Source organism: Gorilla gorilla, chromosome 7 (assembly GCF_029281585.2).
Source record: "Gorilla gorilla gorilla isolate KB3781 chromosome 7, NHGRI_mGorGor1-v2.1_pri, whole genome shotgun sequence".
NCBI classification, from domain to species: Eukaryota; Metazoa; Chordata; class Mammalia; order Primates; family Hominidae; genus Gorilla; species Gorilla gorilla.
Genome location: NC_073231.2, coordinates 32,510,130 through 32,638,478, shown reverse-complemented (window position 1 = coordinate 32,638,478; position 128,349 = coordinate 32,510,130). Strand labels below are relative to the sequence as shown.

The window sequence follows — 128,349 nt, the reverse complement described above, 5'->3', positions numbered from 1 at the left end:
TGTCTCAAAAAAAAAAAAAAAAAAGTAACCAACCATGTCACCCATTAGGATGGCTGTTATCAACAACAAACAAAATAGAAAATAAGTTTACGAGGAGGTGGAAAAATTAGAATTTTTGTGCGTTGCTGATGGGAATGTAAAATTGTGCACCTGCAATTAAAAAAAAAAACAAACAGTACGGGCCGAGAGCGGTGGCTCATGCCTGTAATCCCAGCACTTTGGGAAGCCAAGGCAGGCAGATCATTTGAGGTCAGGAGTTCAAGACCAGCCTGGCCAACATAGTGAAACACTGTCTCTACTAAAAATACAGAAAATCAGCGGAGCGTGGTGGTGTGTGCCTATAATACCAGCTACTCAGGAGGCTGAGGCAGGAGAATTGCCTGAACCTGGGAGGCAGAGGTTGCAGTGAGCTGAGATCACGCCACTGTGCTCCAGCTTGGGTGACAGAGCGAGACTCTGTCTCAAAAAACAAACAAACAGCTCTCTCCCTCTCCCTCTCCCTCTCCCTCTCCCTCTCCCTCTCCCTCTCCCCTCTTTCCACGGTCTCCCTCTGATGCCGAGCCGAAGCTGGACGGTACTGCTGCCATCTCAGCTCACTGCAACCTCCCTGCCTGATTCTCCTGCCTCAGCCTGCCGAGTGCCTGCGATTGCAGGCGCGCGCCGCCCCGCCTGACTGGTTTTCGTATTTTTTTGGTGGAGACGGGGTTTCGCTGCGTTGGCCGGGCTGGTCTCCAGCTCCTAACCACGAGTGATCTGCCAGCCTCGGCCTCCCGAGGTGCCGGGATTGCAGACAGAGTCTGGTTAACTCAGTGCTCAATGGTGCCCAGGCTGGAGTGCAGTGGCGTGATCTCGGCCCGCTACAACCACCTCCCAGCCGCCTGCCTTGGCCTCCCAAAGTGCCGAGATTGCAGCCTCTGCCCGGCTGCCGCCCCGTCTGGGAAGTGAGGAGCGTCTCCGCCTGGCCGCCCATCGTCCGGGATGTGAGGAGCCCCTCTGCCTGGCTGCCGAGTCTGGAAAGTGAGGAGCCCCTCTGCCTGGCTGCCCAGTCTGGAAAGTGAGGAGCCTCTCTGCCCGGCCGCCATCCCATCTAGGAAACAAGGAGCGCCTCTTCCCGGCCGCCATCACATCTGGGAAGTGAGGAGCGGCTCTGCCCGGCCGCCCATCATCTGAGATGTGGGGAGCACCTCTGCCCTGCCGCCCCGTCCAGGATGTGAGGAGCGTCTCTGCCCGGCCGCCCCGTCTGAGAAGTGAGGAGACCCTCTGCCTGGCAACCGCCCTGTCTGAGAAGTGAGGAGCCCCTCCGCCCGGCAGCCGCCCCGCCCGAGAAGTGAGGAGCCCCTCCGCCCGGCAGCCACCCCGTCTGGGAAGTGAGGAGCATCTCCGCCCGGCAGCCACCTCGTCCAGGAGGGAGGTGGGGGGGTCAGCCCCCCGCCCGGCCAGCCGCCCCGTCCGGGAGGGAGGTGGGGGGGCCAGCCCGCCGCCCGGCCAGCCGCCCCGTCCGGGAGGGAGGTGGGGGGGCCAGCCCCCCGCCCAGCAAGCCGCCCCGTCCGGGAGGGAGGTGGGGGGGCCAGCCCGCCGCCCGGCCAGCCGCCCCGTCCGGGAGGGAGGTGGGGGGGTTAGCCCACCGCCCAGCCTGCCGCCCTGTCCAGGAGGGAGGTGGGGGTTCGGACCCCCGCCTGGCTGGCCACCCGGTCCGAGAGATGAGGGGCGCCTCTGCCCGGCCGCCCCTACTGGGAAGTGAGGAGCCCCTCTGATCGGCCAGCCGCTCCGTCCGGGAGGGAGGTGGGGGGGTCAGCCCCCCGCCCGGCCAGCCACCCCGTCCGGAAGGGAGGTGGGGGGGTCAACCCCCCACCCCGCCAGGCGCCCCGTCCGGGAGGGAGGTGGGGGGGTTAGCCCCCCACCTGGCCAGCCGCCCCGTCCGGGAGGTGAGGGGCACCTCTGCCCGGCCGCCCCTACTGGGAAGTGAGGAGCCCCCTCGCCCGGCCAGCCGCCCCGTCCGGGAGGGAGGTGGGGGGTTAGCCCCCCACCTGGCCAGCCGCCCCGTCCGGGAGGTGAGGGGCGCCTCTGCCCGGCAGCCCCTACTGGGAAGTGAGGAGCCCCTCTGCCCGGCCAGCCGCTCCGTCCGGGAGGGAGGTGGGGGGGTCAGCCCCCCGCCCGGCCAGCCGCCCCGTCCGGGAGGGAGGTGGGGGGGTCAGCCCCCCGCCCGGCCAGCCGCCCCGTCCGGCCAGCCGCCCCGTCCAGGAGGGAGGTGGGGGGGTTAGCCCACCGCCCAGCCTGCCGCCCTGTCCAGGAGGGAGGTGGGGGTTAGCCCCCCACCTGGCCAGCCGCCCCGTCCGGGAGGTGAGGGGCACCTCTGCCCGGCCGCCCCTACTGGGAAGTGAGGAGCCCCCCGCCCGGCCAGCCGCCCCGTCCGGGAGGGAGGTGGGGGGGTCAGCCCCCCGCCCGGCCAGCCGCCCCGTCCGGGAGGGAGGTGGGGGGTTAGCCCCCCGCCTGGCCAGCCGCCCCGTCCGGGAGGTGAGGGGCGCCTCTGCCCGGCCGCCCCTACTGGGAAGTGAGGAGCCCCTCTGCCCGGCCAGCCGCTCCGTCCGGGAGGGAGGTGGGGGGGTCAGCCCCCCGCCCGGCCAGCCGCCCCGTCCGGGAGGGAGGTGGGGGGGTCAGCCCCCCGCCCGGCCAGCCGCCCCGTCCGGGAGATGAGGGGCGCCTCTGCCCGGCCGCCCCTACTGGGAAGTGAGGAGCCCCTCAGCCCGGCCAGCCGCCCCGTCCGGGAGGGAGGTGGGGGGGTCAGCCCACCGCCCAGCTTGCCGCCCTGTCCGGGAGGGAGGTGGGGGGTCAGCCCCCCGCCTGGCCAGCCGCCCCGTCCGGGAGGGAGGTGGGGGGGTCAGCCCACTGCCCAGCCTGCCGCCCTGTCCGGGAGGGAGGTGGGGGTTCGGCCCCCCGCCTGGCCAGCCGCCCCATCCGGGAGGTGAGGGGCGCCTCTGCCCGGCCGCCCCTACTGGGAAGTGAGGAGCCCCTCTGCCCGGCCAGCCGCCCCGTCCAGGAGGGAGGTGGGGGTGGTCAGCCCCCTGCCCGGCCAGCCGCCCCGTCCGGGAGGTGAGGGGCACCTCTGCCCAGCCGCCCCTACTGGGAAGTGAGGAGCCCCTCTGCCCAGCCACCACCCCGTCTTGGAGGTGTACCCAACAGCTCATTGAGAACAGGTCATGATGACAATGGCGGTTTTGTGGAATGGAAGGGGGGGAAAGGTGGGGAAAAGATTGAGAAATTGGATGGTTGCCGTGTCTGTGTGGAGAGAGGTAGACAGGGGAGACTTTTCATTTTGTTCTGTACTAAGAAAAAATTCTTCTGCCTTGGGATCCTGTTGATCTGTGACCCTACCCCCAACCCTGTGCTCTCTGAAACATGTGCTGTATCCACTCAGGGTTGAATGGATTAAGGGCGGTGCAAGATGTGCTTTGTTAAACAGATGCTTGAAGGCAGCATGCTCGTTAAGAGCCATCACCACTCCCTAATCTCAAGTACCCAGGGACACAAACACTGCGGAAGGCCGCAGGGTCCTCTGCCTAGGAAAACCAGAGAACTTTGTTCACTTGCTTATCTGCCGACCTTCCCTCCACTATTGTCCTGTAACCCTGCCAAATCCCCCTCTGCGAGAAACACCCAAGAATGATCAATAAAAAAAAAAAAAAAAAAAAAACAAACAAAACACAATATGACGTTCTTCAAGAAACTAAACAGAATTTCCATGTGATCCAGTCATCACACATCTGGGGAAATACACAAAAGGACTGAAAACAGGGGCTCAAACAGATGTTTGTACACCCATGTTCACAGCAGCATTCTTCACAATAGCCCAGAGGTGGAAGCAGCCCAAGGGACCATTGAGAGATGAATGGAGAAGCAAAATGTGGTCCATTCATACCATGGAATATTATTCAGCCTTAAAAAGGAAGGAAATTCTGACCCATGCTACAACATGGATGAACCTTGAGGACATTACACTGAGTGAAATAAGCCAGATACAAAAAGGAAGCTGAATCTTTTTTTTTTTTTTTTTTTTTTGAGACAGAGTCTGTCTCTGTTGCCCAGGCTGGAGTGCAGTGGCACGATCTTGGCTCACTGCAACCTCTGCCTCCCAGGTTCAAGTGATTCTCCTGCCTCAGCCTCCTGAGTAGCTGAGACTATAGGCATGTGCCACCATGCCCGGCTAATTTTTGTATTTTTAGTAGAGATGGGGTTTCAACATGTTGACCAGGCTGGTCTTGAACTCCTGACCTCAAGTGATCCGCCTGCCTTGGCCTCCCAAAGCACTGGGATGACAGGCGTGAGCCACCGTACCCAGCTACAGGAAGGTGAGTCTTGACCTAGGCCTGGAAGCAAGAAGGGTGATGCTTGGATAGACACAGAGGAGGAGGTAACAGTAGTAGCAAGAGGACAAAGGGAGGAAAGAGTTTGCTGCCAGAGACTTTGTGGGTTCCTGCATACAGAAGTGATATGATAAAAGAAATATTTTTAGAAGATTCGTGGGACATAGGATAGATCTGAAGGAGAAAAACTGTAGGTAGATAAATGACTTTAGATGCTGCAGCAATAATTTGGGACTAGATTAAGGACAGTGGTATTGATGAAAATAAATGGATGGATTAGGCTGGGCAAGGTGGCTCATGCCTGTAATCCCAGCACTTTGGGAGGCCGAAGCAGGCGGATTGCTTGAGGTCAAGAGTTCGATACCCGTCTGGCCAACATGGCGAAACCCATCCCTACAAAAAATACAAAAAAAAAAAAAAAAAAAAATTAGCCGAGGATGGTGGCACACACCTATAATCCCAGCTACTCCGGAGGCTAAGGTATGAGAATTGCTTGAGCCTGGGAGGCGGAGGCTGCAGTTGGCCAAGATCATGACACTGCACTCCAGCCTGGGTGACAGAGTGAGACTCCATCTCAAAAAAGAAATGGATGGATTAAAATGATGGACCTTGAGAAAACAAAACAAAACAAAAAAAACAGGGTAGGGGTTCGAGGGTGAGTCAAGGAAGTAGAGTCCAAATTGATTACCAAGGGCCGATAAAGCCTCTAGCCCAGACTTCTGGAAGGTTGGTGCCAAAACTCTCCATACAGCATCTACATTCCAATTGCTGCACGTTGTTAAACAAAGTAAATATAATCCGACAAGTTTTTCCAAATATGCTATGAGTGACTTGCAGACTTTCATAAAATATTAAAGTTTTAGTCTTTGCTTGTTTTGTTTCTTTTCTAAGTCACTCCCTTCTTTAAAGAAGGATACATTTATCTCCGCTTTCCCTACAGCCTTGCTATGGGATGATTCTTCCGTGCCCATGAGAAAACCAAGCTGTTGTAAATATGATCTGCTGTGGCCAAATCTTTATGATTTATTTGCCGCTTGTTCATTCATTTTGTCATCTACAAGGCTAGTAGAGAAAATGCATTGGCATTAATGGGGCACATGTTAGAAATGCAGAAGCTTGGTCCCTACCCCAAGCCTAATGAATCAGAATCCCCATGATTTCTTTTCTTTTCTTTTTTTTTTTTTTGAGACAAGAGTCTCGCTCTGTTGCCCAGGCTGGAGTACAGTGGCGTGATCTCGGCTCACTGCAATGTCTGCCTCCCGGGTTCAAGCGATTCTCCTGCCTCAGCCTCCTGAGTAGCTGAGATTACAGATGCACACCATCACGCCCAGCTAATTTTTGTATTTTTAGTAGAGATGGCGTTTCACCATGTTGGTCAGGCTGGTCTCGAACTCCTGACCTCGTGATCTGCCCGTCTCGGCCTCCCAAAGTGCTGGGATTACAGGCATGAGCCACTGCACCCAGCTGATTTCTTTAAAGACATGGAATGCTTCATGTATTGGCGTGTCATCCTCCCACAGGGGCCACGCTAATCTCTGTATCATTTCAATTGTAGTATATACACTGCTGAGGCAAGCACAGAATCTGCATGTTTAATAAGCTCTCCCTCCATTCGTATGCCTATTAAAGCTTGTAAAGTAGGAAACCTTGTCCTACAAAACAAAATCTGAACTCCTAACAAAGTTCTCCAACAGCTTTTCAATCTTATTTTATCTTACTCCAACACTTGAACTCTCTGCTTCCAATGCAATTCAGAAAGGAAAGTATCCTTGCATTGACAAGTAGAAGAATTGAGTTTTTTATTTTATTTTATTTTTTTATTCTGAGTCAAAGTCTAGCTCTGTCGCCCAGGCTGGAGTGCAGTGGCATGATCTCGGCTCACTGCAACCTCTGCCCCTCGGGTTCAAGCAATTCCCCTGCCTCAGCCTCCAGAGTAGCTGGGATGACAGGCATGCACCACCAGCCCAGCTAATGTTTTGTGTTTTTAGTAGAGACGGGTTTCATCGTGTTGGTCAGGCTGGTCTGGAACTCCTGGCTTCAGGTGATCCACCCACCTTTGTCTCTGAAAGTGCTGGGATTACAGGTGTGAGCCACAGTGCCGGGGCAAGAAGAATGAGTTAACTACAGCTGAGCACACAAAAAAGTAAGAATCCACTAGGCAGTACTTGATTAAGTGCCAGATGACTAGCAGAGGCAAGACATGCTCTGAGTTAGAAGGAGTCATCATGATTTTTGAAGTTTTCACCAAGTAGAGAGTTAATTTGGTCTTTTAAAGTTGGGGAGGTTTCTGCAGACAGGAATAGGGGGAGAGTACCAGGGACATGGAGTGGTTTATGCAAAGCAAACAAATAAGAAAGCAAAAATGAACAAGAGATTAGACAACTTTGCTATCAAGGGGAGTAGCTGCGATCTGGCTGGAAAAACTGTGAATAAGAGGCCAAGTATTTGCTCGGGAGGGCGGTGTTTTCTCTAACTTATTCATGATAAAATTTTGATATATTGCATTCCATCACAAAACAAACAAACGCTTTTTAAGAAAGAAAATGGCTATATAATTAATTGACGTGCATGATAAAAATCACAACCACCTGTATGTGCCCATGAGAAAACCAATCTATCGAAGTAAATATGATCTGCTGTGGTCAAATCTTTACGATTTATTTGCTGCTTAATCATTCATTTTGTCATCTACAAGAGTAGCAGATGAAAGCTTGGATTTACTACTACAGAAAAACAAGTACATATAGGGAAAAAATATTTACAAACTGAGAAAGTTCTATCCACTAACTTCTTCTCTCTATGAATTGGAGAAAGGTCAGGGTTATCTGATACAAGGGCAGACCGTTTTGGTTCAGCTCATAGACCACAGTCTTCCCAGGGAACATGGATTAAGTCCTGCAGTGGACCGTGGGAAGCAAGGTCTTGAAAGGATAAAATGTGCTTTTAGGCAGATTACTCCGGTAACCCTATACAGGATGGGTTGGTAAAGGGAGCAAGGAGAGACAGGAAGACCCGTTAGGAGACTGCAGCAGTAAACAGCAGTAATCCAGGCTTGAGTTGGTGCAAGGTCTTGTGTTTATACAGTACTTTAGGTATACAAATTCTCTTCACAGACACTACTTAAAATGATTATGTGAGGTAGGTAGAGTCATTTTTTTTTAATTTGGAGATTTAATTAAAAAGGTAGCTATGTGAGAGGCATTTTAAAAAGAATTAGCAGGACTTAGGGTGGTGGGGAAGTGGGCAGGGGAGGGATGGGAGAGGAATCAAAGACGATACTAAAGTGTTTAAGCTTGGGTGACTCGGGGAATGTCGCTGCTATTGACCGAAGTCTAGAGGGAAAGCTGGTGTGGGGGGGGGGGTTGTGATGGTAAATTTTATTCTTTCTTTTTATTCTGAAATAATTTCAAATTGACAGGAAATTATCTGAAAGAATCGAACAAAATAACTCACCTATTCTCTGCCCAGAGACTCATCGCCTTTCATCTGTGGCCTCTATGACATTCTTTTTTTTTTTTTTTTCCTGAGATGGAGGCTCGCACTGTCACCCAGGCTGGAGTGCAGTGGTGCGATCTCAGCTCACTGCAATCTCCACCTCCCACATTCAAGTGATTGTCTTGCCTCAGCCTCCCAAGTAGCTGGGGCAACAGGCACCCACCACCACATCCAGCTAATTTTTGGATTTTTAGTAGAGATGGGGTTTCGCCATGTTGGCCAGACTGGTCTCGAACTCCTGACCTCAAGTGATCTGCCCGCCTCAGCCTCCCAAAGTACAGGGATTACAGACGTGAGCCACTGCACCCAGACTTCAATGACATTCTTTACAGCACAATAATCACACGCTGGACACAGTTGCTCTGCCGAATCTACTTCCACCTGGGGCGGCTCCTCAAGTTTCCTTGGCTCTCAAGGTCTTGACTTTTTTGAATATTACAGGCCATTTTGTAGGCTGTGCCTCAATTTGGGTTTGTCTAGCGTTTCATCATAAGACCTGGGTCCTGCATCTTTGACGGGAACGTGGCAGAAGTCACGCTGCGACTCCTCATTGGGTTTCACCAGGTGGCACGCAATGTCAACTTATCTCTTTATCTGTGGGTTCACGTTCATGATTTGATTAGGATGATGTGTGCCTGGTCTCACCATGGTAAAATTACTTCTAAGGGCTAATTACTGAAATATTTTGTGAGGAGATGCTTTGAAAGGCTGCTGGCAAGCCTGGCTTCGGGAGTGTTCCACCTGCATAGCTGCAAAGCATCCTGACTTAGAAGGGTACGAGGTTCGGTTTACTTTTTGCTCAGGAAGGAAGGGGGCGGGGAAGGGAGGAAAGAAAGAAGATTGATAAAAAGGGAAGAAGGGAGGGAGGGAAGGAAAGAAGAGAGGGAAGGAGAAAGGAGGGAAGGAAAGAAGAGAGGGAAGGAGTGAGAAAGGAAGAAAGGAAGGAAGAATGAAGGAAGGAAGGAAAGAAAGGAAGGAAGGAAGGAAAGGAAGGGAGGGATGGAGGGAGGGAAGAAGGGAGGGAAGGAAGGAAAAGTCAGGCACGGTAGCTCACGCTTGTCATCCAGCACTTTGGGAGGCCGAGGTGGATCACTTGAGTCCAGGAGTTCTAGACCAGCCTGGGCAACATAGGAAGGCCCAATTTCTACAAAAAAAAAAAAAAAAAAAATTAGCCAGGGGTGGTGGTGCACACCTGTCATCCCAGCTACTTGGGAGGCTGAGGTAGGAGAATCTCTTGAGCATGGGAAGTAGAGGCTGCAATGAGCCACAATCATGCTATCACACTCCAGCCTGGGCGACAGAGTGAGACCCTGTCTCTATTTGAGACAGCGTCTAGCTCTCTTACCCAGGCTGGAATGCAGTGGCTCCATCTCTGCTCAATTTCATTTTTCACTGGGCCCTGCAAATTACGCAGCAGCAGGCCCAGGGTAATAGAGCAAGAGTCAACTCTTCTTGCCTTTGGGAATATTTCGGGGTGACAGTGAGAGGGCAGGATCTTGTCCTACCGTCAAAGTGGAAGTAAACTTGGATTTCGCCTCGGGCATGTGTGTCTGCAGGGCAGAGTGCGGGGCCGGCAGGGATGGGTTTACAGATAGAGGTGAAAGATGGGCCCAAGGCCTTTGGTGGATCAGACTTAGACAAAGAAGCCGAGGTAGAAAAACAGTGGGGTTGGCCGGGCGCGGTGACTCATGCCTGTAATCCCAGCCCTTTAGGAGGCTGAGGCAGGAGGATCGCTTGAGCCCAGGAGTTCAAGACCAGCTTGGGCAAGCCCCATAGCAGGAACCTGTCTCTACAAAAAGTTTTTTTAAAAATTAGTTGGGTGTGGTGGCGCGCACGTGAGTCCCAGCTACTCAGGAGGCTGGGGCAGCTGGATCGCTTGAACCTGGGAGCTTAGGGCTGCAGTGAGCCGTAGTCACGCCACCGCCCCCCAGCCTGGGCCACACAGCACCCTGTCTCAAAAAAAAAAAAAAAAAAAAGAAAAGAAAAGAAAAAGAAAATGAAAGAAAGAAAAAGAAAAACAAAGCCAGGGCAAGGAGGGGGCCGCAGCAGGCCGAGGACGAGCCACGCGCCCAAAGAAAACCGGGTGCAGTGTTCAGTGCTCAGGCCTGCCGGGGATCGGGCCCCGGAGAGGCCGTGGGGACGCCGTGCCAGGGCGCGCGCCAAGGGATCAGACCGGGCAGCCTCCCCCGCTGTCCACACAGATGCCAGCGCGCGCGCTCGGTTTGGCTCCCCAGGATCCCCGGCGGAGCAGGACTACGGGACAAAGGGGCCGGTCCAGCAGCCGGCAGCGAGACCCGAGCGTTGGGGCCGCAGGCACGGCCTGCCAGGCTCCCGGATCACGGCCTGCCCCCTTGCCTGGTCCCCTGCGCACGGCCGGCGGCCTGCAGCGAGCCGCCTGGGAGGCGGGGGGCGCCCTGCCCCGTCTCCCCTGCAGGCGGCGCGCAGGGGTGGGGCGGAGGCCTTCGTGGGCCCGGGCACGTCCCAGCCGCGCCCTCCCGGCCCCTCGCCCAGGGGGTTGAGCCGGCAGGGAGGTGCCTCCCTCTCCCTCCCAGGCCCGGGCGCTTCCGCCGGCCGCAGCCGGGGTTGAGGACCGAGCAGGAGGGGGACGCCGGGCTGAAGCCGCGGGTTGTCCCCGCCTCGAGGGCAGGGCCGGGGAGCGCAAACGCAGTCTTTCCAGGAACTCGCCCCGCGCTGCAGAGGGGCTGCCGGGCCCCAGCGAGCCTGAGGACAGACGCGGCTCGGCATCCTTGTCCGCACTCGCAGTGGGGGGAGCAGCGCGGAAACCCGACGCCGCCGCTCCCTGGCCGATGGCCTCTCGAATCTTCCCGGCGGCGGCCGGCGCGGGGCTGCGTCACCTGCAGAACTTTCAGGAAGGGGCCTGGAGGAAATCAACCTGATGCAAAGGATTGGGAAGGAAACCGAGGAGATTGGAGATCGTTTTCAACCTCCTCCCGCCGCTTTATAATAAAAGTAATATGTGCTTAGTGTATACACTATGGCAAATACAGAAAAGTGTAAATAATTAGCCCCCCCCCCCAAAAAAACCCCCGCAGAAAAGCACCCATAATTCCACCACCCGAAGCAAACACTTTACGTAGTGGGATATTTCTTCACGTTTTGCTCTATTTCTCTTTACAGACTTGATCATTCTGTGCAAGTCATTAGTGTCTTGCTTTTTGTACTTAATATCTTAGAAACATTTCCCATTTCCTTAAACACATCATAAACATGTTTAATGGTTCGATGTTAACATTGTACAGCTGTACCAAAATGTAATCATTTTCATTTTTTTAAAGGATCAAATGATACAAATACTTTTAAAGTTCTTCTTTTTTTTTTTTAAGATAGGGTTTTCTATCCACTGTCTAGTTTTATATATATATATATATTTTGAGACGGAGTCTCACTCTGTCACCCAGGCTAGAGTGCAGTGGCCCAATCTCTGCCCCCTCCCTGGGGTTCAAGTGATTCTCCTGCCTCAGCCTCCCAAGTAGCTGGGACTACAGGCGTGTGCCACTATGCCTAGTAGAGAGGGGGTTTCACCATGTTGGCCAGGCTGATCCCGAACTCCTGACCTCAAGTGATCCGCCTGCCTCAGCCTGGGATTACAGGCCTGAGCCACTGCGCCTGGCCTGGTCATAATTTTATGGATGGTTTGCTCTGGTCACTCTGCTAGTTGTGTCCCCAAGGCTAGGACAGTGCTCTTTCTTGTAGAACAAGCAGCCTCTGGTCACTGGCTGTTTCTTCGGTTCTAGCTTCAGAGCCAGCTCCTGTCGCTTATGGGAGCAGATAACATATCATCGCCTGCAGGCCAAGCCCAGGCTTCTGACCCTTGGCTTCTCAGAATGGTTGCTCCTTTTTGTTTTGTTTTGAGACAGAGTCTTGCTCTGTCACTCAGGTTGGATTGCAATGGCGCAATCACAGCTCACTGCAGCCTTGACCTCCTGGGCTCAAGACATCCTTCAGCCTCAGTCTCCCAAGTAGCTGGGACCGCAGGCACCACCACACCGCACTAATTAAAAAAAAAAAAAATTGGTAGAGACGGGGTCTCACTATGTGGCCCAGGCTGGTCTCAAACTCCAGGACTCAAGCCATTCTCCCGCCTCAGCCTCCCAAAGTGTTGGGATTACAGGCATGAGCCACTGCACCCAGCCTGATAAATTGTCCTTCTTATGGATTTACATAGGCTGAACATCTGATCCTTTGTAGTGTGACAGCGACAGAGCAGTAAAAGGCTGCCTTCGAAGAAGCCAGACTCTACCATGCAGAGGACATGAGCCTTCCTTTGCTGGTGTGTGTCTCAAACCTTCCTTATTAAGCTGGCAAAAGCCTTATTTTATTATTATTTTTTTCTTTTTCTTTTTTTGTTTTTTGAGACAGGGTCTCATTCTGTTACCCAGGCTGAAGTGCAGTGGCACGAGCACGGCTCATTGCAGCCTTGACCTCGTGGGCTCAGGTGACCCTCCCACCTCACCCTCCCAAGTAGCTGGGACTACAGGCATGTGTCATCATGCTGGGCTAATTTTTTGTATTTTTTGTAGAGACAAGGTTTTGCCATGTTGCCCAGGCTGGTCTCAAGCTCCTGAGCTCAAACAATCCTCCTGCCTCGGCCTCCCAAAGTGCAGGAATTACAGATGTGGGCCACCATGCCTGGCCTATTGTGTTTTTCAATGACTTAAAATTTATTTTAAAAATTACCACAAGCGTATAGCATATTCACACCTTTACAAGTCATCATCAAGTTTTTAAAGAAAATAGTATTATTGTTTGTGTTGTATTTTCATGTAATTTCTATATTGTTTCAATTCTGCAATTTGCTTTCCTGCCCTTAAAAGAAATTAAAGTAGAATATACACAAATCACAATGTACAGTTTGATGAATTCTTTCAAACTGAAGACACCTAGTTATTTGCATTCAGATCAAGAAATATTTCCAGCGCCCCATACACAAGGGCACCTCGTAGAGAGCTTTATGTTCTTGCTCTTTCTTCTCTCTTTTCAGAAATTTACCTGATGTGAAAATTGATTTTTGTTTGATTTAAAGTCCCCAGCTTTCTAGCATGCAGAATGTGTAAAACGGAAGAAACATTTCCTTCTTTCCTTCCTGCTCTGATGAGGCTAAGTTAAAATTAAGTGCAAAATGTTGACCTCTTAGGAGAAAGCTTGAGGGAAGATGCATAGATTCATAGATATTTAAAGCTGGAAGAGACTCTAAAAAGAGGAGGTTATGACCAAGGTGTTGTACCTCCTGAGTGGCAGATCTGGGACTTGAGCCCAGGCCTTCTAACAGCCAACCATTATTCTCTCCTCTGCTAATGTTATGTAAATAGCCATAACCCAGGGTGGAAGGAGGTACTAGGAAGAGAGACTTCAGGAAGATTTCCTGCAGACCATGGAACAATGACAGGGTGGCCAACTGTGAACAAGGATACATACAGGTGGTTCCCTGCTTCTATTCTCCTGGAAAGAACCATACTGCTTTTTTGGGCGGGGTGGGGACAGAGTCTGTTGCCCAGGCTGGAGTGCAGTGGCGCAATCTCAGCTCACTGCAACCTCCACATCCCGGCTTCAAGCAATTCTGCCTCAGCCTCCCAAGTAGCTGGGATACAGGCGCATGCCGCCACGCCTGGCTAATTTTTTGTATTTTAGTATAGACAGGGTTTAACCGTGTTGCCCAGGCTGGTGGCAAACTCCTGAGCTCAGGCAATCCGCTGGCCTTGGCCTCCCAAAGTGCTGGGATTATAGGCGTGAGCCACCACGCCTGGCCCATGCTGCCTTTTGGTTGCTTCCTGATATAGCCTCTAACAGTTTCCTTAAGTCCATGTATCCCAAATTGTGTGTTGAGGTGCCCTAGGGTGCTGCCACAAATTCACAGGGGCACGTCAAGATATTTTATTTTTTTGAGACAGAGTCTCGCTCTGTCGCCCAGGCTGGCATTCAGTGGCATGATCTCGGCTCACTGCAACCTCCACCTCCTGGGTTGAAGTGATTCTCCTGCTTCAGCCTCCCCAAGTAGCTGGGACTACAGGAGTGTACCACCATGCCAGGCTAATGTTTGTATTTTTAGTAGAGATGGGGTTTCGCCATGTTGGCCAGGTTGGTCTTGAACTCCTGGCCTCAAGTGATCCGCCCACCTCAGCCTCCCAAAGTGCTGGGATTACAAGTGGGAGCCACTGCGCCCGGCCTCATCAAGATATTTTAAATGTTGCAGAGGGACACAGTGATACCTGCCATCTGTCACACACTGTATGAACTGTTAGTCAAAGGCAATGCACAGTTTCAACATTACATTGCATTACATTCCTTTCAGTGGCATCGTATCTTGACAGAATTGGGTTTTGCGGGTTACTGTGTTAAAAAGCAAGCACTGCATATGAAAATGGATGGGAAATAGGAAATCAGGACGATTGTGTGCATCTGATTCTAAGGTTTGGGAAATTGTGCAGTGCTCAACAGGTGCACTCATCCTGTTAGAAAGAAATTGCAGTCATTTAAGAATAAAATAGGCAGGGGGCGGTGGCTCATGCCTGTAATCCCAGCACTTTGGGAGGCCAAGGTGAGTGGATCACCTGAAGTCAGGCGTTCAAGACCAGCCTGGGCAACATGGTGAAACCCCGTCTCTACTAAAAATACAAAAATTAGCCGGGCGTGGTGGCACACACCTGTAATACCAGCTACTCGGGAGACTGAGGCAGGAGAATTGCTTGAACCCAGGAGGCAGAGGTTGCAGTGAGCCAAGATCGTGCCATTGCACTCCAGCCTGGAGGACGAGAGCAAAACTTCGTCTCAAAAAAAAAAAAATTAAAAAAAAAAAAAGAATAAAATAAAGGCCAGGCGCAGTGGCTCACACCTGTCATCCCAAGACTTTAGGAGGCCGAGGCGGGCGGATCACCTGAGGTCAGGAATTCAAGACTAGCCTGGCCAACATGGTGAAATCCCATCTCTACTAAATATACAAAATTAGCAGGGAGTGGAGGCGCATGCCTGTAATCCCAGCTACTCAGGAGACTGAGGCAGGAGAATCACTTGAACCTGGGAGGCGGAGGTTGCAGTGAGCCAAGATCTTGCCATTGCACTCCAGCCTGGGCAAAAAGAGCGACACTCCATCTCAAAAAAAAAAAAAAAAAAAAAAAAGAATAAAATAAAAACATCAATTTCCTTCAATTTCTATGTATTGTTTTTGCAAATAATTACTAAATTGTTAAGACGTGAATACCTATTAAGTTGTTTGGACCTACGTACTTAACAAACCGTTAGGTATTTCTTTTGACCTAGGGGCTCTGTGAACCTTTGCCTTTGGGATAAGGCTAGGTGAGATCAGGTTCAAGTTACTGCAGCATCTCTAGTATTATGTGTCAACTGGATGTTAAGCTGGTAGACCAGAGTCCAGGATGATTTTATCCAGATACAGAAACTAAGTCTCAGCAAGTAACCTGATAGAGGTCATCTACCTTCAGCAGATTCATGTTTCATGAGGCCTGAGGTTTACACAATCGTTGGAGCCCTCTTTCAGGACAATAATGCAAAATTAGGGATTTGAAAATTGGGCAGCAGGCTTGCAAGGGGCCTGTGTAAAGTGAGGGGGCCTGAAGCTTAAGGTCCATCAGAGTCATGAGCCTCTGCCACCAGCTAGTAAGTAGTGGAAATGGAAATTCAAACCCAGCTTTGTCTGACTTCAAGGAACCTGGCATTGAGACCCCAATTCCTGTATCTTCTCATGGGAAGGTTTCAAGAAGCGATTGGAGAGGGCTTTGGTGTCAAAGCTGAATTTGTTTGAATTCTGGCTCCACCACTTCCTAGCCCTGTGCGCTGGGAAAGTTATTGACCCTCTCTGGGGGTTACTGAGGCAATAACACCCATTCCCCACAAGATTGTCAGGATTAAATGAGATACTACTGCCGGTGAAATTGTCTGGTCTACAGCAGACACACCAACCATGTTAATCTCCCTCCTCTTCCTCTGCTCCCAACAAGTATCATGTGTATATGGAGGCAAAATAAATATAGACAAGCTAGCTGGTAGAGTTTCCTTTGTGTGGGGGTAAATTCAGTAAATGCATATATATGGCAAGCAACTGTCTGCAAAAGATGCAAATCAGATCACATTGGCAGACCTTTGCCTGGTGTCTTGTCTTGGTTCAGTGCCTAGCTGTGTCTATATACAGGGGTTCCTCATTGCCCATAGACTAAGGTAGAAACTCCTTATGCTGGCATTTGAAATTTCCCACAATCTGGCCTCAACCTAATCCTCCAACATTTTGTCTTACTATGGTCCGTGCAAACCCCTCTTGTTTTCCCATGGCCTCAGCAGAAAGCTACCTCCACTCCCAGGACTTCTGTTTCCTGAATCCCATATCCTACCCATCCTTCAGGGTAAGTTCAAACCCTCTTTTGCAGTGAGCATTTTCTGCCCAATCCCAGGCCTTGGGGAATCCAGTCTTCTCAACTTGAGCCACGCCTACCATATGTACCATGCATTTGAGTCTTAACCACATACTGCCTCATTTAATTCTGTAAGTTTTAGGGAGTTTGTTTTTCCTTCCAATTGCATTGTAAGTACAGAGCGGTGTGAAGGAAATAACATCAGGTTGAAAGCAGAGACTTGGCCTCTGTTTCCAACTTGTCATATAACCCCAGGCAAATATCTTTCCTTGATTCCTTTAACTCTGAAGTGAAAGAGTTGGATAAGGGAACTCTAAAATTCGTTAAAATTAGGAACCTCTCCACAGGGCTCAGTGTGGTGATACATACAAAAGCTCAGCCTGCGCAACACAGAGAGACCCTGTCTCTACAAAAAAAATTTAAAATTAGCCGGATGTAGTGGCTCATGCCTGTAGTCCTAGCTACTCGGGAGGCTGAGGTGGGAGGATCGCTTGAGCCCAGGAGGTTGAGGCTGCAGTGAGCTATAATTGCAACACTGCACTCCAGCCTGATTGGCAGAGCAAGACCCTGTCTCAAAAATCAATAAAATCAATAAAATAAAATCTCATTGAACAAATATTCAAACATTTGTTGATCACTTACACCCCAAGCACTGAGCTAGGTGCTAAAGGATGAATAACAGTAAACAAAACACGGTGTCTGCTCTCAGGAAACATACAGTGCAACGGAAAGCCAGACATACATACTCACTTGTGAATCAAGAGCTCAGAGACCAGGAGATGTCAGACTACCCGTCCACATTGTATCTGGGAGTTACTTTGTCTCCCCACTCCACTGCCTGGACCCATGACTTCCTTCTCTGAACCCCATATTTCCCCATTCCAGCACCGCATCATACACACCTGTGTCAATAGAGCTACCTTGCCCTCCAACCCTCCATTCACTCTGCTGGTAATCTTGAAGTCAGTCCTAAAGCTGAGGTGAGGGAGGGATCAGGAAGAGTGGTAGGGACACTAAGAACACAGCACAGAGTGACTGTTTTGATGGCTTTATTAGATGCCAAATGCTGCCTGCACACTTTACCTACATTCGCTCATTCAATCCCAACAATATCTCTAAGCCGTAGTTACTATCACCATCCCAGGTTTACAAATGAGGAACCGGAGGCAGAGATAAGTCAAATGACTTGTCCGAGAGAGCAAGTAGGCGGAGGAGCTGGTTTGGAATCCAGGTAGTCTGGCTCCATAGTTCATTCTCTCTCAACGCCTACCTGAAATGACTGCTTTTCTTTTTTTTTCTTCTTTTTTTTTTTTTTTTGAGACGGAGTCTGGCTCTGTTGCCCGGGCTGGAGTGCAGTGGCGCGATGTCGGCTCACTGCAAGCTCCGCCTCCCGGGTTCACGCCATTTTCCTGCCCCAGCCTTCCGAATAGCTGGGACTACAGGCGCCTGCCACCGCGCCCGGCTAATTTTTTTTGTATTTTTAGTAGAGACAGGGTTTCACTGTGTTAGCAGGATGGTCTCGATCTCCTGACCTCGTGATCCGCCCGCCTCGGCCTCCCAAAGTGCTGGGATTACAGGCGTGAGCCACCACGCCTGGCCATGACTGCTTATCTTGCAGTGAAGGTTTAGTGAAGGTTCTCCAGCTTCCTTTTCCGCCAGCTCTGATCTATTTCCTGGAGCTACCTTGAGACAGATAGAAGGTAAAGGGCATTTTCCCTAGGAGGGAAGATCTGGAGGGTGTTAACTGGATGACAATAGCTGGATACTGCCAGTTTCCGGGTAGTCATCTTGATGCAAGGCAGGTGAACCCCAAAGAGGGGTTTAGCCCGTGAGGGTTCTTGGCTTTGCTCAGGAAAGAATTCAAGGGTGAGCTAGTAGTAGGGTAGAAGATAACAGCTTTACTGAAGTGGCGATGTTACAACTCCAGCAGCGTTACAGCCCCTCAACTGCTCCTGCAGAGCAGGGCTACCCCATAAGGCAGTGTGGTGAGAGTAGCAGCTCAGGCTGCAGTCAGATTTACACCTACTTTCAATTACATGTAACAGATTAAGGGGTGGTTTATGCAGAAATGTCTAGGAGAAGGGTGGTAACTTTTGGGTCATTGAGTCATTGCCATGGAAAGGGGCAGTCATTCTGGGGTGTTGCCATGGCAATGATACACTGACATGGTGGGCGTCTTTCCCACCAGTGAAGTGTCTTTCCCACTTCACTGGTGGGAAAGCTGCTTCCTCTCTGTCCCTGTTTTAGTTAGTGCTCAGTGTGGTCCAGTGTCCAAGCCCCACCTCTGGAGTCGAGTCCTGCTTTCTACCTCCATTTGCCCCTGAATTACACAAAGAGATCAGGGTAGAAAGAAGCCCTTGGCAACAGGAGTTCTGAGTTCCAGTCTTGGTTCAGATCTAGGAAATTTTTCCACCTTTCCTTTCTTAAAATACCAGTTTTATTCAGGAATAATTTAGATAAAACACAATTTACCAACTTTAAGTGCACATTTCAATGAATGTTGACAATTGTATATAACCTTGTGACCACCACAACAATCAAAATATAAAACAGTTCCATCATCCCCCCAAATTTCCTCTTGCCCCTTTCTCGTCAATCCCCTCCTTCTGACCCTGTCCCCTGGTAACCTCTGATCTGCTCACTGCCGTTACAGTTTTGTCATTTCTGGAATTTCACAGAAATGGAATCATTACAGTATGTCTGGCTTTTTTCACATAGCTAATACTTTATGTATTTTTATTTTAAATTTATTTGAGAGACAGGGTCTCATTCTGTCGCCCAGGTTTAAGTGCAGTGGTGAGATCACAGCTCACTGCAGCTTTGAACTTCTGTGTTCAAGTGATCCACCCACCTAAGCCTCTCCAGCAGCTGGGACTACAGGACTGCACCACCATGCCTGGCTAATTTTTCTAATTTTTGAAGAGATGCGGGTTGTTGAGGGGGGTGTCTCACTATGTTGCCCAGGCTGGTCTCAAACTCCTGGCCTCAAGTGATCTCCTACCTTGGCCTCCCAAAGTGTTGGGATTACAATGGTGGGCCACTGTGCCGGGTCCACCAGAGCGAATACTTCTGAGGTTCCTCCCAGGTAGTGACTGCATCAGAAGTTTATTTCTTTTTATTGAGTAGCGTTCCATTGCATGGGTATATTGCAACTTGGTTATTCACTTTCCTGTTCACAGATATTGTGATTATTTTCTGGTTGGCTGTGATGCACGTAGAAGTCTTAGTGTGGGCATCTGTTTTAATTTCTCTTGGGTAATACCTAGGAGTGGGACTGTTGTGTGGTCGATGTATGGTGCACACTGAAATCCTTCCAGCTTTGTGAACCTCAAGTTTCCCCACCCTTAGAGAAGACAGCAGGACGAGCATAGGGTTAGGTGAGCTCCATTCCAGGAACGGAGAGGCGTGGGAGGCCCTACAATGTAGGCCTGTGTGTGCAGGAGGCAGGAGGGCGGGGTGTTTATGCAGCAGGAGCCTGTGCGTTCAGGGGGCTTGAGATGTCGAGTTCTGTGGACACAGGCAGGAAGCTTAAGAGGCTCTGCTGAGCAGGGACCTGGGGAAGAGGTCAGAGCCCTGCAGCCGGGCAGCGCTCCGAGGCTGCGCTGGCAGAAGCAGCAACCGCGGCAAAGTCGTCGGTGAACCCACTGCAGCCCTCGCCGGGCGGCGAGGCCATAGCCAGTTCCCAGCTGGACCCGTGGAGGGGCGGGGGCGGGGGCGGGAGAGCGGCGCCCCAGGCAGGATCCGCGAAGCTGGAGGAGACTAGGCCAGACCCTCGCCCCGCCCCTTCCCCTGCTTTCCCCTTCCCCCTCCCCTGCTTTCCCCTCCGTCCCTCCCCTCCTTCTCTCCCTCCTCCCCCCCACTCTCTTTCCCTCCTTCCCTGTCCTTCCTCCTCCCTCCCTCCTCCTTCCCATCTCCCCCTTCCCCTCCCTCCTCCCCACCTCCCCCCTCCCTCTTCCCCACCTCCTCCCTCCCTCCTCCTCCCCTCTTCTCTCCACCGACGCTGCGCAGGCCCCGCCTACAACACGAGTCACGTGCGCGGCACGCACCCTCCCTCGGCTGGGGCTCTGGCCGCAGAATCCCGGGGGAAGAGGGTCGGGGCTGGCTGGGCACTCGGCACGGGCCGGGACCCCGCCGCTAGTAGGCGGACGCCAGGAAGGGCCAGACCGATGACGCGGGGCGGGGCTTGTCGCGAAGGGCGGGGCCTGTTGCCAGGGCTGGCGCAGGAAACGGGCCGAGGGGCGGGGCTGCCGGCTGCCGACTGGGGTGCTGTTTGCTCCTGGCGGGGGAGCTTTAACCCGCGGGCGCGGGGCGGCCGGGAAAACGCGGCGCCGGAGCCGCGGCCCCGGAGCCGGAGGTGGGGCGGGAGGGAGGGAGGGAGGGGCTGGCTGAAGACGCCCTGGACGGCTGGGCTTTTATTTTTCTTATTTTATTTAAAAAATGTCTCGCCTGCTTTCCTTGCCGCCCCCCTCCCATGCCACACACACAGACACGCGTGCGCGCGCGCACTCACACACACGTACACCCCCGAGTGCGCACACACGCACATACACGCGCGCACACACGACACACATACATACACACATGCGTGCACACACGGGCGCGCTCACACATGCACAAATACACGCGCACACACACGGATACACACGCGCGCGTGCACACACAAGCACATAAACCCGAGTGCACTCACACGTGCGCATACACACGTACACACGCGTCACACACATACATTCGCGCACCCACACATATACATGCGTGTACACACACGTACACACACTCGCGCACACGCCTGCGTGCACCTACACATATACACACGTGCACACACACGTACACACATGCGCACACACGCGGTAAGTGGTTGCTGGAGGCTGCGTGCACGCAGCGCTCTGGGCCCCGAGCGGCGCGTCCGGGCAACGCTGCTTGGGAGGTGGAGATCTGACATGTGTGGTCCCTGAGGGCGTCTCTGCCACTTCTCCTAATCCAGGAAATGACTCGGTGGCAGCATCGCCCTATGGTTTGTGTGCCTGCATGAGACTCCAGTCACGCACTAAGCTGATCTGAGTCTGTACTCTAGGCAGTCTGGCCTCCTACGCTTCATTTTCTAATTTATGCAGTCGATGCAAGAGTTTTCCGTAAACCGTGGAGCGCTCCACGAGGGTATCTGCATGAACACTGAGGACAGCAGGCTCAGTTGCAGTGCCTTCCTCCACGAAGTCAGTTTTCCATTATCTGAGAAATCCAGAGTAGAGAGACGCTGTGACACGTAATTTGGTAATGTCCTAATAACCACCCAGGTAACCGTTTTGCACCTGAGGAACGGAGGCTGAGAAAGGCAAAGCCGTTTGTCAGAGGTCGCACAGCTAGTGAAAGTGCACGTGTCCTTTGACTCTCAAAGGTGTCCCTTCCCCCTCGTGTAATGGACATATGTGATTTTCTCTGTCCCGCATCCCTTCCTATGGGACCTCACTCCTCTATTCCCTGTGGTTTTATTTGGGCTGGCCACCATAGGATTCCATCTCTGGCAACAGCGGTCCAAAGGGTGAGCGTTTTCACTGAGCAGAATCAATTACAGTCTTTCCCTGGAACTAATATATGAATGTGCCAGAGAAAAATTTGTTTTCTGCTGGTGTTGCTAAATTAGGATGTCATAGCTGGGAGCTGCCAGCAGCCATGTTCCCAAGTGCACGAGGGAAGCTCATTTTTGAGGGCTGGGGGCTCTTTTGAAGTAGGAAAAAATGGGACTGATATGAAGGAGCAAACCAGAAATGAGAGATTTAGAGAACAGACCCTACCAACTTTGTTTAAACCCAGGGTCTTGCTGTGCCTGGGGCCAGTTATACTCCTGAGTTTCCCAGTTAAGGAAGCTAACAAGTTCATTTTTTTTGCTTAAGCTAGCATGAATTGAGTTCCTGTCACTTGTCTCCAAAAACAGGCCTGACTAATAAGTTTGGCACGGTGGTATTTATTTATCCCTCAAAGAATAATGGAAATTGGGTGCTGGCCACAGCTATCACTTCTTAAGTGTTCCACTTCCCAGAATGAGTCATAGCAAGTGTGAGTCCCGTGAAAATCTAATTCTTCCTCAATATTATTGCTTTTATACACAGAAAACAATTCAACAGGCCCAAGTTAGAGATTGGACAGATAACACTTGACCTTGGGATATGATGATGGTCTGGATCGTGCAGAGGGTAAGACTGAGATTGTCGAGGTGAGATTACTAGAAGGTTTCTAGCAACATGGGGAAAGACAAAGAAGGAGAGAAAGAAAAGAAAGGAATAAAGGGGGAAGGAAGGAAAGAAAGGAAAGGAAAGGAAGAAAGAAAGACTGATAGAATAATAACTATTCTCGCCAGGCATGGTGGCTCACACCTGTAATCCGGCACTTTGGGAGGCCGAGGTGGGCAGATCACTTGAGGTCAGGAGTTTGAGACCAGCCTGGCCAACATGGTGAAACCCCATCTGTACTAGAAATACAAAAATTAGCCACGCGTGGTGGTGGGTGCCTGTAGTCCCAGCTACTTGGGAGGCTGAGGCAGGAGAATCGCTTGGACCCGGAAGGCCAAGGGTGCAGTGAGCCGAGATCGTGCCACAGCACTCCAGCCTGGGCAATATAGGAAGACTCCCTCTCAAATAGTAATAATAATAATAATAATAATAATAATAACTTCTATCAGTTGGTTAAAGCTGAAGGATGGAAAAGGTGAGAGGGTCAGTTTTAAAGAAGCAATTAGAGGACAGAACATGAATTGCAAGGAGCAGGGGCATTTGGAATCACAGAATCTTAGAGACAGAGTCCCTGACAGATCATTCTCCTTTCTGCTGAACAATTCCAGTGATGGACAGCTGGGTAGGTCACCAGGCAAAAGGTGGTCAGTCGTCCATGGAGAGGAGGGAGGGATAGTCTTTTCATATCCTTTGCCAGTCATGGCCATTCGAGGGGTCTGGGGATAAAATTATAAAGGCCCTATACGTACTCCTTGGGAACACATCAGGTAAACTGAGACTAGTCTGATATTGTCACCATGAAAAGAAAAAAAAATTAGATATTTTCCCCTGACAGACAAAGGGGACAGGTTATTTGCTGGCTCTGTCAGCCGCTAGGCCTTTGACAAAGCTGAGAGTTGGGAAGTCAGGAGCAGGCTGTATTTCTCTACTTGAGAAAGAAAAGAAAGGAAAGGAGTAGTTAGGAAGTGAGGAGAACAAGGTCGAGGACAGTAGAAGAGAGAAGGAGGAAGAGAAAGAAACAGCAGCTATAGGCAGTAGGATTTTGGTGGGAGAAATTTGGAAAGAGGATTTTTGAAAGCTTCTTGTGTGTTGTGCAATGAAATTCCTCTTTGACTTCCTCCTATAAGAATGTCAACAAAGACATATTACTTTAAAGGCTTTTTTCAATTGGATTTGTTTTTTCTCCTGGCTGTGTCATCCAGACATCACAAGTCTGTCTTCAGTATTTCACAACCTTTCCAGCTAACCGAAGGTGCTGTAGCATCTTACCTCCTGTGCCTTTCCCCAATACATACAGGAGGTCAGAGTGACAATGAATACTTCCATTTATCAAAGGGTGGGTTAGCACATTCGGAATGGAGTGGGTGGATGCTAAAATACATTATAGGAATGATTTTCTGGTCATTTGACTGTTAGTATTCATTTGAAGGAGCCTGGCAACTCATTGGCTAGTGAACTGGCTCTTTGGGGTGATTAGCTTGGATCAAGAGATAAGCCACAAAGAAAGAAGGGAAATATCAGAGGAACAACAATCTAGAATGGTCTAGAAGTGGATTGAGATCTAGTTTCTATATAGGGCAGATCTTCACTCCTACCTTGGGTGCTGAATTACCAAACACCTAGATGCTAGTCATTTCTTGTGCCTTCAAGAATCACTGACAGTTTGTCAGGGGTGATTTGAGAAGCAATCAATTGCAGTATAAGAGGGAGAAGGCTGGGATTTGTAAATCAACAGCTTATAAGTGAGAAGATTGTGAGATGGGCCATCTCTAAGACAAGCATTGGAAAATCAGAGTTCTCCCAGGTGGATAATATAAAAGGGTAATTGAACAGGATTTTAATAATTCACAAGACTTCTGCTCCAATGTATTATAAGGATTACTAGGGCAACATGTGGCCTAACATCAGATGAATTGCAGGTTAGAAGAATAGTTAATATATATCTTATCAAGGTAAGACTCTGGGTTTTATGGGCAAATATTGTATTGATTCTCTCCAAAAAAAACTAAAGATAAGTCTCATTCTTGGCCGGGTGCACTGGCTTATGCCTGTAATCCCAGCACTTTGGGAGGCTGAGGCAGGTGGATCACTTGAGGTCAGGAGTTTGAGACCAGCCTGGCCAACATGGTGAAACCCTGTCTCTACTAAAAATACAAAAAAATTTAGCTGGGCAGGGAGGCATGTGCCTGTAATCCCAGCTACTCAGGAGGCTGAGACAGGAGAATCGCTTGAACCCGGGAGGCAGTGGCTGCAGTGAGGCGAGATTGTGCCATTGCACTCAGCCTGGGAGACAAAGAGAGATTTCATCTCAAAGAAAAAAAAAAAGTCTCATTCTTCCTCACCTAAATGAATTTAGGTAGGCTTATGAAACAAGGAGAAACTTTTTGCCAGTAAATGATTCAAACTTGGTGTCTTAGTCTGTTTTGTGTTGTTGTAAAGGAATACCACAGACTGGGTGATTTATAATGAACAGAAATTTATTTCCTCACAGTTCTGGAGGTTGGGAAGTCCAAAATCAAGGTGTGGGCATCTTGCAGGGACCTTCTTGCTATGTTACAACATGGTGGAAGGGCAAACAGAGGGCAAGAGAGAGAGTAAGAGAGGCCGAACTCATCTTTTTATAAGGAACCCACTGTCATAATAAGGGCATTAATCCATTCAGGAGGATGGTGCGCTATGACCCAAACATCTTCCATTAGCCCCCACCTCCCTACACTGCTGCACTGGTGATCAAGTGAACTTTGGGGCACACATTCAAAACATAGCACTTAGAAAAATTAAACTGGAAGGAGAATCTAGGTGTTAGACCTTGCTATCTATACTGAAACTCAAGAGGGAATTTCTTTTCTTTTCTTTTTTTTTTTTCTTTTTTTGAGATGGAGTCTTGCTGTGTTGCTCAGGTTGGAGTAGAGTGGCATGATCTCAGCTCACTGCAACCTCAACCTCCCAGGTTCAAGCGATTCTCCTGCCTCAGCCTCCCAAGTAGCTGGGGTTATAGGTCCCTGTCACCACACCTGGCTAATTTTTGTATTTTTTGATAGAGACAGGGTTTCATCATGTTGGCCAGGCTGGTCTCGAACGCCTGACCTCAAGTGATCTGCCCACCTTGGCCTCCCAAAGTGCTGGGATTATAGGCGTGAGCCACTGTGTCTGGCTCAAGAGGGAATTTCATGCTGTGTGTCAACCCACTTGTGCTCCCAGTGTCTTACAGACCAGTCTTGTGAAGTTGGGTATACCACTGGGGAGTGATGGAGGCCGATCTCTGATGGATGTAAGAAACTGTGCTGACTGTGAATACAATAAGATATCTGGTACAAACAGCATCCACTATTCAATTCTGAAGGGCCAGAAGTTGTCATAAAATGATTGGCACCATTTAAAATGCTTTTAGAAACAGCCTTTTATATTTGGGGTTTTATCTGATTGGCATATGGGGTTACGGACTTTTGTTTTTTAATCTTTTCATTTTGCTTGTCAAGAGGTTGTTCAGTTGACCAACCCCACATCCTGGGCAATGGTTCGTTAGCACATTGCTGTTGTGGCCCTGTGCAAATAATAATAATAATTATTATATATAATAATTATTATTAGTGTTTCCCAACGCTTCATGGCTTTGCCATTCCACAGTATGCAGGATCACCCTGTGTGCTTTGTCAAGATCTGTGATATTTCTGCGTGATGATTGTCTCAAGATCTGGGCCATTCTTGACCATCTGGGCAGGCTGGGTTGCAGAAGGCACATCTGCCTTGGGCGGCAGTTTGCTGCTATAGAAGGATAAGGAAGAAGGATGGAATGCTCATGTGGGGCTGGCAACCAGAATGGAATATATTTGAGAGGTGATGATGTTTAACAGCTGAACCAAAATGAAACTCTGGTAAGTTCACTAAAGAAAAGGCCACCAGCCCCCTTCTGTGGAGGGCTAGGGGTGATACTGCCAAGGGATGAAAGTGGTCCTTAAGAGCAAAGTTATGTGACAATAAACACACTGCAGAAAAATAACCTGTGTGTGTGTGTATGACAGGGTCTCACTCTGTCACCCAGGCTGGAGTGCAGTGGCATGATCATGGTTCACTGAAGCTTCGACCTCCTGGGCTCAAGTGATCCTCCCACCTCAGCTTCCCACCTCAGCCTGCCGAGTAGCTGGGACCACAGGCCTGTGCCACCACACCCAGCTAGGTTTTATTTTTTATTTTATAGAGACAGGGTCCCTTTATGTTACTCAGGCTGGTCCCAAACTCCTGGGCTCAAGTGATCCTCCCACCTTGGCCTCCCAAAGTACTAGGATTACAGACATGAGCCACTGCACCTGACCCAGTAAAATAACTATTACATGTTGATTTGGACCCAAGAAACTAAAAGAGGAGTGTCAGGGGTGAGTATTCCCAATGTGCACTTTCCTGCCAATTCTTCACTTCTTTTTTTTGTTTTTTGAGACACAGTCTCACTCTGTTGCCCAGGCTAGAGTGCAGTGGTGTAATCTTGGCTCACTGTAACCTCTGCCTCATGGGTTCAAGTGATTCTCCTGCCTCAGCCTCCCAAGTAGCTGGGATTACAGATGTGTGCCACCATGCTCAGATAATTTTTGCATTTTTAGTAGAGACAGGGTTTCACCATGTTGGCCAGGCTGGTCTCGAACTACTCATCTCAAGTGATCTGCCCACCTGCCTCCCAAAGTGCTGGGATTACAGGTGTGAGCCACCACACCCGGTCCAATTCTTAGCTTCTTATTGGCTATTTTACTTCTGCTGTATCTCTCCTCCTTCTCTTTTGGAAGCCCCCAATCAGTTTCTCTGGTACCATTGTTATCCAAGGGGTCAGATAACTTCAGGCTTCGCCTCGGGGTCATCTTGTAAGTCTAAGGTTCTCGGTGCTCTGCCATATAGTTTAATATTATTATTATTGTTGTTATTATTACTATTATTTTTTTTCGAGATGGAGTTTCACTCTTGTTGCCCAGGCTGGAGCGCAATGGTGCGATCTCAGCTCACTGCAACCTCCACCTTCCGGGTTCAAGTGATTCTCCTGCTTCAGCCTCCTTTGTAGCTGTGATTACAGGTGTGTGCCACCATGCCCAGCTAAGTTTTTGTATTTTTAGTAGAGATGGGGTTTCACCGTGTTGGCCAGGCAGGTCTCGAATTCCTGATCTCAGGTGATTCACCCACCTCAGTCTCCCAAAGTGCTGGGATACAGGTGTGAGCCACTGTGCCCGGTCATTTAATGTTATTTATTTCTTTCACAGCTCTGTTATCTCCCTTGTGAGTGGGAAAAACTGGCGACTGAATTTAGTTTCTGTTAAGAACCTTCTATGAGAAGAGTATTCCTGCAGAGGCTGTAGTGTGGTACACTAAGGGAGAGGGTCTCCCAGTGAGATTGGGGACTACTCAAATTCTGTCTGTTGAGTTGAGCTGAATTGGTGTTTTCACCACGTGGTATGTTCCTGGACCTGGTCTGCTTCAGAGGGAGAGCCAGGTTAGATTTTGTTTTTCTTTTTTCTTTTTTTTTTTTTTTTTTTTGAGATGGAATCTCACTCTATTGCCCAGGCTAGAGTGCAGTGTCACAATCTCAGCTTACTGCAGCCTCTGCCTCCTGGGTTCAAGCCATTCTCCTGCCTCAGCCTGCTGAGTAGATGGGACTACAGGCATGCACCATCATGTCTGGCTAATTTTTATATTTTTAGTAGAGACAGGGTTTTGCCAGGTTGGCCAGGATGGTCTCAAACTCCTGACCTCAAGTGATCTGCCCGCCTCAACCTCCCGAAGTGATGAGATTTCGGGCATGAGCCACCGTGGCTGGCCATGTCTAGATATTCTTTAACCTGTGCATAAATCTTTTCCTTGGCTTCCCACTCCTCCCATCTTAGTTACGAGCTCCTCCCTGGGGCCACAAGGTAGGATGAAGCCTCAGCTGATTCACCCCCAAAATGGTTCTGTTCTGGATTTTATCATCATGGCCTGAGCAGTGAGATAAACATAATTTTAATCCCCACTTTTAATGCACTCACTAGAAAGCAGACAGGCTTGTTCCAGAATGGATTTCCTGTGTCATAGAAACCACAGAAGCATAAAAGGGAAAAACCAGATGTGTACACTGAGCCTGCCCAGGCTTACACATTCCTTCATACCAAGAGTCATAGGGCCTTATGTTCCCTGTTCCCAAAGCCAGCTCATTTTCCCCCTTTTTTGAATATGGACATTTGCTCAAATTCACTGAGTTTCAGAGACAGGAGGAAGGAGACACAGATCTGGGTGTTTATGTGTTGGGGTGTACCCGTGGCCATCTTTACACATATGGGGGCTTGGTGTGAAAATGTCACTGTGCAGAGCAAAGCAAGAAACTTCAGGGATACCCTTAGCCTTTGAACACCTATTTGCAACCTATCCATCCTTTCTCTTCAATGGAATGCAAAGCCCACTTCGTCCAGAAAAGCCTTACAGATTGAATAGATTAGAGAGAAGATGCTATTGGCTCCAGGGCACACTTGCCCCACCACTTTCTCTTAAAATTCCTGACTCTTGTGCTTCTTAGAGTGAAAATACTTCCAGTGGGTGCTGGGCCTGTTTTTGTCCACTAAGATACATTGTAATTTCTTCAATCAAAAGAAAAGCACAAAGTATGCCACAGATGCAACATTAATGGTATTATTCTTTTCATTTGAAACTCACAGCATGGTTTGAGATTGTGGTATGAAAGCTTTGTTTAGAACTGTGGCTCACGAGCCAGATGTGGTGGCTCAGATGGTAATCTCAGCACTTTGTGGGGGCCGAGGCGGGTGGATCACTTGAGGCCAGGAGTTCGAGACCAGCCTGGCCAACATGGCGAAAACCTGTCTCTACTAAAAATATAAAAATTAGCCAGGCACGGCTAGGCGCAGTGGCTCACGCCTGTAATCCCAGCACTTTGGGAGGCCAAGGCGGGAGGATCATTAGGTCAGGAGATCGAGACCACGGTGAAACCCCGTCTCTACTAAAAAATACAAAAAAATTAGCCGGACGACGTAGCAGGTGCCTGTAGTCCCAGCTACTCGGGAGGCTGAGGCAGGAGAATGGCGTGAACCCGGGAGGCGGAGCTTGCAGTGAGCCGAGACTGCACCACTGCACTCCAGCCTGGGCGACAGAGCAAGACTCGGTCTCAAAAAAAAAAAAAAGAAAAAAGAAAATCAGCCAGGCACTTGGGTTGCATGCCTGTAATCCCAGCTACTTGGGAGGCTGAGGCAGGAGAATCACTTGAATTGGGGAGGTAGAGGCTGCAGTGAGCTAAGATCATGTCACTGCACTCCAGCCTGCAGTGAGACTCTGCAGTTTAGACAGAGCAAGACTGTCTCAGAAAAGAACTGTGGATCACAGAGGTAATGTGGTCCCTAGTCTAAGTGAATGAGAAGCATAGCGGCGAAGAATTTAGTATCTGGCATCCTGATGGGCAACTTTTTGGAAGTCTAACCAGACCCTTGATTCATGATTATTTATTGAGTGTCTGCTATATGCCAGACACTATTCTAGAAGCTGCGGATATAGCAGTAAGTAAAAGCAAAGTCTCTACTCTCATTGAATTTGTAGTTGAGTGGATGAGATGGACTATCAGGCAGTAATGAGTGCAAATAAGAGAAAAAAGGCCAGGCAAAGGGGCAGTTCAGTGGTGGTATTATAGTTATGTATCTTACAATGAGTGCATTGGAGCGGGACCTGAATCAAATGATGGAACAAGTTCCATGGGTATCTGGAAGAAGATCATTCCAGCTCAAGGAACAGCCTTGGAAAGGCTGAGTTAGGAGTGGGGTTGAGGAAGAGTAAGGGGGTCAGTGTGGCTGGAACTTCAGGAGCCAGGGAAGAGCGGTGGGGTGGTAGGACTGGAGAGCTGATTGGGACAAAGATCATGTAGGGTCTTGCAGTGAGTGACATGGGAAGCTGTTGGAGTTTTGAGCAGAAGAGTGATATGATCTGACTTAGGTTTTTGTTTTTGTTTTTGTTTTTTTTTTTTTGAGACAGAGTCTCACTCTGTCACCCAGGCTGGAGTGCAGTGCACGATCTTGGCTCACTGAAACTTCTGCCTCCCGGTTTCAAGCAATTCTCCTGCCTCAGCCTCCTGAGTAGCTGGGATTACAGGCGTGCACCACCATGCCCAGCTAATTTTTGTATTTTTAGTAGACATGGGGTTTCACCTTGTTGGCCAGGCTGGTCTTGAACTCCTGGCCTCAAGTGATTCGCCCGCCTCGGCCTCCCAAAATGTTGGGATTACAGGCGTGAGCCACTGCGCCCAGCCTGACTTATGTTTCAAAAGAATCTTTGTGGCTTCTGGGATGTTGAATAGACTTTTAGAAAGGCAATAGAGAAAGCACGGAGACCAGGGGGAGCCCATTGTGGAAGGCCAGGCTAGAGAGATGGTGGCTGGACCAGGGAAGTTGTGCTGGAAATGCTGGAACATTAATTAATTCTGGATGTATTTCACTAGAACCAATGGGATTTTCTGATGGATTAGATATGGAGTATGAGAAAATAAAAAAATAATAATAAAAAAGGAGTTAAGGATGATTCCAAGTTTTTGTTTGTTTGTTTCCTGAGCAACTAGAAGAAGGGAACTGCAATTTACTGAAATGGGAAGGAGCAGATTTTAAAGGGAAATCAGAAGTCTGGTTTTGGACACAGTACATTTGAGATCTGATTAGACATCCAAGTGGAGATGCTAAGTAGGTAACTGGTTTTAAGAGTCTGGAGCTCAGGAAACCAAATAAGGTATAAATCAAGCCTCTGGTGGAGCCTGAAGCCTCAGTTCATTCTGTTGGCCTCATCTGCTCTAAATATATGGGCAAGAGGTCTTCAGTATCCCAGGAATCTACTGAGCATCTGAGGCATGCTTTGAAGCAGGGATCACCTGCACCATGGAATAACTCTAATCTGTCCCCCATATGCAACCGGCTATTCATTTATTAACAAATGCTTATTAAGTACCTACTACAGGCCAGGTGTGGTGGCTCATGACTGTAATCCCAACACTTTGGGAGGCCAAGGTGGGAGGAACACTTGAGCCCAGGAGTTCAAGACCTGGGCAACATAGTGATACTGTCTCTACAAAAATTTTTGTAAAACATTAGCTGGGTGTGCTGGCATGTGCCTGTAGTCCCAGCTACCCAGAGGCTGAGGATTGGTTGAGCCCATAATTTGGAGGCTGCAGTGAGCTATGATGGTGACAGAGTGAAGCCCTGTTTCATACTCAAAGAAAAGTGCCTACTACATGCCAGCCACTGTACTAGGTATTGGATATACAATGGAAAACAGGACATACTCCCTGTACTCACAAAATATTTAGTCTTTTGAGGCATTGGGACAAGAAAATGGAGATTTCAGTGCAATGAGTCACAGTGCTTTGGACACATGGGAGGGGCACCTAGTTCCAGTCTTGGAGGCCCATGAAAGCATTTCAGAGAAAATGCTATCTAGGTTGACCCCTGAAGGATGAGCAGAGATAGCCAAGTAAAGAGGTCAGAGGGTAGGGTAGAGAGTGTTCTAGGCAGAGAAAACGGCATGTAACAAGCAGAGAAAGTCTGTTCAGGCAAAGAACAGAAGATCAGTTGGGCATCTGGAGTGCCATGTGAGGGGTAGAGGCAGAGGGGCAGGTAGAGGCTGAAGATGTCACTGGAAGGCACACCATGAAGGACCTTAATGTGCAATGTTGGGACTTTATTATCAAAGCCATTAAAAGCTTTTGAGGAGTTTTAAGCAGAGGCAAGAGGCTGAGGAAATAGAGTGGATTGTGGGGAGGCAAGCCTGGAAGCAGTTGCATCTGGGAGTTGGGAGGGTGGCAATCTCAGACTCTTACTGCTCTAAAATAGCACCTATAAATGAGTCCATAGCATATGAAGCAGGGAAGGGAGGTGGGACCTGGGTCTGCTGTGCTTAATCTCAGCTAGTGGGAGACACTCTCCGAAGAGCTAATTACTTAATGGAAATGAGGCAGAAGATAACTACATTTTTTTTTTTAAGGGACAGGGTCAGCTGGACGCAGTGGCTCATGCCTGTAATCCCAGCACTTTGGGAGGCTGAGGTGGGTGGATCACCTGAAGTCAGGAGTTCGAGACCAGCCTGGCCAACATGAAACCCTGTCTCTACTAAAAATACAAAAATAAACCAGGGATGGTGTCACCCAGGCTGGAGTGCAGTGGTTTCAGTCATAGCCCACTGCAGCCTCCAACTTCTGGGCTCAAGTGATCCTTCCACCTCAGCCTCCAGGTAGCTGGGACTAGAGGCATGTGCCACCATGCCTAGCTAATTTGTAAATTTTTTTTGTAAAAACAGGGTTTCCCTATGTTTCCCAGGCTGGTCTTGCAACTCCTGGCCTCAAGTGATCCTACTGCCTCAACCTCCCACAGTGCTGGGATTATGGGCATGAGCCAATATACCCAGCCTGCCTACATTTTAACAGGGTGTGGGAGAAAGCAGGGTGAAGGGCAGTTCTGAGATGGGACAGTCCCCCAGGAAGGGCAAGCCTTAGTCATTTATAGGGGAAGGGGGAAGAAGAGGGAATGAGACTGGAAACCAAAAAGTGATTGTCTTTGTAAGTACATCTTGCTTTGTGTAATGTGAGTGTTGTGCAGTGTGTATTCAGGTCAGGGCCCGGATTCTGTGTGAAGGTGCTGAGCGCTGTGTGTGTTGGGAATGGATGTCTGTATTGGGATGATTTCTCTGCATCTGTGTTAATGTGCAAAACTCTGGAATGCATACTGTGCAAGTACCTACCTGCAGTAAAGAGATATGCATCCAATTTATGCAGAGAGAGAGCATATGTCCTTTGAAGGCCTGTGTTTGCAAGACACAGTCTCAAACGTAACAAGTTCTCAAACAGAACAATTCTGTTGAAATGTAGAGACTATTTTGGCTCACTTTGCACGTAAGACGCACTCATGTATTTGTCAAATGAATGAGTGTTTTGGTTTTATTAAAGTGCAATCATTTAAAGAAATATATAGGTTTGGTTAAAAGCTTAAACTAGATGTTTTAGGAAGAATAAATTGGCTGGGCACAGTGGCTCAGGTCTATAATCCCAGCACTTTGGGAGGCTGAGGCCAGAGGATTGCTTGAACCTAGGAGTTAGAAACCAGCCTGGGCAACATAGTGAGACCCTGTCTCTCAAAAAATAAAAAAGTTAGCTGGGCATGGTGGTGCACGCTCATAGTCCCACTTACTTAGGAGGCTGAGGTGGGAGGATCGTTTAAGCCCAGTACATTAAGGCTGTAGTGACCTGTAATCCGCCACTGCACTCCAGCCTCAGTGACAGAGTGAGGCCCTGTCTCAAAAACAAACAAACAAAAACTAAAGAATAAATTCACAACCAGACACCAACATCCATTGATGAATCCTAGCACTTTAAATCCTGTTATGGAGTTTACATACTAGTCCTACCTCATGTAAGAAACATTCACTATTTCATTTCACTCAATAAACATTTCCTAAACACCTTAGTCTCAAAGGCAAGCCCTTGGCTGTTGCTGCCGGACTCATTTCCCTTTTCTCTGAACCACTTTACTCTGGGTGTTGCAATTAGGGCTTAATTATATGTTATCTTGTATTGTTCCCTAATTGTTGCATGTGCATTAATCCACTTCCTCAGAGGCTGTATAGTCCTTGGGGGCAGGGACTATATTACAAACCTCAGGATAGGTGAGGAATTTAGCAGAGAGGTAAATATATAGAAGTAAGTAAACACCCACTGTTTGAAGAAAAATGGAAACAAGAACATAAAACTAGTCATGAACTGTAGTAACATGTAACATACAAAAATACCTTAAACATAATACATTGTTAACTAACAAAACTATTCATTTTTTTTGGAGAGAAGAGGTCTTGCTGTTGCCCAGGCTGGTCTCGAACTCCTGGCCTCCAGTGAACCTCCCACATCGGCCTCCCAAAGTGATAGGATTACAGGCATGAGCCACCTTGCATGGCCTAAATATTCCTTGAATAATTAAATATAAAATTTCAGTCTGTATTTTCATATTAATGTAATTGAGGTGATCCCCACAACGTTTTGTTCCTCTTCTTAGTGCAAACCAGAAATGTTTCCTTAAGGGTGAGAGTTAAAGGGTAGAACCAGTCTTTGCTGAATTACTGGGTAGCAGGATTATTCTATAGCGGGACTTCTCAATGGCAATACCAGCATTTTTTTGGACTATACAATTCTTTGTTGTAGGGGGCTGTCCTGTGCACAGTAGGATGTTTAGCAGCCTCCTTGGCCTTTACCCATCAGATGCCAGTAGCACCCCTCTCCCGATTGTGACAGTCAAAAACGTCTCCAGACATTGCTGTCTCATCACCCCCAGCTGAGAACCAGTGTCCTATAGAAATTTTGGTTCTAGTTAGATAATGTTCTTATTTCACAAATGGTGGGAGATGGAGGAAGGGAAATAATACTTATTTGCTATGAGCTAGACACACTTATCTATGTTATTCCATCTTGCAGATAAAGAAGCTGGGGTACAGAGAGTGGAAGAACCTGCTGGAGATCATAAAGTGAATGTAGCTCAGTCAGGACTGCAAGCCGGTTTGTCTGACTACAAAGACTTTAGCCCTTTTCCCGGACACTCCCACTGACTCTTTGCCAGAAAAACAGCACACCTTAAACCCAAGGTGAACTGCAAATTCAAACATTATGTCCAACACAGATTTTAAAACGTTTTTTGGGGGAAAGGAATTACTACCTTTGGAGTCATTAAATTCGCTTGAATATAAATATTGATGCCCACACATATATAGACACGGGGCCCCCTCACTACCGTTGTGGCGCTGGTCTTATCTCTGAAAAACACAGAACAACACAATGGAACAACTTCAATTCTCCTTGTTACAAATTATCCAAAAGCCAGAGCCTAACGGTGCCAAAAGCAACCGGTCTTGTTTACGTAAGGCTTGAAGGCTAATAGTTAACTTTCTCCCATTTAATTCCAGCAACAGTAAATAACGCCTCACTTTACACCGACAGAGAAGTGAGATGTCATGAAATGGGGAAGAAAACATTGAGTCCAAAGGAAAATGGGAAGGCGCTTTCCAGCCTCCTCCCACTGGCGCGGGCATGGGCGCTTGGGGCGGCCGGGGCTGCGCCGCCTGGGTCCCCCAGGCCCCAGCCGAGCTCCCGTCTGCGGCGCCCCAGCTGTCTGGCTCCCTTCCCGTCCTGGGTCGAGCCCGGCCCCTCTCGGAGGAGCCTGTCCCAGAGGCAGGCCTGGAAAAACAACAGCGAGAGAAACTTTGGCTCGGTGCGAAAAGCCAAGCCTCAAGTTTGGCTCCGGGCTGCAGCTGCCGGTTCCGATCGAGGGGCGGGGCGGTGTGTGTGTGTGTGGGGGGGTCACCACTCGGTCAGGTTCAAGTGCGCATGTGCGCGAGGAGTCGCTCGGGCACTTATTGAGCGCCGACTGTCTACGGGCGGCCGGGGGTGTGTAGCCCAGGCGCGCTGGGGGCGTGCTGGGCGGGTGCGGGGGCGCGGAGGCGCGGGGGGCGGGCGGGGGTGTGTCCCGAGTGTCGCCGCTGGGCGCCGGCTGGCAGGGGCTGGCGTGCTGCTCCGCTCCCTTCCCGGGCGGGAATCCGGGCCGGGTTGTGGCCGCGGCCGCGTACGTGAGCGCAGTGTCCCGGGGAGGAGGGCAGGCCGGCCAGGTGGGCGCCAACCGAGCCTCGGCGGGCGGCCGGAGCGGAGCCGGGCCGCGGGCCGCGCCGGGAGGGCGGGCAGGGCCGCGGCCGCTGCAGCCCGGAGCTGAGCTAGCCGTCCGAGCCGAGCCGTCCGAGCCGGGGAAGCCGGGCGCGTGCTGCCGCTCGTGGCGGGCCGAGGTGAGCTGCGCGGGGACCTAGCGGCGCGGCAGCCGGGGACGGGGGCGGCCGCGAACTTCCCACGCCCCGCGCGCCCGCGGCTGTCGGGCCGGCGGCCTGGGGGGTCCGGGGGTCTGGGAGGCCGGGGCCGCGGCGGGCGGGGCGCGGGGCGCTGCGGCAGGGCCGGGGTGGCGGGCTGGGTGGCTGCCGCTCCCCCGCGTCGCCTTGTTTACCTCGCCCTCCGCCGGCGCCCCCCCCTCTCGGAGCCCCCTCCCGACTTCGGGCAGTCGGGACTCGCCCCTCGCAGGGACAGGGACCGGCCCGCCTGCCCCTCCCCGGCCCTTTCCGGCGGGGCCGCCCGCCCGGCCCTCCCGCGCCCGGCCCTCCCGCGCCCCGCGCGTTTCTGCCGGTTCCTGCCCACTCCGGCCGGCGCGCGAGGCCAGGCTGCGGGACGGGCGGGACAGAGGGACACACCCTCCGCCCGCGGGCGACCCGCGTCCCTCCCGCCCTGGCGGCCACCGCCCCCTCTGCCCGCACGCTCTCGCCCGGTCTCGCCTCCGCCCGTGCCCCTGGCCCTCCCCGGCGGTGGCACCGTGGGCTCACGCGGGTGCCGGGGGGGGGGGGGCGGGGGCGGGGCTGCACAGGGAGTTTGTCTTGTGCAAACAATTTCCAAGGCAGCGTTTTCTTCCCTGCCTGGGAGTGCAGGGCTCAGCGCCCTCACTTTGGAACTGACTCAGAGACCTAAAGAAGCCCACCTGGCCAGCGGGAAGGGGTGCAGCCGCCGCCTCCCGGTTTTGGGCAGCCCTGGCCAGTTCCCTGTGGCCTTGGAGGACTTCCACCGGGCAGGCATTCCCATGATGCCAGGCTACCAGGCGCGGGGGATTCCTGCAGGCCGGCGCTGCTTTCCTTAGAACCCCCTTTCTAGAAAGGTACACCTGGGGGTTTTGCTTCAAAGTGAGTGATCCACAGGTATCTAAGGTCTTCTTGACACCCTCCCTAGGCGTTGTGTAAACAGAAGCGCCTGGTCGCAAATACCTCGAAACACAGGGAAACACGGCCATTAAGTTCAACTCCACAGGTCCTTTCGGGGAGCTGCTGTGCTCTCAGCACGGTGCCAGGCCCTCTGGGAGGTGGGAGAGGCACCGAAGAGACCCCAGGCTTCAGGAAGCCTAGGACTAGGTGAAAGTGATTTAGGAGTTTACGTTCAAGTTAATGTGCAGTGGCTGCCTGAGTTAGTGGAGATGCTGGAGAGGGAGTATATCAGATAAAGGAAAGACGAGATGGGGGAAGGGACTTGGAGTACTAAGTTTTGAAGTAAATTATGCCTGTGGAGAGTAACTCACCCGTAGGGCCCAAAGACAAGAGGAGAAGAAAGTAACAGGTGGGATAATTTACAAAGTGGAGCAGAGGAGCAGAGGCTCGTACCTGTCTCGGGGAGAGAGGAGACAAAAGGTGTAAGAGATGATTCGCTCCCTCCAGGGCTTCTACCCTCATAGAGGGGACAGAAGGATGTCAGCATGTGAAATCAGACGCCAAGAGGGAATGGTAACTGTCAAAGTGCGAGGTGCAGAAATAGTTCTGTTGGAGTCAGAGAAGGGAGTTGTGGGCAGGGATCAGTCACCAGGACTGGAGGCTGACGCTCTTGAGATAGGCTGTGAGGTGGGAATGAACATGGCTTTCCAGAGAGACAAGGAGATGTCCTTAGCCAGACCAGGGAATGTATCCTGAACAGTAGGAGATAGAGGTGGAGAGGAACAATGGTTGAGATTGTGAAAGTCTTAGCCCTTTTGGTGATTGCATGCCACCCTGTATGTCCTAAGGAGACATTCAAGGTTTTCGAGTGAGGGAATGGTGTAATGAACAACTGTAATGGAAGGGTTTTGGAAAGTTGTGTTAGGGGGACACAGCAGTGAGCAGGCTGTTGCAGTTGCAGGGTGGCCAGAGTTTGCGCTGGGATCACTGGAAGTGAAAAAGGTGGGTTTGAGAAACATTACTGTTGAAATAATCTGTTTACAGGGCAGGGTGAAGGGATGAGATGAATGGAAATTAATTCTTGGTGGAAATTGATTCAACGCCAGGGCCTTGGAATTGCTGTAGTTGGTAACTTGAGAAATCGGAAATGTGTATTTTGGAGAGAAGGAATTGGCTACTCAGGCTATAGAGAAGTTTCTTGTGGCTGCTAAGATATCCAGATGTTAGTATCCTGCAAGCAGCTATGGCTCTGAGATGGGGGAGCCCAGGGGGGACAGTGTTGCAGAGGCTGCAGATGCCGGGAGAGGGAAGGGGCTCAGAGAAGTTGGGAGGCTGCTGGTAATAGGGGGGCAGCGGAGGATGCCTCTGAGTGGTACTCAAGGCCTGAACCTAGGGGCTTCTGTTTCCCTCTGCTGCACTGCCATTCACATGACATTGCTCGATTCTGAACCTGAAGTTGGAAAAGCAACTGTGGGCAATTGGGCCCTGAGGAGTATGGGCTGTTGATTCTTCTAATCTCGAGGGTGGATTGGAGGTTAGAACGGTGTAGAATGGGATTTGCTAAAGTCAGTAAATTGCTGGGCTTTGAAACATTTTGAACTTTTCTGGGGTGGAGGGTTGGGGGGTAGGAGTGAGAGAGTGAGGCAGGAGGACATTAGCCCTAGGGATATTGTGATTCCCAGGGCTGTTCCAACCAGAGCCTGGCACCCTGCAAGTAGAGGGGAGCTGGTGCTTTTTTTCTTGAGCTCTGTTCATGTTGCAAGGGTGACACAGGGTGGTTTGCTGAACAAATTCCCCAAGCCTCAACTTGCAACATCTGAATTTGAATGATGATTGCAAAAAGTTGTGGAATGAGCTGAGAAAGTAATTACTGTTACTTAGCCTCCTTGTTTCTCTGAAATGCAAGATCAGTGAACTAGTAGAAGAGGACTTGGGAATCAGATATTTTTCTTTATGGAGTGTGTCTGATTGTCCAAAGAATAATCGCATGAAGCAGTGGTCAAGCTAATTTACTCATTGTAAAGCAGTGTCTGTACTGTTTTGACTGTGACTTACATTAAGAAATGAAATTTACATCGTGACCTAGTACATACAATCATGTATATAAAAATCTAATCTAAGTTCATGAAGTACCTACCTCCCTTTGCTTGGTGTCATCTCTGACATTTCTATTTTCTAGTCTATTATTTTTCATTTAAAAACCTCTTGTCTCCCACTAAGTTGATCTAATCGTTCTCTAATGGATCATAACCCACAGTTTGAAAAACAGAGAGTTTTCGCATTCAGTGAGTATTAAGCTGTTTGAAGAGCTACTGTAGTACTGAAGGTGGAAGAAAGCATGAGGAAGGGTGGAAGATTTACAGTCTCTTTGGAAAGATGAGAGACACCTTGATTAAGGAGCAAGCCAAGATGATTAAATGCCAACATGAAGAATAACTACCTGTGGGGTTCAGAGGAGGGGGGCGTGTTCTGTGCTGGTGTGGCTTGGAAAAACGTTTAGGGACAGGGAAGGAAGTCTGGGATGAACTGTTTTTGGTGTCTCAGGGTGCTGCAGATGTGGGGAGGTATAGAGTGGGCAAAGCCTTGGAGTTAGGAAAGTGTAAAGTCTATGATTGTGTGAGAGAGAAGAACAGAGGGTTCTTGTGAAAGATTAGGGAGAAATCAAGTTGTTAAAGTGGGCTGGGGTCATATACAGGGCAAAGGTTGTAAACCGGTGGCCAGGGAGTGTTTTAAGCATGTGGATGTGTTCTAGTTTGGACTACATAAAGGTGTTTAAAAATTGGGGAAAAAAATCCAGAAAAATCTCTGGATTTGCAGCTCTTTTAAAGAGTCAGATCTGGTGTTCATCTCAAGCTGAGAAGGCTGTCCCCTATGGACAGGAGACAGGCTCGTGGTCCCCAGGCTTCCTTTTGCCTCAGTCCAGTCACTTTCCATTCTTCACTTAGTCCTGTAGGCGTTTTGCTTTGCGACCTCAGTTTTCAAGAGACTCGAATGCTGGGCCAGGAAATTCGGGATTGCTGTCATGGGCTCTGGGTGGCCACTGAGGATTCCAGGTAGGAGTGTGGCATTATGGAATCTGAGATATTTCTGTGCACCGGATTTGTTTTAGGCAAGTCAATAGCACTTTTTGAGGAGCTGCTGGCTGGGACTTTGAAATATTTTTATGATGATGGGAATGGAATTATAGAGGGCTTTGACCTGTGTTCTCCGTAGTAAGGCAAGTTTCAAGTGACCCCAAGATTTCTCCAGCCTTTCCATTTTCCGCTTCTGGCTGGCAGGGATCGCTGAGAGTGACGTCGAGGTCATACCTTGGTGAGGTGTGAGTCACAGCCATCAAGTGCCATATGACGTACAATTCTCAGGAGCTTGGTATTGATCCAAATGGCTCCCAGCAGACGAGGCTGATTTGGGGTCCAGCTGAAGTGACTAAGTTCAGGACTCTGTGACCTAGAATAGTCTGATTTACCACCCAAGACTAAGAGCTCGTCCCAGATGAGCCACTGGTGAGAGAGACTGACCAATAGTACCCTGATGTTTACAGGTGGGACTAAAATCAATTATTTAAAAATACTGATCCGGCTGTAGTGGCTCACACCTGTAATCCCAGCACTTTGGGAGCCTGAGGCAAGAGGATTGCTTGGGCCCTGGAGTTTGAGACCAGGCTGGGCAACGTGGTTGAGACCCTGTCTCTACAAAAGATAAAAAATCTAGCTGGGGCTGGGCGTGGTGGCTCACGCCTGTTATCCCAGCACTTTGGGAGGCCGAGGTGGGCAGATCACGAGGTCAGGAGATCGAGACCATCCTGGCTAACGCAGTGAAACCCCATCTCTACTAAAAATACAAAAACTTAGCCAGGCATGGTGGTGGGCGCCTGTAGTCCAAGCTGCTTGGGAGGCTGAGGCAGGAGAATGGCATGAACCCAGGAGGCAGAGCTTGCAGTGAGCTGAGATTGTGCCACTGCACTCTGGCCTGGGCGACAGAGCGAGACTCCATCGAAACACACACACACACACACCCACACACACACACACACTAGCAGGGTGTGGTGGTGCATGCCTGTACTCCCAGCTACTCAGGAGGCTGAGGCGGGAGGCTTGCTTGAGCCCTGCAGAAGGTGGAGGCTGCAGTGAGCTGAGATCATGTCATTGCACTCCAGCCTGGGTAACAGAGTGAGACCCTGTCTCAAAGAAAAAGTATACTGCTTTTGAAACATTAACAAAATGAAACTGAAGTGCATTTTAACAATTTGTGGCTATCGGATGCAAGGATAACCAGAAGCCAGCTGAATCGTATCAAATTAAATCTATTTCCTGTCTTATATGGTGGTTTGTTTACTAGGCCAGAGAATAGTGCAGCAACTATGGTACATTTTGGCTTCAGTAAAGTATTTAACAGTTTTTTGAGGTATGATGGTCCTTATTAAATCATAAGTGGTAAGACGTGGGCTGGATGGTGTTATTAATTTAACAATCCTATGTGAAACTGTTAATTATTGGCACTGAGGCAGCCTGGAAGGAGATCTGAAAATGAGTACAGTAGGGTTCTATTCTTGGCCTTGATCTGTTCAACGTTTTCCCAGTGTTGGCGGTGAAGACAGAGAAGGCGCGCTCATCAGATTTGTTAGTGGCGCAGAAGTGAGAGGAATTGCTGGTTTTGCAGACAAATCAAGGTTCAGTCGTCTAGAATTAGGAGTGCAAATTAAAAAGAAAACAGAAAATTCAGTAAGGGATGAATTTAAAGTCTGATTTAGGTTTAAGAATTTGAATTGTAGTGTTTTGAGATTTTCAGTATCCTGATAAGATAATACCACTTCTGGGGATGTAGCTGAGACCATATCCACAATGTAGATGATGATTTATGCACAGAGATTATTCAGAGATTTTTTTTTTTAAAGCTCTAGTAAAAACTTGGGAATAACCTAAATATCCAATGGTGTGGGCTAGAGGTAATAAATAAGTGAATTCTGATATCTTTAAAATAGAATGTTATGAAGTCATGAAAAATAATGTTTAGGAATAGCTTTAAAATAACAGGGAAAAATGTTTTTGCCAAAAGTTAAGGGACATCTACAGTGTGACTTCAAATGTTAAAAAAGCAATGTGTTTAGAAAATAATTGGAAGGAAATACACCAAAATAGTATATCAAAATACAAATACCAGTTGCTTCTGGTTGGGTTGAGGGATGCAGCTTTGTTTTTTTTTTTTTTAACGTTTGTATTATTTGTCTTTTCTAGTTGTGTATATATTCCACAGTGGGGACATCTGCAATTTTTAAAACTTTTTATGGTTCAAGGACAAGATAGGGTGAAGTAGATGATTCATTCAGTGATTAATCTTGAGTGCCTGCTCGCTGTGTCAAGCTCAAGGTCAGAAACTAGAGTCACAGTGGAAGACAGAGTCTTTGACCCCAGGTTGGCACAGGTCCACTGAGGAGGGGCAGGGCATGGAGAAAAAAAGCGCTGGGATTTTTCTGTTGTTCATCAGTTCAGTGTGAGCCTTCAGTGGATGAGGCTTTTATTTTTATTTGTTTCTATTTTTATTTTTTTCAGAGAGTCATGAGTCTTGCCATGTTGTCCTGGCTGGATTCGAACTCCTGGGCTGAAGCGATCCTTCTGCCTCAGCCTCCCAAGTGGCTGGGTCTACGCACATGGGCCACTGAGCTTAGCTCTAAGATATGGCTTTTAAAAAATTGAATGCAGTTTATAACAGGATCAGAAATTCAGTGATCTAATCATAAGATCTAGTCTTAATGACCTTGGCTGGTCAGGTGACATTTGGACCCTGGAGAGCCAAGAGTTAATAGGGACATGAGCAAGTAAGACTTGATCCTGGAAAGGAGAGTAGGATGCTGTAGGATAGGGAATAACTAAACTGTATTCATGCACTGGGTACGCAGTAGCACCTTCAAATATTTTCCTGGTTATCAGACATAGGAAGGAGGAGACGTTCATTTTTACTCCTGGTGTTCGAATACAACCAATAGATGAAACAGTGACTTTATTCTCTGTAGCTGCAGATTCCTAATTTATGGCATGATTACATGATTCCTTGTCTGTAGAATGATCAGCGATCATGCTGAAGTTGATAGACTTTGAGGTCCCCTTTGACCCGAAAGACTGGGACAGCAGATTTCAGTTCAATATGAAAAAGGATTTTCTAGCTGGCAGTCCAACAGAGGAAATGTCTGCCCAGGAAGTAGTGAGCTTACGGCTGTTGGCGGTATTCAAGTAGGGCTGAATGCTGTTGATTAGGGATGCGGTAGAAGAGAAGGACAGGAATTAGGCCGACCTCCAAAGTCTCTTCCAATTTCTAGGGTCAGTTATTTAATATGTGACTTGTCAAAGCCGCAAGACACATAGAATGGGGCTTTACCTTCAGTGGCAAGTATTTGAGTCAGTATCATCAAGTGTGTTCTTTAAAAATGTTTATAAATAGGTCCCAGCATTTTTGAGAGACCCTTCTGGGATCATTTTAGAAAGGATGAACAAAACAAAACAAAAAACAGGCGAGGTGCATTGACTCACGCCTGTAATCTCAGCACTTTGAGAGACTGAGGTGGGTGGATTGCTTGAGCCCAGGAATTCAAGACTGGCTTGGGCAACAGAGAGAGAACTTGTCTGTGCGAAAAATAGAAAAATTAACCAAGCATGATGGTACACCTGCCCATGGTCCCAGCTCTTAGGAGGCTGATGTTGGAGGCTCACTTGGGCCTAGAGTTTGAGGCTACAGTGAGCCAGGAGCAGTGAGCCGTGATTGTGGCACTACTGCACTCCAGCCCGGGTGACAGAGTGAGACCTCGACTCAAAAAAAGGAAACCAAGGATGAGAACTATTTTAAATTGGGTCAGAACTCAGTTTGTGACCCCAGGGCTGCTGAAAATTAAATTTGGTCCTTAGGAAAAGCAAGAAGGTTGGTGGTGGGGGGGGCCGGGAAATGGCCAGTAATAATGAACAACACAGATTGACATGTAGACAAGTAGTGGGATCATGCTGGGTGTAGTGTCACACACCTGTAATCCCAGCACTTTGGGAGGCCGAGGCGGGTGGATCGCTGGAGGTCAGGAGTTTGAGACCAGCCTGGCCAACATGGTGAAACCCCGTCTCTACTAAAAATACAAAAATTAGCTGGGCATAGTGTTGCTTGCCTGTAACACCAGCTACTCCGGAGGCTGAGGCAGGAGAATCACTTGAACCCAGGAGACAAAGATTGCAGTGAGCCGAGATCATGCTACTGCACTCCAGCCTGGGCGACAGAGTGGGACTCCATCTCTCAAAAAAAAAAAAAAAAAAAAAAAAAAAGGTGGGATCATCATGCCACTTCTATTCGGGATGATGACTAAATCAAGAGGGGGCTGTTAGTGGGTGCTGGGTCCTCTGCTTGGCCGTGGAGAATGTGGAGTGACCTTGAATGTCTCCTCCCACTTCCTGTCCCGCACTGTGGATTTATATCCCCAGGAGCACCTTGCTCAGCACCATCCTGACACCAGTGATGAGACGGAGCCATCTGATTGCTCTTCAGTTTAGCGATAAAGAGAATACAGGGCAGATCAATTTAAAGACATTTTAAAGTGGGATTTTCCAGGAAAACATATGTTTAGTTTATATCAGACAATAAATTTGTAATTTGAATTAAAAAAAAATTTTTTGAGACAGGATCTTACTCTGTTGCCAGGCTGGAATGCAGTGGCGCAATCATGGTTTACTGCAGCCTCGACCCACCGGGCTCAAGGGATCCTCCCATCTTAGCTTCCTAAAGTGCTGGGATTATAGGCATGAGCCACTGCTTCTGGCTTAAATTTTTTTTTAATTTTTGCATATGTATTACTTATAGCTTACATATGAAATTTTTTTTTTAGTTTAATTCTGCTTAACTTTCACTGAAATATATGCTTTATTTAGAATCCGCCCTGATCATTTAAAACTTTTAGATTCCTCTTCCTGATATTTTTGGATTACTTTTGTTGTTGTTTTTGTTGTTGTGCAGGTCACTGCTTGGACTAAATCACTTAGCAAAAGTTTCTTAGCTCTGCAAAGAGAATAGAGGTTTATCTCATCTTTGGAGAATATTGTAAGATGATTTTTGTCTCCACATGATTTATGCTTGCATTTTGGCATTTGAGAAATCAGTATTTGGCAAGAAAGTGCTCTTTTTATATGGGATGAAGCAATTTTGGGGTGCGCTGACTTAACAAATGGCAGTTTTAGATGTATGAGAAAAGCATAGGCAGGACCTAGTTATTTAGAACTAGAGTTGAAAATTTTTGTACATTTGATGACAGGCCTGAGTCTCCTTTGTCTCTGTATCATTTGTGCCTCACATGGTGTCTGTCACATCAACTGTGCTTGTTGAATTGCTGTGATTTGGTTCCCTGAGCTACATATAGTGGGTTTGGGGGAAAGTTAGGCTAACATGCCTTTTTTTTTTGTTTTGAGACAGAGTCTTGCTCTGTTGCCCAGGCTGGAGTGCAGTGGTGTGATCTCAGCTTACTGCAACCTCTGCCTCATGGGTTCAAGCATTTCTCCCTGCCTCAGCCTCCAGAGTAGCTGGGATTATAGGCTCCTGCCACCATGCCCAGCTAATTTTTGAATTTTTTTAGTAGAGATGGGGTTTCACCATGATGGCCAGGCTGGTCTTGAACTGACCTCAGGTGATCCTCCCACCTCAGCCTCCCAAAGTGCTGGGATTAACAGGCGTGAGCCCGGCCTTTTTTTAAAAAAAGCAAAATATGATAAGAAATAGTAGTTCCCAGCTGGGCATGGTGGCTCACGCCTGTAATCCAAGCACTTTGAGACTACCTGTGGTCCCAGCTGCTTTGAGAGGCTGAGGTGGGAGGATTGATTGAGCCCAGCAGTTCGAGACCAGCCCGGGCAACATGGTGAAACCCTATCTCTATAAAAAATACAAAAATGAGCTGGGCGTGGTGGTGTGCACCTGCAGTTGCAGCTACTTGGGAGGCTGAGGGAGGAGGATCACCTGAACCCGGGGAGGTTAAGGCTGCAGTGAGCTGTGCTGGTGCCACTTCACTCCAGCCTGGGCAACAAAAAGAAAAAGAAAAACAAAACACAAAAAACCAGTTGTCAGCCTTTTTGTCCTTTGAGTATCAGGAAGCCATATACAACTCTCTTAGTAAAAACAACCGCATTCAGTCAGTGGCTGCTTGTCAAAGTGCCGGAGGAATTGAAAACTCCCTCTCCTCTTTCTATTTTTCTTCTGCTGAAAATGAATTGCTCTTGGTGTGCTGTTCTTAAATTCATGTGTCCTGTGTCCATTTTAATCTTGTTATCTATTTTTATGGTGACTGTCGCCATGGTACTCATGCTCCTTGCATAGCACAACAGAGATTTCCGACGTCTGATAGGACAGCTCAGAGTTCTGCTGCAGCCGGGAGAGAAACTGTGTGTGAGGAGTTATTTTTTAAATTGAGGTGTAATTTACATACAGCACAGATCTTAAGTGTGCTGTTTAATCAGTTTCGACACATACGTATGGAGACAGAACATTTCCATCACCCCAGATGAGTTCCTCGTGACCACTTCCAGATAAGCCCCACCCCCAACCAGAAGTACCACAAATCTGATTTCTATTGCCATAAGTTAGTTTTGCTCAGTAGGTTCTAAATATTGTAATTTTGTCTCTCTCTCTTTTTTTTTTTTTTAGACAGTCTTGCTCTGTTTCCTAGGCTGGAGTGCAGTGGCACAATCACAGCTCACTGCAGCAGCCTTGACCTCCCCAGGCTCAAGCCATTCTCCTACCTCAGCCTCCCAAGCAGTTGGGACCACAGGTAGGTGCCATCACACCCGGCCAATTTTTAAATTTTTTTTAGAGACAGGGTCTCACTGTGTTGCTCAGTCTGATCTCGAACTCCTGGCCTTAAGTGATTCTCCCACCTTGGCCTCCCAAAGTGCTGGGATTACAGGCATGAGCTACCTGTGCACAGCCAATTTTGTATTTCTAAGGACTCTATAGGTAGTGCTTTGAGGAGGAGGTGGGGGGTGCGTGTCTGTTTAAAAAGCAGTATCCTATGTGGTTAGGAGTCCCCAGTGAGTGAATAATAATGTTTTAGAGTTTGTGCAATGGGATGTTCAGATTCTTTTTTCTCATTAGCTCAGGGGATTTGGATTTATATTAGGAATCCTGATTCCCAGCTGAAAGAGTCAAAACCACAGACAGCTAGGCCTGGTATGGAGGAAGTGTGATTGGGCAAGGGCTGGCTTATTAGGGAACGTGTGTGTTGTGTTGGAGTGCTGCAGTGCTGGGTTGGAAGAACTGGAATTACTCCTAGGACATCCCTTTGGATGACCAGAAGTCCCATTGACATACTTTCTCTTTTTTCCCTGCCTTTTCCTTGAACTAGCATATAAATTTAACAATCCACAGAGTTGCGGAGTTGGGCTTGTAATATTGAAACAAGATCTGTGCTGCAAAGCCCACTGCTGACTGGAAACGCAGATGTGCGCTGCTGAGCTCACAGCCGCTGGGAAGCGTGGCCCAGATTCAGGGTGAAATTGCCCCCAAACATATTATTGAAATGCATTGAACAGGGACTGTTTCTTTTCTTTTTTTTAAAAAAAATTAAATGAAATTTTCATTGTGCAAGTTAGTACACGAACACATTCTCTGGAGGGGAAAAATGCAAAACTTCTGCAGCAATCAGAAAGTTTTCCTTGATGACTGTTCCTAATCCCAGTCCCTTCCCCAGAGGTCCAGCACTTTCATGGACTTGCTGTTCTTCAGATGCCTCACATACTCACATCTATACCTATAGGACTTACAAAAAGTTAAGTGCATTGGCTGTGGATTACATAAGGTCTCTTTACTGAATTGCCTCTCCCTCCCTCAACAGGGTGCTTGGTGATAGTTCCCGGCTCCTATGCAAAGGTCTGCTTGATTTTGTTTAACCTCTGCCCCGTCTCCCTTTGAATTAGAAGGCTACACAATTACTTCACCTTTCCCTAATTCATGGGCACTTCAGTCATTTCCAGATCCTTTACTGTTAAAAACGCTGATACCAAGAAACATTGCTGCACAGACCTCTATAGCACCTGTGAGTTTTCTCTGGGGTAGGTACTGAGAAAGTGGAACTGCTGGGCCGTAGGGTTCTTGAGTTGTACATTGTAACAAAGATGCATTATGGGGTCAGTTCCTTGCTTAGAGTTACTGTGGGGTGGGGGGGGGGGGGGGGATGCCTGCCCTGTGCTCAGACATTAAGCAGTTATTTGAAGACAAGGGGGCAGGATTTAGAGTGTGCTAGGTGGGTGCTCACCGGCCTCACAGGTCGCACATACCATTGCTGGTTTGTGGGAAGGGTTGGTATTGGGAAGGGCTCTTCTGGGCCTCCTAGTTAATTCTGCCTGGTTCCCGCCCCCCAACCCCTGAGGACTTTGACCCGTATGTTGATAGTGGTTGTGTGGAAAAGAATCACAGGCCGAACGGGCAGCCCGTTGTGGACTCTGGATGGGAAATTCTAAACTCAGTTCACTTGGCCTGGAGACCGTCACCGCACCTGCGGTTCTTCTCCAGGCTGCCTTTGTAATCCAGTGTGGCTTAAACACTCAAGCAAAGCGTGAGGCGTTTGGAAGCATGATGTTCTTTAAAGGCATCTAGAATGCGGCCACGTGGCTGTTATTAGCAGTTTATGTTAATTACAGAAGAATGGCATGTGCCACTGTTTACGATTCTGGCCTTCATCTCTATCTCTCTATAGAACTTGTGGAAAACATGAGAATTAATCCTATCAGATCAAACCCATGCATTTAGGAGCCAGTGTGGCAAGGGAAGGAGTGGCTGTGCCCTTCCCGAAGACAGCTTTGCGGCCGGTTGTGGGCCGGTGTCCCTGGCCACCTGGGTGGGGAGAGGCAGAGGCCCCTTTGCAGCCTTCACGATTTTACGTGCATTCAACCTCAGATCTCCATGCAGTCTGTAATGAAGCAGTGCTAGTTGGACCCTAGGGCAACCCCACTCGTGCATTCATTCACTGTCCAAATGCAGTATGCACTTCATTTGCCTTCATTGGGGTATTCCAGCATCCCCTCTTTGGTCTCCAGCTGATGTTAGTGGGGCCTCCCTTTTCTGTCATTTCAATATTTGGTGACCAAGTTGGCATTCTACTCCTCTCTCCTACTTGGTGGATTCTCTTGGGGCCCTCCTGGCCTTGATCCTTTGTCCTGAAGAGCACTGCCTTCTTAGCTTGCCTTCCCTGTCACACAGCACATTTAGGTTAATGGTCCTCTGGCCTTATAAGTCATCTTTTTTTATCCCCCCCGGCCCTGAGACAGCGTCTCACTCTGTTGTCCAGGCTAGAATGCATGGGGCAAACACAACTCACTGCAGCCTCAACCTCCCAGGCTCAAGTGATCCTCCCACCTCAGCCTCCTGAGTAGCTGGGACTACAGGCACATGCTACCACGCCTGGCTAATGTTTGTATTTTTTGTAGAGATGGGGTCTGCCTGTGTTGCCAAAGCTGGTCTTGAACTCCTGAGCTCAAGCCATCCTCTGCCTTGGCCTCCCGAAGTGCTGGGATTACAGGTGTGAGCCTCCATACCTGGCCTCATCTTTCTTGACGGGAAATAACCAGTGTTCCCAGTGCGGTTGATTTTATAGGATGGGGGTGGGCAGTGTGTTTCTTTTTGTTTTAGTGCTTTTGCAGTGGCGCTGGACAAAATGTCTTTTTCCTTTTTGGCCTTCGTGGCCACAGTAGATGACAGTGCGTTCCACAGTGACATCAGGTCTCTTTACTGGGTGTGACTGTTTCCATAGAGCTCTTGCATGGTTTTCATTTTTTTCTTACCATCTCTTACACTGCCCTTGTTGATGTTAAAATTTACTGTATTTCCCCCGCATTTGCACAAACTATTTCTGATAATTTTCCCATAGGTTTGGCTCTTCACTGCCCGGGATTTGGTGTCTACTTTTTTTTCAGGTCAGCATTTATCGCGCACTTTTGCTAGGCACAGTGCTCGGTATCCAACATGCATTTTCTCACTGTTTCCTCTCTCAGACCTGGGGGATCAGAATCTCTAGGAAGGGGAGCTTGGCAACTTAAAAAAAATCAAGGCACTTCTGGAAAAAAAAATTCATTGCCTCATTAAAGCCCCAAATTATCCTCTGGGATAGGATCAATACTTTTTCTCATTTTGCACATGAGGAAACTGAGGCACAGAGAGGTGAGGTCATTTGGCCAAGGTCACAATGGGGAAGTTTGAGCTTTTTTTTAAAACTTTTTTTTTTTTTTGAGATAGGGTCTCACTCTGTCACCCAGGCTAGAGTGCAGTGGCATGATTTTGGCTCACTGCAACCTCCCAGGTACAAGCAATTCTCATACCTCAGCCTCCCCAGTAGCTGGGATTACAGGTACCCACCATCATGTCCAGGTAACTTTTGTATTTTTAGTAGAGATGAGGTTTTGCTATGTTGATCAGGCTGGTCTTGAACTCCTCACCTTAAGTGATCCACCTGCCTTGGCCTCCCAAAGTGCTGGGATTACAGGCATGAGTCACTGCGCCCAGCCGGAAGTCTGAGCTTAAGGCAGCCCTGACTGTTTGTACATTCTCTTTGGGATATTTGTAAAGGGTGAAATAAGAAGAATTGTCGCCCTGCTCCTGGGGGATCCCATGCTTGATTCTTTGCTGTCATAATGCACATTTCCCATTCCATGCCACAGCCACTAACACCACATTAGCCTCTTGGTGACTCAAGTTTTTAAAAACAAGGAAGCTTATGTGGTCATCTAGTTTGGTCTGTCACTTGATGCATACATTTCCTGGCTGTACAACATAGTAGAAAGAGCATAGCTTGTCTGGGTCTGGTGGCTCGCACCTGTAATCCTAGCAGTTTAGAAGGCTGAGGCAGGAGGATCGATTGAGCCCAGGAATTCGAGAAAAGCCTTGGCAACATGGTGAAATCCTGTCTCTACAAAAAATACAAAAATGAGTCAGATGTGGTGGCATGCACCTGTAGTCACAGCTATTTGGGAGGTTGAGGTGGCAGGATAGCTTGAACCTGGGAGGTCAAGGCCGCAGTGAGCTGTGATCATGCCACTGCACTCCAGCCTGGGTGGCAGAGGGAGACCCTGTCTCAAAACAAACAAACATAGCTTTTGAAATCAGACACATTTGGGCTCACATTCTGAGTTCTGTCATTTTCTAGCTTCGTGGCCTTGGGAAAATTACTCAACCTGAGATTCAGTTTGCTCATCTGTAAAATGGGAATGATGATGGTATTTATAATCTCATGGGTTATTTGTGGGGGATTAAATGAGACACAGTCTGCGAAATGCTCAGCAAGTTGACTGGCACTTAAGTCTTTGATAAGTGATAGCTGTTAGAACATTCCTGAATGCACATCAGTCTTTGAAAGGCCACGGATTACATATAAGGGTTCCTGTTATTGTCTTGTCACTTAGATGTGATTTTATTTCTTGGGAACATCCTACTTCCTTTTCTTCAAAAGATTCTCCTCTTCTGCTGGCCTTGAACTAAGTCCAGTCTACCTGCCGGCCTGAGGTGGCGGGGGCGTGTGTGTCAGCCCCCTCAGTTCTGTTCCTGGGGCAGGCAGAACTCACCAGCACCCTGTGCTGATTTTATCCCTTCCTTCTCTGAAAACTCGGAGAGTATGTGCCAGCTGCTGTCTGCGATTGATGCACATTTATTTTGTCACTTGGGCTCAGAACGTCCTCACCAGTGAGCAGCTTCTGATTAATGCCGCCACCCCATCCATTTCAAGAAAAGCTTCAGAGAGTGGCACCCCAACATCCTAAGCTGGGACTGGGGTGAACTCTCATTCAGCCTGTTTCTCCATCTCTCTTTCGGCTCGAAACTCATTCTCATGCCCACAGTTATTGGGGCATAAAGATTCCTTAAATGGCTTCCTCCAGAGAAAAATACGTTTAAGGCACTTCCTTAGTGGTTTGAGCCCTGGGCGAGCCCCTCCTCCACTCCGTTTATTTTCCACTATGTATTTAAATCTTCCCCGATGGTGCCTGTCTTCTCGTCACTAAGGCTGACTTTCTGTTTTTGGGGTGAAACCTGTGTCTCCTTCAACCTCCAGTCACTCAGCGGATTTTTTTTTTTTTTTTAGATTCGTAACATATTTTATTTTGACTTATCTAACTGATGTCAAAGATGGAAAATTTTCACATGGATATTCATCTAACTCATGGGCTCCATTCTAAAAACCCCCTTTTTAAAAATCAGGCTTCAGTGTCAGATTGCTGAATGTTTTTTTCATTTTCCTGAGAGATGCAAATGTTCATTCATTCATCTCATTATACAACACAGTACATAAATGTAGCTTTGGAGCATATTAAGTGCTTTTATACACAAGTGCTGGCTGTGTGGACCAGGTGGTAGCTCATTTAGGCCCCAAATTCATTAAGGGCAGGGTCTGACTCTTAGGCTTCTTAATATTTGGTTTGGTGCATGGTCAAGAGCTGGGCCCACATGTTGCATAGCAGCAGGGCTGATATGTTTAAAGACGCTGGGCTTTTTCTGCTCTGGGGCCCTTACCCGGGGGTTCTGGTGAGTACCTCCCCAGGTGGGTCTGCCCCCACCCGTGTGGGCGGGATTAGCTCCCAGAGGCTGGCCAGGCCCCACCTGGGGGAGGCTTGAGGGCAGGGCCCCAAAGGCTGAGATTCAGGCTTGGGGGAACAGAGCAGGAAAGAGACCCGGTACCGAAAGTGAGCGGGGCAGGCACCTGGTCACATGGATAATGGGCAGGGGTCGTCACTGGCTTTGGCTCCAGGGCCAGAGCCGTCTGACTTAGTGTTGAGCTCCAAGCATGGAACACTGGAGTTGGTTCATTTTGACCAGCAAGCCTCTAAATGGGTGCCTTGATTACCCACCGCAAGGAGAGGGCAGTTGCCTTTTTATGACATGTTGATTCCAGCCAGGTGAGTCACCAGGTAGCTCTCATCCTCCTGCCAGGCTCCCCTGCCTGTCGGTTTGGCATTGTCAGATAATGTGATCATTCATGGAAGTGACATTTGAGTTCCAAACCAGTTTTCTCCTTTAACCATTTCACCCTCAGGAGTGATTCTCCTTTGTTTGGCATTGTCGGGGAATGTGATGATCCATTCAAATGACTTTTGAGTTCCAAATAGTGTTTCTACTTTAACTTCCTAAATGGAAAAAAAAAAAAAAATTGGCCAGGCACAGTGGCTCATGCCTGTAATCCCAGCACTTTGGGAGACCGAGGTGGGCGGATCACTTGAAGCCAGGAGTTCGAGACCAGCCTGGCCAACATGGTGAAATCCTATCTCTACCAAAAATGCAAAAATTAGCCGGGCATGGTGGCGGGCACCTGTAATCCCAGCTGCTTGGGAGGCTGAGGCAGGAGAATTGCTTGGACCTGGGAAGAGGAGGCTGCAGTGAGCCAAGATGGCGCCACTGCACCCCAACCTGGTCGACAGAGTGAGACTCTGTCTCAAAAAAAAAAAAAAAAGAAAAGAAAAGAAAGTAGAGTCCATGTTCCTGTGTTCCTCTGCTTTCTTCAAGGAGCGAGAACATAGGACACTTTTTGTCCTCTTGGGATTGGCACCTGGGGCGTGTTAGGCTTTTAAAACTCTCATGTCTGTGTTTTGTATTTTTGGAATGGCAGCTTTTTTTTTTTTTAATTGCCAGCTTTTGCTTGTTGTTACTGCAAGTGCTTCCAGTAAATCCCTTCTCCATGAAACTCACTCTCTTCCTCTGGATCCCCCCAACTCACCCTCCCCAGGCCTGAGCCGCGCCTTGCTGCTGGGTCTCCACTTGTGGGGAAGAGAGAACTGGACCAGGACAGCGCGGGAAACTGACAATGCCACTGCTTGCTAGCTTTGGGATTTTGGACAAATAGGTGACCTTTTTGAACCTGTGTTCTCAGCTCTAAAATGGGGATAATCTTGTTCCTCCATATTTTATTGAGTTGCTGGGAAGTTGGGAAAGAAGGGAAGCCCCCAGCGTGTGCATTCAAGAAAGTGTAAACCTGAGTGCCGTTCAAGCATTTGTGGGTGCTTTGAGGTCCTGTGCAGGTCTCTTAGAAGTTTACCCTGAAGACTGCTAGAGAGAATTGCTAGTTCTGTGAGGCTTGTTCTCCCCAGGGATACTCGGCTCCTGGTTCCCTCCCTCCAGTCCTGGCTCTGGGTAAAATGCCAAGTCAGCAATCATCCATCTCCCCACCTCCTTCTGGAACTGTCATGTGGTTTGAGAACAGTTTAAATCAGGTTTAACCACACTGCACGCTGCCCCTGCCCACCACATACATGCACGCCCCAGCGCCCCATGCATTTACAAAAACACTGCAGGACAACTGCGTCCCCTCACCCAGACATCTGTCAGCATAGTCCTGCTTATACCTGCTTCCTTCTGTCTACCTGTTTTTAAGGAAACCTTTTCTTGGAAGCAAGTTCGAATGCTCTTGATACTTTTGCCTTCATTTTAGGGCCAGCAGCAGGTATTCTTTCTTATAACACGTTTTTCTTGAATCTAGGCCTCTTCTTACCCATGGGAAGATCAGCTGTTTAAGATCAGTCTGAGGAGGCTGCAGTCCCATCAGTGCCAGTAGAGAGGGTTGTGCATTCCTGAGCCCTCACTATGTGCCAAGGAGTGTCCTAAGAGCTGTCTTGTGTAATAGGGTAGTGTGAACTCCAGAGAGTCGTGAACAAAGGCACTGCGTTTCTGAGAGCAAACGGGGAGGTAGGTGTGAAGGAAGGGGAAGTGTATTTTTTCCTGGGTAGAGCTGTGAAAACGCTTTCCTGCCACCAGCGCAAACAGAAACAGTCTCTTTTACTTGATTGAATGACTGTTGTGCAGTCAGACCAGCAGGAATATTTGTTGATCAGGATCGTTTATTATTTGCTGGAGAGAATTTGCTGTAAGCAGATCAGATGACCTATTTTTATGGCCCATCTGCTGGAATATGAAAATAGTAATGTTATTTGGGAGTCCCTTCTTCCTCCTTTCCATTACTGTATTACATCTATTACTTAGAGTAATAGGAAGGCTGGATGCTCAGTTATAGGGTATGCCATTAAGAAAATACCAGCCCTGAATGGGAGTTGGACAATTATCCTGGTCCCTATCAATCTTGATATTCTATCATTTTAATTTTACTGGTAGTCTAAACTATTCTACACTGATGCAGTGTAGTCCAGTTTTTTAAAACCTTCAGAAAAAGACAATAATTAGAATGCCCTGAGAATCCACATTGTCACACTCTGACCAGCTGATTGAGAACTTGAATCAGTCACCAATATGCTCAGTGCCATGTGTCTGAAGCTTGTACTGTGAAAATCCTAAGTACACGCCACACCCCTCTTAAAAATAGGGTAACAGGACCTGATAATTCCAGAGAGCTAGAAGTTTTAAGTCACGGCTTTTGATGCTCTTGCTAAGGCCCTGGCTTTCTATTGAAAGCCAGGAGGAGTTTTCTCCTATTTCTTCAAAGAAAAGGTCCGTGTATGCTTAGCGAAGTGTCTTTTTTTTTAAACTTTCTTTGGGGAAGACATACCAGAAAAAAAAGGCTTGAGAACCAGCCACCAGGTAGCAGTTGGGTATGGGATGGGACAGTTTGCTTCTGCCAAGGTTCAAATGGTGACGTGCAAACCAGGAGGACCATAAACATATTTGCATATACTTACAAATATGCTTGCAAGTACTCATGGCATTTGTCAGCAAAGATGTTGGCTAAGAATTGCTGAAAATGAATTGTTTGGGAATCTTGTTCTCCATGGAGTTCCGTTGTGAAATAAGAGATGCAAACATTCACTGCAAACATTTTGGCCTTTGATTATTTATTTATTTAGAGCTCAGACGATCCTCCTGCCTCAGCCTCCTGAGTAGTGGAACTATAGGCATGTACCACTATGCCCTGCAAGTTTAGAACATCACACTGAAAAACTTAAGTAAAAATGTTATAGATTTAAAGGAAAAATTGGCACTTTTCTGATAAAAGATAAAGAATGATATGCTTAAATATTAACCAAACATCTAAAAACTTAAACTGTTGTTCCTGCAGTGATACCTAGTGGAGATAATAAAATATACAGAGAGCTGAGTTTAGCAGAGAACTGAAGCTCTTGGCAGGAGGGTTTATATCCCTCAGTTGACCTATAAATTATTCATTAGAGAAGTAGCAAGCACCCACGCTTTTGCAAATAGGAGTCTTACTCCAAACTTCACCCTTCTTAAGTTAAAAGAAACCCCACGAGTTGTGCAGTGAATCACTTTGACTTATGACTTGTGTTCTGGAAGTGCTGCTAGGTGATATCATAGCTCGCTGCAGTGTCCCTGGGTGGTAGGAGAGCACAGCCACCGTGCATGTGTGTGTGCACGCACACAAGTGTGGGGGCGTGCCTACGTGTGCTGAGACATGTGGTTGTCCAGCAACAGTTACATGACAAATAGCAGTTTGCAACCCCGAACCACAGAGAGAGTTTGTTTTACTGTTCTGCCTGTTCCAGTTCCTTAACTGATGGCAGATGTCCTCATTAAGGGCTATTAGCACATCAGGATGTGTTTGCTGAGCCCAGAAAAGAGCTAACTCCTTTTGGACATGGACTGAAAGATGTTATCTAGGGTAGCCAACCCCTCCTGTTGGTGACGGCAGTAGGGAGTGAGGAACACAAGAGGGCTTGCTATCCCCTTAAAACTTTCCGAAAAGCCTTCAGCACGAGTTTGTTTCAGTCAGGGAATTCCGTAAGAGGAGAATGTAAAATCATAAAGTGGGATTTGGCTGTGTGTTGAACTACTGTTATTGTTACCCGGAAATAGGTGTTTCTTGATTTCTCTTGGCTGCTCCAGAACCATATGGCAAACTAGGGGATGGCTGGTTTATAGGGACCATTGATAGCTCCCAAGAAAGAACTCACCAGAGGAGTGAATGAAGTGGAGATTCTGGAGGAGAGAGGTTGGAAGGAGGCCACCGCTGGAATGGTGGAAGTGTACCAGGTGGGCAGGACCCCTGGAGTGATTATGAGACAGCAGGAGGTCCTGAAAAGTCACAGGCGGCCCAGAGTTAACCTTGCTCCTTGACCCACCTGTTGGCAGACCTTTGCTGATGCTGTCATTCGCTCTGAGTCCCTGAAGACCCTTGGTTACTTGTGCTGTCTATCGAGTTGCATCTGTAAATGTCATGAGTGTGCTGATTAACACAGGCAAGGCATCGAGTGATGCCTGGTGATGCTGCCCAGCCTGGATTAGTCTAGATTTGTATTTCTCCCACTTCCATGCTATTAATCCCCAGTGCTTGGCTAAAGTTTTCCCTGACTTTTTGGGTTGATTCCATTATCCCTTTGCGTGCCCTGCCAGAGGGCAATATGTGTATAAAGGTCTTCCCCAAACCTGAACTGCTAAATGATTAACAGTGGCTTGGGCTGCTTAACAGGGTCAGATTAAAGCATTGACCTTTATCCTGTAGGTAAGAGGCCAAGATGCAAGTGGAGAAGAGATTTTTTCAAGGAATGAAAGTATGTGAGAAAATGGATGTGTAGACTTTTAGATCAGGAGCTATTTTTTCTTTTTATTTTTTTGAGATGGAATCTCCGTCTGTCTCCCAGGCTGGAGTGCAGTGGTGTGATCTTGGCTTACTGCAACCTCTACCTCCTGGGTTCAAGTGATTCTTTTTTTTTTTTTTTTTTGAGACGGAGTCTCACTCTATCCCCCAGGCTGGGCTGCAGTGGTGCGATCTCAGCTCACTGCAACCTCTGCCTCCCGGGTTCAAGCGATTCTTGTGCTTTAGCCTCCCAAGTAGCTGTGCTTACAAGTGCATGCCACCACACCTGTCTAATTTTTTATATTTTTAGTAGAGATAGGGTTTCACCATGTTAGCCAGGCTGGTCTTGAACCTCCCGACCTCAAGTGATCTGCCTGCCTTGGCCTCCCAAAGTGTTTGGGATTACAGGCGTGAGACACTGCACCTGTCCAGGAGCTATTTTTCCCATCAAGGTTCACTAACATAGGGAAAAAAACACCAAGTTGATGAAAATCAACTTAATTGAGTGTTTTATTTTGAGAGATCCCACACCTACTAGAATCATGGCAGGACTGTGACCTCTGACACCAGACGGACGTGAGTTCATACTCAAGGCTGCAGTTCCTAGTTGTGCAGCTTTGGCATCCTGACCTCTCTGAGGTTGTCACCTCATCAGAAATAGAAGACCATTGGTTCATCTCAGATCCTTTTGAGGATTAAATTAGATACAATTTATGAAAGCTAGTACCTCTTAGGCACTTAATAAAGACAGTTTCCCTTCCTTCTTTCTCTTCTGCTTTTAAAAATTAAGATTTGGGAGTACTATAAATAAAGCCAATGAGAAAATGTATTTTGGTGTGGAATTCTGGCCAGTTAAAGGAGAAAGGGGACAGGAGGGCTCCAGTCAGAAGTGGCAGGTTCACCAGCTCCATGCGAATCCGGCAGGCCTGGAAGGTTGCAGGCACAAACAAAATAGGCAGTAGAAAGCAGTCTTTAAATTAAAAAAAGAATAAGGCTTACAAAAAACATCGATCGAGTTTGTTGGCCAAACATTTCAGGCGCCGTCTGAAGACTGGGAGGCCAGGAATTTGGGAAATACTACTCTTTCTTCATTTTCAGTGGTAGAAACCCCAAACTTCCTGCTCTAGAAAGTGGGGCGGCCATTAGTTTTGTTTTGTTTTGTTTTTTGGCCAAGAAAAGTGGTGCAGTTTCTTTCTCTGGGTTGATGGTGCCATCTCATGTCTCTATGTGGCATTGCGGCTTTGCCTCTGGATCCTATCAGCCCAGTGAAATTGAACTGAGAGTTAGAGGTGCTCCATTTTAGCCTGAGGCTCCAAAGACGAAGGTATGTAGGTGACAGTGTTTTAAAAAACAGTTTAAGGCCAGGCACGGTGCCTCATGCCTGTAATCCCAGCATCTGCCTGCCTGCTGAGGCAGGCAGATGGCCTGAGCTCAGGAGTTTGAGACCACCCTGGGCAACATGATGAAAACCTGTCTCTACTAAAATACAAAATATTAGCCAGGCGTGGTAGCGCACACCTGTAGTTCCAGCTACTTGGGAGGCTGAGGCAGGAGAATTGCTTGAACCCAGGAGGCAGAGGTTGCAGTGAGCTGAGATCACGCCACTGCACTCCAGCCTGGGCAACAAAGTGAGACTCCATCTTAAAAAACAAACAAACAAACAAAAAAACCCAAACAAAAAAAACAACCAATTTAGCTTAGGTATACATTTTTTTCTTTATAGTGGCAAAGAATCTACTCTTTACATTTGTCTCCCTTTTTATTGTTACAATGAAGCTTTCAGAGAGAGTGTTATTGGATGTAGTTACCAGATACCTAACTAGGAATTTCTGTGTGCTGTGACTCCACCCTTTTCCTTATATTAATATTTTCTTTGCTTTCTGGAAGATTCATGGTGGAGATACTATGCCAGTAGATTCTAACCTTGAGTTTCTGCATAAAATGCTCATGAAAACCAGCATTTTGCCCCTTTACTCAACATTTGCCAATCTATTATTATTCTTTACAATTCTTTTGCCATTTCGGTTTTGTTACTGTGGAGATGTTTGCGAACATACCTTGCTGGAATGGTTTGGAAAGAGGCTAGGATTTGGGAGGTGTGGAGATGGTGTGGTACCCACAGAAAGAGAGCCTGGGGGGCTTCTGGACAAGGGTGAAAAGGAAAGAAGGTTTATGCAACTGTTCAAAGATAGCTTGAGCTAAGGGCTGTGCCACAGGTGTCCTCTTCAGGTGGGTGGGATGGAAGGGGCACACCTGAGTGGAATTAGCCCCATAGGCACTGGGGGTGGGGCAGTCAGCATTGATGCTGAGGTCCCTGGAAACCCTGGTGTTTTATACCTGCTGTGACCCCACAGCACCTGGGATGTGCTTTGCACATAATAAGCGAATGAGCAAATAGTAGGGAACAGAGGACTGGAACAGCAGAGATTAGGAACTGAGGAGCCACATGTGCTCTGTAGGAGGAGGGCAACCTGAATTTGCAAAGCACTGGGTCTGACTCGTCCCCTTCTGCCAGCAGTGTCAGGCCTGGGAGCACTGCAGGTCAGCTGGTCCCCTGGTAGGGACCCACTTCGAAAGGCCTGTTCAGATTCTTGCACCAACTACCTTTGCCATCTGAACAAGTCACTTGTGCTCAACATTAGTTTCTTCAAGTGTAAGATGAGAGGAACCTGGTTCATTTCTTTTTTCTTTCTTTCTTTTTTTTTTTTTGAGTCTGAGTCTTGTTGTGTTGTCCAGGCTGGAGTGCAGTGGTGTGATTTTGGCTCACTGCAGCCTCCCGCCTCCTGAGTTCAAGCAACTCTCCTGCCTCAGCATCCCGAGTAGCTGGGATTACAGGCATGTGCCACCATGCCCGGCTAATTTTGTATTTTTAGTAGAGACATGGTTTCATGATGTTGGCCAGGCTGGTCTTGAACTCCTGACCTCAAGTGATCCATCTATCTCAGCCTCCCAAAGTGTTGGGATTACAGGCATGAACCACCACGCCCAGCCAAGCTCGGCAAGTTTCTGTGGCTCTTTGCAGCTTTGAGCCTGCTGAGCTTGAGAATCTGTGTGCATCAGACAGACGTCCTCAGGCTTTGACTGAACAATATTGTATCCTGGAAGTTGCCCTACGGAAGCCGTGGTTGATGTGTGTGTGCTGAGGTTTAGCTCAGAGGATGCTCACTGCAGGCAGAGAAGTTTAGACAGCAGACCATTGGGTGCAGCCTTGGGGTACAATAAATAATAAGAGATTAGAATAGGAATGGTGCATCCACCTAGGAAAATGCTGAGTGGCTTCTAAACATGTTTTTATAAAATAATATTGAATGATATAGTAAAACTTACACAGTTAAGTAAAAATACAGTTTACCAAACAACAATCCCATTTTTACAGAAATAAAAGTGTAAATACATGCACAGAAGGAAGCCTGGCCTGCTGTATAGGAAGAGTGGGCCTCCCTGGGAGGCAGATTCCTCAGTGGTTTGCTTTTCTGTGTGCATATAAGTATTTTTCTGATTGTCCTACTAGGAATGGATATCACTTTTGTAAAAGGGAAGGATGGTAAAAGTTGAGTTTAAAGGGTTTACTTATTTTAGTAGACCCTTCCTGGCTCCTGCTGTGTGGGGCTCCCTCCTGAAAGCTTCCTGATTCCCCCAGGTGATGGGCAGAGGCTTCAGTGTCCCCTTCGCCTCCGCAGGAGAGGAGAGGCAGCAGCATGGCGAGTGTCCTGTCCCGACGCCTTGGAAAGCGGTCCCTCCTGGGAGCCCGGGTGTTGGGACCCAGTGCCTCGGAGGGGCCCTCGGCTGCCCCACCCTCGGAGCCACTGCTAGAAGGGGCCGCTCCCCAGCCTTTCACCACCTCTGATGACACCCCCTGCCAGGAGCAGCCCAAGGAAGTCCTTAAGGCTCCCAGCACCTCGGGCCTTCAGCAGGTGGCCTTTCAGCCTGGGCAGAAGGTAGGTTGATCCCAACATGGACAGGTGTCCCGTCTTGCGAGTCTTGGGGTAGTGGGCTGGGGTGCCCTAGTGACAGGCCGGAAACTCTCTGGGCACCGTTTTGAGTGCAGACCTTTGCCCTCCAGCCACAGGGCGCCTGGGCAGCAGATCGCCCAAGAGAATATGACATTGTTAGTAGACCCAGGGCTTCTCTACCACAGTGTTGTCTGTAGAAGGTGGCAAGACCTAGCATCAGACGCTGTGGGCTTTGGCTTGCTCAAAACCTCAGTTTGAAGGATGACCATAACCACGTTTCTCTTAATCTGTCTCAGTTTGCAACTTTACCAAAGGAAGGCATCTCAGGCTTATGAGAATCAGAGAACATTGCATCTTTGAATTCCCTTTAGACACTTTTAAGACTCAGAGATGTTTGTGTAGTTGGATTCGGCGTGGATTTCCTTTTCCAGCGTCTCTGCCCCTGTGCCAGGGCCCTGGGTCTGATGTTATGAGGTCCAGGTGCTTGGGGTTCTCTTCTGTTGCCCTCTCAAGGCCTCCTAAATGAGGACTCTACCTCTGTCTCCCTGCCAAGGCTTGTGCCTCCAGGCCTCCCTGCCTGTGAGAGAAGGTGGCCTGCCAACTTCCAGGTCCCCCTGTTGAGAGGTTGGCCTGTCTCTGCACCCCTGCCACCTTGTCCCCAGGTAGACTAAGCATCCTTTGAGTGCAGGATAATGAGCATTTCAGAGTGGCAGTTGGGCACCAGCAGACAGGCAGTGCATCCGGGTCAAGGAAGGCAGGATGATGAGCACAGATTCTAGATTCAGAGAAAGTCCCAGAAACTGACATGTTTGCTGTCTGCCAGTCTAGAGAGCTGATAAGGATCTGTCTTGGGAGGAATTGGGCCTGTGTGGGTGCTCAGGTGGGAAGCGAGTACCTGGGAACATCTGCTTGAATAAAAGATGAGTGAGGCAGAGAACATGGTTTGTGGCAGGCAGATCCTGGCTCCTGGGACGTGGGGTGCATGAGAACTTCAGGGTGAGACCCATCCAGGGCTGACCACTAGCTGCTGTCTGTCTTCCCACAGGTTTATGTGTGGTACGGGGGTCAAGAGTGCACAGGACTGGTGGAGCAGCACAGCTGGATGGAGGGTCAGGTGACTGTCTGGCTGCTGGAGCAGAAGCTGCAGGTCTGCTGCAGGGTGGAGGAGGTGTGGCTGGCAGAACTGCAGGGCCCCTGTCCCCAGGCACCACCCCTGGAGCCTGGAGCCCAGGCCCTGGCCTACAGGCCCGTCTCCAGGAACATCGATGTCCCAAAGAGGTTTGTGTGGGAGAAGAAATTGGGTTTTAAAAGTCATGTGGGTAGTGTGGTATAAGGGTGTGGGCTGCCTTGTGGTGGGGAAGAAATGTGGTGTCATTGGCATCTGGGTGCCAAGATATTGGGACAAATGGGACACAGAAAAGGGGAATATTTTAAGAAAACCAGAGTGGCATCTTTTCTTTCTTTTTTTGAGACAGAGTCTCACTCTCACCTAGGCTGGAGTTCAGTGGCATGATCTCGGCTCACTGCAACCTCTGCCTCCTGTGTTCAAGCAATTCTTCCACTTCAGCCTCCCGAGTGACTGGGATTACAGGCGTGCACCACCACGCCTGGCTAATTTTTGTATTTTTTGGTAGAGATGGGGTTTCACCATATTTATTGGTCAGGCTGGTCTCAAACTCCCGACCTCTGGTGATCCACCTGCCTCGGCCTCCCAACGTGCTGGGATTATAGGTGTGAGCCACCATGCCTGGCCGAGTGGCATCTTTTCTTTTCCATAGCTCTATTATGGGCAGTGTACCTTTGGTTGGGCATAGGGCTATTTTTTCCCCTCTCATGCTTAAACTGAATCAGGTCATAGTTTATGATAAGAGACAGGGAAGAACTGGCTTAAATCAAGAGTCAACAAACTTGTTTTGAATGGGCCAGAGAGTAAATAATTTAGGCTTGATGGACTAAACAGTCTCTGTCCCCACTGGTCAGCTCTGCTGTGGTGTCCAGACAGCCAGGGGTGATGCAGAAACAAATGGGCATGGCTGTCCTCCAATAACCTCATTCATGGACCCTCAAATTTTAGTTTTATATACTTTCCATGTGTCACATGTCAAGAAATTATATCCTTCTTTTAATTTTTAAAACTATTTAGGCCAGGCGCAGTGGCTCACACCTGTAACTCCACCACTTTGGGAAGATTGCTTGAGGCTGGGAGTTTGAGACCAGCCTGGGCAACATAGCGAGACTTTGACTCTACAAAAAAAATTAAAAAATTAGTCAGGCATGGTGGCTTTTGCCTGTAGTCCCAGCTACTTAGGAAGCTGAGGCAGGAGGATTGCTGGAGTCCAGGTAGTTGAGGCTTCAGTGAGCAATGATGGCACCACTGCACTCCAGCCTGGGAGACAGAGCAAGACTCTGCTCTAAAAACAAAAACCAAACCAAACCAAAACAAAAAACAAGCAAACAGGCTGGGTGTGGTGGCTCACGCCTGTAATCCCAGCCCTTTGGGAGACGGAGGTGGGTGGATCACGTGAGGTCAGGAGTTTGAGACCAGCCTGGCCAACGTGATGAAACCCCGTCTCTACTGAAAATACAAAAATTAGCTGGGCATGGTGGCGCATGCCTGTAATCCCAGCTACTTGGGAGGCTGAGGTATGAGAACTGCTTGAAGCCAACCTGGGTGACAGAGTGAGATTGCATCTCAAAAAAAAAAGAAAAGAAAGAAAAAAACCCACAAAACCAAACCATTTAAAAATGTAAAACCATTCTTAGCTCGAAACCCTACAGAAACAAGCAGCAGGCTACATTGGGTCCACAGCCCGCAGCATGCTTACCCCTGGCTTAGATATTCAGAACCACTGGTGTTGAATGAAGAATGTATTTTGCTTTAGAATTTTGTGATACAACTTTTTTCTAAGAATATATATCCTAATTTCTATGTTATATGCTGTATGTACATTGATCTTTTAAGATTTAAAAGGAAAATCTGTCGACTGAAATTGTCTTATATACAAGATGTGCAAGCAGTCACACCCTATCCCACCTCTCTGTGTTAGTCTATGAGTGCTAAAAAACACAGCAGACCCAGTATTTTGAAACCAAATTAGAGCAGCAATATTTGTGATAGTGTATTCAGTGGAATGCAGGTAAAGAATTTATTTTTCTGTTCTATGGAAATGAAAATTCAAAGATCATACAAAAACAGAGATGCTAATGTGTTTAATGTATTAATAGTCTTGGTTTAGCTGCTTCAAACCCAAGTCATATTTTGGTGGACCTGAATTGTAAGGAATAAATTAAGACAGCTTTTTGAAACAGACCACTTAGAAGTTTATTTCAGACTAACTTTTACTAATACTTTAGCATTAACTTCTAGACAGCTCCAGTTTTACTTCCAAATAATGTAGTGATATACGGATTTTTAAAAAATTATGTGTAACATTTTTTAGAACTCTGCTGTATAAAGCGTGGACACTTGCACTGGGAGATTTATTTTAGTGCTTATGGTTTATTTGCACATTGGCTTGGGTAGTAGGTTCTGTTGACATTCAGAAGCTGTCAGAATAGCCTTACCATTTTTCTTGGGGGAGGGGTGGGAGAAGGTGGTTAGTGTATAATTGTTCCCTCTTAAATTTAAATATGGGACAAGGAAAGGAGGTAATTGTTGTGCTTTTGAATTCCAGTGGGCATCTTTTGTCCCCGTGTTCATTTCGAGTCTATCCTCTTTCCCCTAAATAACATTCTCCTTTTTTTAAGCTGCAGAGTTCAGCAGCAAAGTCATGGGAGAATGGGGCTCTCTCAGGGCGTCACAGTGGGATGAGACCCAGCGGCTTATACCGGGGCTGCCTAATATTAGAAGCATCACTCAGAATGGGTACTGCTCAGGAAGAAGGGGAGACCTTCATGTTTCACTTAGTTTATATGATCTGAGCACACACTGGCTGATTGGAGTTGGAGGGACTTGGAGGGGACAGTCCAGAAGTGTAAGATGATTGTGTGAAACCAGCCAGAAGTGGTGTCTCGTTTTGCAAGGACCATGGGCCCGCCATGCCAGGAAGTAACATTTCCCACTCATCCGTGTGAATCCAGGAAGTCGGACGCAGTGGAAATGGATGAGATGATGGCGGCCATGGTGCTGACGTCCCTGTCCTGCAGCCCTGTTGTACAGAGTCCTCCTGGGACCGAGGCCAACTTCTCTGGTGAGCAAGCGGGGCCCAGCTGGGTTCTGGGCATGGTAGAGGCCCACGACAAACATCCTCTGTGCAGAGCAGCTAGTTGCCTATGTCACCGGCCTGGCAATAGAATGTCCAGGGACACCTCCCACTGGCACCTCTGACCGGCTGCATGCCATGGAGTTAGACGCTTCCGTTCTTTTTCCTCAGTTTCCTCACCTGGGGAGGAGTTTCCTGGTACATTGTGAAGATGGTTGAGCATGGGACTGAGCTGCAGTGGCCAGTGGAGTAAGTTCTTCAATGGGAGTGGCTGAGCCCAGCACTTTGGTGGGGTCTGAATGAGGCCAATAGAGGAATATTTAGTTCACAAAGTAGCAATATGCTAAATGGTCTTCTAGTGGCCTCAGAAAATTCATGCCCTCATTCCACGTGCCTAATTCAGCCTCATAAATTAGTGTGGGCCTATGGGACAAGGACCCGGAATAAATGAGCTAAATTCTAAAGTAAGTCTAATTGCTTAATAAAAACCAGTGATTCAACTTCAAGGCAAATTTATTAAAACAAAATTTCTGTAGTTGCAACCCCAAAATACTTTATCAATAATATGAGGGAAAAAAGGGTTGCTGAGTATTTGTCAGTAGTTTGGCAAGACTGGTAGTGAACCTGAAGTTTTTTGGGAAATTCATGGCAGGGCTGGCCTACCGTACTCCCAGGGAAGAACTTCTTCATTGGTGGACACCTAACTGAATTGCAAGCTACTTACAAACTTACAGGAAAATACGGAGTTAGCTCTGAGCACATAGCAGGAGGAAAGTAGCCTTCATAAGTATCCCTCATAAGGAATCTCCCTAAATAGAAATTAAACATAAAGGAGAGAGAAAATTTACTTTCTTGACTCAAAGTCAGCTGTCAATGACTAGGCTGCCAAAGGAAGTCATTGCATTATGAGGACACCTAGCTGTGAAGCTTAGTATTGCATGCCTGCTCTATTAGCACAGCCAAATAGGGAAGAGGAAAGGAGTTAATTTCTAAGTTCTCAGGAGAGTTTAGGAGATCTGGATGGTTGGGTTAACAGTGGAAAGATCTAGGAAAGTGTCGTAAAGAAAGAAAAGAAAATTATTGACTCCAGTTCCCATTATGAGGGTATGTGTAATACATGCATACACAAGTGCACATCAACGTAGAAGCATCTCACTGATGATATGCCATCATCCTGACAATTTTAAGTCCCTTTGTAAAAAAAAAAAAAATATTGTCTATTAAATTTTTTTTGATGACAGTATATTTTTTATCTTATAGCTGAAGTCAGTGGAAATATAAGGCTTCCTTGGCCTAATTATCTTGAAGTATTCTGCAAAGTGTGGTCTATACAACAACCAAAACCTTGACTAACAGAGTCGTAGATACTATTTGCACAAATGCCACATAGTCCCTTTGGTTTCTGTGTGGTTAGGATGGCATGTGTGTGTGCATGTCTGTGTATAGAAAACAGGATTATAAATATTTCTTAAAAGTTCACTCGTAAGCTCTGAGTGCCGTGCATTTGTAGAGCAGTACTCTATTTTCATGGTATAGAATGTGTATTTATTGCCTGTGTCCTAGAAAAACTTATGATCAAAGATGGAGTCACTTACAACTTACACATTAACTTATAACTTATAGATAACGTTTTGCTTTATGTTTTGCTTTCTTTGTGTGCCAGTCAAAATCTGCCATGCAGATTTCATGCATTTGAGCCATTGTGAATGGTTCCTATAGGGAAGGGCTACCGCATTTGTAGGGTGTGCCTGCTGCTTGACCTGCTCTTTGTCCCGGAGTCCTGAGCATCCTAGATGTTGCCATGTAGTATTCTGCTCACTGCCCTTCTCTCCCTGATCGTTTTCCTACCAGTGGATGTGCGTGGGTCTTTCACCTGTTGGCCTGTTTAATGATTCTTGTGTTCTGCCCTGAAGGTGTACCCTTTTTTAAGCACACATGTACATGTAGTAATCTCTTAGTTCCCAGGAAGGGACAGTGATAGCTAGCTGTGAGACATGACAGCAGTATCTGGGGAGGGAAGAGTTCTTCCTCCATCTCATTCTTTTTGGGTGGGCTGCTTCTAGGATGTGAGATGTAAGGAGAGCCTGGACAAGAAACATGGAAAGATGGGAGCCTGTGCCAGGTAGATCCCTGATTAGCGTTGAAGGAGTCTGGACTATGAGCAAGAGGAGAGAAAGGCAGCAGGATTTTATCCTGGCCACAAGGGATGTGCTAGTAGACCTTGGAATCCAGGGTTAGGGGGCTCTGTGGAACGCCCCTGTTGGGAGTTGGGGCTTTTGAGGACAGGTAGCTTTTTTCCCTCTCTCTTGGTATTTCCACATATCAGAATTTCAGATTTTTCTATATTATAAATTCACCTGGATTTTTGGCCAAGGAGTGAGAGTCTGGGTTGGGCCCATGCAGCCTGCAGATGTGCTGTTTAAAAACGGAAGATTCTCCATGTCTGCTGATGCCCGTCCTCCTGCTCAGAGGCATTCAGGAGCCCAGCAGCTGCTCAGGGCCATGTCAGGCACGAAAGCCCCCTGCCACCTTGTGATGACCAGAATTGCTCGCAGAGCTTGTCTTTCCTCCTCCAAACATGTTACTTCTTGATTAAAGCAGGTTCCACCTGGGCTGCAGCTAGCACTGGGAAATGTTGTGCACCCTCCCGAGAGTTGCAAAGGCTGAGTGGTTTGTTTCACCCACAGGTTTCTATGGACTGGCCTGGGTTTAGATGATTGAAGAGCATTTTTCAGGAAAGCTGGTCAAGAAGACCTTTAAGTTGGTGTCAGCTGTAGGAAAATGCTCTGGGTGGTACCCAACACTCTGGGTGTGCCTGTTCTCAACCAGGCCTGGAGGCTGCAGAGGCTTTGCCCTTCCCCCTCCCCATCCCCCCTTTATTTAATGTATAAAGTGAGAAACAGGCAGCACTTTGGGAGGCTGAGGCCAGAGGATCGCTTGAGGATAGGAGTTTGAGACCAGCCTGGGCAACATAGCAAGACCCCATCTCTAAAAAAAATTTTTGTTTAAAAAGAGAAATTTCAGTTAGGTTTCTCTTTGTATGAATCCTATACAAAGCGAACTTGCAGTGTGTATCTGTTGGTCAGTGATGACCAGGTGGCTATGGTAGGAAATGTCTGTGAGGGCAGAGCAGTTCTACCAAGAGAAATTGCTGCCATGAATGAACTCCTCTCCATGTTTACCGAAGTTCAGAAGGGAGAGTTTGCCCAGGGACACGCCCGTGAGCGTCCTCTCATCTTTTCTTCGTCTGGCCAGCTTCCCGTGCGGCCTGCGACCCATGGAAGGAGAGTGGTGACATCTCGGACAGCGGCAGCAGCACTACCAGTGGTCACTGGAGTGGGAGCAGTGGTGTCTCCACCCCCTCGCCCCCCCACCCCCAGGCCAGCCCCAAGTATTTGGGGGATGCTTTTGGTTCTCCCCAAACTGATCATGGCTTTGAGACCGATCCTGACCCTTTCCTGCTGGACGAACCAGCTCCACGAAAAAGAAAGGTACGTGATTGTGGTGTGAGTGGGAGCCCAGGCTGGAGTGGATGATGTCTGTGTGGGGACAGCCAGCCGTGGAGGGGAGGGGACCCTGCAGGCCCTAGATAGTCTTGGGTTCACTCCCGTTTCGGTTTTTTATTGCTGCTTCTGTTACCTGGTGATATTCCCAGGATTCTCCTTCTCCTATTTAAAGCCTCTTCTGTTTTAGCCTCCACCCCAATCCCTGCCTTCTTTCCTGTGTTTCTGCAGAGGTCTGTGTGGGAGAGGCCTCCAGTAGGGTCTTAGCCACAGCACCGAGCACCGCTGTTGGCCACCAGGACCATCTCTTAGGTTGGGGCTTTCTAGCCCCTGGTTGTAAGTTTCTCTGGTCCCAGAGAACCCCTTTCCTGGAGGTTTTTGTTGGGTCAGGCTGGGGACAGCAGCCAGTTTGAGTCCCCATTGGGTAAGGTTGAGCGAGGGATAAGGAGAAAGACATATCCACTCACCCTGTCTTCCTTTCCTGTAGAACTCTGTGAAGGTGATGTACAAGTGCCTGTGGCCAAACTGTGGCAAAGTTCTGCGCTCCATTGTGGGCATCAAACGACACGTCAAAGCCCTCCACCTGGGGTATGTGCGAGCCCAGGGCCTCCAGCCTAGGGTCGCGTGTGGGTGTCCCTCCACCCTGCCGAGTCCCTGTGACCCACAGCCCACAGTGCTTTCAGGAACGTGGCTTGATGGGAACACCCCCTGGTGTCTCTTCCTGGCCCCGTGAGAAAGACATCCTGGTGAACATTGTTGCTGTTGATGGGAAGGGAGCTCTGTCCATCTTGGGGATGTGTCTTCTTGCCTCATTGCAGGAAGCGAGATGTTTTAGTTCTGGGTAGAAACGGGGTCATTTGGTTTAGTTGCTGGTGAGACCCCGTTTCCAAGATGTTTAGTGGCCAAGCACTGCACCACCGACTCTTCCTTGGGAGTGGGTCTCCGCTGGCCCCACCCTGGTGCCTCCGCCGTGTTCTGTGCAGAGCGAGTTTGCAGGCTGCTAGTGGTAGGAGCTGACTCATGGCCCGGGGGGAGAAAGCGTGACTGCAGGCAGGTGGGGCCCAGAGAGGGCTCGTGGTCGTGCTCAGTGTGGGATGCCTCCTGCCAGAGGACAGGTTGGCACATGTTCCGGGAGAGGATGAGCCTTAGGTGCCAGGAAAAATAATTCCCGTTGATGTGCAACACATAATCCTGGTGACACCCGTCAGGAGCGAGGCACCTGGGTGTTCTCTTGGGCTACGTCCCTGGCTTGCTGGGTGGCCTCAAGCAATCACTTCCCTCCCCACCGCGGTCCCCGCTGGGTTTGAAGGGGGCAGGGCACCCCTGATTATACCGCATCCCCCTCCCACACAGGGACACAGTGGACTCTGATCAGTTCAAGCGGGAGGAGGATTTCTACTACACAGAGGTGCAGCTGAAGGAGGAATCTGCTGCTGCTGCTGCCGCAGGCACCCCAGTCCCTGGGACTCCCACCGCCGAGCCAGCTCCCACCCCCAGCATGACAGGCCTGCCTCTGTCTGCTCTTCCACCACCTCTGCACAAAGCCCAGTCCTCCGGCCCAGAACATCCTGGCCTGGAGTCCTCCCTGCCCTCAGGGGCTCTCAGCAAGTCAGCTCCTGGGTCCTTCTGGCACATTCAGGCAGATCATGCATACCAGGTATGGGGCGGGGCTCGCTGGAGGCTCAGGCTCATAGCTGACTCATCACGGGCCAGCTTGATTACAGGCTACCGACCACCCTGGTGGAAGGCTGAGCCCTTTGGCCAAATTGCTAATCTCTTCTACAAGGAAACAAAAGGAAACCGAATTCACTGCTCAATAAATGTGGGAATTCCTGGAGTTATCTACATTGGCAGCTGTCATGAGTGGTTACTAGAAATCTAGCTAAATCCCTAAGTAACTGGGCGATGGATTTGGGCGGGGGAATTGTCACACCTCTGCTTATAAGAGAGGTTGGAGTCGTGTAGTTGGGCTTCCCACGTGACGTCTAGGTCCTAGAATTGTGTTCCGTGGACAGACAGTCCAGCACGCATGTTTTGAATACTTACTACGGGCCAAGAATTGGACTAAGTAAGACTTTCAGGTAGAAGGAGGTTTAGTCCCTGCCCTTGTGGAGGGCGTGGTTGAGACTGAGAGAGAAATGAATATGTAACTATGGTTAATTATAATAACCAGTCAAAGTACTAATTACTAGAGGCATGAGAAGGTGTTGTAGGTACCAGAGGGACCAACCTATTTTGCCCGTGTGGATGAGAAACTTATCACAGAGGGTGACATTTAGGATGGTCTTCGCTGCATGTAGTAGGTACTCAAGAAACATGCAGCTTGCTGTGTGCTGATATTTCTTAAAATTCTTTTGTGCCTATTTTATCAGTCTGTGGGCCAATTTGCAAATTAGTTATTAAAAGGTATTGCTTTCAGTGAGAAAGCTTTATGAAATGAGCCAGCCCTCCTCCTTGTTAGAATGAGTGGCCGCTTAGCGATTTCATGTTTGGCCCACTTGGAGCTGTGGCTGACCTATGGGGCCCAGACATGTAGCTGGTGTTTTCACAAATAGCCCTGAACCTGGATACCCATGAGCATACTGCTACTCTCAAGCAGTTGCTGGAAGATCCCATATCTTATCCCAGCCATGCCCCCTAGACGCAGAAGGCTTGGGGCCTCTTTTGGCACCTGCCATGGCATATTCTTGGTAGGTGATCCAGTTGAGAAGTTAAATCTTCTGCAGTGATTAAGTCATGAGGCTAGCACGTAGACCAGCGCTGAGGGAAGGGTTCCAGGATGAGATTGGAGCCTTGCAATAAGGAGACTACTACAAGGCATTGGATGATACTCCAGTGTTGTCCTCGAGAAAGCCGAGTGTGTCCCAGCTCTTTCTGGTCATTGCACTTACGCAGAGATGCACCTTCTGCTGCTGTCACGAGGCTGTGGGGATTGTGGGCAGACTCTGAACACTTCCTGAGCTAGAATCCAGGCTGACACCCTCGTCTTCCGCAGGCTCTGCCGTCCTTCCAGATCCCAGTCTCACCACACATCTACACCAGTGTCAGCTGGGCTGCTGCCCCCTCCGCCGCCTGCTCCCTCTCTCCGGTGAGTGTGCGGGCAGCACGGCTGGGGCCTGGTATGGCCGAGGGCTCTCCCACACATCCCAGGGCTGGAGGCCATCCCTTGGGCACGGGGCACGTGGCCACAGGTCGGTGTGGCCATCTTGCCTTCAGCCCCCAAACGTGTTGAAGATCTCCTTGTGCTGCCCCCTCCCCTGGCACTCCCCATCTGGCCATAGCCCCTCTCGGAGGTGGAAGGAGGCGCTTGTAGAGGATGTCCAGAGCAAGCAGGTTTCTTGCCAAGAAAATCACCAGGCGAGGCTGGGGTCAGTTGCCCCATCAGCTCCTAGTGCCCCTGGGTGTTTTTAGGATTTTAATGCTGAGGAGAGGAAGGGGGAGAATGTGGAGGCTGTGTTGGCTGGGTCAGAAATCTCAAGGCCACTGGGGACAAGGGCCATAGGTGGACCCCAAACTCAAGCGGGAAGTCATTTTGAACTCTACCTAGCAGGCGCTGGTCTTGAGTTATCTCCTGCAGGGCGGTGTCACACTGTAAATCAGATTGCCAGTGATGCCACTGAGGCAGCGTGAGGCTTCCAGGCATAGCGGCTCCGTCCAAGTCCCCTGCAGGGAGAGCCTCAGAGGGGGCCAGGTCCAGTGGCTCCCCTGTCCTTGTCCTTGGCTGGGTCCCGAGTGTGGCATGAAGGCCTGCTCCTTCCTCACTCTCCTGCCGAGAGCTCCCCTCGGCTGGAGTGTTCTCCCTGAGAAGGTGCGAGGCCTCCTGCACCAGGAGCTGGGGACGGGTGGCTGCCTGTCTTTTAGGATAGCTCCCTCACCTTTCCCGAATGTCCTTGTGCTCACGGCCCCTCTCCCCACGCCCAGGTCCGGAGCCGGTCGCTAAGCTTCAGCGAGCCCCAGCAGCCAGCACCTGCGATGAAATCTCATCTGATCGTCACTTCTCCACCCCGGGCCCAGAGTGGTGCCAGGTGAGATGTCCGCTGTCGTCCCCTGCCTTCTGGTTTCTGTGCCCTGTCTCCAGTGGCGTGGACTCCGACCCCACCCAGATGAAGTCACCAGGGTTAGTCCCCAGAGAGGAGCCCAGATGGCGGATGCACCAGATGGGATGACTGGTCCTCAGAGCCTCTGGCCCCTGGTCCTGGTGGCTTTTGCCGGGAGCTGCCCCTTTGGCCTCTGCTTGTTCTCCCAGCCCCACTTGGCCACTCTCCTGGGCCCACCACCTGTGTGGGGCTCGATTTGCATTCCTCTCTTTCTGCAGGAAAGCCCGAGGGGAGGCTAAGAAGTGCCGCAAGGTGTATGGCATCGAGCACCGGGACCAGTGGTGCACGGCCTGCCGGTGGAAGAAGGCCTGCCAGCGCTTTCTGGACTGAGCCGTGCTGCAGGTTCTACTCTGTTCCTGGCCCTGCCGGCAGCCGCTGACAAGAGGCCAGTGTGTCACCAGCCCTCAGCAGAAACCGAAAGAGAAAGAACGGAAACACGGAGTTTGGGCTCTGTTGGCTAAGGTGTAACACTTAAAGCAATTTTCTCCCATTGTGCGAACATTTTATTTTTTAAAAAAAAGAAACAAAAATATTTTTTCCCCCTAAAATAGGAGAGAGCCAAAACTGACCAAGGGTATTCAGCAGTGAACCAGTGACCAAAGAATTAATTACCCTCTGTTTCCCACATCCCCCCTCTCTAGGGGATTAGCTTGTGCGTGTCAAAAGAAGGAACAGCTCGTTCTGCTTCCTGCTGAGTCGGTGAATTCTTTGCTTTCTCAACTCTTCCAGAAAGGACTGTGAGCAAGATGAATTTACTTTTCTTAAAAAAAAAAAAAAAAAAAAAAAGAGTTTCTGGCTGATGGGTGACTCAGAATGCAGGACTGCCTGGCTGCGGGGCAGAGGGGTTTGCCCTTCTCGGAGGGTACCTCCTGTTCCCTGTCTGAGCATCCTGCATGGAAGTCAAAGGAAATCCCTTTCTTGGTGACGACTTAAATCTGGGTTCCCTCAGATATTGGGTTGCACCCCAACAAATATTAAATGGCTTCTTCTTAAAGCCCAGAGAAAGAGGTTTTTTAAAAGACTGTCGCCAAATAGCTGAGCCAAAAGGCTGATCAGAATTCACTTTTTGGAATGTGGCAGTTAAACACTACCTTGATCATTCTCTCCTGTTTCCTCGAGGAATTCCTGGAGGGTTTGAGCGTCTGGAAACTCTCTGCTCTGACCCGAGGAAGCACCCTCCTGACGCCGCCTTCCTCCGGTTATGGAAAGGATGCCTCAGAAATGCTTTGTTTTCTTTTACGATGTATTCAGAAGCCTTTACTGATTAAAGTTTTCTTTTATTTGGGTGGCCGGGAGAGACCCAGGGAGTTTCTGGAGGTTCCTTTCTGTCTCCTGGCCCCACCAGGGATTTCCCCATTTCTGTTTGCTGCCTGAAAGCAGGATGAGGAAGGCCAAGGAGAGTCCTTGCACCCGTGAGCGTCAGGATGAGGAAATGACAGGAGGAAGACGTGGGTTTGGGTTAGTGGCTGCTGGCGTTTTGGCCTTTGGTGTTTCTGGAGCCTCCAGGGATCTAGGGGAGCCTGGGCTGCGTGCATGTCGATAAGCAGAGCTGTTCTTGTGGAGAAGGAGGGAGGTCTAGGGAGTTTAGCACCATGCCAACCAGCCCTGCGCGAAGACAGAGTGAGCCACGCCCGGATGGCAGGGCATGTTTCTGTTTTGGTGTCTCGCTTTCCTCCCAGCATGACTTATTTGGGGATTCCTCAGGGCCTACTGGAATGTGACTGCCCGCTGCCCAGCTGCCTCGGGTACAAGTCCTGGCCCTATGTCCCAGCTGTCAGGGGCTCAGGGAATCCTACCCAGCCACCTGTCCTGGGATGGAGTGTCAGCATCCACCCCTTGGTTGTCATCAGTGCCGCCCTCCCAGTCCTGGGTGAAGATATTTGGGCCACCAGGGCTCCCTTGGCCCCTTCACGTAGGAAATAGACACGTGCTTTTTAATGCAGGACACTTTGAGTGTTACAAAATCTGTAGACCTGGCAGTAGGGTCATGATGTTGGGAAGGATGTAGTGCCCTAGGTTGGTGACAGAAGGGACAGACACTTGTGCACAGGTGTCTTTGGTGATGGGGTATATTTTTATAACTTAGTAAAAAAAAAAAAATGTATGTGGAATTCTGTCTCTTGGTAAAGCTCAAAGCCAGGCTAGCCTGAGGTGGCGCAGGGCCCTCCTTCCTGTCCCTTCGACCTCCTTGAGAATTAAGAGCCGGCAGCTGCTGATGGTGTTTCCCAACCCCCCTCACTTCCCAAGACAACCCCCAGCTTCAGGTCCTCGTGGGGAGGGGAGGGCACGTTCTTGACACGTGGGAACTTCGCTCAGGAGGGCCTCCCCTTCCCCTCTCCCTCAGAGTTTTCACTGCCGTCTCGTCTTTAGAAAGCTGTTTGAATTCCCCTTGCCCCCAGTTTGGACCATGTAGATATAACTGGATATACGGATTTTTCTCTTTGTGCAGGCTTCTTATGCCATTGGTATACAGGGCAGGAAAGGGAGGAATAAAGGGAGAGAGCAGTGTGGAAACCACGGTGGTTTTGCTTTGTTCTTATTAGGTTTTGGTGCCACCTTCCCTGCCTGCGCTTGTGCCCCCTCTCCTCCTTGGCACTGGTGGCCTCCTTGCCTCCCTCCTTCCACCTGTGCTGCCATCCCATGCCTGTCGTGTTGGTTCTTCACACGTGCTCTGTTCTCGGGGTTGTTCCATTCATGCCTTCTTGGAGGGTGAGGATGGCTTGGGAACCGACCCAGTGATCATGCCTACTTTCTTCTTTGTATCTCCCTCCTTCCCAGCCCACCCGGGCAGCAGACTCTGATGGAAGGAAGGTGCCGTAGGTGGGCTTTTAGAAACTAACGGGACTGGTTTTCAAAGCAATTATCTTGGGAAACTGTTTATTCCAGCAATGTGACTTTTTTCAGAATATTTCTTGGAATCATCTTCAGAGTCTGGGGCTGTGTGTTGAGCAGCCTTAAGGATGCTAGACACTCATTTAGTGCCCAGGGAGTCCAGCGAATGACGTCTGTGGCCAAGCGAGGTCTCAGGTGCAAAGCAAAAGGACCATTTAAAGTAAAATAGCTTGGATTCAATCATGTGACTTTTAAATTGGCTCAGAAAGCAATTTTGTGATTTCAGAGAGTGTTTTGAGCCATGGCCACGTTGTCATTGTGAGTCTATAGCTTGACTCCTTGGAGAACAATATTCATTTGGTTGTGGAGACTCTGATTTGCTGGGAGAAATCTGTCCTGTTACTTTCTGGTCATCCCAGGTTCTGACTTTTACCAGGGGCAAAAAAAAAAAAAAAAACAAAAAACAAGAGGGAGATAAATCCCATCTGTGAGTTTGTCTTATTGGCGCCTTTTTCCTCAGCTGTCTTCCAAGTATTATTTTTACTGTTAAAAAATTTTTTAAAAATGTGAAATGTAATGTTTTTACAGCAACAATATGAAATATATTTTATAAGGAATAAAATGGTACCTTGTCTGATTTAATGTGTGCCTGTCCTTTGCCCCTTCCCTTGCAACAAATAAGATTATCACTGTCCTTGTCCTTGGTGTTACACAAATGGTAGCATATCACACTGTAGCAAAGTATGACGTTGATTCACTTATACTAACAGTAGGTAACACTTCCCAATGATAGGCCAAGTGTATACATGGGTTCCCTATTATAAATAACCCTATGAGAGAGTGCTGTTATTGTTCCCATTTTGCAGATGAGAAGAGTGAGGCACAGAGGTTCAAGAACTTGCTCAAGGTTATAAACTGGGAAATAACAGCACTCCAGGCAGCATTTTCTGCTGCTTTTCTTGACAAAGGGGAGCATATTCTTGACTGCATTCCTGAGTTTTTTGAGGATCAAGCAAGTGACATGGGAGAAAATAAAGTCACACGCTACCTATCAAATGGCTTCTGAACATGGTCTGCTCCATACAGACATCAGTTCCAGGTGCTGCGATGGCCCAAGTGGCTGGTAGAGCTGGCCTAGGTGGGAAGGTTATTGGAAGCAGAAGGCATCATTCCACCCAGGGGCTGGTTTGTGCAATTTCAGTTGCTGAATTTTAAGAACCACTTAGTGAAGCAATGATAGATTCCAAGACCAAGTCAAATAAACCAGGCTTGCTTGAGGAAGTTGTGGAAATGTGTTTAAACGTTTAAGGTATATTTAAAATAAGAGTTCGAGGTAGTGGTGGGGCAGGTGGAAGGCCCGACAGGATCCTTTCCGCACTGAGTCATCTGGTGGGGAGAAGCAGGAGCTATGGGAAGAGGCTCTGGGGAATAGGGAAGGCAAAGAGGCAGTGAGGAGCTTTGGGGATTGTGAAGTGTCTCTTGGGGTGGGTTGCAGGGACCCTTCACATTGCTGGCCAGTGGGGGTGTCATGCTCAGGCACTTCATTATGGCCTGAGTCAGCCACGCCCAGCAGCCCACAAAGCAGTTTCTTTTTCCCTCCTTTTTGCCTTTTTTTAATATCTTGGGGGTGCAGTCAGGGACTTCCTTCTCCCCTTCTCTGTGTCCTTGTTCCAGCTCATCCGTCTAAGAACACCTCAAATAGAATTACCTGTTTTACTGCGTTTGCCAAGTCCCCCTCCAAGTTAGCTACCTGCCTTCTCCATCTGTAGCTCGTCCCCTACCCCTACCTTCGCAGCTGCATCAGTGGGTCGACCCCCCAACTTTCCAGCTTCTGGCTGGATTTGGCTGACAGACATCAGGCTGGAGTTTGAACGTGGGGGTATTGAATCCTGGCTCCCACAGTGTGTGAGTAAATGGCTGTATTTCTCTTCTGAAAGCTATGGAGAGCTAGAGTCCTTGTGGGTCCAGGAACTCCCTTACCCCTACCAGGGCTCTCCGGCTCCCAACAGAGCGCCTTTCCATCCCTTGCTGATCTTCTGTAACCCTGCCCATTCGTGTAGACGGTTAACTCTCCCCGACAGACTCCATTTGGTTTGGCTTGTGTTTCTCGGCTGGACTCTGGCAGTGACACACCCTAACGTGTGAAGCTGGAGATAAAAGTGGCATCAGCAGGTTTCTCTCCGCCCTGCTCCTTGCTGTGTGTCCCAGTCCATTGGACCCAAACCAGCAGGATCTGCACCACCTGGAGCTTGGTAAAAAGGCAGATTTCTACCATCTGAAACTGGGGGTGGGGCCAGCAGCCTGCCTCTTTGCGGTGCTGATGCACGCAGGGGTTTGGAGAGCCCCTGCCCTCTCTCCACCCTGTCTGTTCACACAGCCATGTGCATTCATTCCCCCACCTGCTGCACTCGGATCTGGGCACTGTGCCGTCGGGGTGCACCTTGCCCATTCTCTCTTTTTTTTTTGAGACTGAGTCTTGCTCTGTCTCCCAGGCTGGAGTGCAGTGGCACAATCTTGGCTCACTGCAACCTCTGCCTCCCGAGTTCAAGTGATTCTCCTGTCTCAGCCTCCTGTGTAGCTGGGATTACAGGCACGTGCCACCACGCCTGGCTAATTTTTTATATCTTTAGTAGAGACGGTTTCACCATGTTGGCCAGGCTGGTCTTGAACCCCTGACCTCATGATCCACCTGCCTCAGCCTCCCAAAGTGCTGGGATTATAGGCGTGAGCCACTGAGCCCAGCCTGCCCATCCTCCTTTCTACACAGCAGTGCCATGCGCTTTTTACCTCTGCCTCCTGGGAGCCGCAGCGCTGGTTGTGTGTGTGCAGAGTCTGCTTCTGTCACTTCACTTAAAAACAGCAAACCAATTTATTAACCATTTGCTCAGTAGAAGTTTAATGGAGAAATCGTTGTTTAAAACAATCAGTCAAAAAGAACAGCTCTTTTACAAACAAGTTATGGCAGTGGCAAGTCAAAACCCCAGGTTCAATTTCCTATTCCTTTCACCTGCCCCTAGAAGGGGCAAGAGGCGGGTGAGCAGGAGAGATGGGGCTATTGAAATGGTAGCTAGAGGAATTACAAAAATACACTCTGATGTAGCAACAGGGTTGTGGTGAAACATGCCAGGGGGCTGGGGAGGAACAATCAGACGGGAAGGTTCTGGAGGCAAACGAAGCCTGCCGGATCTGCAGGCGCTCAGTGCCTTGGGGAAGAAGGAATCCTGATTCCCAGGCGGCAGGTCTGGGGCTGGGCACATGCTGTTTGGGGGATCACCTGGACGCCTGGGGAGACAGAAATGATTAAAAAAATGGCAAACCTGATGGTTTTTCTGACCCTTTTCTATTCCCCCTAGAGACGGAAGCAGTGAAAGGGAGGCAAAGAAAAGCTATCAACCCAAGTAAATCGTTCCTAACGCAGCCAGAGGGGTCCTCAGCATCTCCGCACATCTGCTCCCCCAGCCCCAGGTCTACTGGCTGGACTAATAGACTAAACGGGAGGTCTGTAGGCTGTGACTCGATAGGCACAGTGGCAAGCCCCTTCCCGGGGAACAGTTCTCGCTGGTATTCGGAGCCCATGCGAAATAGTGCCCTTGTTTTACAGTTCTTTTCTTTGCAAGTGCTCTTTGAGCCTGATGGCACTGATAACCTGACCACGAATGAATGTGCTCAGTTTCCATTGCCTAGAAGGGTCAAAGCCTAAGGGTAGCAGAAAAGAGGAAGGCAGTATAGGGTCAGGGGAAAGGAAGGCAGAACCCTAAGACCAGCTGTGACAAGTTCTGTCTAGAGGTGGGCCTGCACCCCAACACCTTTCCTTCCTAGGACATCATTACACTTTCTGAATAGTGTTCTTTTTTTTTTTTTTTGAGACGGAGTTTCGCTCTTGTCGCCCAGGCTGGAGTGCAATGTGCACAATCTCGGCTCACTGCAACCTCCGCCTCCTGGGTTCAAGCGATTCTCCTGCCTCAGCCTCCCAAGTAGCTGGGACTACAGGCACCCACCACAACACCCAGCTAAGTGGCTAATTTTTGTATTTTTAGTAGAGACGGGGTTTCACCATGTTGGCCAGGCTGGTCTCAAACTTCTGACCTCAGGTGATCCACCAGCCTCGGCATCCCAAAGCATTGGGATTACAGGCATGAGCTACCGCGCCCGGCCCTGAATAGGGTTCTTTATCCCATTCCAGTGTAAGGTGGCCCCACTTCTTCCCAGCCTTCTCCATGTCTATTAGTATTAGGTATCTTAGAAGTCAAGGACAGCATTGGTAACAAGAGTCCCCCAAGATGGAGACATCTCCATCATGTGTAGGGCAGGTTGGGGTGTGTGTATGTGGATGAAAACAAGGTTGAAGCCGGCTGTTATAGACTTATAAATATCCATATTGGAACTCACCAACTGTGCATGTTGGGGGAAAAGAAACAGAGAGATGGTTGCAGAAGGAGAAAGGAGAGTCATCAATAATACCCAAATGAGCTGGTTAATGTTTCCAGTTTCCATCCAGAACTTGACATTTGAGCAGAGCCACAGACAGAAGCTCCTTACTGGTTTTGTTTCAGTGCCTCTCAGTTGGAAGCATAATAGAAGATTAGAAAAACCAATTGCCTGGATAGAGGCTCAAATCATTTTTTAAAAAATAAATGGATTCCTGTTAATGGGCCTGATTTTCAACTGTGTTTAGGTAAAGAACATTGCCATCGTTCAGAATTAGACATGAGCTTCAGTGTCCCTGAAGAGCCACTTTAAAGAAGAATGTCTTTAAGATTTGAAAGAATTCAACCCATGCTACTTCTGAACGATTTACTGTTAGGTGCTGTGCAGATATGTGTTAGAAAGAAATAGGAGGCTTGTGAAGGATCCAAGAGTGAGTATGACTTCAAAAGCAGTGCAGGTTAATTTGGGGCCTTTGGAGATGAGTCATCCTGCTAAAATAAACACATCAGCTTTCTCTTCACAACTTAATACACGTGCCCATATTTGGTAACAGGCCCGTGGTGAACATGTTGGCCTACCTGCAAAGGGGCCGTCTCCATGCTAAAGTGTGGGCACCAAACATTAGCATATGTACTAATATATCATCAAGGAAGGTTATTAGTGACACGGCTACCTCTGACACATGGGACGCAACTTAAAATAGCACATGCAGACATTTTTCTCTTATGCTCGGACTCAGGGAAAAGCCCCACTTGGGCAATGTTTTGGGGTGATCTTGATGATCTGACTGGTTCTTTGTGTTAGGACAATGATACAGTTTAGAAGTGTGTCCTCTTCCAATTTCATGTTGAGATGTGATCCCTAATGTTGGAGGCGGGCCTAGTGGGTGGTGTTTGGGTCATGGGGGTGGATCCTTCAGGAATGCCTTGGTGCCCACCCTATGGTAATGAGTTCATGGGAGATCTGGTTGTTAAAGAGGCTGGGACCTCCCCTTTTCCCTCTCTTGCCCCCTCTTGCCATGTGGCACGCCAGCTCCCCTTGCCTTCTGCCATGAGTAAAAGCTCCCCGAGGGCCTCACCAGAAGCAGATGCGGGTGCCATGCTTCTTGTATAGACTGCAGAATGTGAGCCAAATAAACTTTGTTTATAAAGTACCCAGCCTCAGGTATTCCTTCGTAGCAATGCAAAATGGATGAATACGGCAAGTTTCTTAGCTATTTAAGGAGACGTATGGGACTCTGCAGATGATCATATTCCCATATACAAATTAAGGCACATAGCCTTGATGGTTGGGAGTTTCCTAAATTTTCAGAAAATTCTACTGTGCTAGGTTGCCAATGCCACTCAAAGTGATGTATTCATTGATATCCTAAGGAAAGTTGGGTTTTGAATGAACAGGCAATCAGGGTATTTGATGTATATAATTAGACATGTGGACTTGTATAAGGTGCCTGTGGGTATAGGAACAGAGCAGAAGAAAGAGAGAACAAGGAAGAAAGAGAGGAATAAAAGCAAGCAAACAAAACCAAAACAAAAATGGCACGCTGGAAAGAAGCAAAATGGAGGAAAGAAGATGAACCCCTTTAGTCCATATTCTAGTAGCTACTAGGTCCATTGGACCAAATTCTCCACGTCTTGCTCAGTAATGATACCGTTGACCACAAGGAATCAGTCCCTCTCTGGCAAGGTGGCAGGATGGACAAATGGCTTGTGGAAGGAGGAAGAGCAGAAACCACAACTCCTGATCTTAACAGGAACTCTTTGGCCAGGTAAAATGGGAAACTTTAATGTTTCCATGGAGCCAGGCACCCTGAGAGCTGGGGAAAGGAGAGGGGATAGGTAAGCCGTCTTTGAAGATGAAATAGCACCATCATAGCTGTGGTAATCGGACTCTGCTAATGGCTAAGAGTAGGTTCCACTCTTGGTGTTTAGAGAGACAATCTTGAGGAAAGGTGAGCTGACTGGTTGCTGTGGCAACTGGATGGGCGTATTGGTCCACTTAACTGTCCCCATAGTAACTAAGCTCCTGGGGAGTGATAGAGGAATTAGTTATCTTAACATACTACTATTATCCCCATGGTAACCAGTCTCTAGCCGGAAGTGGTCAGCTTCAAGGTGCAATCATAGGAAAATCTTTGCTGCCTAGAGAAAGGGTGGGCTGGACTCCTTGCGGGGTGTGTGTGTGTGGAGTGGGGAGGGGGCGGGGAGATGAATGTGCTTCTAGGCCTGGGAGCAAGGCTAAGACAGTTGGTGTGTGAGGTCTCTCCTTGCCCCCAGCTTATTGGTGCCCAACTCACTCATGGGTTGCAGTGGCCGGTACAGCTGGGAGGAGCGCCCCTTCCGGCTACACATTACCATTCTGGTGCAGGGTGCGCCGGCGCTGGCTGGACTGCATGCTCAGGACCAAGTATTGCCTCATAAACTCACTGAACCGCTTCTGATTGGCCAACTTCCTGGCCGACTTCCGGGCCCCGGTGAAGCCTCCAAATCTCTTCTGCAGCTGCTTCTGCTCCATCTCACCAGCCTCCTCCATGCCAGGCTCGGGCTCTTCCTGCTCCTCGAACAAGCTCCGGACTCGGGGCATTCGCCGCAGATGCTGCATCTCCGAAGCTCTCGGCTGGTAGAGAGCAGCCGCCACATGCTCTGGGGCGGCAGGGCTGAGCTGCCAAGAGCTCCTGGCCATGACCTTGGTGCATGGAGTCCAGAGGGGGCTGGGGAAGACCTTCTCTTCACACTCAAGGATGCACACCTGCAAAGATACGGGTGAGAGGAGGGGAGAAGGAACAAGGACCTCTGTTAATCCAGGGCGAGAGAGGAGATCTGGCCCACTGCACCAGTGCAAGTGCTTCTGAAGCATCTAAGTTATCAAATAACGTGGAGCAGTTTTACACAGGTTTTAGGTTCGTAGAATTTCAGAATTGGAAACAAGCAGAGAATCATCTGACCCAGCTCCGTCATTTTACAAAGAAACCAGGGGTCAGAGAGGTGAGCGTAACTTACCTCTGGTGTCACAGCACGTTAACATAGGAAGATAACACAGGATAAATGCGCCCAACACCGCACCTTGTTACATCTTTAGTCGGGTTTTTGGAGCCAAGCACAGCTCATGACTGTCACCCATAAAGAATTTTATTTTGTTCTCTCTTCAGGCTTGTGGGAGGTCACATGGGTTAAAGAAATTGGGGATGTGAAAGTATGTAGTCAAATCTGCAGGTTTATTTTAAGGTCACCATGTAAAGATCTACCTAAGTGTTGTTAATTTTTCATCCCGCGTACAGCAGTCGTCACTATCTGTGTATCATTTATAGCAAATGGGGTCAAGACCCTGTGGGGTGGTAGGCAGGCTGGACGTGCGGGGCTGAACCTGTGATCCAGTTCCAGGTGTGGGGAGAGAGGCCATCATCAGACCAGAGCCCAGCAGACCCGCTCGGCTCCTAGGAACACTCTGCTCTGCCTCTCCTGCCAACCCTGACTTCTAGCCACCAGCTGGACCACGATGTTTCTCCACCCCCTCTTGGCTGGTTCTGACCTTGGCCCCCCACCTCCGACGTTCTTGGTTCTGATTGGGTCTCCTGGAAGCCTCTGCCCCCAGCTTTTCTTCCTATTTGCTGTTTTGGCTTCACCCCTAATTTCAGTCCAGGTTTCTGGCCTTAGCCGGCTGGAAACCCCACTTCAACCTGACCTTACTGCTGTGAGTCAGTAGGCAGAGCTCCTCATCATAGCGTGGAGCTCCTGCCTGGCTTCCAGGTCACCTTCTGGGGCAGAGGCTGCAACTGGCCCGTATTCATCTCCCCTTCTCCTTATGCACAGAACACTGTTTTATTCCTAAAGGCAACGTATATGTTTCCCAAGCTTCCTTGGAGCCATAAGTAGCTGACGACATAAAAAGGGAAGTGTAGGCCGGGCGCGGTGGCACACGCCTGTAATCCCAGCACTTTGGGAGGCCGAGGCGGGTGGATCACGAAGTCAGGAGATCGAGACCATCCTGGCTAACATGGTGAAACCCCATCTCTACTAAAAATACAAAAAAAAAAAAAAAATTAGCTGGGTGTGGTGGCGGGCGCCTGTAGTCCCAGCTACTCAGGAGGCTGAAGCAGGAGAATGGTGTGAACCCGGGAGGCAGAGCTTGCAGTGAACCGAGATCGTGCCACTGCACTCCACGCTGGGCGACAGAACGAGACTCTGTCTCAAAAAAAAAAAAAAAAAAAAGGAAACGTAATCCCAGAACTTTGGAAGGCCAAAGCAGGCGGATCACTTGAGGCCAGGAGTTTGAGACCAGCCTGGCCAACATGGCAAAAACCCATCTCTGCTAAAAATACAAAAATTAGACGGGTGTGGTGGTGGGTGCCTGTAATCCCAGCTACTGGGGAGGCTGAAGCAAAAGAGTTGCTTGAATCTGGGAGGCGGAGGTTGCGGTGGGCTATCATGTCACTGCACTCCAGCCTGGGTGACAGAGTGAGACTTTGCCTAAAAAGAAAAAACAAAGGTGATCAGGCATCAGGTGGGGTTTCCAAGAAAGTAGGAGACTGACTTAAGTGGGAAGAACATTCCGTTTTCCTCTTCCTCCAACTTTCTGTTTGGAATGTGGACATTTGGGCTGACATTGTGTTTGCCATCTAGAAACCATGCAGCGACTCAAAGGATGGGAGTCATGGGCTAGAAGCTGCCGACTGGCAGAGAAGAGAGAGGAGACTGGAGCTGCCACTGCAGCCCTGGGCTGTTCCCTTCTCACTCCTTGTGAGGAACTGAATCTATTGATTTCAGCCGCTGTCACTTTAGATGTTTGTTACTAGCAGGTGAATTTCATTCTTATCTGATATACTTGTCCTTCTGCTTGGCCTCTCGGTCCCTGTCTCTGAGTGGCACCTCAGTCCCCAGTTGACTCAGATTTCAAACCCTGGGCATATCTTTTCCTCCTCTCTCACTGCCCCCATCCTGCCAGTCTACAGTTCTGCCCCTCCTCCCACTCCCTTTACCACCGCCTAAGTGCCTCTTAGGTGAAGTGGGTCCCTAACTGATCTCCGCATCTCTGGTCTTTGCCACTGTCATCAATGTGGTACCCCTGGCAGGATACCCTTCCTGAAGAGTAACTAATCATGTCATTACCTTGCTCACAGCTGTCTAATTGTTTAATCATATCCATAAAACAGCTGCAAACTCTTGAGCAAAGCATTCAAATCCCTCTACCACCTGGTCCAGCCCACCATCTAGGTCTTATTTCCAATTCTTCATCACACACCCCTTGAGGCCTATGAGGCTGTTCCTAGTGCCTTAAACACCGCAAAGCTCCTCACACCTGCATGCCTTTCTCTCTGTCCCTTGGATGCAATGACCTCCTTGCATCCTTCCATCCATCCTTTGGGACCCAGACAAGCTCCAGTGCTGCCCCTCTCTGATAACTTCTAGTTCCCTGGCAAGAATCACTCTCTCCTGCCTCTGTCTTCCCACAGAACTTTGTATTCCTCTTGTGGAAATTTTAATGCTTTATGTCATTAAATTGCAATACCTTCTAAGGCAGAATATGACAAGTTAGGGACCACATCTTACTCATGTGTGAATCCCTTGCAGGAATCTTCTCCTTCCAGTAAAGAGTAGGGTTCCAGTAGAGGTTAGTTGAACTGAGATGAATTAATCAAGAAGTCACTCTATATTTAGCTGAGAGTATAAAAGAAGGGAATGAAAAGAGGTGAGAAAGAGTCCCTGGAAGAACAGGGGTCGCAGCTAGTTGCAAGCAGGACTGGGATGCCCCTAGTGCTTAGCATGTGCACTGTTGCAGCAGCTCCTGTCACCCTGCTGCCACCCTTTGCTTATCTGATTACTCATCTGTCCCATTAGTCCAGGATTCCAGGATTCTTTTATTCTTTTTTTTTTTCTTTGGAGACAGAGCCCACACGTGGTCTAAAGGGTCCCACACCTGGATGTCGGTCCCACACCTGGATATCAGTCCCAATCACCTGCAGAGCTTTTAAAAACAGAATTTCGGCTAGGCGCAGTGGCTCATGCCTATAATCCCAGCACTTTGGGAGGCTGAGGCAGGCGGATCATCTGAGGTTGGGAGTTTGAGACCAGCCAGACCAACATGGAGAAACCCCGTCTCTACTAAAAATACAAAAAATAAGCTGGGCGTGGTGGCGCATGCCTGTAATCCCAGCTACTCAGGAGGCTGAGGCAGGAGAATCGCTTCAACCTGGGAGGCGGAGGTTGTGGTGAACCGAGACTGCACCACTGCACTCCAGCCTGGGCAACAAGAGTGAAACTCTGACTCAAAAAAAACAAAACAGAATTTCAAGACTCAACTAAATCTCTGAAGAATAGAAGCAGGGATTAAAACTTATTTTTACAAAGGAATTAAAAACTTAATTTTACAAAGGTCAGGTAATTCTGATACTTGCCTGGGTTTGCAAATCATGAATATAATTCAACCTTTGCATTTTATGATGTGGTTTTGTAATGTGTCCAAAACAACACGGTTAGATAACAGTATAACCTGAACAAGAACTCAAAGATGCCTTGTGGCCCAGTCCAAGACATCTACTCAGCTACCTCTGTGTGCTTGCAATATGAATTGGTGGCAATTAATGCAAGAAGAAGGATTCTATGAGACCAAGAGCTGAGGTTTGGATGGGAGTATTGCCTATGTTCCACTGGACTGGAGGGGACAGGCAGGGACTGGGTCTGACAGGAATGTTTCTTTCCTTCCCTGGTAGGGTTTCCAAGAAGCAACCTGTCCAAGTCCACCTATTAGTCACAGGAGGTGACACTGTCCCCTAGTGATGCTCAAGCCGTGGTTTTTCTGAGCATGGCTTTTTCATTTAGCTTTTGCTCAGAGATGCTTAACACATGGAACCTAGTTGCTGACAGAATGACCTCAGCAGGGAGATGAAGGGAACTACTTTTTCACACCTGCAATGTTACTGATTATAAAAAATGACAGGTAACTTCCATAGATAGGGAGGGCTGCCTTAAGAACAATGGAGTTGCAAACTTCTGGAGTATTCTATAAAAATTGCTACTGTGCTGGGCATGGTGGCTCCTGCCTATAATCCCAGTACTTTAGGAGGCCAAGGAGGGAGGCGCCTTTGAGCCCAGGAGTTTGAGAGCAGCCTGGGCAACATAGGGAGACCTCATCTCTACAAAAATAAAAATGTTAGTGGGGTGTGGTGGTGCATGCCTACAGTTCCAGCTACTTGGGAGGCTGAGGTGGGAGGATTGCTTGGGCCTGGGAAGTCAAGGCTGCAGTGAGCTGAGATTGCTGTACTGCATTCCAGCCTCGGTGACAGAACGGGACTGTCTCAAAGAAAAAAAAAACGCTACTGGAGTTTGTTAGAATGCAAATTTTTAGCCTAAAGCATTGGAGGTTCTGATCCACTAAGTCAAGGGGTGGGGCCCAGAAATTTGTATTTTTAGCAACAGCTCAGGTGATTCTGAGACTGGATGATACCTGGAGAAATCCTGTTTTGGAACTTGCTCTGAGGAGGAAGAAGCCATCACAGAACACGGTGGTTAAAGACTCCTACAGAGAAAGAGTCACCTGGGTCTGTACTTAGCCTGCTCCTGAAATACTTGGAAGAAAACTAGCTAGAATCAATGTGTAGTATATTCTTTCAGATCAGAATCCTGTTGAGTTAGTACTCTACAGGCGTGGATCTCAACTGGGAGTGATTTTGCCCACTAAGGGGCCATTTGGCAATCTCTGGAGACATTGTTGGTTGTCAGAACTGGTGTGTGTGTGTGTGTTACTGGCACCTAGAGGACAGGGATGCCAGTAAACATCCTAAAGTGCCCAGGACAACCCCCACAACAAATAATTCCCCAGTCAAAAGTGCCCATAGTGGCAAGTTTGAGAAACTCTGCTCTACAAAGTCAACAGGGATGCAGAGAAGTGTGGCTAGCACTGGGAAAGTCATAGAAGGGTAGAGTGGGGGAGCTGGATCTGACTTTTGAGCATGCTTGGCCCAATCCTTGCAGAATAGGAGCCCCAAACTGCTTGTTGAATTGTTCTGCTCCGTCAGTTTATGGAAACAAGTGGAAGAGTTGTTAAACTTGGAGATGCTTAGATCTTCTGTGAGCCCCTGGGTTTCCAAGCCCAGATGGTAATTAGATTTTGTGTCAGTCAGAGAAAATGAAATTGTGTGATCAAACCAGATGCCACAGTCCATACCCAGATTTGATGCACTGTTAGATAAATTAGATGCTAACAAAATCATCTCAACTCTTGACTTAGGAGAGGGTTTTGGGCAAATAGGAGGAAGCTAAATTCACAACGCATTTGTAGCACCAGATGGGCATAGGAGCTTAATGCCTGACCCTCTGGTGTGGGGAACTCACCAGCCTTTTTCCAGAGATGGGTTAATGGCTTATTAAGTGAGCTGGACACGTTTTGGCAGCCCACGCTGATGGCATTGCTATATTAAGCCAGAATGCGTACGGGCATCTGGAGTCTCAGATGGCTGCCAAATTCATCTGTAAATCTGGGCTTATGGGGAAAGTGAGCAAATGGCCATTTGGGTGTCTGGGCTCAAAGATTAGGGTACAAAGTGGGAAACAGGCACATGAACCCATTGGGGATGAAAGGAGCAGCTCACAAAGGTGGTCAAGTTTCTGCCACTAAAGAGTCACACCACTTCTGACCAAGAGACATTTGGGAGCTATTTGCTTTGTGAGGTCCTGCTAGAATATCTGAGGACAAATACAGCAGATGAGCGTAGAAGACAAACATATAAGGAACTCCTACTGCAAGTCACCTCATTAGAATTTTCATTTCATGAAGATAGAACTACCAGAAGGTAGCTCATTTTGCAGTAGAATTTTAGGGAATTTTATTGATTGATTGAGACAGAGTCTTACTTTGTTCCCCAGGCTGGAGTGCAGTAGCATGATCTCAGCTCACTGAAACCTCTGCCTTTTGGGTTTAAGTGATTCTTCTGCCTCAGCCTCCTGAGTAGCTGGGATTACAGGCATGCATCACCATGCCCAGCTAATTTTTGTATTTTTAGTAGAGACAGGGTTTCGCCTTGTTGGCCAGGCTGGTCTAGAACTCCTGGCCTCAAGTGATCCACCTGCCTCAGCCTCCCAAAATGCTGGGATTACAGGTGTGAGCCACTGCACCAGGCCAAATTTTAGGGAGTTTGAAATAAATTTCCCCACACTCTTTCTTGGGGATTGGTTGCCTTATTTTTGTCTCTAAAACAACTCAGTGAATCCAGTTTTTTCTCCTTGAGCTGATGAAGTAAGTACCATTCACAATTAGGTTAAAGGCCAGGACGTTGCAATGGGTTTGGGTGTGAGTCATTTACCAATAAAAATTATAGTCTAACAACAAGCAGCCATACTCAAATAGTCTACTAGGAGCAGAAATAAAAAGTTTCTTGATGAAGCCAAGGATCCAGAGGACCCTGGGAATAGCTCAGGATTATGTAATTTGGTGGAAGGACTGGGGAAGTGACCCTTGCTGAAATATGAGTCCCCTGATCATTCACAGAATGGACATAGTCAAAGGCTGCCAGATTTGGAAATGGATTTGAGTGCCTACATTCTAGGCATTTCATTAAACTTAAACATAGGTTAAAAGTGAATACAAACCAGAAACAAAAACAAGCAGGCAGCCACATCCTCCGGGGGGTTAGCGAGCACTGTGCAGGTGTTAGTCCCCCATTGTGAGGCTGTTACAGATCCATTTTCTGACTTGTTTCAAAGAAGTAGAGCTGATAATGTTGTCTAGACCCCAGATATTTAAGATGCTATGGAGAGATGCAGACATGCTCCAAATTTTTGAGTCTCTGAAAGATGGAAATGTGAAACCTTTACAGAGACTGCAGCAGTTGTGCCTATTAGGAGACTAATGGTCTTAGAATCTTCCAATTTCCGTGGGATGGGATGTGTTTATTGAGCTATGCTCTGTGCCACACGCTGTGCTGGGTGCTGGGATACTCAGATCCATCAGTAAAGAAAGCTCACTCCATATGGGGAGAGAGAGTCCTGCAGATACAACTAACAATCAGAACATGAGGAAGGAGGGCCCACTCCACTGGGGTGGGTGGAGAATCAATGCAATGTTCTCTTACCAGAGGACACTTAATCTGGGATTTGAAGTGCGACTGGGATTTATGGATGGGGGAGGAGGCTGTGGCAGGCACAATGGCAGGGCAGGAAGAGAAGGCAGGATTTCTGGGAACTATGGAAAGTGATTGGGAACACGGGTCTGGAGCCCAGGTGAGAGGAGTTCAGGAGGATTCCTCTAGGAGTTTTCTGCAGCCTGGGAGGAGCAGAAGGCCTGGGATGTATGGGTGGGTTCTCAGAAGGAGGTGAAAAGCAGAGAATCTTGGCGATCCTTTATGTGTAGGGAGTGGGGAGAGGACAAGGAACCAACACAGTAGCCAGAGTGAGGAAGAGAATGAGGCACATGGACCGAGAGAGGGCTGGCGTTCCTGAAGGAGGGAATCATCAGCAAGGTAAGAGCTCAGAGAGAAACACGGTGGATGAGTAAGAGGAGACATTTACTGTAACCACTTAACCGAGGGCCAACTGTAGACTATATTCATGGAAAGTAATAATGTTAATAACATGGGAAATTGATCCTGGTATAATATAGTAAGTGAATTGGTTAACTGGAGATGCCCTGGGTAGTTATGACTGGTTGGAAAATGGGCTTGAAAACCACTGAGCCCAAGAGCTTGGTGCTTTGGGTCTGCTGGATTTTATCTCCTCCTCTGTTATCTGGAGGTGGGAGACACCAGGGTGTGTTAGTCCCCCTGCAAATACTCGGTTCTACATTTGTACATTTGCCTTAAGGAACTGTGGTGCTTCTGGTGTTTTTCAAAGGTTAAGGGGTTTAAAAGATGGCATCTTTTGAAGGAAGTTATTTGACTATAAAGTAAAAATCAATTGAGCTATACTGGATTTAATAGGAGAGGAGTAACTATCTGGACTGAAATGTAGATAGTTGACAAAGCAGTTTATTTAATGAAGAAAAAGTTAATACTGGATTTGCACCTTAAGTTGGAAATTTAAAATATAAGAGAGCATTTTGGTACTAAGGGGTTAACTGTTGAATTATCTGCAATATCAAAAATAAAGAGCACAGGCCAGGCATGGTGGCTCACGCCTGTAATCCCAGCACTTTGGGAGGCTGAGGCGGATGGATCACGAGGTCATGAGATTGAGACCATCCTAACACGGTGGAACCCCATCTCTACTAAAAATACAAAAAAAAAAAAAAAAAAAGTAGCCGGGTGTGGTGGTGGGCACCTTAGTCCCAGCTACTCAGGAGGCTGAGGCAGGAGAATGGCATGAACCTGGGAGGCAGAGCTTGCGGTGAGCCAAGGTTGTGCCACCGCACTCCAGCCTGGGCGACAGAGCAAGACTCCGTCTCAAAAAAAAAAAAATAAATAAATAAAAATAAATAAATAAATAAAATAAAATAAAATAAAAATAAAATAAAAAATAAAATAAAATAAAATAAAATAAAGGGCACATACCTGTTCAGTGGTTAAACAAATTACACGGTCCTTCTGTATCCACAGGGGATTGGTTTCAGGATACTAAATCTGCAGATGCTCAAGTCCCTTATATAAAATGGCTGTGCAGCCAGGCACGGTGGCTCATGCCTGTAATCCCAGCACTTTGGGAGGATGAGGTGGGTGGATCACTTGAGGTCAGGAGTTCAAGACCAGCCTGGCCAATGTGGTGAAACCCGTCTCTACTAAAAATATAAAAAATAGCAGGGCGTGGTGGTGGGTGTCTGTAATCCCAGCTACTTGGGAGGCTGAGGCAGAAGAATTGCTTGAACCTGCGAGGTGGATGTTGCAGTGAACTGAGATCGCACCACTGCATTCCAGCCTGAGTGACAGAGTGAGACTCTGTCTCAAAAAAATGAATAAATAAAAATAAAAATGATCAATAAAATGGCTATGCACATCCTCCTGTATACTTTAAATCATCTCTGGATTACTTATAATACTTAATATAATGTAAATGCTATTTAAGTAGTTGTTATGCTGTATTGCTTTATTTGTATTATTTTTCATTGATGTATTAGTATTTTTTATTTTTTTCTGAATATTTTCTATCCATGGTTAGTTGAATCCTTGAATGTGAAACCTGTAGATACCAAGGGCCAACTGTAGACTAAACTCATGGAAAGAAATAATAACATGAGAAATTTATCCTGGTATAATATAGTAAGTGAAAAAAAGTAGGATTCTTTCTCTGACTGGTGTAATTAAGGAGGATTTAAATTTCTCTTGTTTTATACTTTTCTGAATTTGCCAAACTCTCTGAAATGAGTAACATTATTTTAATCCTGGGAATGACCTGGCATCACAGGCAGGGCTCTTCCTGCAGGTGGTAAGGTGGAAAGATCGTAAGGTTCTGGGTCAGAAGAGCAGCTCCTGTCTGATCTGTTTCCTATGGGCCATGTAATGCTGAGCAAGTCCTGTGAGCTGTGGGAGAGGCCTTGGCTTCTCACTCAGAGTCTGCTCTGGAGTAGGGAGGGAGGAAGTAGTCAGGGAGGAGGACAGCCTCTCTGCCTTGCCTTGGAGACCTACCTCCAGGTCGAAGCTGTCCAGGGCTGGGTGGAGCTTCTCCTGGCATGTGAGACAGTCCCTCTGACAACTGCTGAACACACTGGAGAAGAGACTGAGCAGCAGCAGGTCACAAAGCAGGACTTTCATGGTGCAGGAGCAGGAAGCAGGTGCTGGAACATACAGGAAGCATGGCAATGAGTACAGCCATTCTCAGGGGGCTGCTCAGGGCCAGAGACCCTAACCCAGAGAATGCAGGAAAGACACTTCTCTGCTGTCTCTGGCAGGATGGCACTAGGGGCCTGCGATTCACTTTGCAGGGGTGTAAATTGTCAAGGCCATAGGTGACCCGGCCTATCACCTAGGCTCAGTGTTCACGCAGAGGCTTGTTAGTGTCTGGGTTCCTGGGTTAGTCCTGGGTGGCAGGACACCCCTGTGATTCCTGCCACCTGGCTGGCCTCGACACCATACAGGCACTTTTGGGAGCAGCTGTGTGGTGGCAGAGACAGCTTTCTTGGGAGCTAAAGGCATCGCTTTGCAGTTTACCAGCATGTGACATTAATCAACCACTTTGAGCCTCAGTTTTCATAGCCCATAAAAGGGGAACAGTGGCACCTGCCTTATCACAGGCCTATTGTGGAGATGAAATGAGATCTGTAAGGGGAGTTTTGCAAAGTGCTGTGCAAAAGTAAGATGAGTAAAATATGACATTTATTAATGACTCAAGTGCTTCCTTTCATCCTCCTGGCCTTCCCTGCTGCAGCCAGGAATGCCCCCAACCCCCCTATGCCCCGAATTCTCTCTTCCAGGTACTTGCCTCTTATCCCTGTCAGATGTGAGCTAGTGCTATGGTCTATCTCTGTCTCCCTAAAAGTCCTATGTTGAAATCCTAACCTCCAACGTGATGATATTAAGAGATGGGATCTTTGGGCCAGGCACAGTGGCTCACGCCTGTAATCCCAGCACTTTGGGAGGCCAGGGCGGGTGGATCACTAGAGGTCAGGAGTTCAAGACCAGCCTGGCCAACATCATGGCAAAACCCTGTCTTTACTAAAAATACAAATATATATATATATATCCGGGTGTGGTGGTACACACTTGTAATCCTAGCTACTTGGGAGGCTGAGGCGAGAGGATTGCTTGAACCTGGGAGGTGGAGGTTGCAGTGAGCCGAGATTGTGCCATTGCACACCAGCCTGGTTGACAGAGCGAGACTCTGTCTCAAAAAAAAAAAAAGAGAGAGAGAGAGAGATGGAACCTTTGGGAGATGATGAGATCATAAGACTAGAGCCCTTATGAATGGGATTCGTGCCCTTATAAAAGAGGCCCCAGAGAGCTAGCTAGTCCCTTCCACCACTTGAGGACACAGCAAGAAGGCAACATCTAAGAACCAGGAATAGACCTTCACCAGACACTGAATCTGCAGGCACCTTGATCTCAAACTTCCCAGCCTCCAGGACTGTGAAAAAGTTGTTTCTGTTGTTGGCAGGGCACAGTGGCTCATGCCTGTAATCCCAGCACTTTGGGAGGCCGAGGCAGGTGGATCACTAGAAGTCAGGAGTTCAAGATCAGCCTGGCCAACATGGTCAAACCCCATCTCTACTAAAAATACAAAAATTAGCCAGAAATTGCTTGAACCCAGGAGGCGGAGGTTGCAGTGGTCCAAGATCAAGCCACTGCACTCCAGCCTGGGTGACAGAGCAAGACTCCATCTCAAAAAAAAAAAAAAAAAAAAAAAAAGAAATTTCTGTTGTTTATAAGCCACCCAGTACACGCTCTTTTGTTACAGTAGCCTGGACAGACTAAGACAGTTGGCTTCCCGAGCAAAGGGCCATGTTATTCACCTTGGCATTCCAGGCCAAGCACAGGCCCTGGCATGTGGAACTTGCTATTCAAAACCGAACAAAGAAACTATTCCAAGATAGTAGCTCCAAGGATTGGTTGATTAGATCAGTGGTTTGCAATCTTATGTAGGATTGCCTGAAAGGTGTGCAGTTTTCACTGTTTCTCCTTGAAACTTATCTTTTGATCAAGGCTTCTAAATCTGAAAGATGCTTCCCTGTACTGTATCATTTTGGGTCCCTGTAGAACCATCTTTAGGTAGAGGATTAAATGGAAAAGGAACAAAGAATTTTCTAGAAAAGTAAATGTTCTTGACTGAAGTCGCAGGGGTGTATCCATTTGCCAAAACCCATTGAGTTGTACATTTACATTCTGTGCATTTCACTGTATGCAGTTCCCTTAATAAAGAGTTCAGTGTAGAAAACCAAAAATGACTGCCTTTACTGCTTTTTCTTCAGATGATATTGAGGAACTGTAGAAGGTCTTGGCACTCCAATGCACCCTGCAGACCAGCTGGAATCTTGTTAGAAATGCAGACTCTTGGGCCTCACCCCAGAACCACTGAATCAGGATCTGCATGTCTTTTTGTTTTTGTTTTTGTTTTGAGACAGAGTCTTGCTCTGTCACCCAGGCTGCAGTTCAGTGGCACAATCTCAGCTCACTGCAAGCATCATGGCTAATTTTTGTATTTTTAGTGGAGACAGGGTTTCACTATGTTGGCCAAGCTGGTCTCGAACTCCTGACCTTGTGATCTGCCCGCCTTGGCCTCCCAAAGTGCTGAGATTACAGGCATATGCTACCAGGTCCCGCTAATTTTTTGTAAGGATCCGCATTTTTCGCAAGATTCCCAGGTGACTTGTATCCATGCCAAAGTTTGGGAAGTGCTGGTATGAGAAGGACGTGAACAAAGGAGGGACCTGCAGCTGAGCCCACCCCAGTTCTTCTTGTGTCTCATCAAAGCATTTCATACCCAGAGGATGATGACTACTGGGGTGCTCAATAAGTGTTTGTTAAATCAATGAATTGACTTTTTGTTTGTTTGAGACGGTCTCGCTCTGTTGCCCAGGCTGGTGTGCAGTGGTGCAATCACGGCTCACTGAAGCGTTGAACTCCTGGGTGCAAGCAATCCTCCCACCTCAGCCTCCCAAGCAGCTGGGAGGATTGTTTGAGCCCAGGATGCTTGGTTAGTTTCTAAATTTTTAGCAGAAATGAGGTCTCGCCATGTTGCCTAGGCTGGTCTCGAACTCCTGGCCTCAAATGTTCCTCCCACCTTAGCCTCCCAAAGTGTTGGGATTACAGGCATAAGTCAATGCACCTGGCCAATGAACTCACATTTGAGATGGGTTTTGAAACAAATAATGAACACAGTGCCTACATAAATGACTATCGCAAATGCATTTGAGATTAATTTTTCTTCTCTATCCCAAGGACCAGGGCTTTAGTTGAGATTTATTGCCTTGGTTATTGTAATAGCCTCCTAATTAGTCCACCTAATGATCTGGCTTCCCCCCAAGCCATCTCCAATCTGATGATGTCACCTTATATTTAAACTAATTTTATAACCTTGTTGCTGTCAGGGGGAGCTCCAAGGACTTAGCACTGACCAACTCCTGCTTCATCTCCTGGCACCTAACCTTGCATAGCCTCTAGTCTCAGCCGATCATGTGTAGCTCCCAACTGTATCAGGCTCTTAATGTCTTTCTTTTTTTTTTTTTTTTTTGAGACAGAGTCTCACTCTGTCGCCCAGGCTGGAGTGCAGTGGTGCGATCTCGGCTCACTGCAACCTCCGCCTCCAAAGTTCAAGTGATTCTCATGCCTTAGCCTCCTGAGTAGCAGGATTACAGGTGCACACCACCACATCCAGCTAATTGTTGTGTTTTTAGTAGAGATGGGGCTTCACATGTTGGCCAGGCTGGTCTTGAACTCCTCACCTCAAGTGATCTGTCTGCCTCGGCCTCCCAAAGTGCTGGGATTACAGACATGAGCCACTGTGCCTGGCTTCTTAATGTCTTTTTATCTTGGCACTTGCTGTTCCCTCTGCCCAGGATATCCTTCTCCAACTCATCCTTCACACACACCTCTAGCATCATCCCTTCTGGGAAGCCATGTCCACCCCCTGGTCTGAGTTAGATCAGTCTCCTCTGCTGCCCTGGCATCTGGAAGAGCACATCATAGTGGGAGGCCAGTGAGCCTCGGGGGCCCAATCTATCAACACAGGCACAACAGACCCACGCTGCAGAGTGGCGGTGATGTGTGCTTTCTCATCTGCTAATGACTACAGACTGCCTGCTTCCGATCACAGCTCTGAAGCTTGCTAGCTGTACTTGACCTCTCATTTCCTCATCTGCAAAAATGGGATGAAATTAGTACCTATCTCAGAGGATGATTAGTGGGTTAATGTTTGTAAGCAATTAAAAAAGCACTGACAGGCAATAAGAATATATACGAAAGGAAAAGAAGGAAAGAACCTGGCATGCAGCATTCACTCTAACACTCTTTTTTGTTTTTTGAGACGATGTTTCACTCTGTTGCCCAGGCTGGAGTACAGTGGCACAACCTTGGCTCACTGCAACCTCCACCTCCCAGGTTCAAGCAATTCTCTTGCCTCAGCCTCCTGAGTAGCTGGGACTCCAGGAGTGCACCACCACGCCCAGCTAATTTTTGTATTATTAGTAGAGATGGGTTTCACCATGTTGGCCAAGCTGGTCTCGAACTCCTGACCTCAGGTGATCCACCCGCTTCGGCCTCCCCAAGTGCTGGGATTACAGACATGAGCCACCATGCCCGGCCTTACATTTCTCATTCTACTAAGTTTCTGTCTTTCTAGACATTTTTGTAGAATTTGTTCCAAACAGCGTGGCTGTGCCCTCTACAGCCACATGGTGGCAGTGGCTATACGTCGCAGAAGAAAGGGAAGGGAGGAGAAAAGGAGCCGTTTCCTTTCCTTCCTAATATGAGGTTGTAATACAGAATGTGTGCATAGGCTGAGCTGACAAATTGTGACAGATGTTAGCAAAATGCTCTCTGGCTGAGGTTTTTTGTGAACTTCATTAACTGGGGCAACTTGCACATTCAGGAAATGTTGGCTGGTTTGACTGATGCTTGCCATCTCAAAATCTGGGTAAATGGGATTTAGGGGCGAGGTGTAAAAGGAAGATGAGCTTCTGGGACACGTAGTGCATGCTCCGTTTGATAGTCTTCCTGCAGGTGAAATGTGAGGCCCTGCAGCTTGGCACTTGGGGAGACCTTGTTGAGTGCCCTTGGCTCTAGCCAGGACCTCCCTGTGGGTCAGAGGCACATCTACCTTTCGGACTCCAACCTCCCGACCCTTCTCTGTCTCCCCTCACTTTTAACAATTGACTCCACTGATTATTTGAGGAGCCATCCATACTCAGTGCTACCCATTCCCCCCTGCAATTCACAGAATCCGCAAAATGGAGATGACCACATAGTTCCATCCACTCTACAGGTGGCTTGCAAGCTTTAAAATGAGATTAATGTCAGTGAAAACTCAAAATTATGTAAATATCGTTATAGAGACAGCATTCTGTATTTTCTCATACACTTCCCAACACCTACTACAACTGTGTTCTAGGTTAAATCAGATTTTGAACTTTGAAAACTCAGTAGATGTTTTTCATTTGTAAGAAGTCTTGACTATATCTACATGCTGGATGATGTTCTGTATTTAAATGGAGATGAGTACTTAGTTAATTCACGAGTTGTATTTGTGTTTAAACCTTACACTGTGGACCTGTGTGACTGCGGACAAGTCCTGAGATGGTCAGTCCTTTCAACTACAAAGTGGGGATAATAACAGGTTTGTTGTTACATTGATGCTGAAACTTTATACTTTGTAACGGTGGGACTGTGTGCAAATTATTTCACTTCTGTGAGCCTCAGTCTTCTCAACTGTGAAATGGGAATAGTGACAGGTTGTTGCTATTTTTATACAACCATAGCAAACATCAGTAAATCAAAAGTTACCTGAGTAGGCTGATTTTTCCATGGCTTGTATTTCACTTCGTGAGCCAAGCTCAGCTAATACTTCTATGCGTCTCATATTGAATAAAGAAATGTTGAATTGCCTTTTCTTTTGGTAATGACACCTCATAAATTTAATTGTGCCTTGCTGTTTATAAAGACAAAATACCACTATGGCTTGGCCTTAATCGATTTGCATGTAATCTTGCTTCCAAGGGCAATATAATTAGTTGCTTATCTGTTTGGAGAATCACATATGCAGCTTTAGCCGAAGCTGGACCCTAATTGAGTTTTGTCTTATGACCTATTCGAAGTCCTGTAATTTTGATGCTGCCAGCAGAGAAGAGGGGACTGCTCTTGCTAGAGGCAGATACACCTCCATCCTTTTCATCAACCACATGTAGAGAATACTCTTGACAGGTTACCAAAAAATTTTATATTCATATATTATACAACCCTGTAATCTAGGGTTAATATCAACCCACCTTTTTAAGATGAACATAAACTCTTAAAGGTTAAGCAAGTTGACTAGGATCATCCAGTTTATAAGTAGCAGAGCCAGGAGTTAAACTCAGGTGTGTTGACTCCAAATCATGTGTTCTGGGAAACCATCAACTTTACACACGTTTCTGCTTTTGGAAGATTGCCAGATTCTGATGGCATCTCATTGCGGTGGAATCTATTTGCATTTCATAGCAATCATATTACTATGACTTTAGAGCACTATGAGCCAGGCTTTGCGCTAATTGCTTTATAAGCATCACGCTATGGGGTAAGTGCTATCATCCCCATTTTATAGTTGAGCAGATTGAGGCTTGAGGAGCTGATGTAACTTGAAGTGGCAGAGCTGGGACTTATGTCTGACCCTGCCTGTCAGTGATCCCAGCAGCTGTCTTCGTGTAGGACTTCCTCTTGTCCTGAAGTCTGTACTCCCTGTCTGATGACAACCTTTTTTATTTACTTTTTATTTTTTATTTTTTGGAGATGGAGTCTTGCTCTGTTGCCCAGGCTGGAGTTCAGTGGCGCTATCTCGGCTTACTGCAACCTCTGCCTCCTGGGTTCAAATGATTCTCCTGCCTCAGCCTCCTGAGTAGCTGGGATTACAGGTGCCCACCACCACGCCTGGCTAATTTTTTTTGTATTTTTAGTAAAGACGGGGTTTCACCATGTTGGTCAGTCTGGTCTCAAACTCCTGACCTCGAATGATCCTCCTGCCTCAGCCTCCCTAAGGTGCTGGGATTACAGGCATGAGCCACTGTGCCGGGGCTGATGACAACCTCTTTATGGTTGCTTCTCTCCAGTCCACACAGGGATCCTTCATTATGCACCAGCTGCATGTTCATCAGAAGATAGGTGGGTCTTCCTGATGCCCCATTTCTTAGACCCATTGCAGATAAGACTCCTACAATGGAGCTTGTGCTTGTTTACCAGCTATTATGGAGAGAGACTGCTTTAGTTTCTTTTCCTCTTCTGGCTGATACAATTACACTTCAAGTGTCTCTCCTCTGATCTAAATTTCCACCTGGAAAGAGGGGGACGGCATAGAGGAGGTGGAGGAAAGAACAATTGCCCAGCCCAGCACAGGTCAAGCATTCCCCAGGCTGGAGAGAAATGAACGCGTGAGAGCTGTGCTCAGAAACAAGAGTCCTGGCTTCTAGTCTGGCTCTGTCGTTACCTGTGGGATTTTAAGCAAGACCTTTTCTCTCTCTGGGCCTCAGCTTTTCCCTCTATAAGAAGAGGCAGTTAAATGAGATGGTTGATATTCTCTGATTTTATGAATGGCCAGATATTTGTCCTTTCCTGGAAGTGAGGATGGAGGGAAGAAGGGAAGAGCAAAAGGAGATGAAAGCTTTATGGGGAAGTAGCTTCCGGGCAGCATGAGGAAAGCCATAGAAAGAGTGTGGAGGGGGCAAAAGACACACGTTCAGGGCTACTGCTGGTGGGAAAGTAGCCCTCAACTCCCATCTTCCTGGTTCTGGGCCACACTCCCACATATACTGGCAACATAATTTAAATAGATTTTGGAAAGCTTTTATTTACTTTTAGCTGGGTGTATTGGCATGCAACTGCAATCCCAGCAACTTAGGACGCTTGAGCCCAGGAGTTCGAGACCAGCTTGGGGAACATAGTAAGACACCTATCTCTACAAAAAAATAAAAAAAAATAAAATAAAATTTAGCTAGGTGTGGTGGTGCACATCTGTAGTCTTAGCTATTCAGAAGGTTGAGGCAGGAGGATAGCTTGAGCCCAGGAGGTTGAGTCTGCAGTGAGCTATGATTGTGCCACTGTACTCCAGCATGGGAGACAGAGTGAGACCCTGTCTGTAAACAACAACAACAACAACAACAACAAAAGACCTGCCTGGGCAATATAGCAAGACCTCCAACTCAAAAAGAAAGAAAGAAAAGCTTTTATTTACTTTTATGTAATAAAATCATTCAGTGTTCTTTTCTAAAATATTGGAAAACACAGAGAAACAGCAATGAATCTAGGACAACAATCTTCAAACTTCTTCTTCTTCTTCTTCTTTTTTTTTTTTTTTTTGAGACAGAGTCTTGCTCTGTCACCCAGGCAGGAGTGCAGTGGTGCGATCTTGGCTCACTGCAACCTCCACCTCCCGAGTTCACGCCATTCTCCTGCCTCAGCCTCCCGAGTAGCTGGGACTACAGGCGCCTGCCACCACGCCCAGCGAATTTTTTTGTATTTTTAGTAGAGATGGGGTTTCACCGTGTTAGCCGGGACGGTCTCGATCTCCTGACCTTGTGATCTGCCCACCTCAGCCTCCCAAAGTGCTGGGATTACAGGCATGAGCCACTGCACCCGGCCAAACTTCTTTAACTTTGTACCCCTAGCAGTCGATTTTGAGTACACATTCCTAATTTATTTATAAGTTACATACATTATAAAATCCACTAAAATACAAATTAAGAAAGGTAAGATAAAAACAAAAGTCTCAATCTCCTGAAGCCCGTTGTGAATTTGGAGGAAGCCAGCGCTCTGGCCGCCCTGTGCTCCTGGCACTTGCTCTGTGTGGCTCCTATCAGGAACTCCACACACGTTCCTTGGCCGAATGAATGAAAGGATGAATGGGGAAGGAGGGTGGGGGAAGATGGCAGGCCAGTGTGGAAAGAGGGGAGGTTGGATCTGAGCCATTGTGGGATGGCAGAGCTGGGGTGCACGGTGAGGCATGCTATCTACTCCACCTGCCAGGCTGGGCCCCCGGGCTGATGATTTTGTACTTCTGCAATGTTGAAGCAGCTGCCAGTATTTTGAAAAAAAAAAAAAAAAAAGAAAGAAACAAACAAAAAAACCCCCCACAGGATCGTAGAAAATTGAGACTGAAACTAATTGTAGCCTATCCAGGGAGATGCCCAGAAAACTGGCTTGCCCCTGAAATTGATGTGCTCCAAATCTCACGACTAGTTTGTGATTAGATGGAAAGCTTTATGTTCGATTGTGGGATTTAAATAAAGGCGTTTAGAAAATCCAGTTTGCTTCATGACAGCCCAGCAATTCAAGCCACTACCAGCCACTCATTGTCAGGACGGCTCCCGTTTTCTGAGAAGGGCCCATCCCTTTCCTAAGATATCTGAGGAGTAGCTCCACCCAGACTCGGAATGCAAGATATTTCAAAGCTTCCTTCGTGGGCTTTGGGAGCTGTGGAGCTGGATGGAGAAATGAGGGATCACTGAACCGTGTCAGTGCAAGTAGAGAACGCTCACCTGAAACTTCCCATTCCTACCAGTGTGCATATGTGCGCGTGTGTATTAGCATGAAATAAGCACGTAGACAAGCTTAGCTCACTGCCTGGCACAGAGTGGGTTTCAAGAAATGTTAATTCCTTTGCCCTCCTTTTATGTGTTTGACCTGGCTGCTGCCTCCCTCTTCAAAGCCCTTGACCCATCCAAATTCCACCTGCCTTCTCACTTGGTAGAATCCCAGGAATGCCTGGAGGAAGTGCTCCTTCTCCCGAATTCTTCTAGCACTTGCTCTCTGGATTATGTGATTTAGGACTGAATTACACCCTGCCTTGCATGGTCCTCTAATTGTTTCTCATGTTTGTGTTACGTCTCTCCTCTACCCCCGACCCCACTATGAGTTCATAAGCACCCCTGACCGTAACGGGGAGATGAACTGGAGCCACAGTGGCTTGGCTCAGTCCTGACCCTGCCATGTACTGAATAAATCATTTAATCTCTCAGCTTCAGTTTCTCCAACTGCAACACCGAGGTAATGGCACCACCTCACAGGGCTGTTGCTGGGATAATAGGTGTGAAAGCGCCTACATCGTTGTACAAATGTAAAGTGCTGTTATTATCACCTCTGCTGAATCTCCTAGAGCCCCTGCAAGCCTCCCTGCCTGGTGGAGTGTAGACGGTAACTACCTGATTGACTGAATACAGAATAGCTTAGTGACAGCTCCTGTCATAGGCTCCAGGGAGCATAGGTTTGAGCCTAATCCTGCAGTCACTCCCTTCACTGACAATGCAAACTCGCCTGCATTTTACAAATCCCTAAGTACTCTCAGCCTTCAGCTGATAAAGCAGGGGCTGCTGCCCTGTGCGCAACAAAACTGCGCCCTCAAAATGACCCGAGGCTGTACCACAGCGCCCTCGCCAGGCAGCACCAGGCGGCACATGCTTTTACAGAGGTGGTGATGGTTGGGGATGGATTTTCCAGGGACCCTCCCCTGCAGAAGACTCAGCAAGCCCAAAGGAGCACGAATCCTTTTTGTTAAAGGTAACACAGCCTCAGTGTAAGCTTGTAGAATATTTCCCTGCCACACTTTACAAATGAGAAAAAAAAGAGGGTGCATGCAGTAGCCACCCACAAGCAGCGAAAAAGAGCAGTATTTGCTTTGGGAGGTTTTGATAAGAAGCCAGGCTGTTACTTTTCCCATCTATGTTGAAAACTCTGGTTTGGGCTTGCTGGCGAATGCCGTGCAAAGCTCATCTTTTGTTAGTCTGCCGAACAATGTTATTGGTTATAATTGGGGCAATTATGGGCTGCTTGAGGAAGCTAAACACAGATGTTTAAGCGCAGGATGGGGGTATTCAAGTCCAAAGCAGCTTGCTTTAAATAGTCCATTTCCCGAATCATCCTGCCTTACTTGAAATTCCCCCAGAACTTGCCCATGTTCAGAGCGAGATTCGGGGAGGAGGGGCTGGGTAGTGAAGCCGGGGAAGCAAGACTCGAGGGAGAGAGATGCACAAAGAGAGGAGGAAGAAAGAAGGTGGCTGAGAGAGCCTCGAGAGTTGGAATGCGGTGACTATGAACGGAGTATTCTGCATGACCTGGCCAAAGACCTTTAGGTGGGGGAGATGGGCAGGGGGAGAGGGATGCCAAGCAAGAGAAGAGCCCTCTAAATGAATCGGGTTCTGGGAGACCAAGGTCACGCCCGTAGAAATGCTCTCTGGAATTCACACGCCGTGGCGCTCAGCAGTGTGTGTATACAGGTGAAGCACACTCCCCAGATCCGGCGCTTCCCCATTATTTGTAGCAATTTCTGCTGGGGGCAGAAGGGAGAAGGGCTCCCTCCGGATTAAAAACTCCCATCTGGATGGCATCAAGTTCAGTGATAGGCGGAGAAGCAGCCTGCACACCGCATCTGAGAGGAAAGGAAGCCACTGAGAGAAAACCCTCATGAGGGGGCCAGGGTCTTCCTGGGGGCCGCTCCGTGGAAGGCAAGCCGCCTCCCAAGTGCCTGCCCCTCCCCTGGCCTCACTCCTCCAGCAGCCTCCTCTCGACACAGAGCAACAACCACGTAGGGGCCACAGCTGGGGAAGCAAAACTTTTCCTCATTTCCAAGTTCCCCTCTTTCTGCTTCTGCGTCTGTCTGAGGTTAAAAAAGAGACTCAGCCCTCCCCCGTTCCCCACCATCCAAGCGCTACAAAGGAGATGAATGAAGAAACCATCTCGCAAGAGGCCAGCAGCATCCACACTGGACAAAGGAGAGAGGCCGAGGAGCCAGCCCCTGGTGGCCTTGCCCTCCCGGAGCTCCACGCAGTTAGTCCAGTTAGTCGCGGTCGGGCTGGGGGCCCCGTGCAGTTGCCTACCTGAGAGCTGTCAGTCCCCGGCTCCCTCCGATGGATGCGAGGCTCGGTTCCGCTTTCTCAGCCACACCAGCATATATATCCTCTCCCCCACGCACAGCCCTCCCCTTCCCTGCCCACCTCCATGACACATACACACACTGACCCCCTTCAGCAACCAAACAGCAGAACCTGCAAGCCTTCCTGGCTGTTCCCTTCCCCCGGCTCTGCCATCAGACCTGTGACATCCCCACCTCCCCATCAATCCGTTCTCAAGCCTGCTTCACCTGGACTCTGTTCAGCCAGGATCCCACAGCTGCCTTCCCTGTGCTTCCAGAGGCTCTGTGAGGACTGACGGGGAGCTCTGGCAAGTCAGAAAAAAAGCCTCCTGGTGACAGTGACGAGGCAGACCCCAAATCCTGGAGTCTCCTTGAGCAACCTTTTTGCCTGAGGAGTGAAGAATGGGAGGCAGGCAGAAGGGAGGGGAGCTCATGCCAAGCTCCCACCGACTCGGAGGAGTCCAGGGCTGAGCTAAGACAAGCCCCGACCTAATGTCATTGCCCCTAACTAGGCCACTCAAGAGGTGGCTGCACCTGCCCTGGGCCAGGTCAGGAGGCATTTCCACAGGTGCCCACAGCATGGTGCAATGGAGAATGCTGAGACTCGAAGCTCAGATGGAAGTGTCTGAAATTTGGCTGTACAGTCAGAGCAAGGCACATCTCTTTGTGAACCTCAAGTCCTCCTTCCGGAAAATGAGTCTAATACTGCCCAGGATGGTTGTGAGTAGAAAAAGGAGATTCTGTTTGAATCTACAACACACGAGGCCCTTAATGAATGTGCTGCATCCTCCCTCTCCTCTCAGCCTGCTTTTCACACTGATTAGTACCACCTGGATGTAGAAATCCCATATCAGTGTCTGGTGTCACAACAGAGAGCTTTTAAAGCTTCTGCAACTTAGGGCATCACTACCGAGGGCCCTGGAGGCTCAGAAGCTCTGGAAGCTTCCCTGTCCCTTACTGCAGAGCCTCTTTGTCGTCTACAGCCGCCGGGGGTTGTGGGCTGCAGGAAAGGAGCTCACAGGCTGAAGGCACAGGCTCGAGGGTTTAGCATCCTTGTGGACCCCACGTTTCCTTACCTTAGGTGAATTTCACCATGACCCTGTCCTTGGTTTTCCTAAGAGGGTCTAAAATATTCCAGAATCCCAGGGTTTGAACCTATGTCATCCAAGGAGCTCAAGCACTCATTCATATGGTTAAGTCCAGCTCTCTGGTCTACCCAGGACTGGGTGGAGAAGGATTGAGGGAAGCATCTGCCCCGACTGCAAATGGTATAGGGTTCCTTTTTGGGGTAATGGAAATGTTCTGGATTTAGACTGTGGTGATGGTTGCACAACATAGCAAGAATACTAAAACCCACCAAATTGTATGCTTTAAAATGGTGCATTTTATGTTATGGGAATTACATCTCCATAAAAAGAAAATAGGAAAAAGACAGCAAACATCTGCTCAGGTTAAGAGCAACAGGTTCTGAGAATAAAATTTCCCTTCCATCTGTGTTCACAGCAAAAGGGCTCAGGAGACCAGCATACTCATGATTCTTCACTTAGATCTCTGTTGCCCAAACCTTACACTGCAGGTCGCAGCTACCATTTTGGACTCTTTGGGAAACCAGCATGTTCACTGACTGACACGGGGTCACTTTTGCATCCTGATGTACTTCAGTGTCTCAGGCCTGGAACCTGATTTCATACATGATGTGGCAGATATTGCAGGCTGCCTACCCAATCCCCATTCCCCTGTTCTTCTTTACTAAACGGTACCCTTGATTTTATTCCAGGCATCAATGCACTTAGCTAAAAGACTACATTTCCCATTGACCAAGGGTTGCCAATGAGCATTAAGCTGCAGGTCCTTGAGTGGGGCTTCCAGGAAAGCTCTTTTTTTTTTTTTTTTTTTTTTTAGACGGAGTCTTGCTCTGTCGCCCAGGCCGGAGTGCAGTGGCGCCAACTCAGCTCACTGCAAGCTCTGCCTCCCAGGTTCACGCCATTCTCCTGCCTCAGCCTCCTGAGTAGCTGGGACTACAGGCACCTGCCACCACGCCTGGCTAATTTTTTTTTTTTGTATTTTTTTTAGTAGAGATGGGGTTTCACCGTGTTAGCCAGGATGGTCTTGATCTCCTGACCTTGTGATCTGCCCGCCTCGGCCTCCCAAAGTGCTGGGATTACAGGTGTGAGCTACCGAGCCCGGCTGGGAAAGCTCTTTTAAAGGGGGTCAACTCACTAAAGGCCTCTCTCTCTTCTTTGCCCTCCCTCCATCCTGCCTGGGACGCAAATATGATGGCTGGAGCTCTAGCAGCTATCTTGGATTACGAGATAAGACAACTTTGAGGATGGAAGCCATGAGTAAATATGATGGAACATAAAGATGGAAGGATTTTGGGTCCCCCATGACTAATGGAATGGCCATATCAATCTTGGACTTCCAAACTTCAACCTTTTTTAAAAACAAAAAAAAAAAAAACAAAAAAAACCCAAACATTTATTTCAAATGTCAGTCAGGGTTCAGTTACCCATTGCTGCATAACAAGCCACACCAAGGCCAGAGGCTTGAAACAACAGACCACGTATTTGACTCATGATTCTACAGATTGGGAATTTTGGCTAGTCTCAGCAGGGCAGTTCTTCTGGTCTCAGCCTGACTCTCTTCTGCACCTGCAGCTGGACTCAGAAGGTTGGCTGGGTGTCAGCTGGGGACCTTGGTTCTCTTGCACATGTCTTATCCTTCATGGGTCTCTCACATCCCTCCAGCATATTAACCTGGCATAGTCTCATGGAAAGCCTGAAGTGAAAGCACAAGCAAATACAATCAAGCAAGGGAACAACCGCAAGCACACAGAACCTCTTGAGACCTAAGCATGGAGCTGGCAGTCCATTGCTTTTGCTACATTTGTTGGCTAAGGCCAGTTGCAAGACTGTCCAGAGCCAGGCTGGGTGGAGACTACAAAGTCCCAGGATAACAGAGGGTGGCTATGCAGAAGCCATTCATTGGAGGCATTGGAAACTTTTACTTCCTATGATTTAAGCCATTTAGTTGGATTTTCTATTACATCCAGTGGAAAATTACCTTAAACCAACACACCTGCCTTTGAACACCTCGTCATTCCCAGGATGTTCAGGCAGCTAAATGCTTTTCTTCCCTTGCAGTTGAGGAAGAGAAAGAGCAAGAGTGAAAAGTCACTTAGCTTCTCTGGACTTTTCTTTACTCATTTACCAGACAGAAGAGTTGAACCCAATACCTGGATATTCTTGGTGGGTTGAATGAAGCTGCATGTGGTGGCAGGCTGTCTCCCGTGATGGATGGGGAAGGGCAGGATGAACCCAGGAGGGAGTTTAAAACCACTGTTGGGTGGGGGAGTAGAAGAATCTTGCCCGTCAGAAAAGCACAAGTAGACTAGAAATGGTGCAGACTGTGTGGCGTTTGTGATGGCTTCAGGGCTTCCCCCTCGCCACACAGCCACTGAGACTTGGCACTTTGAGAGCCATGGGCTTCCCTTGGGTATGGTAACTGGTCACAGAGCAGCAAGCTGCCCCCTGCTTTTCTGATTGGCAGGATACATTTATTAAAATAGTTGGAAAAGAAAGGTCACATGCTCTTATTTCTACTGCTTTGTGTGTGTGTGTACGTGCGCGTGTGTGTGTGTGTGTGTGCGCAAGAACTTGGAATTAATAAAATTCTTGGCTGGGCGTGGTGGTTCATGCCTGTAATCCCAGCACTTTAGGAGGCCAAGGTGGGAGGTTTGCTTGAGCCCAGGAGTTCAAGACCAGTCTGGGCAACACGGCAAGACCCTGTCTCTATAAAATATAAAAAAACTAGCCAGGTGTGGTGGTAAGCACCTGTAGTCTCAGCTACTTGGGAGGCTGAGGAGGGAGGATCACTTGAGCCTGGGAAGTTGAGGCTGCAGTGAGGCATGATTGAGCCACTGCACTCCAGCCTGGGTAACAGAGTAAGACCTTGTCTCATAAAAATAAAGTAAAATAAAATAATGATTTCTTCTGCTTATGAGGTGGCGGAAGTTCACTCCTGCCCACACCAGCTTGGCATCTTCTTTGCAATAGAGGCCCAACCAGGGAGGCTGCAAACATTAGAATCCAATATGTACTGATAGGTAAGTTTTGAGGCAGATTGAGAAAGCTCTTAAAATTGTCATCAGAATATCTCAGTAGAGGAAGTACAGGGGAAGGAGGCAGCTGCAGCTGGGCCCCATGTCAAGCTCAACACACCTCCACCCACCTGCCAATTTTCCCCTCTCAGAGTGAAGAGCCTCTCCCGGCCAGGTATTTGACTGCTTGGAATTTACTGATTAATTACGGCGCCTACCTCCAATTGGTCTCCTTAGTAACCACGTTAGCAGGGTCCCACTGGAAAAGCTGCTTCTTACTCAATGAGGGCAAACTCTCTTCACATTTTAAAACACTTTTAAGTCAGAACACAATGGATTTTAAAAATAGAGGGACACACACATTTCTTCACAACTTTGCATCAAAATATGGATGGACTTTTGAACTATTGAGGGCAAGTTACACTTTAGTAATCAGCAAGAGCTAGGTTTAAAGGAAGAGCTGGGTGAATACAGTTTCAATGCAAACGGCCAGTGATTGCCTTTGCAAGTATAGGTTTGACTACCAGAGTATCCAGCCTCGTGCTGGGCTAGGTGATGTGAGAATGAAAGATGTCCTTACACTCAAGAAGCCGGCCCAGGGGACAAGTTAGATCAATGAATGGTGACCAGCACAGCATTTGCTATAGTGACTCAGACTATTTGAGAATTAGGGAGCACATGATAAGGTGCTAATTGTGGATCAGACTGGAAGTGAAAGAGAAGTTCAAGAGAGGAGAGTGATGTTCAAGTGATGTTTATCTTATTTTTTGAATGACGTGTTAAGATGCTGAGGACAAATTGCAGGTTCTGAGTGGGCAGGAAAGTGGCCACTGGGCTTTAGTAAAGGCACATAGAAGGATTAGTGGGTGTATTAGTCTGCTTGGACTGTTAGAACCCAGTGCCACAGACCGGGCTTCAACAACAGAAGTGAATTTTCTCACAGTTCTGGAGGCTGGGAGTCTGAAATCAAGGTGTGAGCAAGGTTGATTCCTTCTGCGGCCTCGCTCCTTGGCTTGGAGATGGACATCTTCTCCTTGTGTCCTCACGTGGCTGCCCCTCTGTGTGTATCTGTGTCTTCATTCTCCTCTTCTTTTAGGAACACCAGGCCTATTGGATTAGGGCCCACCCTAATGACTTCCTTTACCCTACATCACCTGTTTAAAGGCCCTGCCCCCAAATGCAGTCATGCTCTGAGGGGCTGGGGTTAAGACTTCAGCATGGGAATCTGGGGGATGGGTGTACAGTTCAGCCCATAACAGGGAGGTAATGAAACTGTGCTCACCACATAATGGGGATACAATCCCAGAAGGGGAACTAAAGGTCACCGCAAGACATGCGTGAATAATATGCACAGGGCATCCCTTCCACCCTCAGCCCTGAACCCAGGAGCTGGAATCCCTGGACACTAAGCTGACAATGTGCCCCAGCGTTGCCATGTCACAATGTCCTGGGAACACCCCATGCATGTCCCACGGCTACACCTTAAGAGCCCCATCAATACGGCTAGAAGCTGTGTCCTGAAACTTGAATGTTAAGATCATAGAAACCTAAAAAATGCCATGCTCAGAATAAGAAGGCATCCAGGTGTCCAGATGTCCAGGCGCCCCAGCATCCAGGCACTTCAGAAGCCTGATCACAATCCCTGAAAAGCTTTGTAGGATGGTGCAATTGATTTGAATGCCATGGAGGGGGTCTGATACCCTTCTGTTTCATAATTTTTCAGAAATAGATGTATGTTCCACGTTGGAGAGCCAACCCCCCTTCGGCTTGGCCCTCTGTTAAATTAGTCACAGGTTTCGTAGGTTAGCTCATTTGCTTTCACAACTCCACTCTTTGTGGGGGTCTCTTGGGGCTCCCTCCAGCCCAGATCTCCCCTTGGATTTTGGTACCATAATTCCAGCGCCTTTGAGATGTTCTCACTCGGATGTCACTTTGATGCTCACAAGGATGTTGTGATATCCCTGTTAGCTAAAACCCCCATCTGCATATTCAGTGTCAGTGATGACATTCTCTCAGCCACTCTATTTTATAATCTGAGCCATCTTTCTTCTCACTCCTTCCCTCATCCTCTGTATTCAGGTGTTACCAAATGTAATCAATTCATCTCTACAGCCATTTGTCACAGTTCCTAGTGTGTGCATGCTCTCTCCCCACTCTATTTCTTCAATCTATCCTATATACTGCAGCCTGCCTAATATTTTTAAAATGGTATTTTCATTTTGCTTCAATACCTTGCTCCAGAATTCTAGTTTAAAGGCAAAGAATGATAGTAGTAGAAGGTAGTGAAACTGAACTCCAAATGCCAGTGGTTGAGTTGAGTCCTGGCTTAGCCCCCACATTGCCGTATGATTTGAGCCAAACCACTCCTGCTACCGGGGCCTTTTTGTAGAGATGGGGTCTCACTATGTTGACCAGGCTGGTCTCAGACTCCTGGCCTCAGTAATCCTCCTGCCTAGGCCTCCCAAAATGTTAAGATTACAGGCATGAGCCACAGCAACCAGCCTTGAGTTCTTATTCTTTAAAATGGGCATAGGAGCCAGGTGCAGTGGCTCACGCCTGTAATCCCAGCACTTTGGGAGGTCAAGGCGGGAGGATCGCTTGAGGCCAGGAGTTTGAAACCAGCCTGGGCAACACAGTGAGACCCTGTCTCTATGAAAACAGAAAAATGATAGGCATAATAATACCTAACAATGGTGGTGTGATAATTTATTCAGTTAATGTAAATAAAGGAGCTTTGAAAACTATAAAGTAGCAGACAAATACAAAATATAATGATTATTCCTCAAGGCCATCTCAAGTACAACTAACTCTTAGGCCTAATTAAAAGGTGGCCTTTTCCTTTTATAAGCTTACAGCATTTTTCTGGATGATATGTCTGGACAACTGTTACTTTCAGATTTGCAGTTTGCATTGCAGAATGCACCTCATACCGTTCTCTGCTTGTACTGTATCTTGCCTCTCTAGAAAAACTGGAAACTGCTGGAGGGAAGCAACTTATATTCTTTCTTATTTCTATGCAACTGAGCACAGTGCCAGCCACACTGAAGTCAGTCAATTTCACATGCATGCACTGGGCACCCAATGCTTGTTGATATGCAGAAGGCACGTGTTAATGGGCAGGGGATTCAATACCATATAATAAAAATTTCTGCATTCAAAGAGCTCACAGTCTGGCTTGGAGGATGAGCTGCAAGAACTAAAAAAGGTACAGATGGCATTTCTAGTGTTAGCAAAAGACACCTGGGTACTTAAGGGAAATGCATCTCCTCCAGCTGGGATGGTGGAAAAGGTTTGGCCGACAGGGGAGATTTGAGCAGCGTCTTGAAGGATGGGCGAGATTGGATAGGCAGAGATGAGGAAAGGGTGAGAACCAGAAGGCCAGGTGAGCTGGCCTGGAGGAGGCTTTGCAGAAGGGAGCAGCAGCCGAGGCTGTAAATGCATGTAGGGTGAGACTGTAAAAGGCCTTGAACAGTGGCCTCAATAGCTTACACTTTACCCAGTGGGGATTAGTAGGGCATTGGGAAGACACTGAATGTTTCTGTGCATGGGGAGTGATGCTATGGCAGTATTTTAGGAGTGGTCATCTAGGGCCGACACTAAATACTTATTTATTGGGGAGAGTGGGAGGGCCTCTATAGGTGTTCATCTGTCTTTATGTGGCTGGTTCTGTATGGATGACTGCAGCCTCAAAAGCCAGCTAGAAATAGACATACAAATGGTCCAACAACTGCACTGAAAGCTTTCTATTTTTTCGGCAAATAGTGTCATGTGAAAATCTCCTAATCCCTAGATGTTTCCTGTTTCTAGATCAGAAAATCTCAAATCTCAAATCTTTCCTTCACTACCACCATCAGAGGCGTGACAGCTTGCCACGGTCTGAATCCGTGCTTAAATGGAAGAGAGTCCCTTCTTTCTGCTTCTCCCCTGTTCCTCATCAGAGTGTTGGTGTAAAGCTGGTGAAATGCCATTTCACAAAACTGTGCTTTTGTTCATGCAAGATGACTATCTTCCCAAAGCTATTTTGTGGTTCTGGAAAAGGAAGATATGAGACAGAATTTTTTTTTTTTTTGAGAAAGAAAATAGTTTTAGTCCTTTGCAAAATTAAATAACGGATCTCTAAGATTTCTAAGTTCAGGTTTTTGGTATTAATTAAAAGACATGGCCAGAACAGCTTGTTGTAACCTTCTCCCTCCCCCATGGCTTCCCCCTACCCTGCCAAGGCTTCTGCTGGCTACATAGAGACGCAGACACAGACACACACACACACACACACACACACACATACACATGTGCACACGCACACACAGCTGGTAGTTCCAGCTCTGTCATCATTACAATCAAAGAGCGTTTACTAAGCATCCACATGAGCTGGCGCTGTTAGAATTATTTGCCAAATGTATCTCGCTGAAACACATGAACACAGCGCCTAAAAAAATCTGAAGCCACACGGTCGGTTAAGATAATGCAATTGTTTCTCTGAGGGTAAGGTATGTGATTAACCTCTGTTGTCTTGTATAACAAACTGAGTGCAAATCCCCAGGAGAGGAACTTTTTCAGAGTGACTGACCGGCACCTGCTGAAACTTTGCTGCGCCTTTCCCTGTGGCTTTGTGCCCCAGTGTTGACGAGGTACCCAGGCCTGGCTCCAGGAGTCCAGGCTCCTATCCTCCTGACAGATAAGGCTAAATGAGCATGGGGCTTCCTCCTGGGGAAACATATCTGTATTCCACACTGCCGCAGGCTTCCCTTGGGGCCACATCCAGGACCTGAATGTTTTATTGAACCATTAATAGTGAATTTTCTGCTTGAATTCCCTGCTGCTTGGAGACAAAAGGCACCCGAGGGCCCTGAGTCAGGGCTCAGAGTTTGGGTGCAAATGTTCTTATTTGCATTCCATAGCTCTGTGCATGTGTATACTCTAAACAAGACCAAGTCACCCCTCCCCCTAAGCTAACTGTACATATTGGTGTTCATTCATTTGACACACATGTGTGGAGGGCTTATTAGTGCCAGGCACCATGCTAGGGGCTGGGCACAAACAAGAATGAGTCTAGATCCCAGCCGAAATGCACCGGAGCCCTCAAAGCTTAAAAACTGCATTTGGTACGAACACAAAGCAGTGCATGTCCCAAATGTGAATAGGCTCTGGAAGGTCTTAAATTAATGAACAATAGACTCAGAAGAGGGTAGTCAAAGGAAGGTAAGATGATCATACCGGGTAAAATAATACAGACGTGGATTGGTGGGAGACAAGAAAGCAAGCATTGATGTGGTGATTTTTTCTCCCCTTCCTTCCTTCCTTCCTTCGTTCCTTCCTCTCTCTCTTTCTCTCTTTCTTTCTTCTCAGAGTTTCACTCTTATTGCCCAGGCTGGAGTACAATGGCACAATCTTAGCTCAATGCAACCTCCACCTCCTGGGTTCAAGTGATTCTCCTGCCTCAGCCTCCCAAGTAGCTGGGATTACAGGCATGCTCCAATATGCCTGGCTAATTTTTTGTATTTAGTAGAGATGGGATTTCACCATGCTGGTCAGGATGGTCTCAAACTCCTGACCTCAGGTGATCCACCCTCCTTGGCCTCCTGAAGTGCTGGGATTACAGGTATGAGCCACCATGCCTGGCCAAGATTTTATGTTCTTATATATATGGTAAAGTAGGGAGAAAAATTTTAAGGTTAGATGAGAGGACCTTACATATCTAGAGTCTTTGCAAGCAATACAATATTTTATACTGAACTATTTGCTGAAAGAATAAACATTCTACCACAAAACAATTGTCCAAATAATTTCCTGAGCTGGAAAGTTTACTTACAGAATAAGAAATGGTATCTTCCCCGCAAAAGAGAGGGTTTTTTTTTTCTCTGATTATACGAGCAATACATGCTCTGTGTAAAAACAATTTCAGACTATACAAAAAACTATAAAAATGAAAGCAATCTCAGCTCACTGCCACCTGCGCCTCCTGGGTTCAAGCGATTCTGTAGTCCCAGCTACTCGGGAGGTTGAGGCAGGAGAATGGCTTGAACCCGGGAGGCGGAGGTTGCAGTGAGCTGAGATCGTGCCACTGCACTCCAGCCTGGGTGACAAAGTAAGACTCCATCTCAAAAAAAAAAAAAAAAAAAAAAAAAAAGGAATCCAATTAAGCTTATATATTACATTTTTTGGTCTTTTACTTTTTTAAATTTTGAGGCAGAGTCTTGCTTGCTGCAGTGCTCAGGCTGGAGTGCAGTAACACTTCTTTTGTTTCTTGACATTGACTTTTTGGAGTGTTCTGGCCAGTTGTCTTTTGGATTGTCCCCATTCTGGATTTGTCTGGTGTTTCTTCATGATTAGATTCATTAGGAGGCAACTGCTGGTGATACTAAATTTGATTAATTAGTCAATACAGTAACTGAACAGTCTTTACATCGTAATGATAATTTTGCCTTTCTAGTCAACGAGAAATCTGTGAGGTGATAACCTTGAGACTGAATATTCTGTTTCTCTATAACTCTTTATCCAATATATTTTTTGATGATTCTTGCTGGAATCAGTGATTATGTTGGGGATTGCACAATGATAATTTTCTATGGCTCCGTCCTCATTTATTAATGGTTTTCTTGTAAAGAAGAGCTTTGCCCCATTTTCCTTCTCTCATTCTTTCTCTTTAGGAGCACTATGGATGTACATATCTTAAAAAAAAAAACACAAGATACCACAAACACTTACTGTAATTCTTTTCTGATGTTCAAATTGCCCCAAATTTGGCCTGTGGCTTCTGTGCTCCGGCATGACTCCATTAGTCTTTGAACACTGTTTTCTGGCACAGTGTGTTCTGGAATTACCTTGCATTTTCTTTGCCCCAAATGTAAAATCAACCAAAAGAGAGAATCTGAATGGCCAGAGGAGAATCTCTGACCATTCACCCTTTATCCCAATGGCAAAAGAGGAGGGTGGGGTAAGGAAAGGGCCCCATAAAACAGATATTCCTGTCTATGTTTGTGTGTGTGGAGCGGGGAGTGGGGGCAGAGGGCAGGTGGAAGGGGAGTCCTTTGAGTGGTGGAAAAATCTGGAAGCCTTAACACCCCAGGACTTCAAGATTGGGACCAGTGTGCCTATTCTAATCCTTTCCTATGTTGTCCTCCTGGGACATATCCATTGCATGTTTCCACGTCACACTTATCTCTGTGTTCATTTGAACCCAGTTTTACCTGTATGAAAATGCTGGTGGGGGCATGACAGTGTTATTTACCACCCTAGAGATGCACAGTCAGATAAACCCTGATAAACTCAGCTAATATGCACTGATCTCCTACTATGTGCCAGGAGAGCTGATTTCACAGACATTATCTCATTTAGGCTTCAAAGCAACTGTGCAGAAGAGGTGTGATTATCCTCATCTGACAAGTGAGGAAATGGGTTTTAGATGAAGTAACATCTCAAGCTTATGTGCTGCTAAGGAGCAGAATCTACACTTGTATTCAGTTCTTCAGACCTCAAATGTGGTACTTTCTCTCCTATTCCTTACAAGCCCGTGTGTGAAAACAACCCAGTTCCCTGATAGAGTCAGTCACCGAATGTGCCCTGATTACTTACTACATGCTCACCACTGTACTAGGCATGTCCAAGGATACATCATTTATTAAGCACTGACTGTGTAATTTATAAATTACCCACTGACTGACTAATTTATAAAGGAAAGAGATTTAATGGACTCACAGTTCCACATGGCCAGGGAGGCCTCACAATCATGGCTGAAGGTGAAAGAGGAGCAAAGTCTCGTCTTACACGGTGGCAGGCAAGAGAGCGTGTGCAGGGGAACCCCCCTTTATAACACCATCAGATATCATGAGAATTACTCACTATCATGAGAACAGCATGAGAAAGACCCGCCCCTGTGATTCAGTTACCTCCCACTGGCTCTCTCCCACAACACGTGGGAATTATGGGGGCTACAATTCAAGATGAGATTTGGGTGGGGACATAGCCAAACCATATCAACTTGTTTAAAGAGTTTTCCAAAAAGGATATTGACTTGGGTGTCAAGATACCTTAACTGACAATTAGATACTTCTACATTGAGCATCTGTGGTGTACTAGGTATGTACATAAGGCATATGCTGTGGCAGGATGCTGTGGCTCATGCCTATAATCCCAGCACTTTGGGAAGTTGAGGTGGGAGAATCACTTGAGGCCAGGAGTTTGAAACCAGCCTGGGCAACAAAGCGAGATCCCTGTCTCTACAAAAAATGAGAAAAGTAGTCAAGTGTGGTGATGTGTGCCTGTAGTCTCTAAGCTACTTGGGAGGCTGAGGTGGGAGGATTGCTTGAGACCAGGAGGTTGAGGCTGCAGTGAGATATGATTGCACTATTACACTCCAGCCCAGGCAACAGAGTGAGACTGTCTCTTAAAAAAAAGTATATGTATTAATCTTCATAACACTCTGTTATGGACTGAACTATGTCTCCCTTAAATTCATATGTTGAAGCCCTAACCCCTAGTGTGACTGTGTTTGGAGTTAGGGCCTTTGAAGAGGCAATTAAGGTAAAAAACAGTCGTATAGGTACACCCTAGTCCATTATGACTGGTGGCATAAAACAAGAACAGAAAGAGACACACACACAGAGGGCAGGCCGTGAGGACACAGCAAGAAGGTGGCTGTCTGCAAGCCCGAGAGAGAGACCGCAGGAGCAACCAAACCTGCTGCCACCTTGATCTTGGACTTCCTGCCTCCTGAACGGTGAGAAAATAAATATCAGTTGTTTAAGCCACCCAGTCTGTAGCATTCTGCTATGGCAGTCCTAGCAAATTCATACTCATCTTTTCAAGAAAGGAAATAGGATCTCGACTTCTCAGATAAAATAGGACATAGTTCAGAGAGGTGAAGACATTTTCCCAAGGTCCCACAGATGGGAAGTGGTGATGACAGAATTCAAACCCAGGTCTGTCTACACTAAAGCTCTGAGCCTTTCCACTGCACTCTCCTTTGATCTAGTTCTGGCACTGGCACGGCCAAGGTCCTGGGTAAATGCCATGAAGGCAGGGATGAGGTCTAATTTGCCTACTATTGTGTCTCCATGGCCAGCCACAGTCCTTGTCAGCACTTGAATGTTTGTTGGATGAATGTCTTTGCCTCAAAGAGCTTTATGATTTGTGTTAGATAAGAAACCAAGCAAGTATTAACCTCTATTAACCTCCATACTGTTTTGGTGGAAGTTCTTAGAATAATAATTCAGAGAAGAGAAAGTTCTGGGTGGACTGGAACAACAAGAGAAAATTTTAGAAGGTAGACAGGACTCTGCCTGGACGTCAGTTCTCAGGACGCCAGGACAAATGGTCTTCACCATTTACCATCCATGTCCAATAGATTATTTATTTACTTTCATATCATAAGTCATCCTGTGAATACTTTACAGAAGTGAGAATAAAAGTATAGTGAAAAACAACTTTACTAAAAATTTTCATGAGAATGCAAACGTAGCCAACCTCTTTGTATCAAGTAAATTTTGAGGCACAAACATAATTAAAAATGAAACACTGCAGTCACGTGCCCTTTTTTTTTGAGACAGAGTTTCACTCTTGTTGCCCAGGCTGGAGTGCAATGGTGCAATCTCAGCTCACTGCAACCTCCACCTCCAGGGTTCAAGTGATTCTCCTGCCTCAGCTTCCCAAGTAGCTGGGAATACAGACATGTGCTACAACGCCTGGATAATTTTTTTTTTTTTTTTTTTGTATTTTTAGTACAGATGGTTTCACCATTTTGGTCAGGCTGGTCTCGAACTCCTGACATCAGGTGATCCACCCGCGTCGGACTTCCAAAGTGCTGGGATTACAGATATGAGCCACTGCACCCAGCACACATGTCTTTTTAACAAAAGGAGATGGTCCAGGTTCTTGCCACAAATTATTGCATGATGAAATCCTTTCTGTTGATTAACAGGGCAAAAATGCTGTATTTCATTTTTGTTCTTAAGAAGACATTTTTTGGCTGGGCATGGTGGCTCACACCTGTAATCCCAGCACTATGGGAGGCTGAGGTGGGCGGATCACGAGGTCAGGAGATCGAGACTACCCTGGCTAACACGGTGAAACCCCGTCTCTACTAAAAATATGAAAAATTAGCCGGGCATGGTGGCGGGCACCTGTAGTCCCAGCTACTTGGGAGGCTGAGGCAGGAGAATGGCGTGAACCTGGGAGGTGGAGCTTGCAGTGAGCCGAGATTGCACCACTGCACTCCAGCGTGGGCAACAGAGCCAGACTCCATCTCAAAAAAAAAAAAGAAAAAAAAAGACATTGTCCACCCATTGACTCTTAAGTTTGAGGACACTTACTTAGGATGGTGTCATCTGAGGCCTGATAGCCTGAGATTTCACTTTAAGGATATATTTTACCATCATTATTCGTGTCTACAGTGCCACTCTCTGTCTCTTTTCATTTCATTTTCTGGTTCATCTAATAATTTGGAGTGTCTTTTTCTGTCCATTTTATTTTCTTTGCCTTTATGGGTGGAAAATGAAAAATTCGGATTTGTCAAGTGTGTTCAATGAAAGCAAAAAGCAGCCTACAAAGATGGTGTCTCCTGCCTTCTTTTGTACTTTCTTGAGAGACGGTGTCATTCTTTGGGTAATAAGAAAATGAAAGGAAGAGTTCGGAGATTCCTCAAAAAAACTAAAAATTGAGTTACCAGATAATCCAGCAATCCCACTGCTGGGTATAAACCCAAAATATAGGAACTCAATATATCAAAGAGGTGACCTCACTCCTATGTTTTTTGCAGTACCATTTACAGTAGCTAAGATTTGGAAGCAACCTGTGTCCATCAACAGATGAATGTATAACGAAAATGTGATACGCGTGCACAATGGAGTGCTATTCAGCCATCAAAAGAATGAGAGCCAGTCATTTGCAACAACATGGATGGAATTGGAAATCATTATGTTAAGTGAAATAAGCCAGGCACAGAAAGACAAACTTCAAATGTTCTTACTTATCTGTGGGACCTAAAAATCAAATCAATTGAACTCATGGACATGGAGAGTAGAAGGATGTTTACCAGAGGCTGGGAAGGGTAATTGGGAGGGAGGTGGGGATGGTTCATGGATACAAAAAAGTTAGAAAGAATGAATAAGACCTATTATTTGATAGCATAATAGGGTGACTATAGTCAATAGTGACTTCATTGTATATTTGAAAATAAAGAATGTAATTGGATTATTTGTAACTCAAAGGATAAATGCTTGAGTGGATGGATAACCCATTCTTCATGACATGCTTATTTCACATTGCATGCCTGTATCAAAACATCTCATGTGCCTCATAAATATTAGGTACTCACAAAAAATTTAAAAAACAATTTGAATTTTTTTTTTTAAAAAAGGAAGGATGATGATTTGCTTCACTATTGCACCATCCTTCTAGGCAATTCCATCATTCTTCAATTTAAAAATTGTTTTCAGGCTGAGCGTGGTGGCTCATGCCAGTAATCCCAGCATTTTGGGAGGCCAAGGTGGGCAGATCACAAGGTCAGGAGGTTGAGACCATCCCTTCTCTACTAAAAAAAAATACAAAAATACAAAAAATTAGCCAGGCATGGTGGCACACGCCTGTAGTCCCAGCTACCTGGGAGGCTGAGGCAGGAAAAATTCCTTGAACCTGGGAGGCGGAGGTTGCAGTGAGCCTAGATCATGCCACTGAACTCCAGCCTGGATGACAGAGTAAGACTCCGTCTCAAAAAAAAAAAAAAAATTATTTTCATCATTTTTGGCATGGTTGGGAGCAATTGTTACTTAACAGTTGGGTTACTTATCAGTTGTTCCCAACCATGCCAAAAAAGATGAAAATAATTTTTAAATGGAAGAATGATGGAATTGTCAGGATAATAATAATTGAATAACAATAATTCCCAGGATAATAAAATAGTAAAGTACCTCAAGATATAAGAAAAATAAGATCAGCTAGATCCTGTAATGCCTCTTATACACATTGCCCTTAGATAAAAAGGATCACAATAGACCCATATGGTAATTGCAAAATAAAATACATTTTATTTAATTAAAAATATGTAAATTCTCTCTTTGTTCTTTGGAAGACCTCTAAGAAGAAAAGGCATAAAACATCAATCTTTATAAAGCGTTAGAGCTTACAAAAAGAAACATAATAGGGAATTGGAAACCATGGGTGAGGATAGACAGGCACTTCCGCTATTGGAGGCAGCATTGGCAAACAAGCACAACAGGGAGAGGCAATACAGGTGTGGGAGTCAGTGAGTAAATCAGATTCACCACTGCTGATGCTTTGTTGGGGAGAGAGGCATCAGGTTGGAGGACCAATGATGGCCGCCTATCAATTTGAGCCATGTGGACGCTATTCTGCAGGCAAGAAACAGTGAATCTGGAGGGTTTTGAGCAGGGTGGCATGAGGCATGCAAACATTTTCTTGGTTGTTTTTGTTTTGTTTTGTTTTTACTAGGATTGTGGAGCTTTATTCCCAAGGAAAAAATACTGCTTTTAACATGTAATTAAAACCATACATAAGAATCTTTTTTTTTTAGTTGCTGTCCATAAGTTTATTGTCTTTATTTGAAAAATCCTCATAGAAAATTGTTTGGTTTAGCTCTCAGCAGCCTGCTCGTAAGCTCTGAGGAAGCTTGCCTTCTTTTGAGCTACCTGATCTTTCTTCTGAGTGAGGGACATTTTGGGATGGTTCCACCTCTTCTTTTTAACTTCTTTCTTGGGCCTCTTTTCATAGACTGGATTCTCTCGTATAGCAGCATGAGCTTTCTTATACGTCTCCCCCATCGTGTCTAGAGTTATGCTGTTTTTTTATGTATTGAGAGAACTGTTTCTCGTAAGCATCTTCATCTTGTTCCATTAAGTAGCGCATGTAATCTGCAACATTCTGGCCCATGATGCGCTTCTGGTGTACTTCTGCATTGCTTTCAGAATCATAACCAGGGAATCGTTTGGTACTGTGAGGGATAGACAAGCTTCTATCCACAGCTCCCTTCAGTGTGCCAAAAACTTTATTGCCAGTGATAGTTCTGGCAAGGCCTGCATCCAAATAGCAGGTAAAGGCACCTGGCTGACCATCAATGCTTTCCACATTGTATTCATCACCAGTCACCTCCATTTGGCAGTCATAGATCTTGTCCATGCCAAACCTATTGAGAAGACTGCAGGCCAGCAGCAGGCCAGTACAATATACTGCAGCATAATTTGTTAGGCCAACCTTCACATCATATTTTGGCAGTTCGCGTGCATATGCCACACAGACTATAATTTCCCCCTCTATACGGGCATAAGCAATCTGATAAATGATATCTCTGTTTGTTACATGAACTATCATCCTGTATTTGGGTGTGCTGTATTTATTTTTATCCTGTATCACCAAGCATTTCTGAGAATAGTAATCAATTTTACCCTCTTGGCGTCTTCTAAATTTCACTTGCTATCTCTTAAAGTAGCCCTTATTCTTAAAAACTTTAACAAACCCCATCCTGCGGAACAGAGACCCGAATCCATGGCTCGACAGAGACCTGCAGGCCCAGCAGCGCTAGGGGGCAAAAAGGGCAAGAATCTTAACATTGAATTCAGATCATTGTGTATTTATTTTCAAGTACTTCAGTAGGGACTACATTCATTAACACGAATTAAAACCCACATGCTGTTTTCAAAGCCTATTAAAACTATATACCTATTAACAAATAAGCTATTTAGTTCAACTCTGTTTCATTGGAAGTTTACACTAACTCCCCAGGTCTTGAATGTTTTAGGTACCACACTGGCTTGCCATTAGGGATTGTGATGAAAAATACCAGATGACTCAGTCTGGGAAGGGGAAGTTGAAGAGTGAACGTGATCATAATCTCTAAAATGGTAAGAGCAGTGGATAAAGTGGACATGCATTTATTTTTCAAATTCTGGAGGAGTTTCATAGGGAAGAAGCTTATGGAACCATTATCCCAAGAGGTGGTAGTGCCTGCAAAAGTAATTTCAAAGATTAAGATACTTGCAGAGATGACAGTTATAATTGGCTATTAGAGAAAATGGAATGCTTTGGGTGGCGCACCCCAGAGGCTGCTGTCAGGGCTGTACATTTCCAGCTGCAGAGGCAGAGAGTCATACCTAGCGTGGCCCTTCTCATATCCTTGGGAGGCAGTTTGCTCCAAGAGATGCATCTTGCTTTCAGAACACATTCCCATTGACTTTTTTTTTAAACACAAAACAATCATTTGTTGTTGACTGGGCTCAGGAGGTGGTTCTCACTGGGGGTCTCTTGTGAGGATGCAATAAGACATTGACGGGAGGTGCAGTCATCTCAAAGGCTGTCTGTTGATACTGTCTGTTTGCTAGGACCTCCACTGGGGCTGAGGACTAGAATGAATATACTCAGCCTCTCCATTGTTGCCTGGGTTTCTTCACAACATGGCAGCAGGGATTGAAGAGCAAGCGTCCCAAGAGAGAGCCAGGCTAAAGTACCTTTCATAATCTAGTCTTGGAACACATGCAGTGTCACTTGTGCTGTTTTCTGTTGTCTTCCTTAGAAATGTGTCCCTAAGTCCAGCCCATATTCAAGACTAGGGGAATAGACTTTACCTCTTGAGGGGTGACCCATCAACTTGAAAAAAAAAACCTGGTTGTTGTTTTATCATTGTCACACATTGATAATAATTATACCTAACATTCCCCCCATTCCACCCATTTAATGAGTCAAGCATTCAATCATTTAGCAAATACTTATTGCTAGGCATTTTGTCCATACTTACATCTGAATAGGGCTTCACAGTTTCCAGAGAAACTTCGTAACAAGTATTTGACTCGGTGTTCTCAACAACCATGCATGAAAAGCTAGGTATGTTTAATTACTTCCATTTCTCAGATAAGGCAGTAAGAGGCTGGGAAACTCATCCAAAGTCTCTGAGCTAGTGCCTGGTCCAGAGGTCATTCAAATCCAAGTCTGTCCTGGAAGGGCATTCTTTCCACTCACCACCCAGGACACAATCCTCCTCTCTCTCTCAAAATATCCAAGACTGGAGAGGAGGATAGACAGCCAGATAGACTTGCTCTGAGGTACTATGGCTTTTGCATGGGGTGGCCACAATTGAGGTATTTGAGGCATTTGTGGGTGAAAGGCAGCACTATTGATAATGACCCTGGGGTGACAGGCACGAACCAGGCATACTGGACATAGGGTCACTTCACCCACAAATGCTCAAATAACTGGAACCCAAGTGTCTTGTGCTTTTCTGCCAAATCATGCCTTATTTTTTTAAACTTCCTACCTCTTTAAGCAAAACCAACAAATGCTTTCAATGCCACAAGGATATGAGTGACCCATAGCTCCCCAGGAGAAGGCACGAGGGCATCTATGTGCTCACATGCAATTGCTTGGCCAGCTCCTGGAACCTGCTCCATTCCAAGTGAACTGAAGGGGTCTGGGGTGTGAGTTTGGGGTTGCTGGGCAGAGGCCTGCAAGGAGATAGTCCAGCCACCCCAGGCGTCTCATTTCCCTCTCCTGCTGCATCATTGGTTGGGGAGGCAGGAAGACCACATTCTGGAGAGAGTGGCATCGGGGAGCCGTGGAGTGAATATTGGGCCTCGGTGTAGCCCTTGCTGGGCAGAAATGGCTGGACCTTTGTACCCCACCCACCTCAGTCACTGGGTGCTGGGTTTCCCAGGAAGGATGCAGCCTCCAGTGGCACAGACGTCTCTAGTCGAGGCAGATCCCGAAGGAACTGAGAGCTAGTGGCTTTGTGCTAACCATGCTTCCCACAGCCAGGCCCTAAGGCTTTCCTTCAAGGGGGACCTGGGTGGAGCATCTCATGCCCCCTCAGGCTGTAGAAAGAACCAGAAAATAGAAAGAAAATGTCTATTTAAAATTAGATATGGTCTCAGAACTTAAGTGATCCAGATCTGGTGTAGATTCTATCACTTGTTAGTTCGCGTGACCTTGGACATGTCCTTTTCCCTTCCTGGAACTCACTGTCCTCATCTGTAAAAGTGAGAGAGCTGAATTAGCTTTGGAGCTGGCCTGGCTCCACCCTGCTGTTTTGTAGTCATGAAGTCATTTAATACCTGGGCTGGGCAGACTTCTCTCTCTATTAGAGTGGGTTGGAGCAAGCCTATCTGCTCTTGGTTGGGAATATTTGTTACAGGCTATTCAAAGTAAACTAGAATACCCCCCAGAGAATAACGTTTTAAATGGAACTGCAGAAAAATCTATTGTGACTGGTAAGTGGCTAAAGAACAGAAAATCCCTAGGGAGTGATTGGATGCCACTTGTCACACTTGGAAAAGATTTAACTTATCCATTAATGGGAAAGAGTGTGTAGAGTTGTGGCTAATAACTGCATTGTGCCGCACTTAGCATTTATGAGGAACAAATTGTGTTTTTCCTGTTCTTTGGATTTTACTTCCTTCCTGAAAACCCTTCACCAGCCTCTTCTGTGTCTTGTAAGCATCGACTTCAAAAGGCACATTGGATGTGAAAGGTTTTTAGAAACTAATGAATTATCTGTAGCTTTCCATTACTCTTATCTCCTGTTCCAAGGTAATTAAAAGATGGCTGTGCCATTGAATAATTTCAAGCGTGTTGTCCAGTTATCTAATCTGCAGTATTTATCTTCTCTGCATTGCTGAATACCTTCTTCTCTCCTGGTCAAAGAAATCTCGGAGGCTTCACTTCTTTGGTAGATTGCTGACACCAGGGATGGCAGGTCGCCCTGGCCCCGTGAGTCCTCTGGGCAGTCAGGTGTCAGCAGAGTGGAGTGGGAGCTTCAGTGACAGGTTGGCATCTTAGAACATTCCACCCCCTGACTCCTTCCTTGCAGAATGGGTGGGACATAGAGTGAAAGCCAGGGACTTGGGGAGGCAGGAGTCTCTGCAGCTCGCAGATGCAGAGTTCTGTCTTCTTGTCATCTGCTGGAGAGAGATTCAGGGAGCCATCATTTCTGCCAGGTCGGGGGGCCCAGATGCAGCCCCTTTGGGCAGCGGGGCCAACTCTGTGCTGCTAGTCTTCAGTGGTGAGGAGGGGACAGGGAGCCAAAGTTGGGGGGCTTGTCTAGTTGGCAATGGTCATTTGTGGGCTACAGTTGAGGCAGCCCCTGAAGGGGCAGAGTTTTCTAGAGATGACTTCCAAGGTGGGTTTTGAGGAAAGCAAGGGATCTTGAGGAATGGAGGGGAGTAGGGCACCATAAGGAAACACCAGCACAGGACTCACATATGCTGGGAGACAGAGCTTGGCTGCCACCAGGGCCCAAATGGGGTTGGAAGGCAGATGCAGCAGAATGACCGTTAGTGATCAGAAGTGCTTCCTCTCCGTTTTCTGCCAGGAATCCGATGAGTTGGACTGGAATCACTACAGGTTCTTGAGCTAGTGGGGAAATGCATTTGGAGCATTTGGAAGCTTTGGAGAATGGATCAGAGTGGGGAAGAGACTGCATGGTAGGGGAGCAGCCCTCCTAGGGAGACAGCTGTAGCCCAGGTATGAGGAAAGGGAGGGGAAGGTGTTGTGGAAATGTCAAAATCAAAGTGCTGTACATTTCTTGCTTAATGTCATCAATCCCTTCCAGGAACCTGGACCTCTGACCCTGGTAATATCCCAAACAGCTCCACAATGCTCCATTTCCAATGTCACTGCCCTGCCCCTAGTTGAGCCCCTAATGTTGTAAACTTGGACTGTTATAAAGAGCTTACCAAGACTTCTTGGCTCAATCTCCTCTTCTGATTACAGCATCTTCACTGCTTCCAGAGTCATCTTATCAAAACACAGCTAGGAGCCCCTCGTCCTGCTCACACACCCTCTGAGTCACCCCATTGCCTCCAGGTGAGACTGAGACTCCTCAGCAAGCACTAAACCCTCAGCTTGCTTTCCCGTTCTCGTCTCCAGGATCTCCCCTCCCTTCAGTCTAATAGAAAGTCACAGTTTTAATTTTGCCACTGTTTTCATCTTTATCACTTGTCCTCTGGATTCGAATCTCCTTTTTTCCTCCTTCCCCTGTGACCTCATCTATAGAACTCTACCATCTCTAAGGCCCAGTCCAAATGTAGCTTGGTTCATAAAGTTTCCCAAGATTTCTCTGAGCAGAATCTGTCTTTTCCTCTTCTCTGCTGCCATAGCACTATGACTACATGTAACTCAGTTTGTTTTGATCATTGTTTTTTTCTATCCTCTCCATGATCTGCTGGTAACTGAAGGGCAGGGAAGGTGTCTGATTGATCTGTACCTTGGCATTCAGAGACAAGTTGTTCTACCCCTTGTCTTACTACTCTCTCCCCTGAAACTTAGATACCATTTATTTTTGGCTTCCTACGTGCTACTTCTCTTGGTGATCTTGGACCAAAGGTCCTGATTTTGATTTTCTGGAGAGCCAATGCTATTCTGCTTCCAAATCTTCCTCTGAAAGATAGTAATAACAGGTAATCTCATCAGCCCTTTTCCTGCGGCAGAAGCTGTGATCACACAAGTTCCATTTTCTCTGTCCTAAAACTCAGTGTGGTAACCCATTAAGGTCAGGAGGGCTGAATCTTGGGAAAAGTCCCATGGCCCCATTTTGCAGATGTGAGAAATGGAGGTCAATGACTACTTCTCAGGGGATGTTAAAGATAAAAAAATCAGCTGGGCCTGGTGGCTCATGCCTGTAATCCCAGTACTTTGGGAGGCCGAGGCAGGCAGATCACGAGGTCAGGAGTTCCAGACCAGCCTGGCCAATATGGTGAAACCCCATCTCTACTAAAAACACAAAAATTAGCTGGGCATGGTGGTGCATGCCTGTAATCCCAACTACTCAGGAGGCTGAAGCAGGAGAATTGCTTGAACCCAGGAGGCAGAGGTTGCAGTGAGACAAGATCATGCCACTGCACTCCAGCCTGGTGACAGAGCAAGACTCCGTCTAAAAAAAAAAAAGATAAAAAAATCAAACTGCTGGTGAATGAGTGTCATGGGTGATGGCTATCTGGGGCTGGTATTGTGCAGGTGGTAAACAGCTGAAGGTAAAGAAAGGCAGATTTATTAGAGAAAGTAATAAAATTTGTTGCAAGAAAGCAATGGGCAAGTCAGCAAGAGAGGAGCTGACTCCAAGGGGGTTTTATAGGATGGTGCTTGTGTTGGAGAAAACTATGTGCAGTACTAATAATGCCAAGGTTG

The 128,349-nt window shown here is 47.7% G+C and overlaps 2 protein-coding genes, 1 non-coding gene and 1 pseudogene across 14 annotated transcripts; 1 reads left to right on the top strand and 3 right to left on the bottom strand.

The window, feature by feature from the left end:
- Positions 1-5,836: 5,836 nt before the first annotated feature.
- On the bottom strand, positions 5,837-5,940 carry LOC115935655 (U6 spliceosomal RNA). Its single transcript, XR_004071279.1, has one exon. It is a non-coding gene; the product is annotated as a U6 spliceosomal RNA (small nuclear RNA).
- A 29,842-nt stretch (positions 5,941-35,782) lies between these two features.
- ZNF395 (zinc finger protein 395) lies at positions 35,783-76,903 on the top strand. 10 transcript variants are annotated; one of them, XM_063709163.1, is made up of 11 exons: positions 35,783-35,875; positions 46,873-46,996; positions 61,360-61,617; positions 62,678-62,910; positions 65,713-65,822; positions 69,090-69,325; positions 69,825-69,925; positions 70,691-70,994; positions 72,333-72,425; positions 73,259-73,362; positions 73,653-76,903. In XM_063709163.1, exons 3-11 carry the CDS (start codon positions 61,378-61,380, stop codon positions 73,762-73,764), a joined length of 1,533 nt encoding a protein of 510 aa, XP_063565233.1. In that variant the 5' UTR covers positions 35,783-35,875; positions 46,873-46,996; positions 61,360-61,377; the 3' UTR covers positions 73,765-76,903. The 10 variants fall into 10 exon arrangements, with proteins under 10 accessions (XP_063565233.1, XP_055204276.1, XP_055204277.1 ...); XM_055348302.2 differs by having other exon boundaries at positions 35,807-35,875; positions 61,320-61,617; XM_055348305.2 differs by lacking the exon at positions 35,783-35,875 and adding an exon at positions 36,158-36,264.
- Positions 76,904-79,125: 2,222 nt separating this feature from the next.
- Positions 79,126-105,433, bottom strand: PNOC (prepronociceptin). 3 transcript variants are annotated; one of them, XM_019031902.4, is made up of 4 exons: positions 105,360-105,433; positions 93,239-93,387; positions 83,049-83,442; positions 79,126-79,548 (listed from the first exon to the last, which is right to left on the bottom strand). In XM_019031902.4, the coding sequence occupies exons 2-4, from the start codon at positions 93,362-93,364 to the stop codon at positions 79,463-79,465; spliced, it is 606 nt and encodes a 201-aa protein (XP_018887447.2). In that variant the 5' UTR covers positions 93,365-93,387; positions 105,360-105,433; the 3' UTR covers positions 79,126-79,462. The 3 variants fall into 3 exon arrangements, with proteins under 3 accessions (XP_018887447.2, XP_018887446.2, XP_004046886.3); XM_019031901.4 differs by lacking the exon at positions 105,360-105,433 and adding an exon at positions 105,097-105,208; XM_004046838.5 differs by lacking the exons at positions 79,126-79,548; positions 105,360-105,433 and adding an exon at positions 105,097-105,207 and having other exon boundaries at positions 82,992-83,442.
- A 16,381-nt stretch (positions 105,434-121,814) lies between these two features.
- Positions 121,815-122,709, bottom strand: LOC101143024 (large ribosomal subunit protein uL18-like; annotated as a pseudogene).
- Positions 122,710-128,349: the final 5,640 nt, after the last annotated feature.

Coding starts and splice junctions, on each gene's coding strand:
- ZNF395 (XM_063709163.1), top strand. CDS start 61,378: ATGGCGAGTGTCCTGTCCCGACGCCTTGGAAAGCGGTCCCTCCTGGGA. Junction 70,995..72,332: donor AGGCAGATCATGCATACCAG/GTATGGGGCGGG, acceptor CGTCTTCCGCAG/GCTCTGCCGTCCTTCCAGAT. Junction 73,363..73,652: donor CGGGCCCAGAGTGGTGCCAG/GTGAGATGTCCG, acceptor CTCTTTCTGCAG/GAAAGCCCGAGGGGAGGCTA.
- PNOC (XM_019031902.4), bottom strand. CDS start 93,364: ATGAAAGTCCTGCTTTGTGACCTGCTGCTGCTCAGTCTCTTCTCCAGT. Junction 83,443..93,238: donor TGGACAGCTTCGACCTGGAG/GTAGGTCTCCAA, acceptor GTATCTTTGCAG/GTGTGCATCCTTGAGTGTGA. Junction 79,549..83,048: donor GCGCACCCTGCACCAGAATG/GTAATGTGTAGC, acceptor CTGTCTCCCCAG/GCGTCCAGGTGATCCCCCAA.